The sequence below is a fragment of the Anomaloglossus baeobatrachus genome, chromosome 2 (assembly GCF_048569485.1).
Source record: "Anomaloglossus baeobatrachus isolate aAnoBae1 chromosome 2, aAnoBae1.hap1, whole genome shotgun sequence".
Lineage (NCBI taxonomy): Eukaryota > Metazoa > Chordata > Amphibia > Anura > Aromobatidae > Anomaloglossus > Anomaloglossus baeobatrachus.
This window is the reverse complement of record NC_134354.1, coordinates 759,400,839-759,545,017: the sequence shown is the minus strand read 5'-3', so window position 1 is coordinate 759,545,017 and position 144,179 is coordinate 759,400,839. Positions and strand designations below refer to the sequence as shown.

General features: G+C 46.5%; 1 protein-coding gene across 1 annotated transcript; it reads right to left on the bottom strand.

The window, feature by feature from the left end:
- Positions 1–31,179: 31,179 nt before the first annotated feature.
- Positions 31,180–121,813, bottom strand: GPR83 (G protein-coupled receptor 83). Its single transcript, XM_075334683.1, has 4 exons — positions 121,005–121,813; positions 67,074–67,199; positions 66,440–66,573; positions 31,180–32,225 (listed from the first exon to the last, which is right to left on the bottom strand). Exons 1-4 carry the CDS (start codon positions 121,389–121,391, stop codon positions 31,601–31,603), a joined length of 1,272 nt encoding a protein of 423 aa, XP_075190798.1. The 5' UTR covers positions 121,392–121,813; the 3' UTR covers positions 31,180–31,600.
- Between the last annotated feature and the right edge of the window lie 22,366 nt (positions 121,814–144,179).

Here is a 144,179-nt window from a genome sequence, read left to right as displayed (position 1 = left end):
ATGGTGTACACTGGAGCCTTCAGACCTCCGCCGATCCCGGGTAGATCTGGGGGTAAATGCCAGTACACCCCTCTAATTGTGTCCTTTCTCAGCTGACTTCACTAGCCTTGCCCTTTTTGGCTGAACCTGGCTCGGCCTCCACTGCAGCCTTCGGGCTGGGAGCTCGCCTGTCGGTTAGTTGCCCCTTTTCCAGAGATTCTTGCTGTGGGCTTTGGTCCGGGGCGCATGCAGCTTTCCCTGGACCTCGGTCTTTTAACCTTTGGAGATGACTTCTCCTCCTCCAATGACTAGGGACCGTCCCCTGATGCAGCTTGATCCCTCCACCGATGTTCCTGTGGAACAGGCCACCAGCTCTAAAGCTATCTGTGGCCCTGGAATCCCTTCGTCCCCTGCTTGGTGTCACTTGGACCCTCTGAGTCCCAGGGTCTTCACCAGGAAGCGTCACCTTCTTCTCTTAGCTCCTGCCTGACTAGAGCTCTTTCCTACTCTCTGTTTCTCTCCTTCTCTGTTGCTTTCTTTCTCGGTTGCGGACACTCTGAACTCACAGAGCTCCTTTTTCTTTCACAGCTACATGCTGTCTCCTCACTCTCTCACTCTCTGAGGTAAACTGAAACTAACTTGACCTTCCCTTCTCTATCTGCTCTCGGGTGGCTCCTCCCACCTCCCCAGTTGCTAAGCTACCACCCTACGGGAGCAGGGATGGGTCTTACGGCCCCTCCCAGCATGCAGCATGGGAGGGTTGCTGCCACTGTCCCTGGTCCCAGTGTGTGCCCAGCAATGGGTGTAGTGCAGGTTTACCTGGGAACTGGCATGTACCCCTTTCCTTACCCAGGATGGGACAACACACCTCTGGCTGGGATGCAATTTCTCTGTGGCGATGGAAGCCTCAGGGGCGCCACACTACCCCATCCATCGTCCTCAGGGAAGACCGGCAGCGGCGGCCCTACCATCGCTGGCTGTGCACCGCGAGTGGTGTAGTCGGGCTATTTTTATTATTTTCCCTTTTATTTAAAAACTACTCAACGGTGCCCCCGGGTCTGGGACCCCTTGAGCCACGGACTGCCCGGATGCGAGTAGCTCAGCTGCCCCTGGGCGCGACATGCACATGTGCGAGCCAGCGATGTGTGTCTTCACAGACATGAGATTTCCCCCAGCTATGTGGATCATGCAGGAGGTGTCATCCATGTCAATTATAGGAAAAGGTCGGCAATCAGTGGCGGAGAGGAGGGATGGAAGTCGCAGCAAGGACACCCATCAGACCAGATCGTCTAGATTTACATACAGCACAGGAGAATTTTTAAAAAAAAATTCGGAGGGTCTACAGGGCAAGTTAGGGGGTAATATGTGGATGACACAGGAGGTGTCATCCACCTCAAACAGTGTCGGAGAGGAGGGATTGATGTCGCAGCAAAGACACCCATCAGATCAGACAGTCCAGATTTACATACATCTCGGGAGAATATAAAAAGGTTTTTTGGGGGGTATACATAGGGAGTTATGGCATAATGTGAACCTTTATGGAATGTAGCACAGCCACTGCTGAAGGTGCTAGTCTTAGTTCACACATGAAAAATCTGGTGACAGGTTTCCTTTAAATACAGAACAATTCTTCAGGTTTTCTTTACTCATATGTGTAATCATATAGTGCAATTACAGTCTACAAAATACAAAGCCACCATTCCCCATATTCTCCTCCTAACCCCTATCCTTAGTACTCACCTACTTAAAACACAATGAGTCATTACAAATGATAAAGGAAACATAATTTGCCAATGTGTTATATTACTTGTGACATATCAGCTATGTACCGGCTTCATAAACTCATGTTTTCAAGGCTAAGCCTTCAGATATTGTCAGAGTGTTCTGTAACACGTAGTCCCATAAATAAAATGTACTCACGTAAAGCAGATGTCTGAGGTCTTCTGTGCCAAAGTTATAATAAAGAACTAATAATTGTTATGTTTTACTATAATTATTTAACTATTCAGTCTGAGAATATGTAGAAACTTCAAGGGCTATAAGCCAGAATTTTCATATTTTAATACCTATCCTTTCTGTAACAGCTCAAATGTTATGAACAGGCGCCGTCATAGCCTCAAGCAGCCAGCTGCGGTTCCTGTTGCGCCCAGGCCCCCGACTGCCGTTCTTGGCCGTGCCTCGGGTCGTCCAGCTGGCTGCTCCTTCCACCACGTATAAGTGTGGAGAGGCGGCTAGTGCGCATGCACCCGCCGATTCACCCCAGTTAGAGCTTAAGTCCAGTGTTTTGCCTAATGAGCATGCTCAGCCTGATTGTGTCATTTCTGAGACTAAGTCCTCAGTTCAGGCTACTGAGCATGCTCCCACAATTAATCCTAAGAGCCTCTTTGTACAGGTACTTGGACTTCGTGCTGTGTCTAAGTTCTGGGATGTGCCTTGTGAGCATGCTCAGGCAGATAGTCTGATTTCTGAGTCTGTTGTGGAGGCTATTGAGCATGTGTATTGCCCTGAGAGGGGCCCAGACGCTCTCCGCTGCTCGGGCCGAGCCGCTCGAGGTCCGGGCTCGGGTTGTCGGTGGCACGAGCGCCTCCGGACCGGGGGCCACATCGCTCTGTGAAGGGGAAGCAGTGGGGTGGTGGTGTGGGACGAGGTTCGCAGCCAGGGGGCCGCGTTGTCGTCTTGCGGGTCGTGACACCACCCACGGGTCGTGGTAAAGGGATGCACCACCGCTGCGGCTAGAGTGAAGGGGGCTTCCGGGATCGGTGTTGCGGCTGCAGCCTAGATGTCAGCCCCTCCGTGGGTAGGGGCGGTGTGTCCCGGGGCCCAGTGGGGAGAGTCTGGCGACGGTGTTGTTGTCGGGGTGCAGGGTGCCGTGCTTTTGTTGTGGTTTTTCGGCTCCTCTGCCTGGACAGTGGTAGCCCGCTCCCCGGTGTTGAGCTGCCGGAGGAGCCCTCGGTTGCCCGCAGGCGCTGGCCCATCGGATGTTGGGCCCTTGGCGGTGGCTCTCACCCGGTATCGGTGGGCTTTTGGATATGGATGGGTATGGATGAACCCGTGAGGTCCAGCCAGCAATCAGTCAATTTGCCTATACTCAGTGGCTTCTAAGCTAGGACAGGGTCTGACTCCCCGGTTCAGGGCCGGCGGGTTCCAACCCTGGCCCGGTCCCTACAGTTCCTCCAGTTGCTGTAACGGTACTCCTGCAGACGGCCACCACCGTCTGCCTGCCTGACATTACGGGGATCCCAGGCTCCAACCCGGGTCCCTGACAGCTCTCCCCCTCTACACCTCCTGTCACTGTCACTGTACAACTTCATCTGTTTGTATTTCCTGCCTCAGGACAGTAGTCTCCTCGGTGGGCATGTCTTTCCGCCTGACTCCGCCCACCTGGTGTGCCCTACTTGCTCTGAGGGAGGCATCAGGTCTGCCTTTCGGGTGATGGGTGTGTCCTCACAAGGGATGGGTGTGTGTGTGTAATGTGGTAGATGTTGTTACCTGTGACCCCTGGGGTCCAGGGCATCACACATGCTCAGGCACTTAGTGCATTAGAGGGTAGGTCCGGTAAGGACCTCACTGAGCATGTCCGTGAAATGGCAAGCCCTGATAGGGCAGAGGATGTCAGGTGTCCTGATGACGTGGCCACTCCGGACTGGCTTCCAGAGGCCCGCCCCTATGATCTGGCACCTCACCATTGGTCGTCAGATCATGACTGGTGAATTGTTTGGGGCGTTGCTGCCATGAGGTCATCAATGACGTGGCGGTTCCGGATAGGCCGCTGGTGACGTCACTGATGACATGGCACTCTGCTATTGGACCTTGGTGGTTCCACCCTAAGTTTGGGGCGGACCCAGGTTTTAAAAGGGGCTGGATACAACATGGGGGGTGCAGTCTTCTCATATGCACTTAGAGTTCATGGTGGCAAAGGCTTTGTTGGAAGCGGTAGGTAGGGCTAGGCGAACAATGCCTGTCACGCCAAGATTCGTGGCTCAAAACATCAGGGTCAGGCGCTGTGCTTCCTTGCTGCCGTTCCAGTTGTGCTATAGAAGTCCAGTGGCGTTAACTGGGCTGCGGCTCCTGCGTTACTTGTCCGGTTGTGTCCTCTACGCACACGGACAGCATACCTGCTACGTCACCTGTACTACAAAAGGGGTTGAATTTTGTACCCTCAGTCAAAATGGACACATTCAATACTATTCTGGATGTTAATAATTTTGTCAGAAGAATAGCACTGAGACGACATTTTTTTCAGGAGGACAGAGCTGATTATGACCGCACTAATGAACCTGTGCCCCATTCCTTGAATCCGGAAGAATTTATTCCTGCGACTTTTCAGGAGCAGGTTTCATTGAAATTTTTGAGAGACTTGTCTGAAACTGCGTCTAAAATCCCCCATTTGACTGACAAGAATTTTCCCACTAGAATTCCGAACCCCAAGTTTTATCCTGAACAATCCAGGTTACAAATAATGGACGATTTCCAGTATTTAGTGGAGGAAGATTTAATGAAAATAAGGGATAACAACATAAGAAAAAAACATACTAATATCACGCCCCTTGAAAAAGAAGCACTGCGGACATTAGCTGAAAATGACCGCATTGTAGTTAAAAACTCTGATAAAGGGGGTCGGTTACTATTCTAGACACAGGTCTCTATGAAAAAGAATTGAAAAACATGCTACAAAACAGTAGTGTTTATAAAAAGATCAATCAGGACCCTACCAGTAATATTAGAGTAGAATTAGAGGGATTGTTACAGCATGGTTTAGAGGAAGGAATAATTAATCAAAAACAAAGTGATTTTTTTAATCCATCTTTTCCAAGAATTCCTCTACTCCATGCTTTACCAAAAATCCACAAACAACAGTTCCCCCCACCATTCAGACCAATTATATCGGGCATCGGGTCCATTACAGAAAACCTGTCAGATTGGCTTGATAGCAGACTTAATCCTTTAGCGAAGGTCTCACCCAGTTACCTGCATGACACTAAACATGTATTAAATATAATGCAGGGTGTAAAGTGGCAAAACTCATTTTGTTGGCTCACGTGTGATGTACAAAATTTGTATACTTCTATACCGCATGATCTGGCCATTTTAGCACTTAAAATTTACTTTCAAAAGTATAGCAGTTATTCTATGGAATTGCAAACCTATATTTTGGATGTGACATTTTTTCTGCTGAAAAACAACTATCTTTCTTTTCTTGATGATTTTTTCCTGCAGACGCAAGGCTGCTCTATGGGCTCTAAATTTTCTCCTTCTCTCGCCAATATCTTCATGTCTTGGTGGGAGGAGGAGTATATTTTTTCTGAAAAAAATCCCTTTATTTCTAATATTTTTATTTTTTTGAGATATATAGATGACGTGATAGTGATCTGGGATGGAACAACTGGTAGCATAAAAAATTTCGTGGAGTATCTAAACAACAATCCCTGCAACATAAAATTCACTTTTCAATTCAATAAAATAACTATTCCGTTTTTGGATGCAAGTCTCAGTGCAGACTTAGAGAATGAAACAGTGGCATGTGATATTTATAGAAAACCTACAGCAGGGAATGCTCTCCTCTCTGCTACCAGTTGCCATCCCCGACACGTCACCAATAATATCCCAACGGGAGAATTCATAAGGGCCAGACGCACGTGCACATCATCCAATGCATATGAAAATCAATGCAAAATCATAGAGGGACGTTTTAAGAGAAGAGGTTATTCATCTAAAATTATCAGTGCAGCCAGGGAAAAATCAGATGAAAAAACTAGGGAACAGTATTTGCAAACGAAAAAAAACATCTCCCTTTAATTCAAAGGACTGTTCACCTATAGTTTTTTCTACTGATTATAGCAGCGATTTCCATAGCATTGTTAGTGTCATAAAGAAATACTTACCAATTCTGTATGTGGATGACACTCTAAGAACCATCCTTAAAAACGGTGTAAAATTCGTTTCCAAACGTAATAAAACTATAGCAAACATGGTTGCCCCTAGCGACCACCAAAATAAAAATGTTAGAAATAAAAATAAAAATACTCGGGAAAGTTGGTTGCCCACTGTTGGCTCCTATAAGTGTGGACAGAAAAATTGTGGACTTTGCAAGTTCATGACAGGCACTACTAAAGTAGTTTCAAGTGTGTCTGAACAAGAATTTAAAATCCGCACAATGATAAATTGCGGCACAAGTGGTGTGATATATGTTGTGACTTGTACACAGTGCCATATCCAGTATGTGGGCTCTACATCACGTGCACTAAGAAGACGCATATGTGAGCATGTTTATGATGTCAGTCACACTACCACTCGCACTTTGTCTGCGGTATCCAGACATTTTCAGAGCCAACATGCGGGCAATCTGGATTCTTTAAAAGTTGTTGCAGCTGAAAGGATTGTTTTACCAAAGAGAGGTGGCGATATGGGGGAAACTTTATTGCGTAGAGAGGCTAAATGGATGTATTTACTAAAAACAAGAATGCCGCATGGCATGAATGTGAAAAATGAGATTGCCAATGTCCTCTAACTTTAAATTTTTTTTATTTTTTTTTTTTCACTCTCCTCTTGCCTCTCTGTGTGAAACCTGTGAAACGTGTGTATTTCACTCGACTTGATTATTTTCCTACTTCCTGTTCTAAACCTTTATAGTAACATGTCATTCTTGCTTAATGTTATCTAGACTAAGGACATATACGTCCGAAACGCGTCCTCCCTTTTTACACCTGCTATGATGCGTTTTTAATGCAACCATGGAACATGGAATTTTAATGAAATTTTGAATAAAATCTGATGTTTTAAATTTCTGGAACTGGATGCTGGATTATCTCCTCCTCCCTGCAATTCGTGGTAGTAAGGTCTAACTACCAAACGTCCGTGCACCGTTCTTGGCTGACACTCTAATCTCCTGAAAGGGTGAGCTAGTTTTTTTTTTTTTTTTTTCTTCTCTTTGCTTAGTGTGACTACCTGGTCTGACGTGTCCTTCACACACGTGGCCAGTCGAGTGGTGACCAGAAACGCTAATCGGAGGACCGCTCGGCCTGTCATGTCTTACACACGTGGCCGACAGAGCGCTGTCGCAGTGGTCTTCTCAGTCAACGCTACCTGGTCACCATCCGGCCTGACGTGTTCCCTTCACACGTGGTCGGAATAGCGCCCGTTCCACCGAAACGCTAACTGGGTTGTCGTCCGGTCTGACGTGTCCCTACACACGTGACCTGTTCCCAGGTCTCCTGGGTTATCTCTGAGTCATCTGCTCTATAGTATCCGCCTAACCCACAGGGTGCCAGCAGCTCCATTGCCATCTGGAGCACGGTGGGCCCCGACTGGCGATTGGGATATATACCGCCTGGTCCTAATCTGCCGGTCCCCCCATAACAGTAGATCCCTCTCCCATATTCCTAGTGTTCCCATATATGACTTTTATATCTTACCTTTATCTTTTTTAAATGTAACTTTAATACAAAATTTTCCTTTTATCTAAATCATCTGTGGCGATGGATGTTTTTCTTGGAATGCAGATTTTCATGTCAATTGGTGGAGAATGTGGGCACTTTCAGCAGCCTCACTTTACTTGACAAAGCAATTTCATTAAGAGGATATACAGGATGGATGAAAGTCGGCACAGTTGAGATTTTTTAGCAGTCTTTTCTCTCCTCCTCCTCTGGGGGGTCTTGCTTTAGGGATGTTGGCTACAAGAGATATTGCAGATCTCTCTCACGGATGACTCTTCTCACTTTCCTTTAAATATTTTTTACAATTGTATGTTTTTGCCCTAATATCTGGTTGTAAAATATGAGGTTGGGACATTCCTCACTATAACGCCCATACCAGTGTCCCCGTGCTGTCCTGCTTCCCCTCCCCTGGCGGGGACGCCTGCACTCACACCTTCCCAGCCATCCAGCAGTGGCTGCCCCATCCCCAGTCCATACTGCTGTTCCCCAGGGCCTCTGCACACTGCACGGGCCTCTGTTATGAACTGGTAACCGTGGGCGATCACAAAAAAATCCCATTAATCAAGAGAAAACAAACCACAAGAGTAGTTGGAAACTAAGCTGACCGCAATCCCCTATCGGACAACACTAGAAGTAGTAGTGGGATCTACCTAACATACCTAGACACCTCGTCACTGCCGGAGAAACTTGCTACACTTCAAAGATAGAAAGGAAGAATTGTAACTTGCCTCGGAGCAGTCCCCAAAGAAATAGCAAGCCCCCAACATGTAACGACGGTGATGTAAGAAAACAGAATACACAGAAAATATAGATTAGCAAAGGTGAGGCCCGACTTACTAGATACAACAGGACAGGGCCGATAACTGATTGTGGCCAGCAAAAAAACCTTCAAAAAATACCAAACTCCTGATAGAAAAAAGTCCTAAGACCACACGGTCTTCCCTGCTATATCAGGTACTCTTGTGCCAGACACTTTAAACAGAACTGCAGATATAATGGGAAAAAACAAAATCACTGAACAAATAGTATTCTAAAGTGCAAATAATCCAAGCATGAACAGGGAGCAAGCTCCCTTTCTTGCTGGAGGAACTGCCTTGCTCACAAAAGCAGAGAGACAGATCCTCACATACAATATACCAAGCACAGAACAAAATGGAATAAGCAGAAACACCCTTACGTGCAATTCCAGCAATTAAGCACAGAAACTAGCAAACATATCTGGAGTAGATTGAGGCACAGAATAAATGGGAGAAACTGAAGGGAAAACTCCCAGCCATATTTAGAAGCAGCAGAAAACAGCCACCACCGGCAGCCGCCAGGCAGAAACTGCTCTCCTAAATACACTAGGCTGATCTGAAATAGGACTTCCTGGATTCCTAATTAATTCCAACACCTGTTTAAATCACAGATTCAGAGTCAGCTTCACTACCATTCCTAGCCACCAGAGGGAGCTTCACACCATAACCCACTTGGATGACATTTACAACAGTACACCCCTTGAGGAGGGGGTCACCGAACCCTCACCAGAGCCTCCGGGTCTGTCAGGATGGGCATGATGAAAGACACAAACCAATCTGTCAGCGTGAATCTCAGAAGCAAAAACTCAAAGAATGTCCTCCTGACCATAACCTTTCCACTTAACAAGGTACTGAAGCTTTTGTCTATTAAAGTGGGAATACAAAATTTTATCTACTTCATACTCTAGATCCCCATCTACCAACACAGGATCAGGAGGCGCCGCCGTGGGAACTGCTGGTTCCACAAGTTTCTTCAACAAAGACTTATGAAAAACATTGTGAATTTTAAAAGACTCAGGAAGAGCCAAATGAAAAGATACGGGATTAATAATCTCTGAAATCTTATAAGGCCCAATAAAATCTTGGCTTAAATTTAGGAGAAGAAACTCTCATAGGAATATTTTTGGAGGACAACCAACCCATGTCCCCCATTTTAAACCGAGGGCCAACCGGTTAGCAAACCTTTGGGCATTCTCCTGGGACTGAAACAATTTGTCCATTACCTGACCCCAAATCTGCTGCACAGAATCAACTCCCGGAAAGGCCGAAAGCTCTACCTGTCCTGAAGAAAACCTGGGATGAAACCCAAAATTGCAGGAAACTGAGACATCAAAGTAGCAGAGCTAGCCCTATTATTGAGAGCAAACTCTGCCAATGGCAAAAACAAAACTCAGTCATCCCGATCCGCAGATACAAAACACCTCAAATAGGTTTCTAAGGTCTGGTTTGCTTTCTCATTCTGACCATTGGTCTGAGGCTGAAACGCAGAAGGAAAAGACAGCCCAATTCCTAATTTAGAACAAAATGGTCTCCAAAATCTGGACACAAACTGAACTCCTCTGACGCAATATTCTCAGGAATACTATGTAAACGAACCACCTGTTGAAAAAACAAGGGCACCAACTCTGATGAAGACAGCAAATTAGGCAATGGTACCAAATGGACCATCTTAGAAAATCTATCACAAATAACCCAAATAACCGTCATCCTCTGAGAGATAGGAAGATCCAAAATAAAATCCATAGCGATATGAGTCCAAGGTCTCTTAGGTACAGTCAATGGCAAAAAAAACCTACTAGAACATGAACAACAAGGCTTGGATCTAGAAGAAACCCCACACAATTGTACAGAACTCCTGACATCTCGAGATAAAGAAGGCCACCAAAAAGACCTACTCACTAGATCCCTAGTACCAAAAATCCCAGGATGACCAGCCAAGACGGAACAATGAATCTAGGGCATAACCCTACTCCTCTATTGATCAGGAACATACAGTTTCCCCACAGGACATCTCTCAGGTTTGGGGAGAACAAAAGAGAGGTACTGTTACTGTGCAGGGAATCAGGGTGGTACTATTGAGTTACTATCTTTTTCTTCATTTGGTCAATGTATGTGGCAAGAGAAGAAAGGGCTGCCGTGTGGAATAAGAAGGCAGTCAGATAAAGATCAAGAGTGTGATTTTATTATTAATTTCAGAGTCTTTTGCTCCTTCTTCAGGATAAAAATCCCTGATGCACATCACAATCCGATACAAGGGTGATCCATTTATACAGGACGCTTAATTTCCAAAAAAGGCATGCAGGTAACGTCCAGCCACCTGATGCGTCTCAAACGTGTACATACTTTTATACACCCTTTTTCTTTCTCTTTTTATTGATCATCCAGTATATATGGATCACCGTTGTATCGGATTGTGATGTACATCAGGGATCTTTCTCCTGAAGAAGGAGCAGAAGACTCTGAACTGCGTAGAATAATAAAATCACACTATTGGGGGGGACGGAGCCGGACATGGCTGAGTGAGGACGCTGCTTGCTAGAGCTCCTCTAAGTAATCCCCCATAGAACCGGTTTATCATTTACAATAGGCAAATCAACAGCAAAAATGAACAAGCCCAACAAGCCCAGCACCTCAGGGCAACCTCCTGCACCCCAGGGTACCATCGGGGCTTAGCTTACACGCTCCCGGGAGCCTGGGACTGTCTCACTGCCACGGAGAGAGCTGCGGCCTACAGGGCCTGAAGGGAGCCCTATCCCGGTGCCCGAGGGGGCAGAAAGTCCGGAGACCCAGGGAAGGGGTGAGGCAGCAGGGGTCCCCCGCGATCCAGGGGGACCCTCCAAAGGACTAACGGCGGTCCCCCCGCAACTGAGACACCGTTACCGCCAGCGGCGCCATTCCAAGATGGCGGCCGCGATCCAGAGACGCTGGCAGGCAGACCAGGGCTGGAGGACGGGTCTCCTGCGGCTGTAGCCCTGCCCGTCTCTCCCTCCACTATGTCTCTGATGGGGCCGAGGAGCTCTGGTGACTCACCTGCGGCCGACACCAGTGGAGCTGGGAGAAGTGCGGCGTACGGGAGCGGGGCGCACATGTGCTCGGGCTCAGGAGATGACTCACCGATACGAGCCCGAGCACTGGAGAAGCAGGCGCTGCATGGAGAAGCCGCGCTACTGACATCCTCACAAGCAAGCACAGTGATCAGAGGTGAGGAGGGAGCGGCAGCAAACCCTGTAGGTCTGCTGAAATACAAGACCCAGGTGCAGGGTCCACAGACAGACCTGGGGAGCGGGATACAAGCCAGAGGGGGGAACAACACCATCAGCCACTTACCAGGGGCCACACGATCCTCAGGGGGAGCAGGAAATAGAGGAGGGCCACCTGAATTTTGGGTGGCTGCCAATGAGTCCCGGGGGATACCTCAGAGGGAAGCACCCTCCCCCTACCCAGATCGGTGGTCCACTGGGTCCTCCTGGTCTGAGAGTCCGACAGCCGCAGACGGGGACCTGGAAAGGGGCCCACTGATCCCCGTGAATGGGGGACCCAGGGTACTGGGGTCACCCCTATTCATCTTACATCTGTACCACAAGTATGGGACGGCATAAAAAACCCCCAAAACACGCAGACGCTGACATATGGTCCGGCCCCTTCAGGACTCTTTCTACGCATACCCCAATATGTCTCACGCTGCCGCCTCGATGGGCGACGATCGCCCGGCATCCCTGGCAGACTTGCGGTCACTGTTACAAGCGATCCCCACCAAGAACAACATTGCAGCACTGGCTAATCAAGTGGTGGCGGAATGTAAACAAGAATTTATCCAGCTGCGACAGGATCTCTCTTCACTTACTCACAGGGTTGATACCCTGGCAGAGCAGCAATCTAATTCTCAGGTGTCTATTCGATCTATCCAAGAAACTGTAGAAAACCAATCCAAGCAACTATATGCCCTTCAACAACATGTAGATGACTTGGAGAACAGAAACAGACGGAACAATCTACGGATTAGAGGTCTCCCGGAATCTATTGCCGCCCCTGATATTCCTGCTGCTCTCCGTTCCATTTTTAACAATTTGCTAAAAAGGCCACCTGGAGCTCCCCTTGAACTTGATAGAGCCCATAGGGCTCTACGCCCTCCAGACCCAGATGACTCCCGCCCAAGAGATATCGTGTGCAGAGTGCATTTCTTCGCTGTAAAAGAGGCCATTCTACAAGCAGCCAGGAGAAAACAAAACTTGTCATATAATGGCTCTACCTTTCGCATAATGCCAGATCTCTCACGGCACACCCTGGCCCAATGTGCGACTCTTAAGCCCCTCCTTCATGTCTTAAAAGAGAGAGGTCTACGGTTCCGGTGGGGATTTCCATTTTCCTTATCGGTACAGAAGGACTTCCGATGGATGGTCCTGCGTTCCCCGGAGGACCTCCCGACTTTTACTGAGAGTCTGAATCTGCCTACAATTTCTATTGCACCCTGGCCGACTACTCCAGTCGAAAGCCAGGGAAGGAGTCTTGCGAGGATAATTTGCATATTCCCAGTGCCTTCTGGGATAAGTGAAGAGTCACCGCGAGCTCAAGGAGAACCGGGTTTTGGCCGTTACAGCCGGAAGGAAGACTTCTGAAAACCGCGCGCCGCTAGGCTAGAATTTTAGCCTGTCTTCTTCATTGTGAGCGTGAGTGAGCAAAGTGTGAGCAAAAGTAAGTGTGAGTAGAATTGTTTGTATTTAGTTGTTTAATTACTTAACATTTGTTAAGTGCTATCCCCATTAGAAAATGTGCTCCACTATTGCTAATGCGATCCAGTGTACATCTTGTCTCATGTATGCAGTCCTTGAAAAGCCATTCGAGGGTGCATACTGTTGTTCGAGATGTGAGCAAGTTGCACATTTGGAAGCCCAGATACTGGATCTAAATGAGCAGCTGGCAACTCTGAGATGCATTAGCAATATGGAAAGGAGTGTGCTGCTCACTGAGCAGCAGCTTGCTGGGTCAGATGTGGGGGAGGATCGTAGTAGGGAGCGGCAGGACGGTGAGGTAGGTAGCTGGGTGACAGTTAGAAAGGGAGGTAAAGGGAAAAGTGCTAGGAAGGCTAGTCCTGAACTGACACACCCCAATAGGTTTGCAAACTTGGCAGATGAGGGGGATGTCATTACAGGGGTAGCATTGCTGCAGCAAGGCATGACCTCTGAACGCGAGAGGAGTGTCTGCTCCAGTAAGGGGGGGAATAGGAGTGCAGGGCAGGCAAGACAGGTACTGGTAGTGGGGGACTCAATTATTAGGGGGACAGATAGGGCAATCTGTCACAAAGACAGGGATGGCCGAACAGTGTGTTGTCTTCCTGGCGCTCGAGTTCGGCACATCGCTGATCGGGTTGACAGATTACTGGGAGGGGCTGGGGAGGACCCAGCGGTCATTGTACACATTGGCACAAATGACAAAGTTAGAGGTAGGTGGAAGGTCCTTAAAGATGATTTCAGGGAATTAGGTTGTAAGCTTAAAGCATGGACCTCAAAGGTGGTATTTTCGGAAATACTACCTGTGCCACAAGCCACACCAGAGAGGCAAAGAAAGATCAGGGAGGTTAACAGGTGGCTCAGGAATTGGTGTAGGAAAGAGGGTTTTGGGTTCCTGGAGAATTGGGCCGACTTTTCAGTTGGCTACAGATTCTATGCTAGGGATGGGCTGCATCTTAATGGGGAAGGTGCAGCTCTGCTGGGGCAGAAAATGGCTAGAAGGTTGGAGGAGTGTTTAAACTAGGAATGGGGGGCGAGGGTATTCACTTTATAGAAGGGGAATGTAGTGCAGATAGTGACCAGGGCACAAGTAATGAAATTGGGGGTGGTACGGGGGGAAGGGTTAGGACAGTTAATACAGTAAGCAGGAATACAGGTACAGAGTCATACGTAACGTGCATGTACACTAATGCCCGAAGCCTCACAAATAAGGTGGAGGAATTAGAATTAATATTGTTGGAAGAAAATTATGATATAGTGGGGATATCAGAGACATGGCTGGATGAGAGCTATGACTGGGCTGTTAATTTACAGGGTTATAGCCTATTCAGGAATGACCGTACAAATAAGCGAGGGGGAGGTGTGTGTCTATATGTAAAATCATCCTTAAAACCCATCCTGCGTGACAACATATGTGAGGGTACTGAGAATGTAGAGTCCCTATGGCTGGAGATAAGGGGGGGGAGAATGAATAATAAAATACTGATAGGGGTGTGTTATAAGACGCCGAATATTATGGAAGAGGTAGAGAATCTCCTCATAAAGCAAATTGATAAAGCAGCGAGTCTCGGAGAGGTAATTATTATGGGGGACTTTAACTATCCTGATATAAATTGGGGAACAGAAACTTGCAGTTCCAGCAAAGGAAATAGATTTTTGATAACAATGAAAGATAATTACCTTTCACAAATGGTACAGGACCCCACAAGAGGGGGAGCACTACTAGACCTTGTACTAACCAATAGGCCAGACCGCATATCAAATATACAAGTTGGGGGTTACTTGGGGAATAGTGATCACAAAATAATAAGTTTTCATGTATTCTTTAGTAAGATGTCTAGTAGAGGGGCTACAAGGACACTAAACTTCAGGAAAGCAAATTTTAAACGGTTGAGAGATGATCTTAGTGCAATAAACTGGGATGATGTACTAAGTAATAAAAGTACACAAAGCAAATGGGAGACTTTTATGAGCATCCTGAATAGGGCTTGTGCAGAAAATATACCCTATGGGAACAAACATGCTAGAAATAGGAGGAAACCCCTATGGCTAAATAGAGCTGTAAGGGAAGCAATAAAAGAAAAACAGAAAGCCTTAAAAGAATTAAAGAGGGTAGGTAGTGATGAGGCATTATATAATTATAGAAAATTAAATAAAATATGTAAAAAGCAAATTAAGTTAGCTAAGTTTGAGACAGAGAGACTCATTGCGAGAGAAAGTAAAAATAATCCTAAAATATTCTTTAACTACATAAACAGTAAAAAACTGAAAAGCGATAGTGTTGGCCCCCTTAAAAATAGTCTTGGTGAAATGGTGGAAGGGGATGAGGGTAAAGCCAACTTGCTGAATGACTTTTTTTCTACGGTTTTTATACAAGAAAATGCCATGGCAGATGACATGAGCAGTGATACCATAAATTCACCCTTGAATATTACCTGCTTAACCCAGCAGGAAGTACGCCGCCGCCTCGAAATCACTAAGGTTGACAAATCTCCGGGCCCGGATGGCATACACCCCAGAGTACTACAGGAATTGAGTTCTGTGATAGATAGACCATTATTTTTAATCTTCTCAGATTCCTTAATAACAGGGTCGGTACCGCAGGACTGGCGCATAGCAAATGTGGTGCCAATATTCAAAAAGGGGACAAAAACTGAGCCGGGAAATTATAGGCCGGTAAGTTTAACCTCTACGGTTGGTAAAATCCTTGAGGGTTTCTTGAGAGATGCTATACTGGAGTATCTCAAGAAAAATAACCTTATGACAGAGTATCAGCATGGGTTTATGAGGGATCGATCCTGTCAAACTAATTTGATCAGCTTCTATGAAGAGGTAAGTTCAAGTCTGGACCAGGGAAATGCAGTGGATGTTGTGTATATGGACTTTTCAAAAGCTTTTGATACGGTGCCACACAAAAGGTTGGTACATAAAATGAGAATAATGGGGATAGGGGAAAATATGTGTAACTGGGTTAAAAACTGGCTCAGTGATAGGAAACAAAGGGTGGTTATTAATGGTACGTACTCGGACTGGGTCTCAGTTCATAGTGGGGTACCACAGGGGTCAGTATTGGGCCCGCTTCTTTTCAACATATTTATAAATGACCTTGTTGGGGGCATACGGAGTAGAATTTCAATATTTGCAGATGATACTAAACTCTGCAGGGTAATCAATACAGAGGAGGATAATTTTATATTACAGGGAGATTTATGTAAATTGGAGGATTGGGCTGAGAAGTGGCAATTGAAGTTTAATGTAGATAAATGTAAGGTCATGCACTTGGGTAGAGGAAATAACATTTATGATTATGTACTTAATTGTAGAACACTGGGTAAAACAGACACAGAAAAAGACTTGGGTGTATGGGTGGATGGTAAACTTCACTTTAGTGGACAGTGTCAGGCAACTGCTGCCAGGGCTAATAAAATAATGGGATGTATTAAAAGAGGTATAAGTGTTCATGAAAAAAATATAGTTCTACCTCTGTGCAAGTCACTAGTGCGACCGCACTTAGAATACTGTGTACAATTCTGGTCACCGATATATAAGAAGGACATAGCTGAACTGGAGAGGGTGCAGAGAAGAGCGACCAAGATTATTAGAGGAATGGGTGGGCTGCAATACGAAGACAGGTTATTAAACTTGGGGTTATTTAGTTTGGAAAAACGAAGGCTTAGGGGGGATCTAATCACAATGTATAAATATATGAGGGGACAGTACAGAGACCTTTCCAAAGATCTTTTTACACCTAGGCCTGCGACTGGCACACGGGGGCATCCGCTACGTCTTGAGGAAAGAAGGTTTAATCATAATCACAGACGAGGATTCTTTACTGTACGAGCAGTGAGACTATGGAACTCTCTGCCGCATGATGTTGTAATGAGTGATTCACTACTAACATTTAAGCAGAGCCTGGACGCCTTTCTTGAAAAATTTAATATTACCAGTTATGTATATTAGATTTTATGACAGGGTATTGATCCAGGGAACTAGTCTGGTTGTCGGATGTGGAGTCAGGAAGGAATTTTTTTCCCCATTGGAACTTGTTTGCCACATTGGGGTTTTTTTTGCCTTCCTCTGGATCAACATGTTAGGCTACGGGTTGAACTAGATGGACTTAGAGTCTCCCTTCAACCTTAAAAACTATGATACTATGATACTATGATACTCTACTCCAGCCGTGGGTACCCAGGGGACGACCTACCTCTTCTAGACCAACTCCACCTCCTGAGTCCAGCAGGGGGTTACCTCCGAGAGGAGAACGGGGTCGTAGGGCGGGCTGTCCGCGGTAACCGATATTGAGGAAATCAATAGCTGAATACGCCTGTATGACTTATACCTCTTACAGTAATTTGACTTACTTGGCTTCCACACGCTGCCTCCCAGTCTATTCATAGCCCGTATTACATAAGCATTTGTTACCTTTGCCGGTGTCTATGCTTATCCTTAATGTTTTTTAGTATATACAGAGCTCTGCTCGGTTATGCCTGACATCCTTTTTCCCCAAATAGGTCGGGATCCTCTGTCCTGCCTAGATGAGGCGGATATGTTCCCTAGGAACGTTTGTTCGGATTTAGTTTACTATTATCTATGTACCATTTCTACCATCCATAGAATTTTGCGAAGCCTGCGAAGGCTTGGTGCCGCATTGACTTCTGATCTGCATCATTTGTTATAGCATGGATGTATGTTCTAATATTGTATTTCTTTGTTAAATTAATAAAATCTTAAATTGGGAAAAATCACACTATTGATCTTCATCTGACCGTCTTCTTATTCCACACAGCAGTGCAATTTAACCCCTTTCTTCTCTTGCCATATATATTGATTATTGGCAGGGTCTGTGGCTGGGGTGCATTTCTTGTGCTCTTTAAAGTAGTTGTGACTTACACAACTATATCAGGTGAGTACCATATTTTTCATTTTGTAAGATTACAAGACACACCCCAAATTTAGAGGAGGAAAATAGGAAAAAATTATTTTTAATTTTAAAATGAGGGTCCATCTTATAATCCAAGTTCGTCTTATATTAGCTCACCATGGTGGAGCGGCGGTGGTGGAGCGGCTCAGGAAGGTCACAGGAGACAGGGTTGGCAATGCTGCAGGCTCGGAGGAGGGGGTGTCGCGGCTCAGGAGGGTAAATGGAAAGAGGGTCAGTGATACTACGGGCTCCAGGGTGTCGTGGCGACAGGTGCCTTTGATCTGCCGGCAGACTGCGAGCTCCATTGAATTGCCTGTGGTTGACGAGATTGACTTCAAAAATGGCCGTGAAGGCGCCGTGTCTTGAAGTCCATCACCTTAATCTGTGCATGCGCCGCCTCTGCAGCCTTGAAGTCCATTGCGTCAACCGCTAGTGATTCAATGAAGTCTGCAGCCCGCTGTCAGATCGATGGCGCCCGCCGCATCGGCGGCCCACCGTATCTCCTGTGACCCTCCTGAGCCACTCCACTGCACTGGCACCCCATCCTTTGAGCCCTCAGTATTGCTGACCCTGCCTCCTGTGACCCCGCTCCAATGCCGCTGATGTGTAAGCCACATTCGGATTATAAGAAGAAGTGTGGGGAGAAAGGGTGAGGGGGAAGTATCTATGAACACAGTATGGGGAGAGAGGATGGGAAGGGTGACGTATGTATGGACACAGTATGGGGGAGAGAGAATGGGGAGGGGAAGGTATCTAATGACACAGTGTGGGGAGAGAGGATGGTTGGGGTGGGAAGTATCTATGGACATAGTATGGAGGGAGTGAAGATGAGGAGAGAGAAGCATCTATGGACACAGTATGTGGGGAGAGAGGATGGGAGGGAGAAGTATCGATGGGTACAGTATGTTAGTAGAGTGGATGGGGAAGTATCTATGGACACAGTATGGGGAGAGAAGATGGGGAGGGGGAAGTATCTATTGACACAGTATGGGGAGAAAGGATGGAAAGTGGAAAGTATCTATGTGTATAGTATGGGAAATAGCATGGGGAGGGGGAAGTATCTATGGACACAATATGGGGAGAGAGGATGGAGAAGTATCTATGGACAAAGTATGGTGAGCGAGGATGAGGGGTGATGTATGGGGAGACAGTGTGAGGGATGCTGTATATAGACATAGTATGGGGTGCGAGGATAAGGTATGATGAATACAGATAAAGAGTAGATGGGGAGCGAGGGTACAGGGGGAATGTATGCAGACATAGTATGGGGAGCAAATAGGGGAAATAAATTTTGAAGACACAGAATAAAGAGCAAGGGGGTAAATTTGAGTACACTGCGTGAGGAGAAAGAGGGCAGAATGGGTGCATACACAGTATGGGGAACAAGAGGGGAATGTATAAGGACACAGCATAGGGAATGGGGGGCTGAGAACGTAGGTAATGAGGATCCAGTATGGGATGAGAAAATGTGAGACGGCACAGAATAGAGATTGGGTAGTGTGGGGGCGGTATGAAGGGGGGTAGCAGGAGGAGACAGTTTGAGACCATAGTGCGGAGGGGGAGTGTGATGAGGAGGCACAGTATAAAGATTGGGCATTGTGAGAGGACAGTGTGAAGAACGGACTCAGTATGGAAAGGAAAGGGCATTGTGAAGGGCATGTATCATAAGAGGGACAGTGTGTGGGTCATATTTTCTGCAAAGAACACAGTGAGGTGCAATCATTTATTCTGAGGCACAGCGTATTGGGGCAGATATTTTTATATAGGAGTATTCTAATCAATCTGCTATTTTTAAGGGTATCATGCCAAATATGCTGCAGAAGACCGTGGAGGATGGAAGTCAGCAGAGACGAGCTGTGAATGTGAAAAGTCATCATGGCATCTGGACAAGATGAAGAAAAGAAAGAAATAACTCAGATCAGAGACAACGTAATCTCTAAGGTACATGAATGTAAATGTTTATTTGTGATACTGACATTTTCATCATTAGGCCTTGGTCCCACCTGCGCATCGCTTCCGATGCAAGAGCATCAGATTCTATATGCTAATAATCCTCGGCACAGGCTCCTGCCAGTGTGAGCCAATGTGTCATGCAACTAAGTATAGGCCATCAATGTTAAAGTAGTGGACAACCTCTTTAGCAAAGCATTGTGCCGTCTGACAAGTTAACGGTTGCTAGGTTTTTATTTATGTTAGGAGCATTAAAGGGGTTGTCCAAGTTTGTGATGTGTCTGAAGTCACTCCATGTGTCACTCTGTGTGACTGCAGACTTCTGAATTCTCACAGTACGCACACTGCATGCTGTCAGGATTCGCTGGTGCAAGCAGTGAGAGTGGAAGGTCACGAAACTACAAGTATGCAATTTACATACCGACTAGACATGCGTGGCCTCACTCAATTGAAATGAATTGAATGAGGCTGGACAAGTCAATTCAGACTGTGGCTAGAAATTAACAACCCCTTTAATTATAAAATTAAGCAGTGTAGTATCCCCAGTTCTAACAGCATGTAATATACTCACTGTTAGAATTCAGCTCTGCTTGCTGGTTCCAGCAGTTATCACATGGCCGCTGGACTCATGTGATTTTCATACTTACATGTGACAACTGGCTTTTCTTCCTACATCGTTTCTCATTGAACATTGAGAGAATTATTAAGAGCAGCTCGTCATCCCGTTACTGTAAGTGTAACATATAACATATTAATGATTGGTCACATGACGACAACCCAAACCGCTTGGTGAGGGTGGGGGTGTGGGGGGTTGGCGCCAAACTGAATTCTTGCCCAAGGTGCCGGAAAGCCTAGATTCACCTCTGCCACATCATCAGGCTTCCTCCACCGTACTTGACAGTTCCTTCATTTTCTTGATCTGTTAGGCCTTTTCCCCTTGTTTCTTCCAGACCTATTTGCACCCATCAGAATGGTCTACTGACTATATTCTCATCGCTCCAAATCACCCGATTCTAATCTTCTATGATGTTGTTTTTCTTCTTTTGGGAAATCTTCAAGGCTGCTCCTCAATTGGAACCAGAGACCTTTCACTTGGGAATCAATCTAATAACACACTGAGCTATTAGGGAACGTGAGAACAGGTTGTAATTTGTAGTATACAGGAAGAAAAATATTTTGCCACCTCCAGGAGCAAAACAGTAACAATGCAGTGAAATGAAAAGAACTTGCATAACTAATCATATGCTAAATAGTTACAAGTCAAATTTATGTATGATATAGATGATTGTCTATAAAATGAAGGTCGTCTCACACTCAAAGCTGTAGAGGATGATGAGATATGCAGCCTGAAAGTCAAAACTTTAAAGCATTGTTACTCTTTTGCTCATCATCGTATGACCAAGAGGATTCTGGGGGCCCAGGTACAGTGGAACCTCGCTTAGCGAGTAACCCAGTTAGTGAGTATTTCGCCTAACGAGCAAAGGTTTCTGTAAATTAGTAACTCGGTTTACGAGAAAGCTTTGCTGTACGAGCAAAATACTCACTGCACACACTTCCGGTTCCATACATCCATCGCACTCTAACCCGCTCTTGCAGTCCACACAAACACACACAAGCACGCACAAACACACACAAACAAACATGCACGCACACACACATATTATGCTCACCTTACCTTCCGTTCCCTCGCCGGCCTCCTGGGACTTGCATGTATCGGGTAACTATCGCAACCGATGCTGGACCTTCTGCTCCCAGCGCGCTGACATCAAAGGAAGGAGCCGCTTGCCTCTGATTGGCCAGTGTGCTTCCTTCGAGTAGCGGCTGACAGGGGAAGGTCCTCCCTCCACAGGATGTGTATCCGGTAACCATCGCGACGAAGGAGGAACTTCCCCTGTCAGGCGCTACTCAAAGGCAGCGCGCTGGCCTATCAGAGGCAAGCGGTTCCTGCCTTTGATGTCAGCGCGCTGGGTGTGGAAGGTCCAGTATCGGTCACCTTAGTTACCCAATACACATCTCGTACGGGTTAACTCTAAGTTCCAGGAGACCGGTGAGGGAACGGAAGGTAAGGTGAGCATAATCTGTGCTTGTGCGTGTGTGTTTGTGTGTTTGTGCGTGCTTGTGTGTGTTTGTGCGTGTTGGGACGTGTGTGGAATGGCACAATAGGGGACCAGGATGGGACATTTAACAAATTGTGGAACGAATTGTCTGCATTGCAATGATTTCCTATGGGAAATCTTGCTTTGCTGAACGAGTAACTTGGTTAACAAGCACACTCCCAGAATGGATTGTTCTCGTTAACCAAGGTTCCACTGTACATATTTTGCAACGAGCCCATAAGCCTCTACTTACACCACTGCTCAGGATGCTTTACTGTTGGCATGACTCAGGACTTATGGTAGCGCTCACGATCAGTAATTAGGAAGCAATCCTGCCACTTGGTGACAAATAATATCAGCTGGTTCAATTGATGGCCTATAAAAATGTGTCTAATTACCAAGGTGTCATACAAGAAACATCTCATGATGAGTAAAACCAGTGAGCTGTCTCAGGACCTTCACAACCTCATTTGCAAAACATATTGATGACATTGGTTACAGAAGAATTTGTAAACTACTGAAGGTTTCAGTGAGCACTGTTCGGCCCACAATACACAAGTGTAAAGAACATGATTTCATGATAAACCGGCAGACAGAGGAGTGAAAAAAACTATCTGAAGAGTTGCCCAAGAACCAAAAACAACCTGTGCGGAGTTACAGAAAGACCTGGAATTAGCAAGTATAATTGATTCAAAGAAAACAGTAATTAATGCACTCAATCTCCATGGCCTGTATACACTTTACCACACAAGACTGCATTGCCAACCCAAAAGCATATTCAAGAGCTTTAAAAGTTTGCTCAATAACTTCTAGACAAGCCTGTGAAATACTGGGGGAATATAGTCTGGTCAGAGTAGACCAAAATTGAACTCTTTGAATGCCATAATACACACCATTTTGGAGGCCAACAAAAACCACCATACCAACAGTGAAGGTTGGACATTCTTGATAAAAATCTACTGTCATCTACCAGGATGATAAAGGTGAAACAAGGGGGGACCTATTAGCTAGACAATGATCACACACAGCTACGGAAACTTCTAATTGGTTTCAGAGAAATAAAGCTGCTAGAATGGCCGAGTCGATCACCGGAGCTGAATCCAATAGAATAGTTATGGCAGGAACTAAAGCTCAGACTTCATAGAAGAAGCTCACTGCTTGAAGAGTGTTTGTGTGGTAGAATGGGCCAAAGTATCACCTGAGCAATGTATGCAACTAGTTTCTCCATACAGGGGGTGTCTTGAATCTGTCATCACCAACAAAGGCTTTTGTATGAAGTATTCAATAAATTTCGGTAACGTGTTCAATACTTTTTTCTGATGTCATTTTCTCATTACTACACATCACTAAAATTATGAACATCCATGGTTTGATTTCTTTGCCTGTGTGGATTGGATGGGCTGTTACCAACATTGGTGATAAATTCATGTCAATAGCATCTATAGAAATATATTTACTTAGAAAATTGGTGATTTGATCAATACTTATTTTTTCCATTGTATATATAGGATCATAATGTTTAAAATTTAACCTTTAGGTATATTTTTGATGACACATTTTGAGTTATAGTTATAATAATCCTCAAGGCCCTGCGAGCTGTGCCTAGAGGTGTTTTTTAATGGCTAAATTGTATGCCATACTTGTGAGAGATTGATTTTTTTTTTCATTTTTTAAGCCCTCTGTGGCTTTCTCTTTATGTTTCGCTGCCTTTATTCTCTGCAAGTTCAGAATATACTTAGGAGTATTTTTAACGTCACTAAGTCTTGTGGTCTGTGTCTCCTACCAGGTTTGTATACTAGGTTTGCTCCCAGTAATACCAAGTGGATACCTTTAATAGAAACCGGTTTGGAGCCTGTCTCTGTGGACCCCTTGGAATATGATGATTATATTTGAAGTGGATAGAATTTCTATTTGTCAGATAGCCTTAATAAAATAATTCACCTCCTTCCAGAAAGGTTGGATATTCAGGCATTCCCATTAGCCATGTACTATATCAAGTTCACAGAAGGTAGATTACAATTTGGGCACTCTCAAGATAATGCATCATCGTATCTATACGGCAGATCAAAAGCTTATATAAGGAGCACACCAAGGGTGGGAAGTGCATCCCGGGTACCCCCAACCTACTGTAGACCATTTTTGTATGTATCTCATTAAGCGGATTCGGAAAGGTAATAGTAGTTCTACAGGCAGGTCCATGTTGTAACGCCGACGCCAACATCCCTGGTGGGGACACCGATATTCTCACCTGCCTGGCCATCCTGCAGTGTCCACCCCGTCGTCAGGTCATGCTGCTGTCTCCTGGGGCCTACACACACCTCACAGGCCTTCTTGTAATGCCCGTAGTTTGCGCGCAGCCAATGCCTCTTTACTTAAAGGGCCAGTGCGTCTTGACCTGGAAGTGACTCTTAGGTCAGCTGAGAGGTTTCCGGTATTTAAGGCACCTTCCCGTTATGGGAAGTGTCTTGCCAACAAATTAGTTGCGTTGCTAGTTCTCAGGTCCTTATTGCTGCTGTCGCTATTGTGCTACATTCTGCTGATTCATTTCTATGTTTCAGTGCCCTCTTAATCTGCTGCTGCTGCTACTGCCATCTACGCCGGTTACCGTAAGTATCCTCATCGATCGCTGCCATCCATCCATACCGGATGAATCCACTATTCCTCTTGCTGCTGCTGTCACTACAACCAGAGACTTATTATATCCGTAGCACCAGCTGCTGAGGTACCGCAGATCCCCTGGGGTTACCCTCTGCAGACTGCTTACCAGCATTTGTACCTGCTGCCACCTCCGATGGTAGTAGTGAAGACTCGGTGGACCTTCCAGTTCGCTCCTCCAGGCAAGTGAACGGTACGCTCGATCCAGTGGACCCACTAATACCATGCTTGCCCCGTGAGCATAACACATGTCTTGCTTTTTCCTCCTTCCCATATGGCAGTGACTCAGCTGGAACAAACAAGACAGCTTCTAGCCTTACAACTGGTTGACTTACTGGTGCTATGAAGATATTGCTCAGATGTGAAGTAAAACCAACTGGAGGAACTTATAGGGAACCTTTCTTGTGCAAAAACTCTTTTCATCACAGATAAAATGTTAATCTGTAGGTAAATAGCATTAAAATGCTGCCTGATTGACTTACTGAAAGTGCAAAATTAAATTATATCCTCCTCAGAGCCACTAGCTTTCAATTATAGGGGCACGCAAAAATAAATTACTGTGAGTGCAGGGTAGAAATTTTTATTTTTGAGCATTATAATAACTATTATTTTTAAGGTCATGTGCTGGAGAAGACCGGAGAAGAGGAAAGTCTGTAGAGATGAGCTGTACATGTGAAAAGTCATCATGGTGTCTGGACAAGATGGAGTTGAAAAGAAAGAGAAAAACTCCAGTCAGACGGGATGTCCTCAATAAGGTACATGGATGTAAATTATTATTTTTATTTGTGATATTAGTTACATTTCATCAGTTGTTCCTGTAAAGTCCACAGTTTGATGATGGCTGTTATCCCAGTTTCTCCCTACCATTATTAATGACATACTAGTAGTTGAAGGTGTTCATGTGATACAACTGCATATGGGGCTAACCTGACATTACAATTCACCACTTTACTCAACTTGGTTATGTATTCATGTACTAATGATGGTTCTGGTGATATGTTTCTGTGCTGTTGGTGGTTCTGGTGATGTATTTCTGCACTGATGGTAGTTCTGGTGATTTCTGCATGGAAAACAGTGGAAAATATTATTAATTATAATTAATTATTAATTATTAGTAAGGTTTCATTTATTATATCCATATATCCATAGTATACTCAGATACAGTGAAGGAAATAATTATTTGATCCCTTGTGGATTTTGTAAGTTTGCTCACTGACATGAAGAGTCTATAATTTTAAGGGTAGGTTAATTTTAACAGTGAGAGAGAATATCAAAAATAAAATTCAGAAAATCACATTGTATAAATTATATATATTTATTTGCATTTTACAGAGAGAAATAAGTATTTGATCCCCTACCAACCATGGCTCGTACAGACCCCTTAGATGCTCCTAGTTAACTTGTTACCTGCATTAAAGACAGGTGTCTTAAATTGTCACCTGTGTAAAAGACTCCTGTCCACAGGCTCAATTAATCAGTCAGACTCTAACCTCTACAACATGGGCAAGGCCAAAGAGCTTTCTAAGGATGTCAGGGACAATATCATAGACCTGCACAAGGCTGGAATGGGTTACAAAACCATAAGTAAGACGCTGGGTGAGGAGACAACTGTTGGTGCAATAGTAAGAAAATGGAAGAAATACAAAATGACAGTCAATCGACATTGATCTGGGGCTCCATGCAAAATCTCACCTCGTGGGGTATCCAGGATCTTGAGGAAGATGAAGGATCAGTCTAAAACTACACGGGGGAAACTTGTTAATGATCTCAAGGCAACTTGGACCACTGTCAAGAAGAAAGCCACTGGTAACACATTACGCTGTAATGGCTTAAAATTCTGCAGTGCCTGCAAGCTCCCACTGCTCAAGAAGGCCCATGTGCAGCCGGTCCATCTAAAGTTTGCCCATGAACACCTGGATGATTGTGAGAGTGATTGGGAGAAGGTTCTGTGGTCAGATGAGACAAAAATTTAGCTCTTTGGCGTAACTCAACTCAACATGTTTAGAGGAAGAGAAATGCTGCCTATGACCCAAAGATCACCATCCCCACTGTTAAGAATGGAGGTGGAAACATTATGTTTTAGGGGTGTTTCTCTGCTAAGGGCACAGAACTACTTTGCCGCATCAATGGGACAATGGATGGAGCCATGAACCGTAAAATTCTGAGTGAAAAGCTCCTTCCCTCTGCCAGGACAATAAAAATGGGTCGTGGCTGGGTATTCCAGCACGACATTGACCCAACACATACAGCAAAGGCAACAAAGGAGTGGCTCAAAAAGAAGCACATTAAGGTCATAGAGTGGCCTACCAAGTCTCCAGACCTTAACCCCATAGAAAACCTATAGAGGAAGTTAAAGCTCCGATTTGCCAAGCAACAGCCTCAAAATCTTAATGATTTTAAGATGATCTGCAAAAAGGAGAGAAACAAAACTCCTCCTGACATGTGTGCAAGCCTCATCATCAACTACAAAAACGTCTGACGGCTGCCAACAAGGGTTTTGTCACCATTATTAAGTCTCGTTTGCCAGAGGGAACAAATACTTATTACTCTCTGCAAAATGCAAATAAAATATATAATTTATACAATGTGATTTTCCTGGATTTTATTTTGGATATTCTATCTCTCACTGTTAAAATTAACCTACCCTTAAAATTATAGACTGTTCATGTCTTTGTCAGTTGGCAAACTTACAAAATCAGCAAGGGATCAAATAATTATTTCCTTCACTGTAGGTAGATAAAACAGCTCTTAACGATCATTTAAAAGTCCATAAAGCAGCAACCTCATGGCCAGGGTTTCGAGGTTCCTGCTTCATCAAGAGCTCTCTACAAAGCCAGAAGGGCGAAACCCTGAGATAGGGCAATATATATGAGGCAAGCTGTTTTATGTACTTTTAAATGATCTTACAGAGTTGAAATCACCCTGCGTGCCTTTTTCTTTTCATTTACATGCTAGAGACAAGACTCTGTACTGGAATCTTCATCTGCAATAGGACACCAGGAGCAGTGGCGAAGACTCAGCGCTGGACCTGGGGAGGGTGAGTGAAGAACAGTTTGATTTTAAACAAACTACAGCCGGTAGAGGGGTTTTCTGAAATTGGAAAAATAAACATTTAATACAAATGAGCAAAATTCTTAACCCTTTTTGTTATCCGGTTGGGACTGATTGCAAGTTTGCATCCAGCAGGACCATATCATATTCTCACTTCTCTTTACCTACCAAGCAGCAATGGGGGAAATAATAACGCATTATTATGATCCTTTTGTACCTGATAGTCATCTGTTATCAGAGGTGGGGTTCCAAATCTAAGTCATAGGGGAGTCCCTAACTAGCCAGGGTTTTCCAGATACTTGTTGGGTATGCCAGGAATAGACTCAAGGCAATCAGCCAATCCCCCTAGTGTCTCCTGAAACCTCTTAAAGGGGGTCTCCACTTTATCTTTAATTTTAACAGATATGTTGGGACATACAATTCAGACACTAATATAGAAGAATTACTATTACTAAGTAACCTCTTACTCTTTTTAGTGTCACTTTCCTCACAGACTGCACAGCTCTCCTGTCTGCTAATGGGAAGAGCATGTGACACATGACCTGTCCTTCAGCCTCCTCCAATCAAAAAAACACTGCACTTGTGAAAACTGTTTTTCAATTGGAGGAGGCTGATGGGCGTGTCTGGTCACATGCTCCTTGATTAGAAGACAGGAGAACAGGAGAGCTGTGCAGTCTGTGAGGAAGGATTGGAACCTGTAATACTTATATAATAGTAAGTGCCACAAAATCATGTCCCAATATATTTATTTAAGTAAAAATGTTGAGAACCCCTTTAAGAGGTTTGATGAGCCAATCCCATTTCAAAATATGGCCTCTGGGACAATTAGTAATTTGTCTTTGGTCCTGTCCTGTTACAGAAAGCAGCACTCAGTGGACAATATTGAGGAAAAGGACTTTTTAAAGTGGACCGATCACCAGGTCAAAAGTTACAAGTGTGCCGCCTCGTGCTCGGCAGCCGAGCCGCTCGGGTCCAGACGTTCAGTGGGTGGCTCGAGGGTCTTCTGCACCTGCTTTGTGATGGTGGACTACCTGCGCTTGCAACTTCAGGAGTCCGCTTCCCGGCTTGTGGTTGCCTGAGGAGCCCTTTGCCTGCAGACGCTGGCCCGTGGGATCTCTCTGCCATGGCGGTGGCTTTCTATCCCCCTCGTTGGGCTGTTGCCTTCAGTCGGGACTTTGGGTGGGACAGGACCTATAGTCCTGTCCGCAATCAGTTAATTAGCTAGCCCCCAGTAGCTTCTGGTCTTAGCTTCAGGGTCTGAGTACCCCCTTTTGTGCTTTGCTTTCCGAGTCGGTTCCCCGGGTCGGTACCGGCGGGCCACTACACTGTCCTGGTCCACCTCGGTTCCACCGAGCCGTCTTCCCGGCTCCTGCAGACGGAGACTGCCGTCTGCCTCCCAACCAGCAGTACCAGGGCTCCTACCCTGGCACTGGTATAGAGTTTGGTTCTCGCCTCTGCTGGAGCCGCACACAGCTCCAGCCCACACACCTCTCCACCTTGAACTCTAGACGTGAACTCAACTTTCCCGCCTCAGGCCATCTGAACTCCTCCGTGGGCATCTACCAACCGCCTGGCTCCGCTCCCTGGTGTGTCCATCAAGCACTGAGGGAGGTGACTAGGGTTTTAAATGTTTGGCTGCTGTCACCTTGTTAGGGGACTGGTGTAGTGCGGGGCCCTATCTGTGACTACCTGGCTCGTCCAGGGCGTCACACAAGTTTTTGTTCTTATTTTATTCCCACTGCCCTCCTCACTATTCCGCTTTTTGTGTTTAAATCCTCTGCATTTTTATTTAGAGGTAATTTTTGAATTATTTACTAGAGATGGGAGAGCGCTAAAATGCTCGGGTGCTCGTTACTCGAATAAGCAGGTCAGATTCAATCAAGCAGGTTTTTCTTTTTTGTTCTTGACACTCTACATCAAAATACGCTTTTTTATCCCCTGGGAGAGCCATTCAGACACTGCAAATGACTTGCACTGGGGTGCGGCGCAAATAATTCAGTTAAGGGAGCTGGTTCTTTCTGTTCTTACAATAGCTGAAGAAAAGTACATGAAGCGCACATCCGAAAATTATCAGTTGATCTTATGCCACTAGGTAAAAATGTTATACCTGAACATGAGGTTCTTGGTTTAACTTCCTGATCAAACTGTATGAATCCCACTGCCACATTACTGCGAACCTCTGAGTGGGTCCCTAACCTATTTGAAGCCTTAAAGGTGTGTCGCGTGCCAACCACCACCGCAGCGACATTGCACCAGCAGGACAGGTGGCTAGATACCTCACAGCGCCCATGCTGCAAGTCTGAGTCCCCATGATCCAGGGCACACCGCCCCACCGACACAAAACCACCACAGCAATGGCCGCCACACAACACCAGCACCCTGTGAAAGGAGCAGGACAACTTAACTCCCAGACAGTGAACTGAGAGGAAAAAACTATTGTTGCAGAGGTTTTGTGTTGAAGGGGCAGTGGGGCCTGGAGTTATGGAGACTCGACCTTGCAGTATGCGTGTTGAGAGGCACCAGGTCATCTGCCCTGCTGGTGCACCGTTTCCGCAGCAGTGGTTGGCGCACGGCGCCGCAACTTTTAAGGCTGCAGCCCATTCAGAGGTTCGCCTTGACGTTGTTGTGGGCTTCATACAGTCTGACCAGAATGTTAAATCAAGAACCTCATGTATGTTCAGGTGCATACATTTTGGTTTAGTAGCATTAGATCAACTGATGATTTTTGGATGTGTGGTTCATGTTTATTTCTCCAGCTATGTTGCATTGCATGTTCTTTCTGTTCTTGTTTCATGGACAACACATCCAAGCACCCATGATACTTGGCCGAGCACCGCGAGTACCCAAGCACCCCAATGCTCAAATGAGTATCAAGCAGTGGTGAGCACGCTCTCTCATCACTAGTATTTACCAATTGGGTGGTGCTAACAAGATAATAATGCAGAGCAGCCTAAAGATACACCCCATAGAACCTGTGAGCCATGGTTCCAGGGTTAAGTGCCTTATTATTTCGTGCTATTTTTTTTGCTCTTTTCCAAGGTAGTGTGGCAAACAGGATCCTCGGGGGCGTGTTTTTGACTGCTCTGCATTATTACCATGTGAACCATGCCCCCATTGTAAAGGCCATAAAAATTAACAATAAATAAAGAGACCCATATCTCCTGAACCTTATGAAGGATTAAAAAAAAAAATTGGAATACTCAGGAGAAAAGTGAGAACATAATAAGAGCAGAATCTGTTCACTTTTGACCTGGTGACAGGTTCTCTTTAGCAAATGTATTATTCTTCACAAAATGGAGGCTTTAAAAAAATAAAAGCTTCATCCCAGAGAGCCACTTTTTAATAATAATTCATTTCGGAGCTGTCATTTGAACAATGCCACCCTAGGCAGGGAACTAGGAGTCCTTGCTACTGACAGGGACGCCTATTGTTACTGGGGAGTTGAAAACATCATCAATGGCTTTGGTATGATCTTTGAAAAATGATCTACGGGAAGCGCTTATCAGATGATCTATGGAAACAATAAACCATTGTGACTGTATCTCTTTATTTAGAAATGATTTGCCTTAATTTCATTGCCCAGACTTTAATTACTTTTCTTTCATTTGCACACAACATTGTACAAAAGATGATTTAGCAGCACAATAATGAGATCACAATGTACACTAAGCAGATGCGCCTCTTACAAAGTGATTAGGAGGACCATAGCAGCAGATTTCTGGTTCCACTTGTTACAGATGTCACTAAGCTCACCCTAATCTTCTTAAAAGGTCAGGTCCCAAAAAGTTCAGTCCACAAGCCGTCATTATTCTTTAACCATTTCCTTCTCTCTTCGTGAGATGAGTTCTTCTTCCTGCTCTACGTCTTGAAACATTGAGTAAAACATTCCACTGTGGAATACTTTCTAATAAAAGATCATCCTCATGTTTCTCGAACACCGTTGAGCAGCCTGAAGGATCTGTTGAGTAGGCCTTGAAATTTTAGAATAAGCTTAGCCAACGGACACTATAGGTTCCACAGCCGAAATATCAGTCTTCCCCGACTGGATGTTAGAAGATGACGGGAGGGTGTGTGACACTAATGATCTCTTGAAGCTTCGACTTTCAGGCCAAGCCACTCTATAGGAAGGAACGTTGGAGGGAAGCATGTCCTCCGGTGGTCCAGGCTGCTTTTTGCAAATGTTCAGCAAGGCCTTTAATTCGGATCTGAAATTGTCATTGAGCCAACAGTATATAAATGGATTGTAGCATGTGCTGCTCATGGCAAACCAGTGAAATGCAAAGTAAACCGCATTGTTAGTACGAATGATCTGACTGGAGAGGAGGACAACATAACAGTTCAAGGGGAACCAGCAGACAGCAAAGAGGACAACCACAAGCATCAACATCTTGATGGTCTTTTTTTTCTTTCGACGAAGGGCAAAATATTGCTCGGTGGTGACATCTCCAATAGCGTTCCGGAGCCATAACTTCTTTGCCACAGTTGTATAGGCAACAGAAATGATCATTAATGGGAGGACATAAAGTAAGATGAATGTGGCTAGGTCAAGATATTTCCAAAAGAGGTCAGAAGGTTCCGGGAAGTCAGGGAGGCATAAACTTCTGATATTCTCCTCACTATTAATAAAAAAAAAATAGAATAATTAACAGAGATGTTTTGCATGAAGGAAAAATCAACTACAAGATCAACAGATTAATGGGGCCACAAAGATGCAGCAACTGCTTTTCTATACACGTGAATAGGAACAAAGATTGTAGTAACATTTGCTGTCCCTGCACCATGTATGGAACTCTGCCACTCCTGGGTAATCAATAATAAAATCTGTCTAAGGACATTGTATGTGCAAAAGATGTGTAAAAGATGAAAATAAAATGAAAGTGAAAAATGGAAAATTGCCCAGGGGTAAAGGGGTTAAATTATTTATTTAAAATTAAATAAATAATTTAAGACAAAAAATGTGTGGTTCCCCCTAAATTGGATCACCAGCCAGGGTAAAGCTGACAGCTGGGGTCTGGTATTCTCAAGGTGTTTATTTTGCCCACCCCGGCCTAAAAATAGCAGGCCGCAGACACACCAGAAGTGGTGCATCCATTAGATGCGCCAATTTCGGTGCTGTGCCTCAACTCATCTCGTTGCCCTGGTGCGGTGGCAGACAGGGTAATATATTGGGTTGATGTCAGCTGTGAATTGCCAGCTGGCATCAAGCCCTGGTATTAGTAATGGGTGCGCAAAGAAGAAAAATAAATTTTATTTGCACAAACACCCGTCGACTACAGCCCTTTACAAAAAATGTCTGACAATATCCATAGCGAGGTCCCATGACGTTTTCCAAAAGCGAATTTGAAAATGCTGGGATGATTTAGGAAAACCTGCACTCGCAGGGGGTTAGACCCGATGGCCCATGAGGTCCCTTCCAACTCTTCCAATCTATGATTCTATGAAAAAACTAAAAGATACGAGTCTCCACAACATATTCAATCTTATGAGTTTACAAAACTTGGATTTGAGTCTAACCCAGACTTGTTAGGTGGACCAAGGTAGTAGAAACAAGGGGTAAATGTCCCCAATTCTGATGGCTTTGTGTTTTAAATAGTTAATAGTGAAAAAGGAAAGACAATGGGTAGTGGGTGCTACACAAGTAAACTCATTAATGTAAAAAAAAGAAGAGGAAAGGACACAACTGTGATGTATTGAGTGTTCCATCCTATACCAAGTTAGTTTTATAGGTCAATACCGGGCAGAGAATGAGGAAAGGCAGACCTTAAATTATCTCAAAATATATGTGGAGATTATGATGTAGCGGTACAATGATTGCCTCAGGTCTGTTCATAATATTAGTTACGATAAATATTCCAGATATTAATGGAATATATCAAATAGTCGTGAACATGGGATTTGGCTTTCACAGAAGTTAAATTATATGGGCTTACAGTAGCTAGGCAGACTGAATGAAAAATTGCATCAAGATAGACTTAAGGGGGCTTTACACGCTGCGACATCGCTAATGCGGAGTCGTTGGGGTCACGGAATTTGTGACGCACATCCGGCCGCATTAGCGATGTTGCTGCGTGTGACACCGATGAGCGATTTTGCATCGTTGCAAAAACATGCAAAATCGCTCATCGGTGACATGGGGGTCCATTCTCGATTATCGTTACTGCAGCAGTAACGATGTAGTTCATCGCTCCTGCGGCAGCACACATCGCTATGTGTGACGCCGCAGGAACGAGGAAGCTCTCCTTACCTGCCTCCCGGCCGCTATGAGGAAGGAAGGAGGTGGGCGGGATGTTACGTCCCGCTCATCTCCGCCCCTTCGATGCTATTGGGCGGCCGCTCAGTGACGTCGCTGTGACGCCGCACGGACCGCCCCCTTAGAAAGGAGGCAGTTTGTCGGTCACAGCGATGTCGCCGGGCAGGTAAGTATGTGTGACGGGTCTGGGCGATGTTGTGCGGCACGGGCAGCGATTTGCCCGTGTCGCGCAACAGATGCGGGCGGGTACCCACGCTAGCGATATCGGGACCGATATCGCAGTGTGTAAAGTAGCGTTTAGGTGCCAAGATGATGGTCAACAATCCAAGATGAATTGACCGGAGTGTCAAAACACATGGCTAAGGGTACCCAACACACCATGGATACCGTGTTCTCCGAAAATAAGACAGGGTCCTACATTATTTTTTTGCTCCGAAAGATGGGATAGGGCTTATTTTCAGGGGATGTCATTTTTTTTTCTATGAACAACATTCTATATTTATTCTTGAACCAAAAAAAAAAAACATTTGTTCAAATATAATCATATTACATTCTGCAACATCAACATAAGTCCCCAAACCCTGTGTGTAACACATGTGTATTATATACAATAATGGATACGGAAAGTGTTCAGACCCCTTTACATTTTTCACTCTTTGTTTCATTGCAGACATTTGGTAAATTCAAAAAAGTTCATTTTTTTTCTCATTAATGTACACTCTGCACCCCATCCCCCATCTTGTCAGAAAAAAAACAGAAATGTAGAAATTTTTGCACATTTTTTAAACAAGAAAAACTGAAATATCATATGGTCATAAGTATTCAGACCCTTTGCTCAGATACTCATATTTAAGTCACATGCTGTCCATTTCCTTATGATCCTCCTTGAGATGGTTCTACTCCTTCGTTGGAGTCCAGCTGTGTTTAATTAAACTGATAGGACTTGATTTGGAAAGGCGCACATCTGTACACAGTACAGACCAAAAGTTTGGACACACCTTCTCATTCAAAGAGTTTTCTTAATTTTCAAGACTCCGAAAATTGTAGATTCACATTGAAGGCATCAAAACTATGAAGTAAAACATGTGGAATGAAATACTTAACAAAAAAGTGTGAAACAACTGAAAATATGTCTTATATTCTAGGTTCTTCAAAGTAGCCACCTTTTGCTTTGATTACTGCTGTGCACACTCTTGGCATTCTCTTGATGAGCTTCAAGAGGTAGTCACCGGAAATGGTTTTCTAACAGTCTTGAAGGAGTTCCCAGAGATGCTTAGCACTTGTTGGCCCTTTTGCCTTGACTCTGCGGTCCAGCTCACCCCAAACAATCTCGATTGGGTTTAGGTCTGGTGACTGTGGAGACCAGGTCATCTGGCGCAGCACCCCATCACTCTCCTTCTTAGTCAAATAGCCCTTACACAGCCTGGAGGTGTGTTTGGGGTCATTGTCCTGTTGAAAAATAAATGATAGTCCAACTAAACGCAAACCGGATGGAATAGCACGCCGCTGCATGATGCTGTGGTAGGCATGCTGGTTCTGTATGCCTTCAATTTTGAATAAATCCCCAACAGTGTCACCAGCAAATCACCCCCACACCATCACACCTCCTCCTCCACGCTTCACGGTGGGAACCAGCCATGTAGAGTCCATCCGTTCACCTTTTCTACAAAGACACAGTGGTTGGATCCAAACATCTCAAATTTAGACTCATCAGACCAAAGCACAGATTTCCCCTGGTCTAATGTCCATTCCATGTGTTCTTTAGCCCAAACAAGTCTCTTCTGCTTGTCGCCTGTCCTTAGCAGTGGTTTCCTAGCAGCTATTTTACCATGAAGGCCTGCTGCACAAAGTCTCCTCTTAACAGTTGTTCTAGAGATGAGAAGGTGTGTCCAAACCTTTGGTCTGTACTGTATATACAACCTCACAGTTCACAGTGCATGTCAGACCAAATGAGAATCATGAGGTCAAAGGAACTGCCCAAGGAGCTCAGAGACAGAATTGTGGTAAGGCATAGATCTGGCCAAGGTTACAAAAGAATTTCTGCAGTACTCAAGGTTCTTAGAAGCACAGTGACCTCTATAATCCTTAAATGGAAGAAGTTTGGGACTACCAGAACTTTTCCTAGACCTGGCCGTTCAGCTAAACTGAGCAATCATTGGAGAACAGCCTTGGTGAGAGACGTAAAGAAGAACCCCAAGATCACTGTGGCTGAGCTCCAGAGCTGCAGTAGGGAGATGGGAGAAAGTTTCACAAAGTCAACTATAAATAAATAAATAAATAAATAAATCTTTATTTTTATATAGCGCTAACATATTCCGCAGCGCTTTACATACATCAGGAATGCTGTCCCCATTGGGGCTCACAATCTAAATTCCCTATCTGTATGTCTTTGGACTATCACTGCAGCCCTCCACCAGTTGGGCCTTTATGGCAGAGTGGCTCGACGGAAGCCTCTCCTAAGTGCAAGACATATAAAAGCCCACATAGAGTTTGCAAAAATACACATAAAGGACTCCCAGACTATGATAAATAAGATTCTCTGGTCTGATGAGATGAAGATAAAACCTTTTGGTGATAATTCTAAGTGGTATATGTGGAGTAAACCAGGCACTGCTCATCACCTGCAGAATACAATCCCCACAGTGAAACATGGTGGTGGCAGCATCATGCTACGGGGGTGTTTTTCAGCTGCAGGGACAGGATGACTGGTTGCAATTGAAGGAAAGATGAATGTGGCTAAGTACAGAGATATCCTGGTAGAAAACCTCTTCCAGAGTGCTCTTGACCTCAGACTTGGCCAAAGGTTCACCTTACAACAAGACAATGACCCTAAGCACACAGCTAAAATAACAAAGGAGTGGCTTCAGAACAACTCTGTGACCATTCTTGACTGGCCCAGCCAGAGCCCTGACCTAAACCCAATTGAGCATCTCTGGAGAGACCTAAAAAAATGGCGATCACTAATGTTCACCATCTAACCTGATGGAACTGGAGTGGATCTGCAAAGAAGAATGGAAGAGGATCCCCAAATCCAGGTGTGAAAACCTTATTGCATCATTTCCAAGAAGACTTATGGCTGTACTAGCTCAAAAGGAAGGGTGCTTCTACTTAATACTAAGCAAAGGGCCTGAATACTTATGACCATGTGATATTTTTTATAAAATTTCTGTTTTTTTTCTGTCAAGATGAGGTGCAGAGTGTACATTAATGAGAAAAAAAAAGAACTTTTTTGAATTTGACAAATTGCTGCAATGAAACAAAGAATGAAAAATTTAAAGTGGTCTGAATACTTTCCGTACCCATGGTATGCATGTATATATACAGTGCCTTGCGAAAGTATTCGGCCCCCTTGAATTTTCAACCTTTTCCCACATTTCAGGCTTCAAACATAAAGATAAAAATTGTAATGTTATGGTGAAGAATCAGCAACAAGTGGACACAATTGTGAAGTTGAATGAAATTTATTGCTTATTTTAAACTTTTGTAAAAAAAAGAATAAACTGAAAAGTGGGGTGTGCAATATTATTCATCCCCTTTACTTTCAGTGCAGCAAACTCAATCCAGAAGTTCATTGAGGATCTCTGAATGATCCAATGTTGTCCTAAATGACTGATGATGATAAATATAATCCATCTGTGTGTAATCAAGTCTCCGTATAAATGCACCTGCTCTGTGATAGTCTCAGTGTTCTGTTTAAAGCACACAGAGCATCATGAAGACCAAGGAACACAACAGGCAGGTTTGTGATACTGTTGTGGAGAAGCCGGATTTGGTTACAACAAGATTTCCACAACTTTAAACATTCCAAGGAGCACTGTGCAAGCGATCATATTGAAATGGAAGGAGTATCATACCACTGCAAATCTACCAAGACCCGGCCGTCCATCCAAACTTTCATCTCAAACAAGGAGAAGACTGATCAGAGATGCAGCCAAGAGGCCCATGATCACTCTAGATGAACTGCAGAGATCTACAGCTGAGGTGGGAGAGTCTGTCCATAGGACAACAATCAGTCGTACCCTGCACAAATCTGGCCTTTATGGAAGAGTGGCAAGAAGAAAGCCATTTCTCAAAGATATCTATAAAAAGTGTTGTTTAAAATTTGCCACAAGCCACGTGGAAGACACCAAACATGTGGAAGAAGGTGCTCTGGTCAGATGAAGTCAAAATCAAACTATTTGGGCACAATGCCAAATGATATGTTTAGCGTAAAAGCAACACAGCTCATCACCCTGAACACACCATCCACACTGTCAAACATGGTGGCAGCATCATGGTTTGGGCCTGTTTTTCTTCAGCAGGGACAGGGAAGATGGTTAAAATTTGTGGGAAGATGGATGGAGCCAAATACAGGACCATTCTTGAAGAAAACCTATTGGAGCCTGCAAAAGACCTGAGACTGGGACGGAGATTTGTCTTTCAACAAGACAATGATCTAAAACATAAAGCAAAATCTACAATGGAATGGTTCACAAATAAATGTATCCAGGTGTTAGAATGACCAAGTCACAGTCCAGACCTGAATGCAATCGAGAAGCTGTGGAAAGAGCGGAAAACTGCTGTTCACAAACACCTCCATCCAACCTCACTCAGCTCCAGCTGTTTACAAAGCAAGAATGGGCAAGAATTTCAGTCTCTCGATGTGCAAAACTGATAGACACATACCCCAAGCGACTACAGCTGTAATCGCAGCAAAAGGTGGCGCTACAAAGTATTAACTTAAAGGGCACGAATAATATTGCACGCCCCAATTTTCAGTTTATTATTTTTTATAAAAGTTTAAAATAAGCAAAAAATGTGGTTCAACTTCACAATTGTGTCCCAGTTGTTGATTATTCACTAGAACATTACATTTTTTTATCTTTAGGTTTGAAGCCTGAAATGTGTGAAAATGTTGAAAAATTCAAAGGGGCCAAATACTTTCGCAAGGCGCTGTATATATACATATACACAAACACACACCACATATGTACCAGCCTCTCTCCTCTTCAGCGTTAGACGTCTGCCATTGCTCTTTGGTAACAACATGGTCCTATGACCGTGATGTTACAAAGGTCCTTAAGCAGTCGTACAATATCAAGAAAGAAATGCTGGGGCGCCTAAGAGAATCGGGCTCTGTGAAATTGCTTCGTTTGCTCTGCTATCCCCCAAATGCCAGTCCTGTACATCAGTTGTAGCAGGATAAGGCACAGCCACAAAACTAGAAATGGAGGTGCACTTGTCGGTTTCCAAACCATATACATTCAAGTTAAACAAGGCACTCTTCAGGGTTTATTTTGAATGATTTTTTTTTCTGTTGTGACCATGTGACGGTACAGCTGCTTTAACACTGGAAGTCCCAGAAATTTCGAGCTCCCCCCTGAAGTCCCGAAAGAGGGTCAAATGACACTATACAATAAACTGAATAGAACTAACTAGAAACTAAATGGCTAAACTCAATGGAAAACAACAACCTCCTGTGGTGCGACAGAAAGGGTCTTAATTACAGAACAAAAGACGGTGATTATAGGATAGCTAACATCCTTCAGGTCATTCGACCCGTCTCTGGGTTCCAAAGGTAGAAATGTTAAATGACCCTTCTCTGGGACTTCTAGTGTTATACCGCCATTCCAAGCTGACACTAGCTCCTGTTACAGGTGCATCTCTTGTTTGAGATAATATTGTCTAAACCGCCTATATTGCTATCTTCCTGCTGACCTTGGTCCTTTATAGAAGACGCTGCTTTGATTTACAGGACAATACACGTTGCTGCTTCTGTATTTGCTCCGATATTTACATTTATTTGAGTTGTCTGATGAAGGCCATTACGTGGCCGAAACGTCACATGTTCACAACAGAAAAAAAAAAAAATTCATTCAAAATAAACCCTGAAGAGTGCCTTATTTAACTTGAATAGTCCTGCACATCAGTCTGGCTCCTGGTCAGGTTTTAGGCTCCTGCAATTAACAGACCTTTGATTACATCATGGTCACATGACTGTGAAGTCACCAAAGGTCCTTAAACAATCTTAACTTTGAAATACAAATGCTGGGATCCCTAAGAGAGTGGGGGTCCTGAGAAATTGCACGGTTAGACTGCCCCTAATGCTGGCTCTTACATTAACTAGAGCTTATTTTTGGAGTAGGGCTTATATCTATAGATGAGCAGACCCATTGAAGTTAAGTTCGTCAGGTTCATCTGGATTTTATCTAGAGTTCGGTTTGGGACCCAGACTTGACCTGAACCCCAATTGAAGTCACTAATAGGGTAGTTCGGGTCTCTGCCACATGTAACCAGCCATGAACACTCACTTCCTGGCCGATGGGCTGGGTTTTTCAGTTTTTTGGCTTTTTTTCGCTGCACACTACATCTGATTAAGCTGTTGTTAATCTCATTGTGAGACATTCAAACATTGCAAGTGGTTCGCACTGGGCTGAGCACCGAGCGTACCTGAGCACAGCGATGCCCGCATGAGTGGTGTTCATACGTAAAGCAGCCAAACTCCGAATCCGAACTTGGTTTTTTTGTAAAATCTTTGTTTGGTACAAACACCGAATCTTGGGTTCGCTTATCTCTAAAGCATACTCCACAAATCCTGTAAAATCACGGTAGGGCTTATTTTTGGGGCAGGTCTTAAGGTGGCTTTACACACTGCAACATCGCAAACGACATCGCTGTAACATCACCGGTTTTGTGACGTTATAGCGACCTCCCCAGCGACATTGCAGTGTGTGAAACACATCAGCGACCTGGCCCCTGCTGTGAAGTTGCTGATCGCTACAAATTGTTCAGGACCATTCTTTGGTCCTTTGTTTCCCGCTGTGCAGCAAAGTCTCAGTGTGTAAAAGGACTTTACAGCGACTTTGTTAGCGACTTCTCTTTCAAAAAGCTGCTTTACAACGTCCCCAAAGACTAGCTAGGTCGTTCTGCAGGTCGGATCGCTGTTGCGTCGTTGGCCAGGTTTGCCTGTTTGACAGCTCACCAGAGACTTTGTAGCGATCCCGGCCAGGTTGAGATCGCTGGTGGGATCGCTAGAAAGTCTCAGTGTGTAAAGGGGCCTTTATTTTCAGGGAAAACATGGTAGCTGTTGGCCAAATGATAGTTCATCCAATCATTATCTCATCCAACTGTCCAATCTGCCGAGTTGTCCTGTGTTCTCTACAAAAGAGCAGCTGCCATACTGCTCTGTCAACAGCTTATCTGGCCAAGAACAAAAGGATCAGCAGTTTGAAATCAGACATACTGGATCCTTATCTCCACAACATCATCTGTTGGTTAAGGGTAAGTTCACACAGTGCGTTTTTCGTGGCGTTTTTGCGCAGTTTTTGGGTGCGTTTTTGCTCAGAAAACTGCATGACTTTGCTTCCCCAGCAAAGTCTATGAGTTTTAATTTTTGCTGTCTGCACACAGCGTTTTTTTTAGCTGCGTTTTTGTGGTGCCACAAAAACGCAGCATGTCAATTATTCCCGCGTTTTTCACTGCGCTTTTCATCCATTGAGTGGAATGGGATGTTGAAAGTCGCAATGAGAAACGCAAATAGCTGCGTTTTGGTACGTTTTAGTGCGTTTCTAAGACCAAAAACGCAGCTATAAACGCAGGAGGTGGGTCGTAAAGTGACATGTACAGGAAGAGGATTCCTTCTGTCAGCAAATACAGAGGCGTGAATCCTCCCAGTACCATCACCGCTGCTTCCACCTCCCGTCCTGTACATGTATGCTGCCGTGCGGCGCCATGTCTGGGCGGGAGGTGGAAGCGGCTGCGAAATCAAAAGTGAACAGTAGAAAAAAAAAAAAGTTATACTTACCTGTCTGCAGACTCCCGGTGCCATGCCCGCTCCCATCTCCTCTCACGGTCCCGCCGCTCCGGCTGTGTGCAGACGCTGGTGCTGGTGCTGGGACACCTCCGATAGATGCAGGACCTGGCGATGGATCACCTGATGCAGTCACCTGACGCATCAGGTGATCGTAAGTATCGCGGTGACGCGGGCGCCCGGCCGGTTTAAGCTATCAGCGGATGCGTCAGGAGACTTCATCCCTGATTACCGGCAGCTGCTGCAGCGATCGGACAGGATCAGACTCCCGCCCCATCGCTCCAGGAGCTGCCGGTAATCAGCACATAAGTGAGTATTTTTTTTTTGCACCGATGCATCTGCTGATTGTATAAACGGCTTTTATACAATCAGCTGATGTGTGATGTGATTCAGCCCCTAGAACCTGACACATCATCTGATCGCTTTGCCTCCCAGCAAACCGATCAGATGATATTGGATCCGGATTGGACGGCGCGGGACCCTTGACCCAGGATTACTGCGGAGGGGGGTTCTTTATTTCAATAAAGATGGAGTCACTAATTGTGTTGTGTTTTATTTCTAATAAAAATATTTTTCTGTGTGTTGTGTTTTTTTTTTATCTTTACTAGAAATTCATGGTGGCCATGTCTAATATTGGCGTGACACCATGAATTTCGGGCTTAGGGCCAGCTATACAGCTAGCCCTAACCCCATTATTACCCAGCGAGCCACCCGGCATCAGGGCAGCTGGAAGAGTTGGATACAGCGCCAGAAGATGGCGCTTCTATGAAAGCGCCATTTTCTGGGGTGGCTGCGGGACTGCAATTCACAGCGGGGGTGCCCAGAAAGCATGGGCACCCTGCACTGTGGATTCCAATCCCCAGCTGCCTAGTTGTACCCGGCTGGACTCAAAAATTGAGCGAAGCTCACGTCATTTTTTTTTTAAAATTATTTCATGAAATTCATGAAATAATTTAAAAAAAAGGGCTTCCCTATATTTTTGGTTCCCAGCCGGGTACAAATAGGCAGCTGGGGGTTGGGGGCAGCCCGTACCTGCATGCTGTACCCGGCTAGCATACAAAAATATGGCGAAGCCCACGTCATTTTTTTTGTTTGGGGGGGGGGGGAAAGAAATCCTGCATACAGTCCTGGAAGGAGGATGCTGAGCCTTGTAGTTTGACAGCTGCTGTCTGCTCTCCTGCATACACTATTGGATGGAGGATGCTGAGCCTTGTAGTTCGACAGCTGCTGTCTGCTCTCCTGCATACACTATTGGATGGAGGATGCTGAGCCTTGTAGTTCGACAGCTGCTGTCTGCTCTCCTGCATACACTATTGGATGGAGGATGCTGAGCCTTGTAGGTCTGCTCCCCCTGACTCTCCCTCAAGCATACAGTCCTGGATGGAGCATGCTGAGCCTTGTAGTTCTGCAGCTGCTGTCTGCTCTCCTGCATACACTATTGGATGGAGTATGCTGAGCCTTGTAGTTCTGCAGCTGTCTGCTCTTCTGCATACACTAGTGGAGAATGAAGAACACATTGAAGAAGGAAATGACATCAGACCTTTTTTTTTTCTTCACTGATAAAAAACGCATAAAGACGCAGTGAGCAAAAACGCAGCAAAACGCAGCAAAAAAACGCACCAAATCGCGGCAAAACGCGTGCGTTTTTTTTCCGCGTTTTTTTGACGCGGGTGCGTTTTTGTGCGTTTTTTGCCGCGTCAAAAAAACGCAGTGTGTGAACCTAGCCTAAGAGTTAGGAGGCTTCTCATACACCTTAGAATGGATGATATCAGTGGCTTTGGCTGACAATAGTCTAATGTGTATGAGGCCTTAAGACTAGAGATGAGTGAACCTCAATTGTTGATCCGAACACCAACTTAAAAAAATCAAGGTTCAGGTTCAGGGTTTGGATGCTTTATGTGCGAACTTCACTCGTGCGAGCAACTCTGTGTTCAGGTACATTTGGTGCTCAGCCCTGTGCAAACCGCTTTCAGTGTTTGAACTTCTCACACTGGGGGTAACATCAGCACGATTACATGTAGTGTGCAACCCAAAAATTGTTTGAAAAAGTCCGCACACCCTCCCCCGAAAGTAATCTGCTTATGGCTGGCTGTATGTGGTCGGAGACTCAAGCTGCCAATCAGCTACTTGCTCTGGGGTTTGGGTCAAGCGCGAGCCAGTGGAGGCTCGGCTCGTGTGCTGCCGGTGAAGCGAACCTCTATGGAACCGCTCATCTCTACTTAAGACAAGGAGAAGAATTAGACACATGTCATACTTCAGTAGCGCAAGGGTAGGATGTTTGTTTCTGTACATTACGTGCATCAAAACCCAATGGAATAATATATAGGATATTTAAAAAAAATCCTTATCCTCCATCCTTTGGACAGAAGACCCATCACTAATAAACCAAATCGAGACATCTACTACTGCATACAATACATCTACAGTCGTGGCCAAAAGTTTTGAGAATACTACAAATATTAATTTTTACAAAGTCTACTGCTTAAAATATTAATTTTTACAAAGTCTACTGCTTAAGTTTTTCTAATGGCAATTTGCATATACTCCAGAATGTCATAAAGAGTGATCAGCTTAACAGCAATTACTTGCAAAGTCAATATTGTCTAAGAAAATGAACTTTAACCACCAAAACACATTTCAACATCATTACATTCCTGCCTTAAAAGGAGCAGCTAACATTGTTTTAGTGATTGTTCCATTAACACAGGTGTGGGTGTTGATGAGGACAGGGCTGGCGATCAATCAGTCATGATTAAGTAAGAATGACACCACTGGACACTTTAAAAGGAGGCTGGTGCTTGGTATCATTGTTTCTCTTCAGTTAACCATGGTTATCTCTAAAGAAACACGTGCAGCCATCATTGCTCTGCACAAAAATGGCCTAACAGGGAAGAGTATCGCAGCTACGAAGATTGCACCTCAGTCAACAATCTATCGCATCATCAAGAACTTCAAGGAGAGAGCTTTCATTGTTGCCAAAAAGGCTCCAGGGCGACCAAGAAGGACCAGCAAACGCAAGGACCGTATCTTAAAACTGTTTCAGCTGTGGGATGGGACTACCAGCAGTGCCGAGCTAGCTCAGCAATGGTAGCAGTGCTGGTGTGAGTGCTTCTGCACGCACTGTGAGGCGGAGACTGCTTGAGCAAGGCCTGATTTCAAGGAGGGCAGCAAAGAAGCCACTTCTCTCCAGAAAAAACATCAGGGACCGACTGATATTCTGCAAAAGGTACAGGGAGTGGACTGCTGAGGACTGGGGTAAAGTCATTTTCTCAGATGAATCCCCTTTTCGATTGTTTGGGACATCTGGAAAACAGCTTATTAGGAGAAGAAGAGGTGAGCGCTACCACCAGTCTTGTCTCATGCCAACTGTTAAGCATCCTGAAACGATTCATGTGTGGGGTTGCTTCTCAGCCAAGGGAATCCGCTCACTCACAGTCTTGCCTAAAAACACAGCCATGAATAAAGAATGGTACCAGAATGTCCTCCAAGAGCAACTTCTCCCAACTGTCCAAGAGCAGTTTGGCGCCCAACAATGCCTTTTCCAGCATGATGGAGCACCTTGCCATAAAGCAAAGGTGATCACTAAATGGCTCATGGAACAAAACATAGAGATTTTGGGTCCATGGCCTGGAAACTCCCCAGATCTTAATCCCATTGGGAACTTGTGGGCAATCATCAAGAGACGGGTGGACAAACAAAAACCAACAAATTCTGGCAAAATGCAAGCATTGCTTATGCAAGAATGGACAGCTATCAGTCAGGATTTGGTCCAGAAGTTGATTGAGAGCATGCCAGGGAGAATTGCAGAGGTCCTGAAGAAGGGTCAACACTGCAAATATTGACTTGCTGCATTAACTCATTCTGTCAATAGAACCTTTTGGTGCTCATAATATGATTGCAATTATATTTCTATATGTGATGTAAACATCAGACAAACACAATTAAAAACCAGAGGGCAACAGATCATGTGAAAATATAATTTTGGTGTCATTCTCAAAACTTTTGTCCATGACTGTAGTTGATACAGTGCCCCTTTAATTAAATGGCCTAGCATACAACTTGAAGCTCACTGTACGTCCGGTGGACCATACTACCCAGACTTATGTTTTGTTTCTCGGCATAGATACTGTATAATGTGAGTGTTCTGGGTAACAAATTAAGAGTTTTTTCTTTGGTTCTATAGAAGGCTCCAGTATATAAATCACGTAGTTGTCATCTATTATATTTACAGAAGATCCAATGCTGTGCAAAATGCACTCTGATAGTAAATCGGTTACTGCCATGATGATGAAAAGCATGTATTGTACCGGTAACATACTGATAAGGCCGGTGGAGCTGCCGGCAAAGGGCCACCTAATTGATTTCACACTTTCCTCGGTTTCATTTTAGAAGATAATAGCATCCAGCTGAGTCGCCATCCTTGTCGCAGTGTTCATCCACCAACCAGTCAGATTAATCATTACATATATTGAGATGTAATCTGGTATATAGACCAGTAAGGCACTAGGATTATGAAACAAGATGTTTCTTGGAGTAAAATGTCGGTAAGTGAAATTATGGATTACCAGGCTTCATGTAGACTTCAAAGCTGTAAGCATAAGGCATGTGTTCTGTACCACCCCGGTGCCAGCGGCCAACCCGCTCGGATCTGGAACCACGGTGGCTCGAGGGGTCTCCGGACCCGGGGGTTCGTGCGGACACTCGAGTTTGAAAAGGGGTGTATGTACAGGGGAATTAGAAGTTCGTGACACCACCCACGGTGTGTGGTAAGGTGGGATACCACCGCTGCTGTTGGGGAAAGGGTAGAGCCCGGTGGCGATGGTGCGGCAGCAAGGTGTTTAACCCCTCCGTGGGTAGGGGGTTTGTACCCCGGGGCCCGGTGTTGGTAGTGCAGGAGTGGGGTGCCATTAGGAAAAGGAAGGATTTCTGCGTACTCACTCAGTCCAAGAATGCTGACATCGACAGTTTGCAAACCAGAATTCTGAGCATCGCTACAGCCAGGAGGGAGCACGCTTAGGTCCATGCCCCTGGTGTTGCTTGTAAGCCTGTGGCCTTTTCCGTGGCACCTTGTTCACTGTTTGGACCCTGTAGTGTGGAACTAGTCGGGTCCCACTCACCCGTATGGCTAACAGAGTGAGCTTGCACTCAGGGTTCACGCTCGAGATTTGGTGGACTGTGTCAGGGAAGGTCCTATCCCATCGGTGCGCTTGTACCCCGATTTTGGAGCGGGTGAGGGATGAATCTTGAAGGCTTCACCCCCGTCGGGTAAATTACCAGGACACTTGAAGCTACTTCCCGGCCTAGGGTCCGCGTACCCCGTCGTGTCCTGGCCCCTGTCCGGAGATGGCTCAAGGCCGCCGGCTGCCCTCCTCGGCAGTCCGTGCCCCTTGACACGATCCCCTGCGACCGGGGTTCCAGCTCCTACCAGGCCCAGACCAACGTCTGCCACTTAGTACTCAAGGAGCCCTGCTCCAACCCGGTGACCTCTCCCTCTCAGAGAGTCACCACTCTACCTCCTACTCCTTCCACTCCTTTCTCCGTTCTCCTTTCACCTTCTCACCTTCCCCTACCAACCCCCCAAGTGGGCGGCCTTATTCCCTTCAGGCCCCCAATGGTGTGTCTGGTGGGTATGATGTAAAATGTTTCTAGGGTTTTGACTGGCTAAGCTCTTAGTAACACCAAAGAACCAGGACCCGTAACCAAGGAGGATTGGATACCATGCAGAAGGGCAGATTGCACAATACCCTGTGACGACCTGATAGGCCAGGGCATCACAGTTCCATATTATGATTGATTTTAAAGACACTCCGTGTGCCACCACATCAAGCATTTGTGCAGAGCCAAAGTTTCCTCTAAAAGTCATGCTTAAAAAGTAGTTTAAAGAGTAACTAAAATTTGACAAAAAATTGATTTGTTATACGGTACGGTATGGTTTATTGGTGATGTCGGAGTCCTGAGACCCCCACTGTTTAGTGTTCAAACCAAGTAGAAGAAGATCTTATCTTCTGGTTGAGCACACGCACACTAAAGGGCAGAAGCGCTTATCTTCTGGTTGCGCACACGCTCACTAAGGGTGGCTTTACACGCTGCGACATTGCTAGCAATTGCTAGTGTGATGCCCTGGACTAGCCAAGTAGTCACAGACATACCATCACACACACACCCTCCCCTGGATAGTCTACATCAGTCAAACAAAATCCTTGTTGCCTCCCTCCAGGGTCGGATGTCCACACCAGGTGGGGCGGAGCCAGGCAGTTGGCCCCACCCACCGAGGAGTTCACAGGCCTGGAGGTGGGAAAAGCAGTCAGTTGTAAAGTTTTGGAGTTTAGTGGAAGTGGAGTGAGGAGTTCAGTTTGGAGTGGAGAAACTGCTAGTGTCTGGGCAGGAGCCCAGGCACTGTCAGCAAGGTCGGCAGATGGTGGTGGCCATCTGCAGGAGTTAGTGGACCTCTGCAGAACCGTAGGACCGGGCGGTGGCCCGCCGGTACCGAACCGGGGAGCAGAGTGAAGCTAAGCACAAAGGCAGGGCCATCGGACCCCGACTAGGCTGGGAGCCGCCGACAACGGTCAAATCCGAGAGTGACCAGAACCCCAGGGGTTTCCTAACACCCAAGACCCGACAGAAGGCAACAGTCCACACAGTGGGGATAAAAAGCCACCGCCATAGGTTAGAGATCCAAGTGCCAGTGCCTGCGGGCAAAACGGGCTCCTTCGGTACATATACGCCGGGGAGTGGACTACCGTTGGGAAACCATCGGAGTCAACACATTCTACACAGGTGCAGGGAAAGACAACCACCATCAACCTGTCCGGGAAGAGCGAAGACACTGCAGCCGGCTGCGGGACCCGTCCATCCAGCCGTTTGGTTTACCAGAGACTCTGTGAATTCGTGCCTGAGTGAGTACCACAGTGCCATCCGGCACCGCACCGTGATGCCCCTGCAACCCTGCACCCCAACCATCCAGCCTCCCCGTTCCACCACCGGGCCCCGGGATCACCAACCCCTACCCACGGAGGGGACAACATCCTAGCTGCTCCCTACCATCGCTCCCGGGATCCCCGTCACCAGCAGCAGTGGTGCACTTTATCACAATGACCCATGGGTAGCGTCACTGACTATCTCCCCAAACAAACCACCCCCTTTTCACTCGTGGGCGAGGAGTGCTGCTCGAGTCCCCGGGTCCGGCCCACTGCTCGAGCCACCGAGCAGCAGCAGCAGCCACGGACCCAAGCGTAGCGAGCGTGGCCCCTCCGCCCGTGACACTAGCGACGTCGAGCGAGATAGCACTCGCCCCCGTCGCACATTATCGCTACGGCAGCTTCACACGCACATACCTGGTCGGCGATGTCGCTGTGACCGTCGAACAATCCCTCCTTCAAGGGGGAGGTGCGTTCAGCGTCACAGCGACGTCACCGCGATGTCACTAAGCGGCCGGCCAATAGAAGCGTAGGGGCGGAGAAGAGCGGGACGTAACATCCCGCCCACCTTCTTCCTTCCGCATTGCTGGCGGGACGCAGGTAAAGAGATGTTTGTCGTTCCTGCGGCTTCACACACAGCGATGTGTGGTATTGCAGGAATGACGAACAACATCGTACCGGCAGCAGCAGCGATATTATGAAAAGGAGCGACGTGTCACCAATCAACGATTTTTGACGTTTTTACGATCGGTGATTGGTCGCTCCTAGGGTTTACACGCTGTGATGCCGGTAACAGCGCCGGATGTGCGTCACTAACGACGTGACCCCGACGATATATCATTACCGATGTCGCAACATGTAAAGCCCTCCTAAGGGGTAGAAGCGCTTAGCTTCTGGTTGAGCATATGCCCACTAAGGGGTGGAAGTGCTTATCTTTTGATTGAGCATACGCACACTTGTGTATGGTCTACATTTTCTATTGAGCATGTACACCGCTCAAGCATATGTAAGCTGAGCGCTCCAGCATATTGGTTTGAGCGATTGTGCTCTCCAGAAATTGATTTGTTATACGGTACAGTATGGTTTATTGGTGATGTCGGAGTCCTGAGACCCCCACTGTTAAGTGCTCAAAGCAAGGGGTAGAAGCTCTTATCTTCTGATTGAGCACACACACACACTAAGGGGTAGAAGCACTTATCTTCTGGTTGAGCACACGCACACTAAGGGGTGGAAGCGCTTATCTTCTGATTGAGCACACGCACACTAAGGGGTAGAAGCGCTCATCTTCTGGTTGAGCACATGCACACTAAGGGGTGGAAGCGCTTATCTTCTGATTGAGCACACGCACACTAAGGGGTAGAAGCGCTTATCTTCTGGTTGAGCTCACGCACACTTGTGTATGGTCTACACTTTCTATTGAGCATGTACACCGCTCAAGCATATGTAAGGTGAGCGCTCCAGCATATTGGTTTGAGAGATTGTGCTCTCCAGACTCGAACAACACTGAATAAAAGTACCATATTAAAAAAAGATGGAAAAAGTTTTGTTACCCTTTAAAGCTCTTGGCATCCAAACAAAGATCTATAACAGAGCCATTCAACGACCATTTTTAATATTGGTGATTAGAGATGAGCGAATAGTAACTATTCATGTTCCAATAATGCTTACCAAATACTGAGTACTATTCCAGTATCCGTTGCAGCAAGAAAAATGTACGGGTACCCCTTTGACTTGCATTAGATCCGTTATTCGAGACAAATACCGGAATAGTACTTTGGGATATGTTAACGAATAATCCGAACACTAATAGTTCTATACTATAATATAATAGTTCTATACTATAATACTATTCGCCCATCATTCTGGTGACGTATGAGCCTCTGAGGTTTAGACACTAGTGCACCCTTTAGCTTCGTCCATGTCTGGGAGAAAATACCTCCATACTTGAGTGTGCGTTGGAAGGGGCACATAGAGTATTGACGAGAAGACTCTCAACATTAGAGACTTGTACAGCATACACAAAAGGCCTTAAAGGGATTGTCCATCCATCAGAGATACAATTTTTTTACACTCAATTGTAAAAAATGATTTTTAACCTCAGATACATGCATTTAGGTAAAAAAAAATATCCCCAAAGGTGGATAACTGGTTTTTGGCTGCATTCGGCAATCTTCTACTATGTATGGGAGCCTTCTGATTATCTCTCTCTAAGGCAGGGGTCGGGAACCTTTTTAGCTGAGAGAGCCATGAACGCCACATATTTTAAAATATATGAAAGGTATTTTCGGTCTGTTATAGCGCTTAGTGAACCACTTGCCAGTATTTTTAAATGTTATACTTTTATTGCTGAGCTCCTATTTCACAACGCGTTTCAGCAATCAAATTTTGCTTTCATCAGGTTTAAACCTGATGAAAGCAACATTTCATTGCTGAAACGCGTTATAAGCTCTATAACAGATCGAAAATACCTTTCATATATGCTTACTCCCATCTGGGAATTCGGTACTAGCTGCTAAGGACCTGCCAAATCTAATCAGAAAATCCAGCTGGAGGACGGATGATCGCAAAGGAAACCTGAGATCCAAGGTGCCGGTGGATAATTGGAGCCAGAAGCGATACCAAACCTGGATTCAGCAAGCGCGGACACAGCAATCGAAACAGAGGAGAAATCCCTGTCCTTTCACGCATCACTGGGGTTGTGATGCACTGCCTCCATGGCCATTTTCTTGAAGTCGATCTTGTCAACTGTGGGAGATTTAAAGCAGACCACAGTCCGCCAGCTACTGCGGGTGCATCACCGCGACGCCCCACGAGCCCACAGTATCGGCAACCCTGTGCCACCACTGCCACCCCAGTAAGCTTTATGCGGTTTGTAAGACACAGCCCCATTTTCCCCCCAGTTTTAGGGGGAAAAAAGTGCGTTTTACAATCTGGAAAATACGGTATTTTTTTATTAAAGATTTGTCGGCGAGCCAGATGCAGTCATCAAAAGGGTCAATCTGGATCACGAGCCATAGGTTCCCTGACCCCTGCTCTAGGTTGAGAAAGATCAAGAGAAGCATGAGTTTGTTCTCCAAAAGTTAAGCTACTACCAGCAGTGTCTGGTAGCAAAGATCTCCTTTCTCCCTATTGAAAACACAAGAACACTGTCACATGGATTTTGCACAAACTTTGCCAATTGTCATGGCGCATCGGGCTCTGCTCAGATTGCAGATTCTGATACTCCACCCAATGGTTTCTCTGGTGTCTGAGATCAAGACAGGCAGACTTGGATGTCAACCTGCTGTATTCATAGGTAGGCTCGCAAGAGTTAATCTCTGTTAGTCTGCTTGCTCCTTTAATCGTATGTTGTGGGGAGACCTATGACATCTGCTCCCCTCCTATTTATACTGGTGGAATTCTTATACCCATACCAGCTATAGGTTATTCTGTGTTGGTCTGTGAGGTATGGTGTCCCAGACTCTCTCTGGTGAAAGTTGTGCTTTTTGCTTGGTGCGGTTGTGGAGTTTACACTTTTTGTTTTGTACTTTCTTCCTGCTTTTGTTTTCCTACTGAATCCCTTATTGTCTAATTCTGTGTGTGTGCCTGCTGGGTGACAGAGTGTTGGTTTTTCCCTTGTCAGTCTTTGTCTGTTTCAACACAGTCCTGTCCTGTCCCTCCTTGGGGGAGGGTGAATTAGATCAGGACTGGTCAGGGGCAGTGTTACGGTTGCTGCGAGCACTGGAGACCATGTCCAGATTTCTTGCTACTGCACATGTGCGAGCGCTGGAGACTAAGTCCAGATTTCTTGCTACTGCACATGTGCGAGCGCTGGAGACTAAGTCCAGATTTCTTGCTACTGCACATGTGCGAGCGCTGGAGACTAAGTCCAATCTTGGAGCCATTGCACATGTGCGGGTGACATCATCGCTGACACGAGGTCACATGTCTCTGACACCTTCTATGCCGATTGGTCGCTGGTCATGTGCTTGTGACGTCTTGCTCGGTGATAGGCCAGCATGACGTCACTCCTGTCGTTCTGGCAGCGGATTGGCTCTGGTGTCCTCCATCTTGGATGAGGCACAGAGTCTATATAAGACCCTGACACACGCCGCATGGTGCTCAGTCCTCTTGGTTCATGCATATGAGTAGACGCTCTGTGCGCATTCCTCTAGGCATTCCTCTGTCTATGCTAGGTGAGCGCTACCGGCAGGGTAGCGTTCTTATACCTTACAGCTTCGGCTGCTGTCCGTATCCTTACCTCTTAGGGGAGCGGACATAGGCAGGTGCCTGAGGCACATGGTCTGGCTGGGCCTTGCGATTCTACTCGTAGGTGGACGTTGCCGCTAGGGTAATGTTCCTTATACTGCGTCTGGCAGTTGTTCGTATCCTCGCACACTAGGGGAGCGAACAGAGGTAGGAGCTTTGTGCGGCTTACGCTGCTGTTCGTCTCTTTTGCACCACTAGAAGAGCGGACCTAGGCAGGTGCCATATCTAGTGGTTCGTGTCCTCGCACACTAGTGGAGCGAACGCAGGTAGGAGCTTTGTGCGGCTTACGCTGCTGTTCGTCTCTTTTGCCCCACTAGAAGAGCGGACCTAGGTAGGTGCCATTTCGCACACATTGCCTTTGTCTCTGTGATTATTAACAGAGATCATTCCACACACCCTCCAAGTAAGGGAGGAATTGCTTTACTTACTTATTATATCCTTCTGTGAGTTAACAGAGGTATTGCACTCTGCCATAGTCTGCAGCAGAGTCTTTGCACGGTGGACCCTGACTGTCTGATACTCCTTTAAGTTATTATCAGACAGCCCCCCGTAACATTAGGACTGAGCCAAGGGTCTGGCAGTTATGGCAGAATATCAGCAGTTACACCGTTACATACAAGTACTTGAGTCACGACTCAAGAGTATAGAGGATAAACCTCAGACCATGGTGACATCTGCACATGATCCTCGACTTGCTCTGCCAAACAGATATTCTGGCGATGCCAGATCATGTCGTGGTTTCATTAGTCAGTGTCAGATACACCTAGAGGTCAACTCTTCTCGCTTCTCTACGGAGAGGTCCAGAGTAGGCTTTATCATCTCCTTACTTCAGGACAAAGCCTTAGAATGGGCGACTCCCCTATGGGAGCGCTCTGATGTGGTTACTCTGAGACATCAAGACTTTCTTGATGCTCTTAAGGCGGTATTCATGGGTCCGCAGGTTACCCATGATGCGGCCCTGAGACTGTTAGATCTATCTCAGGGTTCGTTATCCACTAGTTCTTATGCCATTGCTTTTAGAACTCTGGTGGCAGAACTAGATTGGCCAGAGAAGGTGTTGATTCCTATCTTCTGGAGAGGGTTGGCAGGCTATGTCAAGGATGCCCTTGCTACTCGTGAGGTCCCTGCTTCTCTGGAGGACTTGATCACAGTAGCAACGAGGATCGATGTACGCCATAAGGAACGTAGACTCGAGGTCTCTTCTTCACGCCCTAAGCATCGGGCTATTCCAGTTGTTGAGGGTCCACTACCATCTTCCTCAGCATCTGAAACATCTCCCACTCCTATGGAGTTAGGTCATACGTTCTCCAGACTACGCAAGTCTGGTCCTCCTATATGTTACGTATGTCATCAGGCTGGGCACTATGCCAACAAGTGTCCTAGTCGTCAGGGAAACTCCCTGGCCTAGTAACCATTAGAGGGGGGTTACTAGAGACGTCTTCTGCACCCTCTAAGTGTTGTATCCCAGGTCAGCTCTCGTTATCTGAGAATACATGGCCTATTATGGCTTTTGTGGATTCCGGAGCTGACGGGATTTTTGTGTCCTCAGGATTTGTAAAGGGACACAATATTCCCTCTATCATGTTAGAGGCGCCTATTCCTGTCCGTGTTGTTAATGGAACTATGTTGTCTGACTCCATTACATTGAGGACAGTTCCCTTGCGCCTTTCCCTGTCTCAGGGTCACATAGAGGAGATTTCTTTTCTTGTTTTGCCTGAGGGTATAGACGACGTCCTTCTGGGTCTTCCATGGCTTCGGACTCATGCTCCTCACATTGACTGGGAGTCTGACAGCATTACTAGTTGGGGTTCGAAATGTCAGTCCCGATGTCTTCCCTTACCACCTAAGGTCGTTGCGGTTGCATCAACTGATCTCTCTCCCATACCTACACCCTATTTGGATTTCGCTGACGTGTTCTCCAAACAGGGTGCTGAGGTTCTTCCACCCCAAAGGCCGTATGACTGTGCCATAGACCTTATCCCAGGTTCGGTTCCACCTAAAGGCAGGGTTTACCCCCTGTCGATACCTGAGTCGGAGGCCATGTCAACCTATATAAGAGAGAGTTTAGAGAAGGGGTTCATTCGTAAGTCTGTCTCTCCCGCGGGAGCTGGGTTTTTCTTTGTTCGGAAGAAAGAGGGTGATTTGCGTCCCTGCATAGATTACAGGGGTCTCAACGCAATCACAATAAAGAACAAATACCCATTACCTTTAATTTCGGAGCTCTTTGACAGACTGAGAGGAGCTCAAGTTTTTATGAAGTTGGATCTGCGGGGTGCGTATAACTTGGTACGAATTCGAAAGGGTGACGAATGGAAGACCGCTTTTAACACCCGAGACGGTCACTATGAATACCTCGTCATGCCTTTTGGGTTATGTAATGCACCCGCAATATTTCAGGACTTCGTAAACGATGTGTTCAGGGATTTACTGTTATCCTCAGTAGTGGTGTATCTGGACGACATCCTGATTTTTTCTCCTGATCTGGAGACTCATCGTCAGGATGTCGTTCGTGTCCTTTCCCGTTTAAGGGAGCACTCATTGTTTGCTAAACTCGAGAAATGTGTATTCGAGCAGTCCTCATTGCCTTTTTTGGGTTACATTATCTCACAAGAGGGTCTGGCTATGGATCCTGCGAAGCTCTCTGCTGTCCTGCAATGGTCCGAACCTCATTCCTTGAAGGCGGTGCAACGCTTCTTAGGATTCATAAATTATTACAGGCAGTTCATACCCCATTTTTCTACTTTGGTGGCCCCTTTGGTGGCCTTGACTAAGAAAGGTGCTAATCCCAAAGCCTGGTCTACTGAGACATCTCAGGCTTTTGAGGCAGTAAAAAGACACTTTTCAACTGCTCCCGTTCTTCAAAGACCCGATGAGAGTAAGCCCTTCCTCTTAAAGGTTGATGCCTCTTCAGTGGGTGCTGGTGCGGTCTTGTATCAAAAGAACGGTGCAGGTAGAAAAAGGCCGTGTTTCTTCTTTGCTAAAACCTTTTCACCGGTAGAGAGAAACTATACCATTGGGGATAGGGAACTGCTCGCCTTGAGATTAGCCTTGGAGGAGTGGCGTCACTTGCTGGAAGGAGCGAAACATCCTTTCCAGGTCTATACAGACCATAAGAATCTGACGTACTTACAAACCGCTCAGCGTCTGAATCCTCGCCAAGCCCGCTGGTCCTTGTTTTTCTCCCGCTTTCACTTCTCCATCAACTATTTGTCTGGGAGTAAGAATAACAAGGCAGACGCCCTGTCTCGCTCTATGCTTTCTACCCAGGAAGAGATTGACGAACCTCGTCTTATCCTTCCCTCCAGGGTTTTTCATACGCTCTCCCCTGTGACGTTAGACCAAATCCCACCGGGCAAGACCTTTGTTCCGCCTGATCGACAGAATGATATACTGTCATGGGCCCACACCTCAAAGGTGGGTGGGCATTTTGGTATTAGGCGGACACGAGAGTTACTGGAGAGGTGGTATTGGTGGCCACACTTAGCCAGCCACGTCAAGAGATATGTCGGTTCCTGCTACTCGTGTGCTCGCAACCGTCCATTACGGCAGAGACCAGCTGGGCTCTTGCATCCTTTACCAGTGCCAGATAGACCATGGGAGGTGGTAGGCATGGACTTTGTGGGTGATCTTCCATGTTCACAGGGACATAGATTTGTGTGGGTCATTACGGACCATTTCTCCCGGATGGTTCATCTCGTACCGTTATCGAGAATCCCATCTTCCAGGGTACTAGCCAAACTATTCCTCAAGCATGTCTTTAGGCTTCACGGGATGCCAGATCGTATCATTTGTGATAGAGGCCCGCAATTTACTTCCCGTTTCTGGCGAGATCTTTGTAGCCTTCTGCAAATTGAGTTGAATCTCTCTTCGGCATACCATCCGGAGACTAATGGTTTGGTTGAACGTACCAATCAATCTATGATTATATACCTTCGACACTTTGTTGCTGAGAACCACGATAACTGGTCCTCCCTCCTACCCTGGGCAGAATTTGCCCTTAACAATTCGCTGGCTGAGGCCACTGGGCAGACACCGTTTGTACTCAATAATGGGCAACACCCTAGGGTACCGGTACCGTTTCCCGCTGCTGCACCTCCTCCTCTTGTGGCCGACTGGGCAACTAATGCCAGAGAGGTTTGGGATCGGACTCAAGAGTCGATCCAAGCAGCTAAGGACCGTATGAAGACGGTGTCCGATCGGTTTCGTCGCCCGGCTCCTGTCTTTTCTCCAGGGGACTTTGTGTGGCTCTCTGCAAAACACGTGAGACTTAGAGTGAGCTCTGTCAAATTTGCTCCTCGCTTCCTGGGTCCTTATGAGGTTCTTCGACAGGTAAATCCTGTAGTCTATCAATTGAAGTTACCTGTCCATCTTAGGATTCATGACAAATTCCATGTCTCACTGCTAAAGCCGGCTATTTTACCGCACGCTCGTGAAGTGCACTCTCCTGCCTCTGATTCCTCTCGCTCTAGCTATGAGGTACGAGCCATAGTTGGTTATAAGATGGTTAGAGGGCGCAGGTTCTTCTTGATAGATTGGGAGGGCTATGGCCCGGAACATCGCTCTTGGGAGCCTGAGGAGGCTGTCCATGCTCCCGACTTAGTTGCCGATTACCTGCGTCGCCGGGAGGGGGGCCCTTGAGGGGGAGGTACTGTTACGGTTGCTGCGAGCACTGGAGACTATGTCCAGATTTCTTGCTACTGCACATGTGCGAGCGCTGGAGACTAAGTCCAGATTTCTTGCTACTGCACATGTGCGAGCGCTGGAGACTAAGTCCAATCTTGGAGCCATTGCACATGTGCGGGTGACATCATCGCTGACACGAGGTCACATGTCTCTGACACCTTCTATGCCAATTGGTCGCTGGTCATGTGCTTGTGACGTCTTGCTCGGTGATAGGCCAGCATGACGTCACTCCTGTCGTTCTGGCAGCGGATTGGCTCTGGTGTCCTCCATCTTGGATGAGGCACAGAGTCTATATAAGACCCTGACACACGCCGCATGGTGCTCAGTCCTCTTGGTTCATGCATATGAGTAGACGCTCTGTGCGCGTTCCTCTAGGCATTCCTCTGTCTATGCTAGGTGAGCGCTACCGGCAGGGTAGCGTTCTTATACCTTACAGCTTCGGCTGCTGTCCGTATCCTTACCTCTTAGGGGAGCGGACATAGGCAGGTGCCTGAGGCACATGGTCTGGCTGGGCCTTGCGATTCTACTCGTAGGTGGACGTTGCCGCTAGGGTAACGTTCCTTATACTGCGTCTGGCAGTTGTTCGTATCCTCGCACACTAGGGGAGCGAACGCAGGTAGGAGATTTGTGCGGCTTACGCTGCTGTTCGTCTCTTTTGCACCACTAGAAGAGCGGACCTAGGTAGGTGCCATTTCGCACACATTGCCTTTGTCTCTGTGATTATTAACAGAGATCATTCCACACACCCTCCAAGTAAGGGAGGAATTGCTTTACTTACTTATTATATCCTTCTGTGAGTTAACAGAGGTATTGCACTCTGCCATAGTCTGCAGCAGAGTCTTTGCACGGTGGACCCTGACTGTCTGATACTCCTTTAAGTTATTATCAGACAGCCCCCCGTAACAGGCAGGGCCAGGAAGGAGACTCAGGCCTCTCCACAATTAGGAGTATCCTTGAGAATAGGGATAGCATGGAGCCACGTAGCTTAAGGGACAGCTTAGGAGCCATGGTTCCCTGCTATCCCAATGTCACAGTGAAATAGCGGTCAGCCATCAGCTATCCTATGTATATTGCCAACTTTAGTCAAACATGGCCATCAGAATTAATGATGAGTGAGTTTTGAAATAATCGGATTTGCGATACTTGTAACAAGTACTAATTATGTGCCACCCCCATGCCAGCAGCCGGTGCTGTTCGGATCCGTATTTACGGTGTGGCTCGAGGGGTTCTCCGGACCCGGGGGTCGCGCGGACACTCCGAATAAAAGGGGACGTATTTATATGGGATTGGTTGTAAAATGTCTGCCGGTATATGGGGTACCCGGGGCTGATGGATCTGGGCAGCAAGGTGGTATCCCCTCCACGGGTAGGGGAGGTGTAGTCCCGGGGCCCAGGGTAATGTGAGAGGTTGCAGGGAGCAGTCTTTAGGAGGCAGGAAGTAGAGCACTTACAGTTGGTAGTCGTGGTGCTGGATGAGGCTATACTGATGTGTCAGGTCAGTAAACACAGATGGAAGAAATACTTAGAGTCCAGTACTTAACCAGAAATTGCCGGTGTCCGTAGGCCTTTGGTGCGGGGGTGTTCGGATCCTACACTCGGTACAAGAAGCAGGGCCCTCTCTCTCCTGCACTCCAGCTGACAGTCACCTTTTCCTCCTCGGTTTCGGACGGAGGAAGTAATTTCTCTGCACAAGTCCGGGTTCCCGTGCACACTACCGGCGGGCCACTACCCTGCCCTGATCCACCACGGGTTCCCCTGAGCCTACGCTCCACTTCAGCTCTTAGAACTCGGCTTTCACCTTTCTTCACTTGCCCAGCAGCCCAGGAGCTACAACCCCTGTCTGCTCTCCTCTCGCTCCCTTATCTGACTGACTCTCAACTCCTCCCCTCCTGCTCTTTTCAGTTGCTACACTGGGGGGAGGGTGCGGCTGCCTCACTGCACCTGGTACCAAGGATGGTTAACTCTTTCTGTGACTACCTCGTGTGCCGGGGCGTCACATCTATTACTCGTGTATGCATTCCGAATAGCGCGTGCAATATAAATCAATGGGGAAAACTCGCAAAGTAACTATTTGTGAGAGTAGCGAATAGTGCGGCATTCGGGTTACTCGTTACATTGCAAATACTCTCCATTGACTTGCATTGCACATGCTATTCAGAACGCATACGCGAGTATTAGACAGTATTCGTTACGAGTATCGCAAATCTGAGTATTTCAAAACTCGCTCATAATTTATTAGAATAGATGAATGTCAATATTAAAGAGGTTTTAACCCCCCCATGACCTACTTCCACTAGCCGGAAGATACTGCGAATAAAACAATCTACTAGGGGAGGTGATTTTGTGAGGTTCAGTAGTGAAGGTCAAGTCGTGGTTTGGTAAAAATAACCAAAAGTATTTTGTACATAATAGGAATCATATTGAGAAGCTATCTCGTATGGAAACAGAACAATGCACATGGATTGCGCTGAATATTTGCTGAATTTCCTGTACTCAAAGATGTCTAAGGGAAATAAAATATTTTTAGAAATAGTCGTATCATTCCATTTCTGTGTTCTTTGTTGTTCCTAGGAGCAAAGTCTCATTTTATGGCTTGAGAAAAATTGGACGAAGGGGAAATCATTTTTTGTCAGATGAAATATTCTTGGCCGTCTTCCACTTGAGGTGAAGTCCATACTCACACAAGATGCTCGTTCTTAATGAGTCTTTCTTAAAGGAAACTTGTCACTAGATTTGTCCCATATAAACTGCAGTCACCATCAGTGAGCCCTTATATACAGCATTCTAGAATACTGTATATAAGAGCCCAGGCCGCTCTGTAAAAAACATCTTTTATTCTACTCACCTGTCCAATGGGCAGGTCCAGTGCTCCTCTTTTCCTTCCATCGCCGTCCTCCTTCATAGCTCTGTGTGAATGACATGTCTTATGTCATCAACACAGTGCCCTGCATTGTGCTCCTGCGAATGTGCACTTCTCTATGCCCTGTTGTGGGCAGAGCAAAGTCCTGTAATGTGCAGGTGTACCGCCCCTGCAGTAGTCAAACTGCTCGGATCTGGGGTTGCGGTGGCTTGAGGGTCTCCGGACCCGGGAGCTTGCGGTCACTTGAAAGTAAAAGGGGGCTATTTACAGGAGATTAGTGTTTGTGACGCCACCTGTGGTTCACGGTAAGGGGAGTACTGCCGCTGCTGATGGGAGTACCCGGGGAAGATGGAGTGGGGTAGTCAAATAACGTTCCCTCCACGGGTAGGGGAGGCCCCAGGACTCTGGATGGTGGAGGTGTAAGGGAGCGTGGTGCAGGCCAGGTGGGCAGACTCAGGGGAGCGCAGCATACTCACTCAGGCCGTGTGGATGGTATTACTGATGGTATTACTGATGGTTCTGAACCTGCCTTCATGAACTGAATTTAGACTTTTCTGAGTGACCCCTCAGCCTGAAGCTTTCGGGGTCCCGCTCCCTACAATTAGTTAGAGGAGCTGTGCTCCCGATGGCTGACACTTGGGATCTCATTGGGCCGCATAAGGTGGAAAGCCCTATCACCCTCGTTGTGTTGATGCCTTCGATCCCTGAGCTCTTGGGGAAAGTTTATAAAGAGACTAGCCTCCACAGGTTAATTGTCAAGTTGCGTGAGGCTACTCCCTGATCTAGGGTCCAGTACTCTGCCGTGCTCGGTACCAGTCCGGTTACTAGATTTTCCGGTGCCGACCGTTCTCCAAAACTAAGTCTGGTCACCCTTCTCTAATATCCTGCGACCGGGTCTCCGACACCTCCGGTCCCAGACCACCGTCTGCGACCTAGCCAAAGTTCCCCAGGGAGCTCCAACTCCCTGCAGCTCCTCACTCTCTGAGGGCTACCACTCAACTCACTAAGTCCCTCCCACCAGTCTACCTGACCCCTAGGTGGGTGACATCTTTCCAGCTAGACCACCCACTGGTGTGCCTGACAGGGTGTGGTGTGAGGTGTGGCTAGGATATGAATGCTGATGGAGCAATACCAAAGGTTAGGATCCCAGAACCATTGGGTTTGAGCTCTGCACCAGAAGAGAAAGGATTGCAATACCCTGTGACACCCTGACTAGTTCAGGGGCGTCACACAGGCAAGAGAAAAAGTCAAAGACTGCCCACGCATGAGCACTACAATACTTTGATCTGCCCTCAGCCGGGCAGAGAGAAGTGGGCATGAGCAGAAGTGCAATGGAGCACACTGTGTAGATGATGTAGGACCCACACAGAGCTGGGAAGGAAGAGAGGAGGCGCCGAACTGAGACCAGCGATGCCCATTGGACCGGACCGCCCCCCAGGTGAGTATAATAAAAGATTTTTTTATGTTATACAGCGTAGCCTGGGTTATTATATACAGTATTCTGGAATGCTGTATACAGTGTGTCCACCCATATCCTGTCCACCGCCATTAACTTCAGAATGGCGGCAGTTATAGGCATAGAAGTGGTGTCTAGGTATAGTAAAGTAGCCATGCGCTATGCAATGAAACCACCTATAGCGCCACCTGGGGGAAAACAACAGAGTTAGCATTTTTATCTCGAAAACGGAACGAGATAGAGAAAAAAGTGAATTATAAAGTTGTAGGGCATCATCAATTCAATACGAATCGACACCTTGCATACAGAAATGCTATTATATGAAACCCATGATCCCCCCCAAAACATTGACTGCTGGTCACGCATATGACGCTCATTTAACTTTGATGCTCAAAGTGGCCCCCGTCAGCTGCAATGCACATCTGGACTCTGCACAGCATACTGCATCTTGCTGCACGTTGTGCAATATGGTAGGTGACACGTTTGCACAAGCATCTGTGATACGTCGTCGTAGGTCCTGCAATGTTGGTGGAGGGGTCGCATACACCTGCTGTTTGATGTGACCTCACAGAAAGAAGTCCAATGGGGTCAGGTCAGGTGAGCGGAGGCCACTCCACACAGCCACCAATGACTTGTTGGAAGGTCTCCATGAGGTATCGCTTCACGTCCGCAGCCTTGTGAGCTTTACACGTTCTAATCATAGCATTTTTGTATGCAAGGTGTCGATTCGTATTGAATTGATGAAGCCCTACAACTTTGATTAGCTCAAATATATATCCCAGAATATATTCCAGAATAAAAACTTGTGTCTATGAAATAGTGAGAATTATACAGAATTTGATGTTTTCCATAGATGTTAAAGGGAATATGCCACCAGAAAATTGTTGAAATCAAATTTCAGTGTTAAATCTACTTTTTTTGGAAGGGGACGGGGCAATGTTTTTTTCTCCATATCACAATCTTTATTTAAAAATTAAAATAGAAATCATACAATATTCACACTGTACACTAGGGCTTCTTTTTAAGTCTAACTTCTTGCTGTTTCAAGAAACAACACATGTCCATTAGCCACAATGGTCAGACCCTGACCCTTTCTTTTGTTTTGAAGCATCTAATGAGAGTGTGAAAAAGTGATTGTTAAGGGTAGGTGAAGCGGTGACATCTCTTATTGTAATTGGTGGGTCCTATGTTATTAACTCTATATAGAGGTGTTAAAATTAGAGATACTGTAAGCGGACACATGGCAGTTCAAGTTCTGCCAGACTTTAGTTAAAGTTCTGTTCTGGACTAAACTTGACATGAACCTCAATGGAAGTCACTGATTGGGCAGTTTGGATCTCCGCCTACATACAGCCAGCCAAAAACAGATCACTTCCGGAGGCGGGTGGACAAGGTCCAATCATGCTGTTGTTAACCACCCACTCCCGGATCCAAGACTTTTTCCGAGCTGCACCAATCCTCTGGAACGCTCTACCCCAAGAAGTTAGGACAAATCATAACTTACTCGGCTTCAGACGCACCCTAAAAACGCATCTTTTTAGGGCGGCCTATCACACTCCCTAGCCGAACTAAATTCACATAGTCCTTCCACAACTTCTCAGAACATAACCCCACATCAAACTCCATGGCACCCAAATGCATCTCCAGGTTCTGGCCACCTGGTCCAGGTAGCCATTATCTATCCCCCATTTCCTTGAGATGGCTGGATTGTCATTGTAAATAAGCACTTGTACCTTGTCCCTCCCCCCATCTCATTGTAGATTGTAAGCTCTCACGAGCAGGGTTGTCTCTTTTTTCCCTCTAAATATAGTATTTTTTATAACTATTACTTGTTTGTATATGATCCTCCTAAATTGTAAAGCACTGCGGAATATGTTGGCGCTATAGAAATAAAGATTATTATAATTAATATTATTACCCCCAGTGTGAGCTAATCAAACACTCGCACGAGTGTTCAGCATACGTAAAACACCCAAACTCCGAACTAGAACACTGATTTTTTTGCAATGTCTGTATTAGGTATGAACACCGAATTTAAGTTTGGGTCCGCTCAACTCTAGTTACGAGTTATTGTAATCCTGCCTCTAATAAAGCAGCCTGCTGAGAACTCTTCCTGAAAGTAGAGGAAGTATAAGCTTAATAGAAGAGTGTGAAAATTGCAAAATTACTAATTTTGTTTTTAATAAAGATTGTGAGATCTGTGTATACATGTGACATCCGGAAAAAAACGCATGACAAAGAAATGAATGCTTTTTTTGTGTTAAAGATATATAAATGAAAAAAATGAGGTTGGGTTTCCCCTATTTTTGATAACTAGCGCAGGTAAAGCAGACAGCTGCAGGCCACAACCCTCAGCTGTCTGCTGTACCTTGACTGGTTAAAAACTGACATAAACCCCCAAAAATATTACCTCAATTGTCACCACACAAGGGTAAACAGGAAAGCCAGGGCGAAGCACCAGAATGTAATAGATGTGCCTCTTCTAGGGTGGCTGCGTGCTGCTGTTTTTAGGTTGGGATGGGCTTGTGACGCCCTGGGCAAGCCAGGGGTCACAGGTCATCACACCACCACACCCTACACCCCAGTCAGGAACACCAAAGCTAACCCAAAATCCTTGTTGCCTTCCTCAAGGGGCTGATGTTCACACCAGGGGGTGGGCCAGGCGGTTGGCTCCGCCCACTGAGGAGTTCACAGCCCTGGAGGCGGGAGAAACCAGGCAGTTAAGAAAGGATAGGGTTTGGAGGAGGAAGTGGAAGGAGTGGAAGATTAGCCCAGGCAGGGCTCGAGTAAAGTTCAGTTTAGGAAGTGAAGGAAGTAAAGTGGTAAAGGAGGACAGTAAGAGTGGTGACAGGGAAGAAAGAGAGTGGAAAGCCTGAAGTTGGTCCAGCTGTGTGCAGGACAGAGTCAGCAAGGTCAGCAACGGCGGTGATTGTCCGGAGGGGTGACCGTTTGGAAGTTCCTGGAAGGACCGCGGACGGGTGGTGGCCCGGCGGTCTGGAGCAGTGTACAAAGGACAGTCAGCACCAGGGCAGGGGCCTCTCGGACCCCGGCAAGGCTAGGAGTCGCCATAATTTGCCAAATCCGTCAGTGAAGGGGACGTCGATCCCCCAACAACCAAGTCCCGATTGAAGGCAACAGCCCAACCATTACAGTAGAGACACCGCCACCGCCAGGGCACCAGTTTCTAAGGGCCAGCGCCTGCGGGCAAAGAGTAGAGCTCCTCCGGTCCAGCTTGAAGCCGGGGAGCGGGTTACCGGTGGGAACCCATCGAGACCATCAACAACATTAGGTGCAGGAAAAGGGACATCACCGTCACCTACTGGGGAAAGCAAGTGCAGCCGTCCGTGGGAACCGTCTTTCCAGCCGTGTGTTTTACTGAGAACTGTGTCAACGTCTCAGGCTGAGTGAGTACCACAGTGCCGCAAGGCACAGCGCTGCCCCCGCGTCCCTGCGCCCACCAAACCCTGCATCTCACACCTCATCACTGGGCCCCGGGATCACCAACCCCTATCCACGGAGGGGCAACACAACAACTTGCTGCTTCACACCATCACTCCCGGGATCCCCACACCGAGCAGCGGTGGTGCTAACAAATCACCACAACCGTGGGTGGCGTCACGGACAATAGACAATATCCCCACAACCCAATCCCCTTTCACTCACGGGCGAGGAGCGCCGCTCGAGAATCCCCGGGATCCGGCCCACCGCTCGAGCCACCACTGAGCAGCAGCAGCCGGACCCGAGCAGAGGGGTGAGCGCGGTGCTGACACCCTCCTCCCCGCCCGCGACAGGCTAAATAACCATGGGCCTTCCCACCCTGAACAACCATCCACTGCACCATATGAGGGCTTGTTTTTTGCGGGACAAGTTATACATTGAAAGGACATCATTCATTTTATCATGTGATGTACTGGAAAGTGAGAAAAAAATTCCATGTGCATTGAAATTGCAAAATAAATTATGAAAGAAAAAAAACCTTAGATAAGAATATGGGAGCACCTAGCAGTCACTATCACCACTGACATTAGTTATCCTAGCAATAGTACTACCAAACACAGGCAACGATGGGCCTCCTTTGCCACACAGTGTTCATGTTAATGTGAAAGAAGGTGAGAGAATTCGGAAATATATGGCTAATCACTTGTCTCAGTCACAGCAGGATGATGTTACCTCTTGCAGTGACACTGTCAGTGTGAATCAGCGTTCGCAATCATTGATTCACACTGACAGTGTCGCTGTCAGAGGTAACATCATCCTGCTGTGACTGAGATGAGTGATTAGCCATATCCCAAATGACTAAAATAGATAATTTTTTAACATTTTTTTTAATTTTAAAAAACACAATGTGTTGGTTACTACCAGGTTACCATCTGTTTCTGTGGTGAGGTCACATTGAAAGGCTGAATTTGCATTAAAGAAATGTAAAGTTGCATATAGTCCTAGAAGACCTCAGAATGTTATACACATAAACATATGTTATACACTTACTGTATATCATTAATTCCTGATGAATTTATTCTCTACGGATCAAATTTTTGGGAAAAAAATGAGCTGACCCCGGCAAATTCAAGTTTTGAAAGATTCGATCATCTCTACTCCCAGTATATTCATTCAGTTATTTCATTTACCTGTATTCAAATGTGAAGAGCTTTTGGTAAATAGCGTGAGGAAGGGAGAAACATGTCGCCATGATCCAGATAATAGCGATGTATGCCACCCCTTTAACAGTCGATATCCGTGGCTTTAAGGGGTGCATGATGACCTTGAGGTGAAATAATAGACATCCTTAGTCCCATTGACAAAGCAGATGATAATAATACATTTTCTAATCTAAACTTATGTCACTGTGACACCAAACTGCTCAAAACTCCAGATATCGCTCGGAACGGTGAGGCATATTTTAATTTAAGCCTATTGTTATATTATCTCCCACATGCTAGTTGAGAAATAATGCACTTTTCCATACTCAGAGTGGCTGTATAGCTGAATGAGAGATAACACACTTCACCTTTTGAATAAAATCCATCAGAAATAAACTCAAGAAGACGAGGAAATAAAAGAACATCACATGAGAGTGGACGGTAAAGACATCTGAGACCAGCGGTAGGTGATAACTATGCCGGTGTGACGTTCTACGGTATGAAGATAATTCTAGACCACAAGTTATTGACCCAGTTGGAAAGATCAATAGATTGAATTTACTCCCCTAAGGGTTACCTAAAGTGCACAGACGTCATTACTTAATGCATAACGACAACTTACCTGGTGTCTGTCCACCGCGATGGCTGTGAGGGTCAGGGCTGAGACGTGTAGAGAGCAATACTGGGCGAAGCGGCTGACATGACACATGCCCTTTCCAAACATCCAGGTACTATTCACAAAACGAGCCTGTTGATGGGTCATGAAACAGAAGATAAGTACATATACACCAAGAACCTGGTTACATCAGAAGATGGTGGCTTAGTAGACTATGTGGACGCAGAGTTTTTCAGCATTTTTGGAGCAGAACTGAGTGGAAACTCTTCAAATCCTCCTAAAAATCCCAAGATTCAAAAAACTTGGAGTTGCCACTTAGTTTCTGCCTCAAAAACTTAGGAAAATACTCCATGGGCCCATCACTGTGGGTAACTCCTTTTGGGGGGGAAGAGTTTGGAGGAGTTTTTCTATTTCTGATTTTGAAAAGTCTAGGAAGTACCGTATTTTTTCGGATTATAAGATGAACTTTTCCTCCCAAAAATTTGGGGTGTTTTATAATCCAAATGTAGTTTACTGGGCGAGGTGAAGAGGCGTCACAGGAATGCTGTGGGCTGCGGGCATTGTGCTGTGGGTTTACTGCAGGCTGTGCTGCAACCTGTGATGAGGAGGCTCTAGGCTGTGCTGGGGCTGCCATTATGAAAATGTTGGTGGTGCAGGCTTCCAATAATGGCACCTGGAGTCAGCACATGGGAAGATGCAGCTCTGGGCTCATGATCTCGCCACCTCTGACCCATTGATCTCCCGCAGCCGACTTAAGGAAAATAATGGTGCCCGGTGGTACGTACGCAGATGAGATCTCGGCTTGTCATTGAGCCGAGAGCTCCATCTGTGCACGCGCCGACTCCGGGCACCATTTCTTTGAAGCTCGCACCGCCGACAGGACGACTGGATGCTCCTCCTGCCTCACAGTGCCCTCAGCGAGCATCCGGAATACCCGCCGCACCGCCTGCTGCATCGCACTACTCTAGGACCGCCCCTGCCTCCAGTGAACCTGCTCCACAACCACTGCCGCCTCCCCTCCAGTAAGATACCACCGGATTACAAGACAGACTCCATTTTTTTTTTCTCTTTTTTTTTTTCTTTAAATTTGGGGTGCGTCTTTTAATCAGGTGCATCTTATAAAACGAAAAGTACTTATATTTCCCCGAAGAGTTTTTTTGCAACCTTTCGGTTAGACATTGCCTAGGTTTGGAGATTGAGAAGTTTTCTTCAGGAAATTTTCAAAAAAGTGACATGAACTTTCCTTTTCCCACCAGGTGTTTTTTAAAACTTCATCAGGAAAAATTTAAAATAACATTAAAAAAAAACTCCAAATCTAAAAAATAAATTGGAAGAGTTTCCCAAGGGTTTTCTTTTTTTTTTAACCTTTTTCTGAGGAGGATTCTGGACATAGTAAAAGACATAGTAAATAAGAAAATATACTGCGCGCTATACTTTTTTTTCTTAGTCAGTATATGTATGTCTATAACGTGGCATTCCATATAGTCTTCCACCAGAAATACATGTCTGATAATACTCCTAACTAGAGATGAGCAAACGGGTTAAAGACAAATTTTGTTTCAAATTTTACAACAATTTGGTTTTGCCGGAATCCATTTTTTGCAATTTGCTTTGCACAAATCCCATAATATGGCAGCAAACTAAAAAGGGTTTAGATTAAAAAAAAATAGTATTAACCTTTCCTGTCCCACCGTGCAGACTAACTCTGGTCAGGTCCTCAGTCTACTTAGCTTTCTGTTCTGACTAACCCTCATAATGTGAAGGTAGCCTGGGCTATAGATTGTTCGTTCAAATGTAATAAGATTATCTGTGTATGTAAATAATCAAAATATACTGTAGATGTCACTGCATAATTATCTGTGTGTCTATATGACAATTGCACAGACACCATAATATGATTCTAAGCTGTATGGTCAAGAAAGAGTTAACCAAGAACAAATGTACAAACAATGAACGGAGAAGGTATTCATGCTGATCAGTGGTTTCACACAAAGAGGGAATGTATTATCCATAGGATGAAATGTGGGTTTCTATGTCCCTACACACCTCCCTGTTCTATTTGGATGTGTGAGAAAAGACAGACTGATACTTTTGTACATGTCTGAAGGTTGAAATGTAGTACTAAAATCTGAGCTATAGAATATATGAGCCAGACGCCAATACTGGCTCAAAGAGTAAACACAGTTTCTGTGGTCATTGCTTCTGAATTATTTATTATATCTGTACAGATAGCTAATCTGAACCCGTCATTTGGATTTGCCCTGAACAAAGACTCCATTAGCAGTCTTACCTAAATTTCTCCCTTGACAGTCATTTGAACGAACAATCTAGAGCCCAGGCTACCTTCACAATAATACCCTACATCAACACACGCCATCACGTCACATGAAGTCTAAAATAAGAAAACTGACAGCACTTCCTAAAAGACAAGTGTAAACAAGTGCATGCTGAACATCAAATAAACAGCTGCACTCTGAGATGCTAACGTATGCACACATTGAATATAGAAATTTGGACATGAATTTCTGCAAAGGAAATAAATTTAACATTTGAGACACATAGTGCATAAAAAAGGCCACTTGTATGCAAGCCCAGCCACCATCATCAAGGCGTATCTCGTATGCTGGGTCCCTATCTAGTGATGCCTCTGTCTGGGCTCAATACCCTACAATTTTTGTGGATGGGTAAGAACCTGCTTTTAGGAAATTAAAAATCAATTTACGTTGATGAGTAGGAGTGCTCAGTCAGAAGGCATGACCCCATAAATAAGAAGACTGACAGCACTTCTAACAGGCATGTGTGAACAGGTACATGCTGAACATCAAATAAACAGCCGCACTCTGAGACACTGAGGTATACATACATTGTTATATAGGAACTTGGACATGCATTTCTGCTAAGTGAATACATATAAAAATTAAGACACTTTGTGTATAAAAAAGCCATTTTTTTGCAAGCCCAGCAGCCAGCTTCCAGGGGTCATTAGCTAGTAATGCCTCTATCTGGGCTTAATAGCCTACAATTTTTGTGGATGGGTAGATACCAGCTGTTAGGAAATTAAAAATCACTTTAAGTTGATTGGTAGGAGTGCTCAGTCAGAAGGCATGACCTGATCAATTAGAAAATGAACAGTACTTCCTAACAGACATGTGTGAACAGGTGCATGCTGAATATCAAATAAACAGCTGCACTTTGAGATACTAAGGTATACAGACATTGTTATAATAGGAACTTGGATATGCATTGCTGCTAAGGAAGTACATATAAAAATTGAGACACTTAGTGTATAAAAAAGGCAATTTTTTGTGAGCCCAGCAGCCAGCGTCAAGGCGTATCTCATATGCTGGCTCCTTATCTAGTAATACTTCTATCTGGGCTCAATAGCCTACAATTTTTGTGGATGGGTAGGAACTGGCTATTAAACAATTAAAAATCACTTTAAGTTGATGGGTAGGAGTGCTCACTCAGAAAGCATGATGCTATAATCCAAAATAAAAAAACTGACAGCACTTCCTACAGTAACAGCCATGTGTGAACAGGTGCATGCTGAACATCAAATAAACAGCTGCACTTTGAGACACTAAGGTATACATTCATTGTCATATAGGAACTTGGACATGCATTTCTGCTAAGGGAATAAATCTAAAAATTGAGACACTTAGAGTATAAAAAAGGTCAGTTTTATGCAAGCACAGCAACCAGATACAAGCTATATCTCGTATTGTGGGTCCTTATCTAGTGATGCCCCTAGCTGAGCTCAATAGCCTACAATCTTTGTGGATGGGTAGGAACCTGCTACTAGAAAATTAAAAATCACCAGAAGCTAATGGGAAGGAGTGCTCAGTCAGAAGGCATGACCCCTATAATCCAAAATTAGAAAACTGACAGCACTTCTTAACAGACACATGTGAACAGGTGCATGCTAAACATCAAATAAACAGCTGCCAATGGCAAGGCTACAGCTTTTTGTTGGGTCCCTATCAAACTAATGCCTCTCTTTGGGTTAAAAAACCTACAATTTATGGGCGGATAGGTACCTGCAAATGGATAATTAAAATAGCCTGAGGCTGAAGAGCAGGAGTGCTCAATCAGAAGGCATGACCCTGTAAACTACTAAAAAGACTGATGGCACATCATAAGATATACAAACATTGTTATATAGCTTGGACATGCATTTCTGCTAAGGGAATACATATAAAAATTGAGGCAACGTATAAAAAAGGAATTTTTTTGTGAGCCCAGCAGCCAGCGTCAAGGTGTATCTTGTATGCTGGATCCTTATCTAGTGATGCCTCTGTCTTGGCTGAATAGCCTACAATTTTATGGGCGGGTAGGAGCCTTCTAGTAGGAAATTAAAAAATCGCCTGAAGCTGATGGGAAGGAGTGCTCAGTCAGAAGGCATAACCCCATAATCCAAAATAGGAAATTACTATAGTCAATGTCTGTGTATCTCAGCGTCACAGAGTACAGCTGTTTATTTGTTAATTTGTCACCTGAAGTCTAGTCATGATGTTGCGAGACCTAGTCTGAGCCAGAGGTGCCAAACATGCTGGAGGGCAGATGGCAATACCCCATAAATAAGAAAACTGACAGCACTTTTTACCAGGCATGTGTGTACAGGTGCAGGCTGAACATCAAATAAACAGCTGCACTCTGAGAAAAAAAGGTATACAGACATTGTTATATAGGAACTTGGACATGCATTTCTGCTAAGGGAATAAATATAAAAAAATTGAGACACTTGGAGTATAAAAAGGCCATTTTTTGTGAGCCCAGCAGCCAGCGTCAAGGCGTATCTCGTATGCTGGGTCCTTATCTAGGGATACCTTTGTCTGGGCTGAATAGCCTACAATTTTATGAGTGAGTAGCAACCTGCTACTAGGAAATTAAAAATTGCCTTAAGCTGATGGGAAGGAGTGCTCAGTCAGAAGGCATGACCCTATAATTCAAAATAAGAAATTCCTATAGTCAATGTATCTTAGTGTCAGAGAGTGCAGTTGTATATTTGTTAGTTTGTCACCTAAAGTCTACTCATGACGTTGTAAGACCTAGTCTGAGCCAGAGGTGCCGAAGATGCTGGAGGGCAGAGTCAGGCCGTAAACCGGACCGGAGCAGGGCCGCACAGGAGGGCAGCTTAGTGGTCTGGAGAGCAGAGTCTCAGAGCACAAATGTGAATGAACTACAGAACTTGTATCTAGGTCATCCCTACTTTCGATGTCTACCTGCAGCCGAAAAAAAGTTTAAAACAGATCCAAAATAAATAAACCACTAGAGAACAATGCCTGCTATTTTTAGGCTATCACAAACTAGATGTGTGAGTACCATGATTCCAGGAAATATGGAGATTGGTATCTGATCAATGGTGCACTCAGTGGTGCCAATTACAGGATATAAGGAATTCGGAGAGCGCAAAACAAGGTTCACTGAAAGGACCTATTACAAGAAAAATGTCAAGGAAAAATCAATGACTTCTTTATACTTCTGCTGTGTTAAAGTGGAGGTTGAAAATCTTTCCTGACATTGCAGTGGATAATAAATATGTTCTATCTTTGCTACTTAAAAGCATCCAGATTTATTAGGTCTTTCTATACCAGATGATGGTCTGCCCCTAGACCCCCAGTAATCTACCAGTACACCTTTGAAAGACTATTCTCCAGATTAGTATTCAATCAAAATAACCTTTACTATTTATCCATTGCTTCCTAAATGCTAAATACCATCGCCATATAGTGCCCCAAACATGAAACTAGTCCATACACATGTAAGAGTGGTGGACTATTGCTCTCGCTTTCCTGCCCCTGAAGACTCCAATCGCATTGTGTATTGTAATGTGATTCATGTCTTGCGTCTTTTATGTATAATATATTATGTTAACTGTTATGGTAATGTGTGGATTATAATGTACTGTGATGTATTGTAATTTTCTCCTGTGTAATATATAGTGTAACCTTTTACTGATATGTAGTGTTGATAATGTAAAATGTGAAGTATAGCATAGCACTTATATAGGAAGTTACTGGATCAGAGAGTAAGCAACGGTTAAGTGTTGGGACTGGCCCACAATTGGATTGGTTAGTTTACAGGATAAGATATGGTTCATTCTAGAAAACTCAATTGAGTTTGGAGAGTGATGATTTACTGGACCATAGAGTAAGCAACAGTTAAGTGTTGGGACTAGCCCACAATAGAATTGGTTAGTTTACAGGGTAAGAAATGGTTCATTCTAGAAGAGTCAGTTGAGTTTGGAGAGTGGAGATTTACTAGACCAGAGAGTAAGCAACAGTTAAATGTTGGGACTAGCCCACAATTGGATTGGTTAGTTTACAGGGTAAGAAGAGATTTACTGGACCACAAAGTGAGCAACAGTTAAGTGTTGGGACTAGCCCACAATTGGATTGGTTAGTTTACAGGGTACGAAATGATTCATTCTAGAAGAGTCTGTTGAGTTTGGAGAGTGAAGATTTACTGGACCATAGAGTAAGCAATAGTTAATTGTTGGGACTAGCCCACAATTGGATTGGTTAGTTTACAGGGTAAGAGATGGTTCATTCTAGAAGAGTCAGTTGAGTTTGGAGAGGGAAGATTTATTGAACCATAGAGTAAGCAACAGTTAAGTGTTGGGACTAGCCCACAATTGGATTGGTTAGTTTACAGGGTAAGAGATGGTTCATTCTAGAAGAGTCAATTGAGTTTGGAGAGTGAAAATATACTGGACTGTAGAGTAAGCAACAGTTAAGTGTTGGGACTAGCCTACAATGGGAGGGGTTAGTTGAGAGGGTAAGAGATGGTTCATTATAGAAGAGTAAGTTGAGTTTTGAAGGTGAAGATCTAGTAAGCGACAGTTATGGACAGATAGTCTGTAGGCTGCATAAAGTAAGTGGCTTTTAACGGGAAGAAAGGAGACTGAAGACGAAATAGCAAACTTTGAGAGTTGACTGAGAGATGGACTGCAAACAGAGTTGAAACGAGAGACCGATCCTCGAACAGTACAACCCCAGACAATAGGAGCCGGAGGACAGGACTCTAGTGACCAGGCCAATTAGCCATGAAAGTAACGTAGTAAAGGTTTATCCTAACTGGTGTGTGACTGAATTCGGCTTATGGCTTATTCAAGCGAATTCTTTCTGAGCGTCTGAGAGTGTGTCAATCAGGTGATCGGATGCAACAGCACAGAGAATGAGGAGTCAGTGGTAACTGAACCATACAGTAAATGGTTTATCAACTGAATAAAAATCAAGGATTAGTACTTTAAATTTGAGATAGTATAGCACAAGTAACAGTAGAAAATCAGAATATTTCACAGTGGATTTATCATCATCACAAGTAATGCAATCCTCGTATTCTTTACACAGTATTATTCTTACCACTAACTAAAGATCACCATTGGCAGTATCACACTTTACATCGCTCTAGACGTCAGTGTCACTCCATTTGTTATAGTAATCTACTTATCTAAACAATACTATACAGTGTACAGGCCCTAGCGGGGTCAAAGATGTTACTCACTAGGCTGCAAGTTCAAATTGGTGTATCTCTGCACACCCTTCACTGCACACCCTCCACTGGCTCGCTGCCTTCATGTTCTGAATCTGAGTCCCCAATCAATACTGTATCTCTGCGCACGACGCAGGAAGCAATGACCCGACTCTGGATCTTGACCGGCATAATCTGCGGCTTGACCACAAAATTGGGGCCCTGGACCTTGACCGTTGTAGTCTGCAGCTTGACCACAAAGTTGGGGCCCTAGATCTTGACCGGCATCGTCTGCTGCTTGACCATGAACTCGGGGCCCTGGATCTTGACCGGCATAGTCTTCGACTTGACCATGAACTTGGGGCTCTGGATTTTGACCGGCATATTCTGGTCTTCCTCAGGTCTTCTACTAGCATGATTAATGAGCTTCCACTGGCTTTAATAACGGTTCTCCTACCCAGCTCAGGTCACTGATCGTCCTCTCTGCTAAGATCACGGATGTTTTGCTGCAAGCCTGCTCTGCTCCTCACACAACTGCTCTCTTCCAATCTAGGGGCCGACTCTTTGGCCCGGCCAGGCCTTTTATATTTTGTAACTGCGACACAGCTCTCACAAAACCTGACGTCTCCTCTAAACTCTTCCCTTTAGGAAACACACATTCAACTCTTTTGTTCTTGTTTGCTCTTATTACCTTAGGCAAGCAGATGGGGATGTTTACTTGCACTGATTTCTGCATCCCCTTTCAAGTGCAAGGCTTAACCATGGTGATGGGACCACTGATCCTCACCCCTGTAAGGAGACTAAACGTAGAGCTACTACAAGGGAAAGTGACCATCACAGGTTGTACTGTAACGCTGAGCTGGGTTGTGCTGGAACTCACAGGATCTGAAGCAACCCAGAGGAAACTAGGATTGTGTCTGAATATGCCTCGTAGAGCTGTAACGTGCTGGAAGATACAGCATGTGCCTGCTATTTGGAATGTATTCAAAGAAGAAGAAAAAAATCCACGGTATAAAGGGCGCTGCTCACAAGGGAGATAGGAGATAAATAGTGACGATTTATTTGAGCTACATTATATTTTTTAGGCATCTGCTTCTTCTAAAGATAACCCGTGGGACTGCGGGTAACACTCCTGTCAAGATCCTGTCACTCCTCACAATGTGCCAATGTTTATTAATCAATTCCTTGATTTGTTTATAGGAATCACTAAATGTGGTAACTAAACAGCTACCAAATTCCGTGTTAGTACCATCCCCCTGAATAGCCAGAAGTCTTTTTTCCTCAATATTTGTCAAGCACTTGTCCTGATCCAATAATAGACTTTTATGAAAAGCATCGGACAGAATTTTTTTGGGATAACCTTTGCTTATGAACCTGGTTTTTAGTATTCTGGCTTCATCTTTGAAAGAATCTATACTCGTGCAGTTTTTTTTGACACGCCAATATTGCCCGTAGGGTATGTTCCTGATCCACTTGGGAAGGTGGCTACTACCAAACTCCAAGTAACTGTTCACATCCACCTTTTTAAAGAAGGTGGAGGTTTCAATGGAGGCTTCACTATTGAATTTAATGTTCAGATCCAGGAACTGAATGGATTCGCTGGACATGGTTGTTGTGAATGTTAGTCCCCAGTCATTATTATTCAAGGAATTGATGAACATTTTAGCAGTACTATCAGAGCCTGACCAGATGAAGAATAGGTCATCTATAAATCTGCGGTATAGGATTATATGACCTTTGGCTAAGGGGGACTGGGTAATGAACGAGGATTCGAAACGCCCCATGTATAGGTTTGCATAACTTGGGGCGAATCTCGTCCACATCGCACAGCCCTTTATTTGGCGGTAGATGTTACCTTCAAAGGAGAAGATATTGTGATTCAGTATAAAATTTATGGAGCTGAGAATAAATTCCCTTTGTGTAACAGGTAAGGAATTATCGGCCATCAAATAGTGTTCCACACTTTCCAAGCCTAATTGGTGGCTGATGTTCGAATAAAGAGAGGATACGTCCAGAGTGAAAAACAAACAGTTGGGAGTTGGGGGAAGTTTTCTTAAAATGCTAATGAGATGGGATGAATCCGTGATATGGGACTCTAGTCCCACTACATATTTTTGTAGAAAAAGATCGATATAATGGGACAGGTTAGCTGTTAATGACTTGACCCCCGAGATGATGGGTCTTCCTGGTGGATCGGTTAGATTTTTGTGTATTTTGGGAAGAAAATAATAGAAGGGCATAGAATAGTGCTTAATATCCAAATACTTTTTTTCTTTTTTGTTTAAGATTTTTTCCTCATAAGCCCCCTTAATCAAAACCTCATACAAATTAAAATAATCAGAGGATGGATCATTGTTGAGAACCTCATAATATTCGGTGTCATCCAATTGCTCTTGTCCCTTCCTGATGTACCAGTCGCGGTCCATTAATACTACACCCCCTCCTTTATCAGCATTCCTAATTACCAGATTAGAATTTTTTTTTAAGGAGTCAATGGCTTTTCTTTCCCCTTTGGACAGATTATCTTTTTTATACTGATGGGAGAAGTTTCTAATATCCCTGAGCAGTAGTTGGTGGAAAGTCTCTAAATTATTACCCCTATGATGGTATGGGTAAAAATCAGAACTCCCTTTGATTTGCACATGTACATATGCATCATCCTGTATCTCCTCATTACTCTTTGTCTTCGTCATATTTTTTTGTTGTTTAGATAATATTTCAAAATGTCTGCGTAAGGTGAGTTTGCGGACAAATTAATGTCCAAGAAAAGCTGAAATGTATTCGTGTTGCTGGTAGGGCAAAAGGATAGACCCCTCTTTAACAATGTAATTTCCCCTGGGTTTAATTGGTAACCGGAGAAATTGAAAATTCCACATTCCTGTTCCGTTTGTGTGGCTGAGCTGTTTCTCTCGGTTGGGATTTGTTTCTTTTTCTATTCCTTCTCCCGCCTCGGCACCCTCTTCCCTTATTTTTCTCTTGATTCGTACTTTTGTGGGTAACGGGTGAAAAAATTCCGTTATTTTTTTAGTGGAATATTGGGAGGAAACGGGATTTTGTGTGCTTGGGCCTTCCCCTGGGTTATCACTAGATACATGGATTGGTTCTTTATCAGTGTGATGTGGGTCAGTCCGTTTCATCACAGGGTTAATTAAAAGAGGGCATGCTATTTCCACATTAGTTGTTCGTAGATCCCCAAAATTATTTGTGGATTCAAGTCTTCCTTTGCCTTCCTCTTAGGCTGGTTTCACACATCCGGCTTTTTGCCGTTTTGCCGGATGCGGCGCTCTCCCGTACAGTTAATACAGTACAATGACAGCGCTGTAACTTCCGGGTCACATGCGCCGGTCACATAACAGCATGTGACCGGCGCTTGTTGCGCTGTCACTGTACTGTATTAACTGTACGGGAGAGCGCCGCATCCGGCAAAACGGCAAAAAGCCGGATGTGTGAAACCGGCCTTATCTGATCCAGGAGTGAGACGCTGACCCAGACAGGAGGATTGCAGGAGCTCTGAGCACCAGCAGCAGTGAAATGTAAGGCTGCTGTGTGATCATCCTCAGCAGGATCTGTGTCAGCCAGCCAAGGGGTAACCTGGATCTCTCTGTCAGTGCTAACAGACAGTGTTGTACCTGGAGTACAACACTCATAGGTGAGTGGAATTGTTTCATTATTCACCACATAAAGTTTACTCTTACACACAGGAGCGCCCTCTTCTCTCTTTTTTTTCTTTCATGCTATTTGGAATGTAAAGTTGATGCAGAGAATGAGCCATTGAGTAAAGAGTTGTTGTTTGAAATGATCCGTATATCATTAATGTCAGAACTGGAGTGTCGCAAATAATATGCTGGAAAAGCCAGAGAATCAAACTTTACGACAGTCTCTAGTGACGCGAAAAGAAATTTTCTTCTAACCAGACAGATGACAATCTACAGTATCTCTTGGGGGGAATACCAGAGACATCTATCACACCCTCCATAGTATATACAGTCATATGAAAAAGTTTGGGTATCCCTATTAATGTTAACCTTTATTCTTTATAACAATTTGGGTTTTTGCAGCAGCTATTTCAGTTTCATATATCTAATAACTGATGGACTGAGTAATATTTCTGGATTGAAATGAGGTTTATTGTACTAACAAAAAATGTGCAATCCGCATTTAAACAAAATTTTACCGTGCAAAAGTATGGGCACCTCAACATAAAAGTGACATTAATATTTTGTAGATCCTCCTTTTGCAAAACTCACAGCCTCTAGTCGCTTCCTGTAGCTTTTAATGAGTTCTGTTAGGGCCAGGTGGACGGGCAGACCCAGGAGGTGGATCCACTGGGCCGAACTCCTTGATGATGGTAAGGGGTCCGGTAGCTGGAGCACTATAGGTAGCAGGACAGTCCGTGCACAAGAGTATAATGGAGAAGTCCCTGGGACCACGGAGTCACTGATGGTAGTCCGGGTGACGGAGCTCAGGTTCGGAAGCCGAGATGATGTCAGGCGGAGTCCGGAACCGTTGGAGCGAGATGACGGGTCACCGCAGGGATCAGAGATGGTACGGACTGTCAGGATGGCAGATAGGCAGCGTTCGGGGTGCGGGATTCGGCATGACCGGATGGCAAGGCAGGATCGGCTCTAGAAGAGAGAGAGGTGAGTATCTCACAGGAACACAAGGAGACCTGACTCCTAGCTTGGGAAACACGAAGAACAGGCCCCGCCCACTTGGACACTAAACCCCTTTATACCCTGTACCTGTGTGCTTCATTTCCTGTCAGTGGACGCTGGCCCTTTAAGAAAGGGTCAATGACCGCGCGCGCGCCCTAATGCGCATGCGCGCGGCCCGGGTGCCAGAAGCCAGAGCAGGAAGCTGTGAGGAGGAAGCAGCAGAGCCGGGCTGGGGCTGAGAAGCCGACGGGCGCCGGGAGCGGGGACCAGGACGCCTGGGAAGCGCAGGCAATGGAGGCTGGAGAGCGGGGAGCGGCGGAGACCGGACCGAAGAACCGGGGAGCGAGGCAGGGGAGCCGAGGAGCGTGGCAGGTGAGCCGGGGAGCAGGGCAGGGGACCCGGGGAGCGTGACAGTACCCCCCCCCACGCCCCCCTCCCCGCAACCGGGACAGGAAGGCATGGATCAGAGGAGTGCCCACATTCTCCCGAGGCTCCCAGGACCTATCCTCAGGACCATACCCTGCCCAGTCCACCAGGAAGAACTGTCGACCCCGTACGGTCTTCATGGCCACGATATCCCTTACCGCATAGATGTCGTCATCGGCAATAGGAGGAGGAGCCGAACTGGCAGCAGCGGAGAAGGGACCAAGGACAACCGGCTTGAGCAGGGAGACGTGGAAGGAGTTGGGTATCCTCATCGTGGCCGGGAGCTGTAGCTTGTAGGAGACCTCATTGATCTTGCTGAGGACTTTAAACGGCCCGATGTAGCGAGGACCCAGCTTGTAGGATGGTAGCTTCAATTGGACGTACTTGGAGGCAAGCCAGACGAGATCTCCAGGAGAGAAACACGGAGGGTCCAGACGTCTCTTGTCCGCGTGTCTCTTCATCCGCAGGGAAGCACGTTCAAGGGACGTCTTGACAGAGTCCCAAATCGTAGAAAAGTCACGGACTACAGCATCAGCAGCAGGAACATCCGAGGAAGAGGATACAGGTAAAGGGACGGAAGGCTGAAGTCCGTAAACGACATGGAAGGGAGAGCTGGAGGAGGACTCACTGACGTGGTGGTTATGGGAGAATTCAGCCCAAGGAAGAAGCGTGGACCAGTCATCATGATGGGCGTTGACGTAGTGATGTAAGAAGGAGGTCAAGATCTGATTGACCCGTTCCACTTGGCCGTTCGACTGAGGATGGTAAGCTGAAGAAAAGTCCAGAGTCACTCCCAGATGTTTGCAGAGAGCCCTCCAGAAGCGGGAGGTGAACTGAGTTCCTCTGTCGGACACAATGTGTGATGGAAAGCCATGCAAGCGGAAGATGTGACGTATATAGGCGTCCGCGAGTTCTTGGGCAGAGGGCAGTCCAGTCATAGGGACGAAATGAGCCATTTTAGAGAATCGATCCACCACGACCCATATGACTGTGTGTCCGGAGGACAATGGCAAGTCCGTAATAAAGTCCATCGCAATGTGTTGCCACGGAACTGAGGGTATAGGCAGAGGCAGAAGACGGCCATATGGCAGGTGTTTGGGCGTCTTGTTCCTGGCACAAGAGGAGCAGGCAGAGACAAAAGAAGCGACGTCCGTGCGAAGGGATGGCCACCAGTAATGACGTACAATCGCACTCCATGTTCTCTTCTGACCAGCATGACCGGCTGTTTTCGAGGCATGGCCCCAGTGTAACACTTTTTGCCTGTCAGTCTCAGAGACATAGGTCTTCCCGGGCGGTATCTGGGCCAGGGTGACAGGAGCCACCGGAATGATTTTACTAGGACAGATGATGGGTTGAGATGTCTCCTCCTTCTGCTCCATGGGCATGAAAGACCTGGACAAGGCATCAGCGCGTACATTCTTGTCCGCGGGTCGGAAATGGAGCTGGAAATCGAATCTGGCAAAGAACAAGGACCACCTGGCTTGCCGTGGGTTCAGTCGCTGAGCAGACCGCAGGTATTCCAGGTTCTTGTGGTCCGTGTAAATAATAACGGGGTACACTGCTCCTTCCAGAAGGTAGCGCCATTCCTCCAGAGCCAGTTTGACTGCCAATAGTTCTCGGTCACCGATGGTGTAGTTGCGTTCAGGCGCTGAGAAGCTCTTGGAGAAAAAAACGCAAGTCACCATCTTCCCGGAGGAGGACTTCTGCATGAGCACTGCTCCGGCTCCCGAGGAGGAGGCATCCACCTCCAAGGTGAACTGGCGGTTTAACTCCGGACGGTGGAGTACAGGAGAGGAGACGAATGCCCGCTTCAGAGAGCCAAACGCGGCGTCGGCCGCAGGTGACCAGTCCTTTGGATTAGCCCCCTTCTTGGTCAAGGCGGAGAGAGGAGCAGTCAGAGCAGAGAAGTGAGGGATGAACTGGCGGTAGTAGTTGGCGAATCCCAGAAAGCGTTGGATTGCCTTCAGTCCAGAAGGAGGAGGCCAGTTGAGAATGGAGGAGACCTTCTTTGGATCCATCTGCAGGCCGGTATCGGAGATGATGTAACCCAGGAAGGGGAGAGAAGACTGCTCAAAGACACACTTCTCGTACTTGGCGTACAGACGATTCTCTCTCAGTCTTTGTAGAACCAGCTGCACGTTCTCTCTGTGGGTCTGGAGGTCCGGAGAGAAGACAAGGATATCATCCAGATACACCACCACACAGACGTAGAGAAGGTCCCGGAAAACGTCGTTCACCAATTCTTGAAAGACTGCTGGTGCGTTACACAGGCCGAAGGGCATCACGCAGTATTCATAGTGCCCATCGCGAGTATTGAACGCGGTCTTCCATTCGTCCCCAGAGCGGATGCGGACCAGGTTGTAGGCACCCCGAAGATCCAACTTGGTGAACACACGAGCTCCTCTAAGCCGATCAAACAATTCGGGGATGAGCGGCAGGGGATACTTGTTTTTCACGGTGATTTGGTTCAATCCCCGGTAGTCTATGCATGGGCGTAAGTCGCCTTCTTTCTTCTTAACGAAGAAGAAGCCTGCTCCAGCAGGAGAGGAGGATCTCCGAATGAATCCCCTTGCCAGGCTCTCTGTGATGTAGGTAGACATGGCCCTTGTCTCGGCTGGAGACAGCGGATATATCCGTCCTCGAGGAGGTGTAGTTCCCGGGAGCAGGTCGATGGCACAATCGTATGGATGATGTGGCGGAAGTACCTCTGATTCCTTTTTATCGAAGACATCCGCGAAGGACCAATAGGCCGAGGGCAGTCCCGGTAGGGACTCTGGAACCGGAGGTCGTCGGATGGGCTGTATGGTCTTCAGACAGTTTTCATGGCAAGAAGAGCCCCATTGGGTGATTTCACCAGTGCCCCAGCTGACTGATGGCTCGTGTGTCCGTAACCAGGGAAGTCCCAGCAGGATTTGATGGGACATGTGTGGAAGAACGTAGAGAGCGATGGTCTCGGTGTGCAGGGCACCGATACGCAGTTCGACCGGCTTGGTGATCCATGAGATGGTGTCAGAGAGGGGTCTCCCATCCACAGAGGCAATCACGAGGGGTTTGTCGAGTGGAGTAACATGCACCTGGTACTTGTCCACCGTGGCTTGCTGGATGAAATTGCCTGCTGCCCCAGAATCGAGGTACGCCTCAGCCGTGAACCGCGTCTCTCCCGTTGTCACTTGTACAGTCCACATAACCGGGTCTGAGAGAGTCCCAGCACCTAGGGTGGCCTCTCCTACCAACCCTAGGCTTTGGAGTTTCCCGGCCTTTCTGGACAGGAGCGTAGAAGGTGTGTGCCCTCTCCGCAGTAGAAGCAGAGGCCCTTGGCGAGCCGCTCTGCTCGGCGTTGTTCAGACTGCCGCACACGGTCGATCTGCATGGGCTCGTGGACGGAGACACCAGATGCCGTTGACTGAAGTACGGCGGGCTTCTGCGGAGGAGAGGAATGCCGTACCGGACGTCTCTCACGGGACACTTCTTTGGATCGCTCCTGAAAGCGAATGTCCACTCGAGTTGCTAGGGTAATCAGGGCATCCAGGGTGGACGGTACGTCACGGCCAGCCAGCTCATCTTTAATTCGACCCGAGAGTCCTTCCCAGAAGGCGGCGGTTAGAGCCTCGTTGTTCCACCCGAGTTCCGAAGCCAAGGTGCGAAAACGGATGGCGTATTGACCCACCGTCAGAGTCCCCTGACGTAACCGGAGAAGAGATGAGGCAGCCGCGGAGGCGCGTCCGGGCTCGTCAAAGGTGCCACTAAATGCCTGCAGGAACTCCTGGATGTTTGTGGTCACAGGATCCTCCTTTTCCCACAAGGGGTTCATCCACGCCAGTGCTTCACCCTCTAGATGGGACATGATGAACGCGACCTTGGCTTGGTCGGAGGCAAACAAATGCGGCAGCTGCGTGAAATGGAGGGAGCATTGGTTTATGAAACCCCTGCAGGTCTTGGGATCTCCGGCGTACCGGGGTGGTGAGGCCAAACGAAGTCTGGAAGCATCCGAAGAGGCTGCCACGGGGGCTGGAGCCGTGGATTGGCTAGTGGAAGCCCGAGATGCTGAAGATGTAATTGACGCTTGTAGCGTGTTCAGGCGGGCGTCCACCGAAGTCATGAAGTTCAGCATGCGGGTCTGGGTCTCACGCTGGCGTTGGAGTTCCTCCTGCAAGGCCGCTAGTGCTTCAGCGGGATCCATGGCCTGTTCTTACTGTTAGGGCCAGGTGGACGGGCAGACCCAGGAGGTGGATCCACTGGGCCGAACTCCTTGATGATGGTAAGGGGTCCGGTAGCTGGAGCACTATAGGTAGCAGGACAGTCCATGCACAAGAGTATAATGGAGAAGTCCCTGGGACCACGGAGTCACTGATGGTAGTCCGGGTGACGGAGCTCAGGTTCGGAAGCCGAGATGATGTCAGGCGGAGTCCGGAACCTTTGGAGCGAGATGACGGGTCAACGCAGGGATCAGAGATGGTACGGACTGTCAGGATGGCAGATAGGCAGCGTTCGGGGTGCGGGATTCGGCAGGACCGGATGGCAAGGCAGGATCGGCTCTAGAAGAGAGAGAGGTGAGTATCTCACAGGAACACAAGGAGACCTGACTCCTAGCTTGGGAAACACGAAGAACAGGCCCCGCCCACTTGGACACTAAACCCCTTTATACCCTGTACCTGTGTGCTTCATTTCCTGTCAGTGGACGCTGGCCCTTTAAGAAAGGGTCAATGACCGCGCGCGCGCCCTAATGCGCATGCGCGCGGCCCGGGTGCCAGAAGCCATAGCAGGAAGCTGTGAGGAGGAAGCAGCAGAGCCGGGCTGGGGCTGAGAAGCCGACGGGCGCAGGGAGCGGGGACCAGGACGCCTGGGAAGCGCAGGCAATGGAGGCTGGAGAGCGGGGAGCGGCGGAGACCGGACCGAAGAACCGGGGAGCGAGGCAGGGGAGCCGAGGAGCGTGGCAGGTGAGCCGGGGAGCAGGGCAGGGGACCCGGGGAGCGTGACAAGTTCCTGGATCCTGGATGAAGGTATATTTGACCATTCCTGTTTACAAAACAATTCTAGTTCAGTTAAGTTTGATGGTCGCCGAGCATGGACAGCCGCTTCAAATCATTCCACAGATCTTCAATGATATTCAGGTCTGGGGACTGGGATGGCCATTCCAGAACATTGTAATTGTTCCTCTGCATGAATGCCTGAGTAGATTTGGAGCGGTGTTTTGGATCATTGTCTTGCTGAAATATCCATCCCCTGCGTAACTTCAACTTCGTCACTGATTCTTGCACATTATTGTCAAGAATCTGCTGATACTGAGTTGAATCCATCCTCAACTTTAACAAGATTCCCGGTGCCGGCATTGGCCACACAGCCCCAAAGTATGATGGAACCTCCTCCAAATTTTACTGTGGGTAGCAAGTGCTTTTCTTGGAATGCCGTGTTTTTTTGCCTCCATGCATAACGCCTTTTTGTATGACCAAACAACTCAATCTTTGTTTCATCAGTCCACAGGACCTTCTTCCAAAATGTAACTGGCTTGTCCAAATGTGCTTTTGCATACCTCAGGCGACTCTGTTTGTGGCGTGCTTGCAGAAACGGCTTCTTTCCCATCACTCTCCCATACAGCTTTTCCTTGTGCAACGTGCGCTGTATTGTTGACCGATGCACATTGACACCATCTGCAGCAAGATGATGCTGCAGGTCTTTGGAGGTGGTCTGTGGATTGTCCTTGACTGTTCTCACCATTCTTCTTCTCTGCCTTTCTGATATTTTTCTTGGCCTGCCACTTCTGGCTTAACAAGAACTGTACCTGTGTTCTTCCATTTCCTTACTATGTTCCTCACAGTGGAAACTGACAGTTTAAATCTCTGAGACAACTTTTTGTATCCTTCCCCTGAACAACTATGTTGAATAATCTTTGTTTTCAGATCATTTGAGAGTTGTTTTGAGAAGCCCATGATGCCACTCTTCATAGGAGATTCAAATAGGAGAACAACTTGCAAGTGGCCACCTTAAATACCTTTTCTCATGATTGGATACACCTGCCTATGAAGTTCAAAGCTCAATGAGGTTACAAAACCAATTTAGTGTTTTAGTAAGTCAGTAAAAAGTAGCTAGGAGTGTTCAAATCAAGAAATTGATAAGGGTGTCTATACTTTTGCACCGGTCAATTTTTGTTTAAATGCGGATTTCACATTTTCTGTTAGTACAATAAACCTCATTTCAATCCAGAAATATTACTCAGTCCATCAGTTATTAGATATATGAAACTGAAATAGCTGCTGCAAAAACCCAAATTGTTATAGAGAAAAAAGGTTAACATTAATAGGGGTGCCCAAACTTTTTTATATGACTGTAGATCCACTGTGACAGACTGTGGAAATTTGCTGCAATACTGGACCGGCACAGTCTGACCTTAATATTAATTATGCTGGCGGTACATCAAGTGCCCACTGAATGCTTCTAGGTCTTTCAGCTTAACCGTGAAGGTTTGTCTTGCACATTTGGTGCCAAAATCGGACTTTTGTAGAATAGCAGAAGATATATATTGGCCACCTTAAATATCTTGAAATTGTCCTCTGCTACACTTGGAGTAGGTGAAAAGGCCACCACTGTGTCTACAAGCTTATGGTAGATTATGACTAACCCAAAATTCGTCTGTACAGATCATCTTGCAGACTAGATGCTCTGCTGCACTTTCCTGGACTACTGAGCTGGTAGTGACACGATTCCTCTGTGCAGAGCATCTTCTACATTAGGAGATGCTCTGTTGTGTTTTCCTGAGCTACTAAGCTGGCAGGTTGATTGACAGTGCAGGCTTCCATGCTGGTTCTGGCAGGTGCTAATTACTCAGGTGTTCTCCATCTTCCTGGTAATTGCTATGCATTTTTACTGAGCATGCTGCCCCAGAACCTCGTCAGTTGTACATTCTGGTTCAGTTGTTGTGCTGTTGACCTGTGTTCCTGCTAGTGTTCTGATCTATTGTGTATTGACCCCGGACTGTTGTCTCGACTCCTCTCTGCCTGCTCTCTGTTCCTGTCGTGACCTCCTGGCTTTAGATCTAGGACTGTTACCTGACCACATCTCTGTTTACTCTCTGAATCTATTAAGTCACTTCCTGGAATTCTGACTCCTAGATTGTAACCTGACTTCACCTCTGTTTACTCCCTGAATCCATACGTGTCCTCCTGCTACCAGATCCCGGCTTTCCTGACAACTCTTCTGTTTGTACAACCCATAAGTAAAGACTGCATTACACCTATGAGGCAAGCCGCTTTTGTGTTACAGATACTGAGGTGGAGAGGTGCTATATCCTTGATGTACAAGAAGTAGATTTTTGAGTCCAGTTTGGGTTTTGCCCATGTTCACAGCCTAGGAGCAGACTCAAAAAGGGGCAGCCTCTTGTGGGAATAGACCACCTCTGCTAGAAAGGAGAAATTAGGTAGGAGTGAGATAAGGCCAGTTGACCGGTGGCTGTATGACCTGGCTTGGCCCAAATGAGCCTACAAGAACTGTTCCACTGTGAAGTGTAGGTGTTGTGAGCACAGATGTACCCAATTTTTTATTGTAAACACTTTACTTAAGTAACATTCAAGATCAAATCTCCATTTTGGTAGTTCCTTCAACAAAACATCCAGTTTGTTTTTTATATCTGTTGGTGACTTTCTGTCTAAGAGCCTAAGGGGGGCTTTACACGTTGCGACATCGCTTCCGAAATATCGTCATGGTCACGTCATTAGTGACAAACATCCGGCGCCGGTAACGACATCGCAACGTGTAAATCCTAGATGCGCTGATAAACAATCGCAAAAGCGTCGACAATCGGTGATCTGTGTAGCGTTGTTCATTTTCATAATGTCCGGTCGACCGCAGGTACAATGTTGTTTGTCGCTCCTGCGTAAGCACACATCGTTGTGTGTAAACCCGCAGGAGCGACAAACATCTCCTTACCTGTGCCCTGACGGCAATGCGGAAGGGAGAAGGTGGGCGGGATGTTATGTCCCGCTCATCTCCGCCCCTCTGCTTCTATTGGCCGGCCGATTAGTGACGTCGCTGTGACGCCGAACGCACCTCCCCTTGAAGGAGGGATAGTTCGGTGGTCACAGCAACGTCGCAGAGCAGGTATGTGCGTGTGAAGCTGCCATAGCAATAATGTTCGCTACGGCAGCAATCACCACATATCGCACGTGCGACGGGGGCGGGTACTATCGCGCTCGGCATCGCTAGCTGATGCTAGCGATGTCGCAACGTGTAAAGTACCCCTAAGAGTAGGCCATGATCCACCCAGGAGGATGTAATACATCCAACATCAATGCAACATACAGGTTCAGCTGTTCTGGAGATGTAAGGACAGCTTCCGTATAGAGGTTGTCATTCGGCTTTTCTAGAGATGTAATGACAGTAGTTTTGGCCGTCACTTGGTTTTTCACCTGACTAATAACTGTTATTGAATGGTATATAAAGACATAACACAAGATTACTTTATACCCAGAGGCTGAAATGTAAAGATTTGATGAGAAAGGTGCATACTCCATGACGAAGATTAGCTAAGACGAAGCTTCGCTTTTGAAATCCACTATTCTGTAATTAAGACTCACATTGGAAAAGTCTGAGCAATGTGACAATAATATATCAGGGATGTAATTACTTATCACAGTCTGGCAGCATTTTTAGATGCAGCTATCTGGCAGCTCATCCGAGTGGTTCAGAAGCATAAGAGCCACCAGTGGCCACTGAGAGTCCACCAGAATGAGAAATGGGATTCTGTTATTGGAGTGTAGGGGCTTTAAGTTGATGTGTTGGCAGCAGGAATAATGGTCAAGTGTACAATTAGCAACTTTGAGGAGCACATTGTAATGGCTAAAAAATCTCCTAAATAACAGGTCTTCTATGGTGTTCAGTACTTAGTACCTACGAAAAGTGCATTGCACCTCGCTGTATGTGGGACGGTACACCTGGAAACAAGTCAGCGTGCATACTCCTTACAATGGGCACATGGGAAATCACTTCTGAACCATGATGCAAGGGAATAAATTGACCTGATCTGCTAAGGCTAAGTTCACACTGTAACGCCTATGCTGGCGTCCTCACACTCTCCTGCTCTCCTCCCCCAGTGAGGACGTCGGTTTCCTCACCTGTTCTGCGTTGGTATTCCCGTCCTCGACCAATGGAGCTGCTCCTTAGAGCATCTGTACTCCTAGCAGGCTCTCTGCCTCTGCCCGTAGGGCAGCCCATGACCATACCCCCTTTCTTAAAGGACCAGCGTCCTCTTTACCCAGAAGTACCTCCCAGGTTAGCTGGGAGGCCGTAGGCACTTAAGGCACCTCTACCCTATCAGTGGTGGCTGGGCAATGAGTCTTCCACATTGCTAGTTGTCAAGTCCCCTAGCAATGTGCTGCTGTCTCTACTGCTGCTGTCACTCTGTGCTAGTTCTGCTGCTGACATCTATTTTTATTCCAGTGTGCTGCTGCCATATTACCCAACTTGCCGCTGCTGCTACAAGCTGCCACATCAGCCACGATAACCGCTGCCACATCCATCCATATGTCCATCCATCCATCCCGGACAGAAGCTCTACACCCACTGCCGCAAAGTATCCTCACCAGTTGCTGCTGCATCCATCCATCCCAGATGGAACCTCTTCACTTGTTGCTGTTACAACCTATTGCCAGAAACTTTTGTGGCGCCCTGGACTAGCCAGGTCGTCACAGGTAACACACATACACCCCCACCCCCACTAGACAGTAACATTAGCCAAACACAAAACCCTTGTTGCCTCCCTCCAGGGTCTGATGTTCACGCCAGGTGGGGCGGAGCCAAGCAGTTGGCCCCACCCACCGAGGAGTTCACAGGCCTGGAGGCGGGAAAAGCTGGGAGTTTAGTCCAGGAGGTGGAAGTGAGAGGAGTAAAGTGGAGTGTGTCTGGGTTTGGGGCCCAGGCACTGACAACAAGGTTGGCAGACGGTGGTGGCCGTCTGCAGGAGTGGTGAATCGACGCAGAACCGTAGGACCGGGGTCGGGCGTTGGCCCACCGGTACCGACCGGGGAGCGAAGTGAAGCCAGCACACACAGGCAGGGCCATCGGACCCCGACAAGGCTTGGAGTCGCCGTCAACAGTCAAATCCGAGTGTGACAGGCACCCCAGGGGTTTCCTAACAGCCAAAGACCCGATAGGAGGCAACCGCCCACACCGTGAGGGTATACAGCTACCGCCTAAGGCTAGAGACCCAAGGGCCAGCGCCTGCAGGCAAACGGGCTCCTCCGGCATCCATACACTGGGGAGTGGACTACCGTTGGGGATCCATCGTAGTCAAACAAGTACACAAAGGTGCAGGGAAAGACAGCCACTATCACCTGTCCGGGGAGAGACACTGCAGCCGGCTGCGGGACCCGTCCATCCAGCCGTTTGGTTTACCGAGGACTTTGTGCATATCCTACTGAGTGAGTACACCCGTGCCATCCGGCACTGCGCCGCACTGTCCCTGCAACCCTGCACCTCACCAACCCTGCCTCCCCGTCACACCACCGGGCCCCGGGCCCACCGACCCCTACCCACGGAGGGGGAAAACAACATCCCAGCTGCTCCCCACCATCGCTCCCGGGATCCCCGTCACCAGCAGCGGTGGTGCCCATCTTCACCACAACCCGTGGGTGACGTCACGGACTAAATCCCCCAAACCAACCACCCTTTTCACTCACGGGCGAGGAGCGCCGCTCGAGTCCCCGGATCCGGCCCACCGCTCGAGCCACCGAGCATCAGCAGTCGCAGCAGCGCCAGACCCGAGCGTTAGCGAGCGCAGCGGCGGCGTCCTCCCCGCCCGCGACACTTTCACTCCCGTACCCCTGGGGTCTGCCGACGTGACAGCAGTCTTCCCAAGTGGCACCCTGACCAATACCTGTAGCATAACACCTCCACCTTCAGGGGCTATGGAGAATACCAGGCTCAGATCCGTAGACAAGCCCCTTTGGGTTTTCTGTGTGTTGCAGCACAGTGGTTCACTAAGATCTCTACTCGCCTAGCGAGCATAACACACACGTCCAATAAACATCCCTTAGAACCAATCGAGCAATAATCCGTTGGCAAAAACGTTCTGCAAACACAACTTGTTTGTCATTTTTAAATAATTGATTTTATTTGGATCCATTCCATTTTTTTTAACATTGGAATCTATGGAAAACAGATCCGTTAACGGATTGCTATTTATATTTAATTTGAAATAGATCCAGTAAGCAAAAAACAGATGCTTTACAAACTAAAGAAAAACACATGGCCATATAGCAATTCATTAACAGACGTTTTTGTACCATAATAGTGCAAAACAGGAGAGCTGAGTGAGAGGCCTCTGACGGGGGTCTGATTGGTAAAGCTTCTCCTTGTAGAGAATACATTGTTGTGCACATGATCTGTCTTTTGTTGTCTTTTGTTTTCTTTTGCTGCTTTTCAGGGTTCGTTCCCATAAAATGGTTGAGAGAAGTATCATGTTCATTCTACCGGTGGCTTCATTCTAGAAAGCCGATGTTCATTCTACCGGTGGCTTCATTCTAGAAAGCCGATGTTCATTCTACCGGTGGCTTCATCCTAGGAAGGCGATCTTTATTCTACCGGTAGCTTCATCCTAGGAAGTCGATCTTCATTCTACCAGTGACTACTATCCTAGGAAGGCGATGTTCTTTCTACCGGTGGCTTCAGCCTAGAAAGCAGATGTTTATTCTACTGGTGGCTTCATCCTGGGAAGCTGATGTTCATTTTACCGGTGGGTTCCTCCTAGAAAGCCAATGTTCATTCTACCATTGGCTACATCCTAGAAAGATGATGTTAATTCTACCGGTGGCTTCAGCCTAGAAAGCAGATGTTCATTCTACCGGTGGCTTCATCCTAGGAAGCCTATGTTTATTCTACTGTTGATTACTATCATAGGAAGCCGTTGTTCATTCTACCGGTGGCTTCATCCTATGAAGCCGATGTTCATTGTACTGCTGGCTTTAACCTAGAAAGCCGATGTTCATTCTACTGGTGGCTTCATCCTGGTAAGCTGATGTTCATTTTACCGGTGGCTTCCTCCTAGAAAGCCAATGTTCATTCTACCGTTGGCTTTATCCTAGAAAGATGATGTTAATTCTACTGGTGGCTTCAACCTAGAAAGACGATGTTCATTCTACTGGTGGCTTCATCCTAGGAAGACTATGTTCTTTGTACCGGTGGCGTCATCCTAGGAAGCCGATGTTCCTTCTACTGGTGGCTTCATCCAAGGAAGCTGCTTACTAGCTATAGTCTACATTATAAAAGAAAGGCATTAGAGATGCCGAAAAAGCAACAGGAAACCTACGTTGAAAAAGACCGTCAGCTTATTACTGAAGCAGCTTTGACTAGGAAAACCTTGGCAGGTCTGTCGGCGTCTTAGAGACGGCGTGTGCACATAACCTAAGACTGTGGTCACACAATCTTTTTCCTGAGTTTTTGGAGCAGAAACTAAACAGACACTCCACGTTTTGGAAACTTTCTGCTCAGTTTCTACTACAAACACTCAGCATAAAAACTCAGTGGAAACACTTGAACGCTTCACTGTGTGCAGAATTATTAGGCAAATGAGTATTTTGATTACATGATACTTTTTATACATGTTGTCCTACTCCAAGCGATATAGGCTTCAGAGCAAACTACCAATTAAGTAAATCAGGTGATGTGCCTCTCTGTAATGAGGAGGGGTGCGGTGTAATGACATCAACACCCTATATAAGGTGTGCTTAATTATTAGGCAAGTTCCTTTCCTTTGGCAAAATGGGTCAAAAGAGAGATCTGACGGGCTCTGAAAAGTCCAAAATTATGAGATGTCTTGCAGAGGGATGCAGCAGTCTTGAAATTACCAAACGTTTGAAGCGTGATCACCGAACAATCAAGCGTTTCATGGCAAATACCTAATAGGGTCGCAAGAAGCGTGTTGGGCAAAAAGGCGCAAAATAACTGCCCGTGAAATGAGGAAAATTAGGCATGAAGCTGCCAAGATGCCATTTGCCACCAGTTTGGCCATATTTCAGAGCTGCAACGTTACTGGAGTATCAAAAAGCACAAGGTGTGCCATTCTAAGGGACATGGCTAAGGTAAGGAAGGCTGAAAAACCACCACCTCTGAACAAGAAACATAAGATAAAACGTGAAGACTGGGCCAAGAAATATCTTAAGACTGATTTTTCAAAGGTTTTATGGACTGATGAAATGAGAGTGACTCTTGATGGGCCAGATGGATGGGCCAGAGGCTGGATCAGTAAAGGGCAGAGAGCTCCACTCCGACTCAGACGCCAGCAAGGTGGAGGTGGGGACTGGTATGGGCTGGTATCATCAAAGATGAACTTTTGGGACCTTATCAGGTTGAGGATGGAGTGAAGCTCAACTCCCAGACCTAATGCGAGTTTCTGGAAGACATCTTCTTCAAGCAGTGGTACAGGAAGAAGTCGACATCGTTCAAGAAAAACATGATTTTCATGCAGGACAATGCTCCATCACATGCATCCAACTACTCCACAGCATGGCTGGCCAGTAAAGGTCTAAAGGATGAAAAAATAATGACATGGCCCCCTTGTTCACCTGATCTGAACCCCATAGAGAACCTGTGGTCCCTCATAAAATGTAAGATCTACAGGGAGGGAAAACAGTACACCTCTCGGAACAGTGTCTGGAGGCTGTGGTGGCTATGTTGCGGGCGGAGGAGGGGACGCTACGCTCTCCCACTGCTCGGGTCCGGCTGCCGCTGCTCCGCAGCTGCTGCTGCTCGGTGGCTCGAGCGATGGGCCGGATCCCGGGGACTCGAGCGGCGCTCCTCGCCCGTGAGTGAAAAGGGGTGGTTTGGTTTAGGGGATATTGTCCGTGACGCCACCCACGGTTGTGGTGATTGTGTGGACACCACCGCTGCTCTGGACGGGGATCCCGGGAGCGGTGACAGGGAGCAGCTTTGTTGTTATTTCTCCCCTCCGTGGGCAGGGGGTTGGTTGTCCCGGGGCCCGGGGATAGGGTAGGAGTGAATGACAGGCGGGTTGTGGGGCCTGATGAGGTGCAGGGTCACAGGGGCAGCGCTGTGCCGCACGGCACGGAGGTACTCACTCAGCCCAATGATGATGACACAGTTCACGGTAAAACAAGCGGCTGGATGGATGGGTCCCTCGGATGGCTGCGGTGTTGTTGTTCCCTGCAGGTTAGCAGTGACTGTCTCTCCCTGCACCTATGTTCTATGTTGATTCCGATGGGTTCCCACCGGTAACCCGCTCCCCGACCTGGATGTGGGCCGGAGGAGCCCCTTTTGCCCGCAGGCGCTGGCCCTGGGAAACGGTTGCCCTTGGCGGTGGCGGTGTCTGCCCTTCACGGTTGGACAGTTGCCTTCTGTCGGGACTTGACTGTTTGGAAACCCGGAGGTCCCCTTCACTAACGGATTCGGCAACTTCACGGCGACTCCTAGCCTTGCCGGGGTCCGAAAAGCCCCTGCCACTGGTGCTGGCTTCTCTTTGTGTACCAGTCCGGTACCGCCGGGCCACCGCCCATCCACGGTCCTTACGGCAAACTCCGATAGGCCACTCCTGCAGACGGTCACCACCGTCTGCCAACCTTGCTGCTCCATCCGGGCCACACACCCGGACTCACTTCAGTCTGCTCTCTTGCCACTTCACTACTTCTCACTTTTCCTCCTTCCACTTTCACTGTCCAAGCTAAACTGCTCCTTTTCCCTCCTCCAGGACTGTGAACTCCTTGGTGGGTGGAGACCAACCGCCTGGCTCCACCCCCTGGTGTGGACATCAGCCACTGGGGAAGGCAACAAGGGTTTTGTGTCTGACCTTGATGTGCCTGCAGGGAGTGTGGGGTGTGTGGGTGTTGTGCTCTGTGGCCCCTGGCTTGTCCAGGGCGACACATTCCCCCTTAGCAAAATGCAGACCGTCCTCGGACTGCCCGTCCATCACCGGTTTTATTTTTCTTTTTAACTGTAAAAATATAAAAACGGTAACAGACATACAAGTATAATAACATCTTCCCACATCGGGAGGTACTCTTACTTAAACGTTGCAACGGTAAACGGTTACGGCTTTCGCTCTCTCTCACCCAAGCAACCTGGCCCTGATGCTGCCCCTAAGCAACAGGCAGCACCCCTTGACCCCAGTCCTGCACAAGCTGCCCGAGCGGGTTCTGTCCTTTTCAGGGGACCCACGTCCATGGGGAACCCCTGAAACCCCCTGAGGGTAGCCACCGGTTCCGGTGATGGCTGGGCCCCAGCCTGCTCCACTGCGGGCCCTCCCTCCAATCTGCCTCTCCGGAGGCAGTAACGGTGAAAGCTGCAACAACATTTTTATTTACAAACCACTAAGTTTGTGGTTTCCCTGCTAGTTCTCAGGCATGTTCATAGAAGTTCCTATGCAAAATGAAGGGGGGTCCCAATGGGGACCAGTTGCCGGCCACGACCGGTTCCAAATCAGGGTGCAATCAGGTAACTTTCCAGCAATTATTCATTTTCATTTTCAAACTTTAAAACTTTTAAACAGTGCTTTCAACACACAATGTTCACCCCCCCCCTCTAAATAGTAGTTTCCCTGTACCTAAGTGGGGGTCTACCTAGGTTGGGGCGAGTGGACCTCCGGGGTCCAGTGTCAGTGGTGACAGGCAGCGGGGCAGAGGGAACAATCAGTCTCTCTTCCCTGTTATCGTGTGGGGCAGGTGGAGGCATAGGGGAGCTGGGCACAGGTTCATCCCTGGGCACTGGCACTGGCTCTGGCTCACGGTTGACCACCTCCATCACTTCTTCATCCACGGGTTGTGGGAACAGTATCAGTGGAAGAATCACCGCGCCGTTTTGTGTAGGCCAGTCCGCTGGGAAGTCACCCATCACGGTGTGGATTACCTCTTTTGCCTTCTCCGCTGGTGGAGGAACCGGAACTTCAGCCGCTGCCCTCAATGCTGGTGGGCACCTTTTCAGATGGTCTCGGGAAACCGTGGCCAAAGTGCCCCCTTGGTCACGACTGATCTGGTAGGCCTTCCCATCTTCCCATCCTGTGGGCTGTATGACGTATAGGGTTTGTTCCCATTGATCATCCAGATTGTGGGTTCTCCTCTTCCGCTTCAGCACTACATCTCCAGGCTGGAAAGGGCCAGCAGACGCCTTCTGGTTGAAGCGCTGCTCTTGCTGTTCCCGACTTCGACTCAAGTTCTTCTCGACATATTCTTGAATCTGTCGGTATTGCACCCTCTGCCGAGTTTCCCATTCAGCTGTCGAAGGGAGTGCTTCTGGGGCCTCCAATCCCATGTCCAGATCCACCGGTAGCAGACCGGGGCGAGCCCTCATCAAGTATGCTGGGGTGCACTTAGTTGAGCTGGAAGGGATATTGTTGTACATATCGACCAAGTTGGGTAGCTTCTCCGGCCACAGGTTCCGCTCTTCCAGCGGCAACGTCTTGAGGAGGCTCAGGACCAAGTGGTTCATCTTCTCACACATGCCGTTGGTCTGGGCATGGTAAGGGGTGGTCCGGATCTTCTTGCAGCCGTACAACTGGCAAAACTCATGGAACACCTCCGCTTCAAAGGCCGGGCCTTGGTCAGTAAGCACCTTCTCAGGGTATCCATGTGGTCGGCAGAAATAAGCCTGGAACGCTCTAGCGGCAGTACGACCAGTTAGGTCTTTGACTGGGACAACCACCATGAACCTTGAATAGTGGTCTACTATGGTTAGAGCGTAGGTGTACCCACTTCGGCTGGGGGTGAGCTTTACATGGTCCAGGGCGACCAGCTCCAGCGGTTGATGTGTAACGATCGGGTGTAGGGGCGCCTTCTGGCTGGCCTCGTCCTTCCTTCTCAGCGTGCAAGGACCGCACTCTCGGCACCAGGCCTCTACAGACTCCCGCATCCCACTCCAATAGAACCGCTCCCTCAACAGCATCTCCAGCTTCTTCCATCCGAAGTGTCCGGCACCATCATGGTACGCTTGTAGAACGGTGGGCACATTAGCTTGGGGAATCACCAACTGGCCAATTTTCTCATGAGTCTTCGGGTTAATCAGCTCACGGTACAACTTCCCCTGGTGTAGATACAATCGGGTCTGTTCTCGCCACAGGCGCTGGGCTTCAGCTGGGGCGGCAGGGTCTATTCCAGCAGCACCTTGCTCCACCAGGATCTTAACTAGGCGGACAGCGGGCGCCTGGTTTTGAGCTTCCTGCCACTCCTGACTGGGCAGCGGGTCCAGATTCGCCCGATGCTGGTGGACATGCACCTTCTCAGTTGGTGGCTGGTGAAATGCAGGCAACTCGATCTCCTCGAGGTCGTCATCCTCGCACACTTCTTCTGACAAGTGGGGCATCCGAGAGAGTGCATCAGCATTAACGTTGGCACGACCGGCCCTGTATTTGATGGTGAAATCGTAGTTGGCTAGCCTGGCCACCTATCGCTGTTCCAACGCGCCCAACTTGGCCGTGTCCAGGTGGGTCAGCGGGTTATTATCCATGAAAGCGGTGAACTTTGCTGCGGCCAGGTAATGGCGGAACCGCTCGGTGATAGCCCACACCAGCGCCAGGAGCTCAAGCTTGAAGGAGCTGTAGTTCTCAGGATTCCTTTCAGTCGGTCGGAGCTTTCGGCTAGCATAAGCAATCACTTTTTCCTTCCCATCTTGGACCTGGGACAAGACTGCCCCCAAGCCCACATTGCTGGCATCGGTGTAGAGGATGACCGGGTTGCTGTAATCGGGATATGCCAGGATCTCCTCTCCGGTCAAGGCCGCTTTCAGTTGACGGAAGGATTCCTCATGCCTCTCTTCCCACACCAGTGAGGCTCTGATGGGTCTACCACCTTTGGTCTGTCCCACGAGGAGGTCTTGCATGGGGGCCGCCATCTTCGTGTACCCCTTGATGAAGCGCCGGTAGTACCACACCAGACCCAGAAACTGCCTTACTTCCCTCACTGTGGTTGGTCTCGGCCAGCCTTGGATGGCAGTGATCTTCTCGGGGTCGGGGGCGACACCTTCTGCACCCACCACATGCCCCAGGTACTGCACTCTGGGTTTCAGCAGATGACACTTGGAGGGCTTCAACTTCATCCCGTATTTGGCAAGGGACGCGAACACTTCGGCCAGGTGCTCCAGGTGGGCTTCATACGTCTGGGAGTACACAATCACATCATCCAGGTATAACAGGACGGTCTCGAAGTTTAGATGCCCCAGACAGCACTCCATCAGCCGTTGGAAGGTTCCAGGGGCGTTGCACAGCCCGAACGGCATACTATTTAATTCACAGAGCCCCATTGGGGTGGTGAAGGCAGTTTTCTCCCGGTCCTCCGGTGCCACAGCCACTTGCCAGTACCCGCTGGTGAGGTCAAGGGTGGAGAAGTAATTTGCAGTTCTCAGTGCGGCCAAAGACTCTTCAATACGGGGCAGTGGGTAAGCATCTTTATGCGTTATCTGGTTAATCTTCCGGTAATCCACGCACATCCGCATGGTGCCGTCCTTCTTCTTAACCAGTACCAACGGGGCGGCCCAGGGACTACAGCTGTCCCTGATGACCCCTGCCTCCTTCATGTTCCTCAACATGTCCTTGGCACATTGGTAGTGTGCAGGGGGAATAGGCCTGTACCTCTCTTTGATAGGGGGGGTTCACCGGTGGGAATATGGTGTTGGACCCCTTTAATCTGCCCAAAGTCTAGGGGATGTTTGCTAAAAACTTGCTCATGCTCCCGTACCACCCGGTATACCCCTTCTTTGTGAGGTGTAGGGGTATCGTCAGTGCCTACATGTAGCTGTTGGTGCCACTCATCTAACTCCCCTTGGGGCGGGTGAGTGCTGGCAGTCGGTGGTGAGGTTGGGGGAACTGCCTCGCGGATAGTGTGGGGATCCAGAGTGAGCAACTTGGCAAGTGTAGCATACCGGGGAAGCCTGACTTCTTCCTCCCCGCAGTTCAGCACCCTCACAGGCACTCTCCCCTTCTTTACATCTACCACCCCTCGGGCGGCCATTACTGTGGGCAAGTGCTCGGAGGTCATGGGCTCTATCATGGCAGGGTAGTCACATCCCTGGGGCCCCGCTGCTGCCCTACACCAAATCATCATCTCGCTCCTAGGGGGCACAATCAACGGGGCAACATCCATCACTCTCACCCCACCAATCTCTCCTCCTGTCGAGTTCACATGCTGGCGGTACATCAAGGCTCGGATCTCACGCTGCACAGCTCTCTGTTGACTCCCCGCCGCAGTGGCGGCCAGCTGCTGCAGTAGGGTCAGCACATCACTCATACAGTGCTCCATCACATTGGTTCCTAGCACTATCTTCGGGTTATGATCACTGGGTTCATTCATTATCACAATCATACCCTGGTGTTGCAGTTCAGCTCACCCCACAGTCATGGCCACTTGTTTGTATCCCACTTGGGTCAATGGGAGCCCATCAGCAGCAATCAGTGTTATACTAGCATCTGGGGAAGCCAGCTCGTCTTTCCCCCAATACGGTTGATACAGTGTGTATGGTATAGTGGTTACCTGTGATCCAGTGTCCAAGAGAGCCATCACCGGTATGGCGTCCACAGCCAAGGGAATGATAGGCCGGGCCCCGATGTACCGGTCCCGCCAGTCTGGGGGGCCATGGGGTTCTACTCCTGAGGATTGGTCCGTGGCTCAGGGGTTGCTCGTTTAACGGACACCGTCGGGAGTAGTGGCCGGGTTTGCTGCACCTGTAACAAATCGGGGGTCCATACCGTGAGTCATTGGTTCTTCTCCGATGCATCCAGGGAACGTCCTCAGGACGGTCAGCGAGCTGTATCTTTGCCGGAGGCTGGGATCTGGTCTGAGGCTGGAGTGCGGCGAGGATCTTGGCGAGGTCTCCATCCATGCGGCGGACCTGGGCAGCCAGTTCTTCCATCGTGCTGCTTAGAGCTGTAGGCACTGGAGAGGCTGGTAGGGCAGGGGCCACCACGACGGGGGCCGTCTCAACTGGCCACGGGGCTGGCTCCAAGACTTCCGAAGCTGGGGGTTGCAGAGCTTTAATGGCCCGTTCCTTTAACACAGCAAAGTCCACATCAGGGTGTTCTAGGGCCCACAGCCGGAGTTGTTTGCGATCCTCGGAGGACCTCATCCCCTGCACAAATTGCTCTACTAACATTTTGTTGTTGTCCGCCTCATTGATGGTGTCCACCCGCTTCAGTGTGCGGAGGGCGGTTTGCAGACATAAAGCGTAGTCCCGAATGCTGTCCACAGGCCGTTGCCGACATTGGTAAAACTGCATCCTCAGCTCGGCTTCGGTACGGGTCTCAAAGGCAGTCTGTAGTTTCTCAAAGATGGTGGCTACAGAGAACCGGTCCCCCTCGGCCCAGGTCTCCGCCTCCTTCTCAGCCGCGCCGGTTAGCTGCCCCAGCACTACTGCTGCACGTTGCTTATCAGTCAGGGGGTACAATTCCAGGAGCGGGCTAAGCTTCTTCCAGAAGACCTGTAACGCATCAGGTTTCCCGTCGTACTGCGGCAGCCAGGCAGCTCCGGGCACATAGGGCAAGGAGAACGGCATCACCTGAGCGAGAGCTGGGAGCGTGGCACCCCCTGCCAGCGCGGCCGGGACCTGGGCAGGCCCATTCCCATCCACGGGTGCCACTGCGGCTGCGACCGCCGCTCCTCCAGCAGCTCCGTCGGGCGCAGACATCTTGTTTCCGTCCCCCTTAGCCTCTTTCCGGCTCCTCCTCTACAGGGGCGGGGTTTTGGCCTTCGCGCCTCTACTACTCAAGGAGACGCTCGAGCGGGCACTTTTCGTGCCAAAGATGGCGGCTTCTGAAATTTTCTGGCCGGACACCTCCGGCGGTAACAAGGCGCACCTCTACCAGACGGCAGAGCGGTAGGATCCTGTTCGTGACGCCAAGTTGTCGCGGGCAGAGGAGGGGACGCTACGCTCTCCCACTGCTCGGGTCCGGCTGCCGATGCTCCGCGGCTGCTGCTGCTCGGTGGCTCGAGCGATGGGCCGGATCCCGGGGACTCGAGCGGCGCTCCTCGCCCGTGAGTGAAAAGGGGTGGTTTGGTTTTGGGGATATTGTCCGTGACGCCACCCACGGTTGTGGTGATTGTGTGGACACCACCGCTGCTCTGGACGGGGATCCCGGGAGCGGTGACAGGGAGCAGCTTTGTTGTTATTTCTCCCCTCCGTGGGCAGGGGGTTGGTTGTCCCGGGGCCCGGGGATAGGGTAGGAGTGAATGACAGGCGGGTTGTGGGGCCTGATGAGGTGCAGGGTCACAGGGGCAGAGCTGTGCCGCACGGCACGGAGGTACTCACTCAGCCCAATGATGATGACACAGTTCACGGTAAAACAAGCGGCTGGATGGACGGGTCCCTCGGACGGCTGCGGTGTTGTTGTTCCCTGCAGGTTAGCGGTGACTGTCTCTCCCTGCACCTATGTTCTATGTTGATTCCGATGGGTTCCCACCGGTAACCCGCTCCCCTACCTGGATGTGGGCCGGAGGAGCCCCTTTTGCCCGCAGGCGCTGGCCCTGGGAAACGGTTTCCCTTGGCGGTGGCGGTGTCTCCCCTTCACGGTTGGACGGTTGCCTTCTGTCGGGACTTGACTGTTTGGAAACCCGGAGGTCCCCTTCACTAACGGATTCGGCAACTTCACGGCGACTCCTAGCCTTGCCGGGGTCCGAAAAGCCCCTGCCACTGGTGCTGGCTTCTCTTTGTGTACCGGTCCGGTACCGCCGGGCCACCGCCCGTCCACGGTCCTTACGGCAAACTCCGATAGGCCACTCCTGCAGCCGGTCACCACCGTCTGCCAACCTTGCTGCTCCGTCCGGGCCACACACCCGGAGTCACTTCAGTCTGCTCTCTTGCCACTTCACTACTTCTCACTTTTCCTCCTTCCACTTTCACTGTCCAAGCTAAACTGCTCCTTTTCCCTCCTCCAGGACTGTGAACTCCTTAGTGGGTGGAGACCAACCGCCTGGCTCCACCCCATGGTGTGGACATCAGCCCCTGGGGAAGGCAACAAGGGTTTTGTGTCTGACCTTGATGTGCCTGCCGGGAGTGTGGGGTGTGTAGGTGTTGTTACCTGTGGCCCCTGGCTTGTCCAGGGCGACACCGCTGCTGCACGCAATGTTGATCGTAAACAGATCAAACAACTGACAGAATCTATGGATGGTCGGCTGCTGAGTGTCATCATAAAGAAAGGTGGCTATATTGGTCACTAAATTTTTTGGGGGTTTTGTTTTTGCATGTCAGAAATGTTTATTTCTAAATTTTGTGCAGTTATATTGGTTACCTGGTGAAAATAAACAAGTGACATGGGGATATATTTGGTTTTTATTAAGTTGCCTAATAATTCTGCACAGTAATAGTTACCTGCACAAACAGATCTCCTCCTAAGATAGCCAAATCTAAAAAAAAAACACTCCAACTTCCAAAAATATTAAGCTTTGATATTTATGAGTCTTTGGGGTTGATTGAGAACATAGTTGTTGATTAATAATAAAAAAAATCCTCCAAAATACAACTTGCCTAATAATTCTGCACACGGTGTAGTTTCTACAAGAACGTAGTCTTAAGGGGGCTTTACATGCAACAAAATCACTAACGAGATGTCGTTGGGGTCACGGAATTCGTGACGCACATCCGGCCTCGTTAGCGACATCGTTGCGTGTGACACGTATGAGCGACTGTTAACGATGCAAAATACTCACCAAATCGTTGCTCGTTGACACGTCGTCCATTTCCCAAATGTTGTTCATTGTTCTGGACGCAGGTTGTTCGTCGTTCCTGAGGCAGCACACATCGCTACGTGTGACACCCCGGGAACGACGAACAACACCGTACCTGCGTCCTCCGGCAACGAGGTGGGCGTGACTTCCATGCGGCTGCTCTCCGCCCCTCCGCTTCTATTGGACGCCTGCCACGTGACGTCGCTGTGACGCCGCACGAACTGCCCCCTTAGAAAAGAAGCTGATTGCCGGCCACAGCGACGTCGCTAGGCAGGTAAGTCCGTGTGACGGGTCCTAGCGATATTGTGCTTCACGGGCAGCGATTTGCAGCTTCACTGGTGTTTCTGCCGTCGTTCTTTTCCTCCATATTGTGAAGAATGAGCATGTTACTTTTTTTTAGCCATTTCAAGGTTTACGAACCCTGAAGCAGTTAAAAGAAGAGACATGCGATGGAACATGCACACAGAAATGTCATGAGGTATATACCGGGTAGAATCTGCCTCAAAAATATCTCGTGTGCACATGACTTTGGGCTTTGTTCACATCATGCTTTAGTATCTGTTCAGTGACTCCAGCAGGGTTTACGTTCAAATCCCCGTAAAATGGGAGTCAAATGTTTTGATGGAGCCAATGAACGTATACCAAAACAACACTCAGTGTTTCCATTAGTTTTGTACAACCTGAAGTTTAATAAATTAGGCTAAAAGTGCAATTTTCAAGGAACTATATTCCTACAAGGCTTGTGCTTAAAGGGAATCTGTCAGCAGATTTTTGCTATGTAATCAGACAGCAGCATGATGTAGGGACAGAGACCCTGATTCCAGTGATGTATCACTTAGTTTATTGGGTGCAGCAGTTGTGATATAATCACAGTTTTCTCTGCAGAGCTCAGAATGCTGAGCTGTGTATAACCCCGCTCATACAACTGTTTGGCCACTTTCTGTGTGCACTTGTGTATTGACAGAAAGTGGGTAATAAGTGATGGAGGCGGGGTTGGACTAGGAGCACAAGACAACTAGTCCTGTAGTGATAATCTCCTGCTGATAAAACACTGATTAGATTGAAACAGCAACACACAGCCCCAGTATGTGACACATCGCTGGAATGAAGGTTGTTTTCTACATTATGGTGCTCTCAGATTACATACCACAAACCTGATGACTGATTCCCTTTAAAGCCATAGAGCAGTAGTTACATACAGAAAGTGCAGATGTAGTTGTACATGTAGTCTAATCTACTGATATCCTTTAGAAAGAAGCATCATGAAGTCTCAAGACACAATAGAGTGCTGCACAATAGTGCTACACAATGAAGTGCTACATAATGAAGTTCTACACAATACAGGGCTGCACAATAGAGCGCTGCACAATAGAGCGCTGCACAAAAGTGCTACACAATCGAGTGCTACACAATAGAGTGCTGCACAATAGTGTAATACACAATAGAGTGCTGCACAAAAGTATGCTACACAATAGAGGGCTTCACAATAGTGTGCTACACAATAGAGTGCTGCACAATAGTGTGCTAAACAATAGAGTGGTGCACAATTTTGTGCTACACAATAGAGTGCTGCACAATAGAGTGCTATACAATAGAGTGCTATACAATAGAGTGCTGCACAATTTTGTGCTACACAATAGAGTGCTGTAAAATAGAGTGCTATACAATAGAGTGCTACACAATAGAGCGTTGCACAACAGTGCTCCACAATAGTGTTACACAATAGAGTGCTGTACAAAAGTATGCTACACAATAGAGTGCTGCACAATAGTGTGCTACACAATCGAGTGCTACACAATAGAGTGCTGCACAATAGTGTAATACACAATAGAGTGCTAGACAAAAGTATGCTACACAATAGAGTGCTTCACAGTAGTGTGCTACACAATAGAGTGCTGCACAATAGTGTGCTAAACAATAGAGTGCTGCACAATTTTGTGCTACACAATAGAGTGCTGTACAATAGAGTGCTATACAATAGAGTGCTACACAATAGGATGCAGCACAATAGTGCTACACAATAGAGTGCTGCACAATAGTGTTACACAATGAAGTGCTACACAATAGAGCACTGCACAATAGTGTGCTACCCAATAGAATGCAGCAGAATAGTGCTACACAATAGAGTGCTGTACAATAGAGTGCTACACAATAGAATGCAGCACAATAGTGCTACACAATAGAGCGCTGCACAACAGTGCTGCACAATAGTGTTACACAATGGAGTGCTACACAATAGAGCACTGCACAATATAGTGCTGCACAATAGTGCTACACAATGGGGTGCTGCACAATAGAGCGCTCCACAATGGAGTGCTACACAATGGAGCACTGCACAGTAGAGCACTTCACAATGGAGTGCTTCATAATGGAGTGCTACACAATAGAGTGTTGCACAACAGTGCTCCACAATAGTGTTACACAATAGAGTGCTGTACAATAGAGTGCTATACAATAGAGTGCTACACAATAGAGTGCTACACAATAGAATGCAGCACAATAGTGCTACACAATAGAGTGCTGTACAATAGAGTGCTACACAATAGAATGCGGTACAATAGTGTTACACAATAGAGTGCTGTACAATAGAGTGCTACACAATAGAATGCAGCACAATAGTGCTACACAATAGAGTGCTGTACAATAGAGTGCTACACAATAGAATGTGGCACAATAGTGCTACACAATAGAGTGCTACAGAATAGAGCACTGCACAAAAGAGTGCTGCACAATAGTGCTACGCAATGGAGTGCTGCACAATAGAGCGCTGTTACCTGAATAACAGTGTATTTTGCTCTGACAAGCGTAGAAAGCATACTTCCCCCAAACAGTGCACCATGTGGCAACAGATGGTACTGCGATGCTTTTACACATTTTTGCTTTGATGCATTAGGATACATTTGGCAAACAAATGTGATACTTTTGTGATTTACTATCTCCACAAGCCAAAGAGAGCAATCTCAGAACGCTTGTTTATCATCAGAGCGCCAGCCTTTGTTTTCTTTTCTTTTATTTTTCTTTTTATTTCGCCCCCCCCCGACGCTGGTTTCGTGTTTACAGCCTGTGCATGATTAAATTTTCAATGTAAAATGATAAAGATCTCCCGGCGACATGTTCTGTGTGATGTGAGGCTGCTGCGGGATATTATCATGTAATGTGGCTCCAGGCTATGGATTGGGAATTGCATTTTTTTTGCAAAGTGTTTATTTTTACTAAATGGAAAGAATGTTAATTCCAGAAGTGGAAGGGATGATTATCGGTAACAGCAGCTTTATCAATAAGCCCGATACATACCTGGGGAAATCAGGGTCAGGTACAGCACCCGCTATCTCCTAGGCTTGCTACTGGGAATATCTGATAAGGTTGAATATTCTCTTGTGATAGAAACCACAGAAATGTCAGGATTAGAGGAAATCTCCAGGCGACAGTGATGGGAATGTGCTACATCAATACTATCTGACTTCTGCTTCACCTAAACCAATCCAATACCATTGACAAGCACAGACTGCACACCCAAAATCCAGACTGACCCAAGGGAACGACCAGGAGGGGGAGCGAGCGTAACATATTCCCTGATTACTGCAGTTACACAACTTTTGGATAATTTAAAGGAATTTTCTACTATTGAAAATAGCAGACCAGCAGCCAGAACATCTGTTCTAGTGAATGGTAGGGATTGACTGCTGCGCTCTGCATAGACAGCAACTAAATGACTGAGCAGCTAATTAATCATCCTACCTCTCTGTGTCGCTCACAGTTCCTATGCAGAGCGTAGCAGTGGAAATGACTGAGATGCAGAGATTGAGATGTCACTGCCTATGCAGAGTGCAGCTGTTGATATAAAACCTTATACTCATCTTGACTGCTGCTCTCTGCACAGACAGTGACTAAATGACTGAGCAGCTAATTAATCATACATCTTCTTTGTGCTGCGCACAGTTCCTATGCAGAGCGCAGCAGGGGAGATGATTGAGATGTAGAGATTGAGATGTCACTGCCTATGCAGAGTGCAGCTGTTGATATAAAACCTTATACTCATCTTGACTGCTGCTCTCTGCACAAACAGTGACTAAATCGATGAGCAGCTAATTAATCAAGCATCTTCTTTGCCGCGCACAGTTCCTATGCAGAGAGCAGCAGTGGAGATGACTGAGATGCAGAGTTTGAGATGTCACTGCCTATGCAGAGTGCAGCTGTTGATATAAAACCTTATACTCATCTTGACTGCTGCTCTCTGCACAGACAGTGACTAAATCAATGAGCAACTAATTAATCATGCATTCTCTTTTGCCGCTCACAGTTCCTATGCAGAGCACAGCAGTGGAGATGACTGAGATGCAGAGATTGAGATGCCACTGTCTATGCAGAGCGCAGCAATGGAGATGATTGAGATGCAGAGATTGAGATGTCACTCACTGGTTATACAGAGCACAGCTGTCGATATAAAACCTCATTCTCATCTCGACTGCTGTACTCTGCATAGACAGCAACTAAATGACTGAGCAGATAATTAATCATGCTACCTCTTTGTGCCGCTCACAGTTTCTATGCAGAGCATAGCAGTGGAGATGACTGAGATGCAGAGATTGAGATGTCACTGCCTATGCAGAGCGCAGCAGGGGAGATGATTGAGATGTAGAGATTAAGATGTCACTGCCTATGCAGAGTGCAGCTGTTGATATAAAACCTTCTACTCATCTTGACTGCTGCTCTCTGCACAAACAGTGACTAAATCGATGAGCAGCTAATTAATCAAGCATCTTCTTTGCCGCGCACAGTTCCTATGCAGAGAGCAGCAGTGGAGATGACTGAGATGCAGAGATTAAGATGTCACTGCCTATGCAGAGCGCAGCAATGGAAATGATTGAGATGCAGAGATTGAGATGTCACTGCCTATGCAGAGCGCAGCAATGGAGATGATTGAGATGCAGAGATTGAAATGTTACTGTCTATGCAAAGTGCAGCTGTCGGTAAAAAAACTCATACTCATCTCGACTGCTGTGCTCTGCTTAGACAGCGACTAAATGACTGAGCAGCTAATTAATCATGCATCCTCTTTGTGCCAGTCACAGTCCCTATGTAAAGTGCAGCAGTGGAGATGACTGAGATGCAGAGATTAAGATGTCACTGCCTATGCAGAGCGCAGTAATGGAGATGATTGAGATGCAACTGTCTATGCAGAGCGCAGCAATGGAGATGATTGAGATGCAGAGATTGAGATGCCACTGCCTATGCAGAGTGCAGATGTCGATGAAAAACCTCATACCCATCTCGATTGCTGCACTCTACATAGACAGCGACTAAATCAATGAGCAGCTAATTAATCATGCATTCTCTTTTGCCGCTCACAGTTCCTATGCAGAGCACAGCAGTGGAGATGACTGAGATGCAGAGATTGAGATGTCACTGGTTATACAGAGCACAGCTATCGATAAAAAACCTCATACTCATCTCGACTGCTGTACTCTGCATAGACAGCAACTAAATGACTGAGCAGATAATTAATCATGTGCCCTCTTTGTGCCGCTCACAGTTTCTATGCAGAGCACAGCAGTGGAGATGACTGAGATTCAGAGATTGAGATGTCACTGCCTATGCAGAGTGCATTGGCGGTATTCCCCTTACCGCAAACCTCGGGTGGCGTCACGAACTCTTATCCCTGATGGGAGTACCCGTGGAAGATGGAGTGGGGCAGCCAGATGACGTTCCCTCCACAAGTAGAGGAGGCCCCGGGACTCTGGATGACGGAGGTGTAGGGGAGCGCAGTGCAGGTGGGAAGCAGGGGAGGACAGCGTACTCACTCAGCCAGTGTTGCTAGTGATGTGACCACAAAGCAGACTCTGACACAAAGGTAAACCAAGTCTCTGGGTGCCGCTGCCTCTCTGGGGGAGCTCGTCCGGGAATCCGCTCCCTTTGATGCTGTCAGTGGTCTTGACCTAACTCCTTGCACTAATGTTAGGTGTTTTCCATTGACCCCTCGGCTTGAAGCTGTCGGGGTCCCGCTCCCCACTATTTGGTAGGGAAGCTGTGCTCTCGATGGCTGACACTTGGGATTTCAGTGAACTGCATGGGTTGGAAACCCTATCCCCCTCGTTGTGTTGGTGCCTTCGATCTCTGAGCTCTTGGGGACAGTTCATAGAGAGACTATCCTCCACAGGTTAATTATCAGGTTGCGTGAAGCTACTCCCTGCTCTAGGGTCCAGTACCCCACCGTGCTTGGTACCAGTTCGGTTATTAGGAACTCCGGTGCCAACCGTTCTCCAAAACTAAGTCTGGCTCCTTTCTCCAATACCCTGCAACCAGGTCTCCGACTCCTCTGGTCCCAGACCACTGTCTGCAACCTAGCCAACATCTCCCCGGGGAGCTCCAACTCCCCTAGCTCCTCACTCTCTGAGGGCTACCACTGTTCTGTGTCCCTCCCACCAGTCTGTCTGACCCCTATGCGGGTGGCCCTATTCCAGCTAGACCGGCCACTGGTGTGCCTAATAGGGTGTGGTGTAAGGTGACTAGAATTTGAATGCTGATGGAAGCAACACCAAAAGTCAGTATCCCAGTACCCTGAGGGGTTGAGTCCTGCACCAAAGGGTAGAGAGTGCAGTACCCTGTGACACCCTGAATTGTTCAGGGGCGTCACACCTGCATAATACACAGAGTGGTGCTGGACCTGTGCACCATCCATGGGGCTGTATTTCATCCCCATATGAAAGTACATGAGGAATGGAGAAGTTCTGCCCATGAAAGACCCACCATTGAGCATGTACCCAAAATGAACCATGGTCCAACATGGTGAGATGACGGTGTCACTGAGCTCATTATTTCAAAGGGGAATAAACTGCAATACCAATAACTACCCAGGAACAAGAGAGGCGCTGTTTCTAGGAAAAGAAAGGAAACTTTGTATTCTAAATTTATAGAGAACAGTTCCCTATTTTCCATCTTTCGATCTGGAGGACTATACATTACACGGACAGAAAAAAGTATTAAAATGTAAAGTATTTCACTGTGTAATACTGAGTTTCTCCTGTGAGGGCGCCGCAGGAAAATTCCTTCACTGATTAAATTGATTTCTGGGAGTTCCGGGAACTGACAATCTAAAACTAAGTCCTCTATCATCAAGGAAACCTTGTAATAAAACAGGATTTCCAAAATGGACAACTCATTTATATATTAACTTAAAATTCACCTGTCGCTTGTTATACCCAGTGTCTTCTGGGGTAAAAGCCGCTGTTCTCCTGACTCCGGCGCCGTTCTTATTTTGTTCCTGCGCCTTTCTGTTCTTGAGTTATGATCTTTTCAATTTTTAAAATTCTAGTCTTTTTTTTGCCAACTGGGCATGGACATCTTGACAACACCCACAGGGAACCGTCGGTGACCACACCCAATTGACTAACAAGAATAAACTTATATACAGGGAAAAGAGGGCCATATCTCAGGAATGGAAAGGCGCAGGAAGAAAAGAAAAACAGCGCCGGATTCAGGAGGATAGTGGCATTTAGACCAGATAAAGAAATTACATATTAGTGTGAAATGACTGATCCTCTGTAAAGGGAACCTGTCACCAGATTTTGGCCTTCTAAACTAAATCTAGCATCTTAGGTAGTGCCTGTGCTGCATTCTATGAAGGTGCACGTTACCCCCTGACCCCCCTGTAGACTCCAAAAATACCTTTATAAAATCTCCCACCTGGTATGTAAATTGTCTTTCCGGTCAATGGGCGTCCTAATCTGCGCCTCCTGTCCCTCCTTTCTCCCTCCTCCTGATCTGATTGACGTGGATGACACCATCCGCGAGCTCTGCTCTGTTGTGGGCAGAGTCGAAAACATAGGAGCGCTTGTGCGAACCGGCGAGCTTTCTGCTCAGGTGCGGGATTTTGCCCAGAAATGTGGGTGACATCACCCACTTTATCCACATTGCTAGGCAAAATCTTGCGCCTGCGCAGAGAATTCACTGGTTCGCGCAGGCACACCTAAGTTTTTGGAGATTTTGCACCGCCTACATGGATGGCATCCGAAGCGTCATCCACATCATTCAGCACAGGATGAGGGCGAAATGAGGGACAGGAGGCACATATTAGGACACCCATTGGACCGAACATACAGGGCGTGAGATTTTATAAAGGTATTTTTGGGGTCTACAGGGAAGTTCAGGGGGTAACGTGCACCTTTATAGAATGTAGCACAGGCGCTGCTTAAGGTGCTAGTTTTAGTTCACAAGGCCAAAATCTGGTGACAGGTTCCCTTTAAAGGGAACCTATCACATTATTTTCCTACAGATATGGGGTTAATCTGCAAGTTAAATGCATTTTGAACCTGCCTGACGCCGGCACTTATAACTTCACAACCGAGAGGAAACAAACTTTCATCCTCAAGGTAGCGTTTAAGCTTCAGTCATAGGGGAGGCGCCGGATTAAGTTCAGTCACTGCTCTGTGAATCGAGAGTGGTGGCTGTAACCGCACCCCCTGCACTGACTGAAAGCTCCTTCTAATGCAGAGTGACTGTCAGTCAGTGCAGGGGGTGCAGTTACAGCTTCCAATCTCAATGCACAGAGCAGTGACTGGACCCACGCCGGCGCCGCCTCAATGACTGAAGCTCGAATGCTGCTGGGAGGATGAAAGTTTGTTTCCTCCCGGTAGTGAGGCTATAAGTGCTGGTGTCAGTCAGGTTCAAACGCTTTTAACCCCATATCTGCAGGTCAATAACTTGATTGGTTTCCTTTAAAGAGGTTTGGTCATTTCGCACTAATATGTAATTTATTTACCTGGTGTAAATGCCACTCTTCTCCCGAATCCGGCGCTGTTTTTCTTTTGTTCCTGCGCCTCTCAAGTCCGGAGATATGGCCCTCTATTCCCTGTATATAAGTTTATTCTTGTTAGCCAATTGGGCGTGGTTACCAATTGTTCCCTGTGGGTGTCTTCAAGATATCCATGCCCAGTTGGCAAAAAAAAGACTAGAATTATGAACATTGAAAAGACCATAACTCAAGAACGGAAAGGCGCAGGAACAAAAGAAAAACAGCGCCGGAGTCAGGAGAACAGAGACATTTACACCAGACGGGATATTTATAAGAAGTGACAAGTGTCAGGTCCTCTTGAAAGGAGAATTTGAAGTGAATAGATGAAGGAGTTGTCCACTTTGAGTTGTCCCGCTCCGGCGCCTCCCCTATTACTGAAGCCCAAACTGTGCCGGGAGGAACAAAGTTAATTTCCTCCCGGCAGCGGGCTGGTTCCAAACTCTATTATCCTGCAGATTAACCCCATACCATATCTGCAGGTTAATAGCATTGTTTCACATAACAGGTTCCCTTTAAAAGCAGTCGACTCGTCATGTATTTATTCATTTTTTTGCAATTTACCTTTTATAGTTGCTTTTTTTTTTACAAATTTAGCAAATACCAAGAGCTCTGCCCTCTCCCTGCTGAATAAAATCTGAACCCTGCTGTTTTACGGAGACTCCTGACCTTCCTTCCCCGTCACGTCACTGCGAGGGTTACATCTTTATTCACAGCCAGAGGCGACAACTGTGAGATCGCAGAGAGGATTTCTTGCCGTGGTGACATTAACCCTCCACGGAAACCTAGAATTAATTTATGTTGTTGTGTTACATCCCCCCAGTGACACTCCTGATGTTTCCGTGTATATATATATATGTACGTATGTATATATATGTGACCCCCCCCCCCCCCCGGATTATTAGTGCATTCTATTTGTAACACTCATCTGTTCAGACCTAAACAATAATAGGAAACCTGTCTGATCTGATTAGACGAAGGCCACTGCTGACTGCACGGACCGAAACGCGTTGTAGATCCCATTTACACCGGCGAGCTTAGTATTCACGAAAGCAGCGGCTCTAACATCTGCGACTGAGGGCAAGAATAAAGCTCCTGCGCGCAGAATAGAAAAGACTGAAAAAGAGAATATTCATCCGGAATGTACAGAGGATGAGAACCAGACAATGCCTGCCCCTCATACACAATACCTATAGAAAAATCACTGTATACCACAGTAAAGAAAGACCAGAAGCATAGCACACAATATAATATAGCTCAATCTGCCAGTTACACTGTTCTGCCAATATGAAATACGCTCCTACCTGGAAACCATCAGCAAGCTGGAGTTGACGTCATTTTATTTTTGGTTAAATGCATGTATTTGGGGCTAAAACAAAGTTTTACAATTGGGTTTCATTAAATATTTTGCTCCAGTTTGATATTAAGGGCTCCTTGTTACCCTTCATATTAAACTTTGATGAGGTCTGTGGTCCTAAATCAGCTGAAAGGAACTCAAAAAAATTAGAAAGACAAATTACTGTCAGAACGAGCTCACTGACAGATGCTCAGTCAACTCATTCTGCAGCCAGCAACAGATAATATAGAAGGAACTCAGAAAAAAAGATGAGAGTGACAAACTGCTTCAGGAAAAAAAAGACAGATAAAAGAGTGAGAAACTGCTGTCAGGACGAGCTCACTGACAGATTCTCAGTCAACTCATTCTGCAGCCAGCAATACATATTGTAACACCGAGGCTATACAAGGAAATCAGGAAAAAAAAGACAGGTAAAAGAGTGAGAAACTGCTGTCAGGACGAGCTCACTGATAGATTCTCAGTCAACTCATTCTGCAGCCAGCAATAGATATTGTAACACCGAGGCTATACAAGGAAATCAGGAAAAAAAAGACAGATAAAAGAGTGAGAAACTGCTGTCAGGACGAGCTCACTGATAGATTCTCAGTCAACTGATTCTGCAGCCAGCAATAGATATTGTAACACCGAGAGTATAGAAAGCAAAGTGGGCAACATCTTATATATAAAGCTGAGTGCATGTCTTTATGTATGTGTGTATGTCCACTAAAGGAATCCGAACCGTCGCATTTACAATCATGAAATTTTGCACAGACGCCCTATGTGACTCAGGGAATGTCATAGACTATGTTTTGAGGGGAAATTTTCACCTCATGCTTTACAGTTATTCACCAAAAAACCTGCTTACATTAAAGCGAATGGAGCTGGGAGGCACAATGCAGCCAGAACTTCAGAAGAATGCGCAGCCACGCCCTTATATGGAATGTTGGTGTGTTACAATGAAGCCAGGGAAAGAGACAGGCAGACAGACAGACAAAGAGGCAGACAGAGACAGGCAGACAGAGAGTCAGGGAAAGAGACACACAGAGATGGACAAAGAGACAGACAAGAATGGAAAGAGACAGACAGAAAGAGACAGAAAGGGAAAGAGACAGAGAAAGGACAGACAGAGACAGACAGGGAAAGAGACAGACAGAGAAAGAGACAGACAGACAAAGACAGACACACAGAGACAGACAAGGAAAGAGACAGACAGGGAAAGAGACAGAAAGACAGACAGACACAGGGACAGACAGATGGGGAAACAGAGACAGACAGGGAAAGAAGTAGACAGACAGACAGGGAAAGAGAGACAGACAGGGAAAGAGACAGACAGGGAAACAGAGACAGACAGGGAAAGAGACAGACAGGGAAAGAGACAGACAGGGAAAGAGAGAGAGACAGACAGGGAAACAGAGACAGACAGGGAAACAGAGACAGACAGGGAAAGAGACAGACAGGGAAAGAGAGAGAGACAGACAGGGAAAGAGAGAAACAGACAGAGAAAGAGACAGACAGGGAAAGAGACAGGGAAAGAGACAGACAGGGAAAGAGACAGACAGGGAAAGAGAGACAGACAGGGAAAGAGAAAGATGTAATAAAACGAATGACAGCGCCTCCTGAGTGCAAATTCTTTTCTTTCTTTATTCCATCAGATGGAATAAAGAAAGAAAAGAATTTGCACTCACGAGGACGCTGTCATTTGTTTTATTACATGGTATGTGGAATCAAGTGATCCCTTGATACTGGACGGGCGTCCCAACGCCGCCGGATTGTATGCTACACAGGCAGCCATTGACTATAGGTGCTTCAGTCTGCTGTGTTTCTATGAGGGAAAGAGACAGACAGGGAAAGAGACAGACAGAGACAGGCAGACAGAGAGATAGAGACAGACACACACACACAGACAGAGATAAAAAGAGAGACAGACAGAGAGGGAAACAGACAGAGAGACAGTCACTATCCTGGGCAACGCCGGGTACCACAGCTAGTTATTAGTAAAACCCACTTGCAAAAATTATTTATTGACCCAATTACCTGTATTGAAAAAAAAGTCCCCCATCCCAAAGGTGGACGACCCCTTTAAAGTGTTTTTACATTATTGAAATGTGTGACATATCTGCCATTATTGTATGATGGGAGTCTCTTGCATAAGTTCGTTAGACTCATCAACTTTCCATTTATTCTATATCAGGGAACTTGGAGATGTATCCTATGTCTTATATGGAGGTAAAACTCCTTAAATCAGTACACCCCTGCTGAGTGACTCATTGACACGTAATAACGGGATGTTAACAGATTTCAAAAGTTCATTCAGATGTTTAGAAATGAAGGAAGTCCTAACTAATATAACTGCAGAAGAAATTCTGCAAATAACATTCTTGCTGATGGTTTCCACTTAGTGAATGGTTAAGGGCCCGTGTTCTCCCCACTCAGCTCTAGTCTGCTAAATACAGCCTTCATTTATACAGTCATTGAGTTTACACAGCTGAGAACATTTTACCTGCAGTCCTATGCAAAAAAAACCCCCAAACTGTTTAGGTTCGTAAAGATCCCGCGTGATTTCGAAGTTTTTGATTTCTTGGTGAAAGTGGTTTAAGTTAATAGTAAAGTTTTCTATTATCTTGCCCCACCGATAAGAGCAGACAATGATGAATCGCATGTCTGCAAGGAAAGGTCAGTCACCCAGAGTGATCAGAGACAGCGCGGCTTTCCTGCCTTATGGAAATTAGAGAAAGTTTAACTTAAAAGGGGTTTGCCATTTTTTAAAACGTATAGCTCACACCTTTAAAAAAAACCCAAACAATAACTGTGCTCTACTCAGCCTCACCGGGTCCAGCACTGAATATACAATGTCTGTTATTGTCATATTGTATGTATGTGTGTATGTATCTATGTGTATGTATGTATGTATATGTGTATGTATGTGTGTGTATGTACTGTATATGTATGTATGTATGTGTGTATGTATGAATGTATGTGTGTATGCATGTATGTGTGTATGTATGTATGTGTATATATATATATATGTGTATGTATGTGTGTATGTATGTGTGTATGTATGTGTATATGAATGTATGTATGTGTATATGTATGTATGTGTGTATGTATCTATGTGTATGTATGTATGTATATGTATATGTATGTGTGTGTATGTACTGTATATGTATGAATGTATGTGTGTATGTATGTATGTATGTGTGTATGTATGGGTGTATGTATGTGTATATGAATGTATGTGTGTATGTATGTGTGTGTGTATGTATGTGTATATGTATGTATGTGTGTATGTATGTGTATGCATGTATGTATATGTGCATGTATATTGGTATGTATGTGTGTGTATGTATGTATATACAGTCAGGGCCAGAAATATTTGGACAGTGACACAAGTTTTGTTATTTTAGCTGTTTACAAAAACATGTTCAGAAATACAATTATATATATATAATATGGGCTGAAAGTGCACACTCCCAGCTGCAATATGAGAGTTTTCACATCCAAATCGGAGAAAGGGTTTAGGAATCATAGCTCTGTAATGCAAAGCCTCCTCTTTTTCAAGGGACCAAAAGTAATTGGACAAGGGACTCTAAGGGCTGCAATTAACTCTGAAGGCGTCTCCCTTGTTAACCTGTAATCAATGAAGTAGTTAAAAGGTCTGGGGTTGATTACAGGTGTGTGGTTTTGCATTTGGAAGCTGTTGCTGTGACCAGACAACATGCGGTCTAAGGAACTCTCAATTGAGGTGAAGCAGAACATCCTGAGGCTGAAAAAAAAGAAAAAATCCATCAGAGAGATAGCAGACATGCTTGGAGTAGCAAAATCAACAGTCGGGTACATTCTGAGAAAAAAGGAATTGACTGGTGAGCTTGGGAACTCAGAAAGGCCTGGGCGTCCACGGATGACAACAGTGGTGGATGATCGCCACATACTTTCTTTGGTGAAGAAGAACCCGTTCACAACATCAACTGAAGTCCAGAACACTCTCAGTGAAGTAGGTGTATCTGTCTCTAAGTCAACAGTAAAGAGAAGACTCCATGAAAGTAAATACAAAGGGTTCACATCTAGATGCAAACCATTCATCAATTCCAAAAATAGACAGGCCAGAGTTAAATTTGCTGAAAAACACCTCATGAAGCCAGCTCAGTTCTGGAAAAGTATTCTATGGACAGATGAGACAAAGATCAACCTGTACCAGAATGATGGGAAGAAAAAAGTTTGGAGAAGAAAGGGAACGGCACATGATCCAAGGCACACCACATCCTCTGTAAAACATGGTGGAGGCAACGTGATGGCATGGGCATGCATGGCTTTCAATGGCACTGGGTCACTTGTGTTTATTGATGACATAACAGCAGACAAGAGTAGCCGGATGAATTCTGAAGTGTACCGGGATATACTTTCAGCCCAGATTCAGCCAAATGCCGCAAAGTTGATCGGACGGCGCTTCATAGTACAGATGGACAATGACCCCAAGCATACAGCCAAAGCTACCCAGGAGTTCATGAGTGCAAAAAAGTGGAACATTCTGCAATGGCCAAGTCAATCACCAGATCTTAACCCAATTGAGCATGCATTTCACTTGCTCAAATCCAGACTTAAGACGGAAAGACCCACAAACAAGCAAGACCTGAAGGCTGCGGCTGTAAAGGCCTGGCAAAGCATTAAGAAGGAGGAAACCCAGCGTTTGGTGATGTCCATGGGTTCCAGACTTAAGGCAGTGATTGCCTCCAAAGGATTCACAACAAAATATTGAAAATAAAAATATTTTGTTTGGGTTTGGTTTATTTGTCCAATTACTTGTGACCTCCTAAAATGTGGAGTGTTTGTAAAGAAATGTGACAATTCCTACAATTTCTATCAGATATTTTTGTTCAAACCTTCAAATTAAACGTTACAATCTGCACTTGAATTCTGTTGTAGAGGTTTCATTTCAAATCCAATGTGGTGGCATGCAGAGCCCAACTCGCGAAAATTGTGTCACTGTCCAAATATTTCTGGACCTAACTGTATGTATGCATGTGTATGTACTGTATATGTATGTATGTGTATATATGTATTATGTGTGTATGTATATGTATATGTGTATTTATGTATGTGTGTGTGTATGGATATGTGTATGTATGTGTGTGTATGTATATGTGTATGTATGTGTGTATATGTATGTATGTGTATGTATGTATGTCCGCTAAAGGAATCCGCACCGTCGCATTTACAATCACAAAATTTTGCACAGACACCTCATGTGACTCCGGGAACGTCATAGACTATGTTTTGAAGGGAAAATTGAACCCTGCGCTTTACGGTTATCAGCAAAAAACCTCCTTACATTAAAGTCAATGGAGCTCAGAGCTACAGGTCATTAATAGGAGCTGTGATCGGTTGCTATAGGCAACAAAGGACATTCTTAGTATAAGAAGCTTATGTGTGAGGTAATATGATGTCGGTGGATAGACAGAGAGAGAGAAAGAGACAAAGAGACAGACACAGACAGACAGAGAGCTAGAGAAACAGAGAGACAGAGAGATGGATAGAGAGACAGACAGACACAGGGAGACAGACAGAGAGACAAAGACAGACAGACACAAAGAGAGAGAAAGAGACAGAGATATACAGAGAGACACAGACAGACAAAAAGGGAGACAGACAGAGAGGGAGAGTGAGTAAGTGGGAAAGAGGGAGAGAGACACTTACTACAGCTGAGCTAATAATAATGATATTAGCAAATACCTCCAATTGGAAATGTACTATAGTTCTCTTGATTAGCCATGTCTCTTACCTAATGTGCAGGGCATTGCAGGACCTTAGGTATCTATGGTTGTGACCACTAGCAACTAACTAACTCACTATATGAGTGGTCATAACCATGGATACCTAAAGTCTTGCAATGCCCTGCACATGAAATAAAGACATAGTGAATGAGGAGAACTATACTACATTTCTAATTGGAGGTATTTGCTAATATTATTATTATTATTATTATTATTATTATTACACCTACTACATACTGAGATATGCGTGGTCATAACCTTGGATACCTAAGGTCCTGCAATGCCCTGCACATTAGGTAAGAGACATAGTGAATCAGGACAGGAGATCTATACTACATTTGTAAATGGAGGTATTTGCTAATATTATTATTATACCTACTACATATTAAGATATGTGTGATTATATCCTTGGATACCCAAGGTCTTGCAATGCCCTGCACAAAAGGTAAGATACATAGTTAATCAGGAGAACTATACTACATTTCTAATTGGAGGTATTTGCTAATATTACTATTCTTACACCTACTACATATTGAGATAGGATTTTGGAGATGGGAATACCCCTTTAAGTCTCTGTTCATACAGGGATTAGGAGTCCAGTGGGCGGTCCTATTCAGTGATTGACAACGTTCCCTATAAAAGTGTGAATACAGAGATTGTGTCAATCATGATTGAGACTCCAGTGGAAGCCCTGACTCCTGGTTGACAGCAATCTAATATATAAAGCTGAGTGTATGTATGTATGTGTGTGTGTGTGTATGTGTATATATGCATGTCCGCTAAAGGAATCCGTCGCATTTACAATCCCGAAATTTTGCACAGACGCCTCATGTGACTCGGGGAACGTCATAGACTATGTTTTGATGGGAAAATTTAACCCCGCGCTTTATAGTTACTCTCCAAAAAAACTGCCTCCATTAAAGTCAATAGAGCTGGAAGCCACAGGTTATTAATAGCAGCTCTGATTGGTTGCTATATTCATAGTATAAGAAGCTTATGTGTGAGGTAATATGATATTGATGGGGAGATGGACAGAGACAGACAGAGACAGACAGACAAAGAGACAGAGGCAGACAGAGACAGACAAGGAAAGAGACAGGCACAGACAGAGACAGAGAGAGACAGACAGGGTCAGACAGGGAAAGAGACAGGTAAAGACAGACAGGGAAAGAGATGGGGAAAGAGACAGATGGGGAAAGAGACAGACGGGGAAAAAGACAGAGAGAGACAGACAGTCAAAAAGACAGAGGTAGACAGACACAGACAGGGAAAGAGACAGGCAGACAGGGAAAGAGGCAGACAAGGAAAGAGACAGACAGGGAAAGAGACAGACAGACAGAAAAAGAGTCTGGGAAAGAGACAGACAGGGAAAGAGACAGAAAGACAGGGAAAGAGACAGGGAAAGAGACAGAGGGAAAAATACAGGGAAAGAGACAAAAACAGGAAAAAAGACAGTGACAAGGAAAAAGACAGGGAAAGAGAGAGGGACAAGGAAAGACACAGGGAAAGAGACAGAGACAGATGGGGAAAGAGACAGATGGGGAAAGAGACAGAGAGACAGACAGTCAAATAGACAGAGGTAGACAGACAGGGAAAGAGACAGGCAGACAGGGAAAGAGACAGGGAAAGCGACGAAAACAGGAAAAGAGTCAGAAACAAGGAAAAAGACAGGAAAAGAGACAGAGATAAGTAAAGACACAGGGAAAGAGAAAGAGACAGACGGGGGAAAGCGGTAGATGGACAGTTACTATCCCGGGCAACGCCCGGGTACTACAGCTAGTCTATTATATAAAGCTGAGTGTATGTATGTATATATGTATGTATGCATGTATGTCCGCTAAAGGAATCCGCACCGTCGCATATACAATCACGAAATTTTGCAGACACCTCATGTGACTCAGGGAACGTCATAGACTATGTTTTGAGGGAAAATTTTAACCCCTCGCTTTACAGTTATTTGCCAAATAACCTGCCTCCATTAAATTCAGTGGAGTTGGGACCCACAGTGCAGCCAGAGCTTCAGAAGAATATGCAGCCACGTCCTTAAATGGAATGTTGGCATGTCACAATGCAGCCAGGGAAAGAGACAGAGACAGACAGACACAGACAGACAGAAACAGACAAAGAGACAAGGAAAGAGACAGAGACAGACAGACATAGACAGAAACAAACAAAGAGACAGGGAAAGAGACAGACAGGGAAAGAGACAGAAAGACAAAAACAGACCGAGACACACAGGGAAAGCGACAGACAGGCAAAGAGAGAGACAAAGACAGACAGAAAGAGACAGACATAGGGAAAGAGACAGACACAGGAAAGAGACAGACAGACACAGGGAAAGATATAGAGAGACAGACAGGGAACAAGATAGAGAGACAGAGAGGGAGACAGACAGACTGGGACAGAAACAGAGAGACAGTTACTATCCTGGGCAACGCCGGGTGCTACAGCTAGTTTCTATATATAGTCGTACACAAAGTCCAGTGGGTGGGCAATCTCAGAGTAGGACCGCCCACTGGACTCCTAAGGTCAGACAGAACAGAGGTTTGAATGAATAAATGAATAGTTCTACTGAATTTGTTTACACACAATGATATATCGATCTACTCAGCTAATTTTGCTCTAAAAGATGTTCTCAGATTGGACTGAATTTTCCTCTTTTTTTTTTGCAAAACTGAAACTTTCATTGGTCGATGGCCCTTGAGGTCCCTTCCAACTCTGCTATTCTATGAGACCAACTTATACTAAGAAATGAGATGAGACAAGTGAGGAGGACCAAACCTGGCTGTCGATGGTGACCAATACTACTGACCAGGTGATGGTTATGGCACATGGGTGGACACGTCCTTACCAGTGTGAAAGGCGTGTTGAGTAGAGTAATTAGAATATCGGCCACGGCCAGGTTAACTATGAAAAGGCTGGTGGCCGAATGCATCCGTTTGTTCTTGATGACTACGTGGCAGACCAAGACATTCCCAAAAAGTGAAAAGACGATAATAAAAGAATAAGCCACAATGAGAAGAGCCTTCACCGTAGGGTTTTGGGATTCGGCTCCGTATCTCTTCTTTTCTATAAAGCTTTGCCAATCCACCAGACTGTAGTTATTCCAGGAGAACAAGGCGGTGATGTTGGAAATCTGGAAGGATTCCTTCAAGCTGGTGTTGAAGGGGAAACTTTCTGATCTTTTCAGTAGGGTGGACAAACCCAAGGTGAAAAGCCACACGAGATGAGATTCCATCTCTAAGAAAACGTGAGACGGACATGGACAATCTATTTACGCCACACAGAGGAGAAGTAGAGAAGGACTCGAAGCTCCACAATGGACCTCCATCCCTGAGTAGAGAAGTCAATAGGGAATTGTCACACACACAATAGCAACAGATGTCCTCAGTGTTCAGTAAGCGCCGTCACATCCAGCTTCTGTATCCTGGCAAGTCTTCCCAGACTGCACACTTATAGACATCCAGGCACGCAGAGCTCCCCGGCAGCTGCAGGAAAGCACCGCACTCATTGGGCTGCAGCTCATTTACCAACGTGACGTCCCTCACTACTCCCACTATATCTACTTATTGTCGTTCCTTCTGCTAGTTTGTGATATTAAATGCGAGAAGCGCTTAAGAAAATGAATGAGCAGAATACAATCCGCTATACTGAGGCTCACAAGGTGCCGCGGAGTCTGCAGGCGACAGCAACACGCGAGCGACTCCTTATATATCCATACAGCTGCCAATGTGCAAGCAGGGGAATCAGGATGGAGACAGATAGAGGGATGGATAGAGGGATAGATAGAGGGCTAGATAGATAGATAGAGGGATAGATAGAGGGATAGATAGAGGGCTAGATAGATAGATAGATAGATAGATAGATAGATAGAGGGATAGATAGATAGATAGATAGATAGATAGATAGATAGATAGATAGATAGATAGATAGATAGATAGAGGGATAGATAGAGGGATAGATAGATAGATAGATAGAGGGATAGATAGATAGATAGAGGGATAGATAGAGGGATAGATAGATAGATAGATAGATAGATAGAGGGATAGATAGAGGGCTAGATAGAGGGATGGATAGATAGATAGAGGGATAGATAGAGGGCTAGATAGAGGGATAGATAGAGGGCTAGATAGAGGGCTAGATAGAGGGATGGATAGAGGGATAGATAGAGGGCTAGATAGAGGGATGGATAGAGGGATAGATAGAGGGCTAGAGGGATAGATAGAGGGATGGATAGAGGGATGGATAGAGGGATAGATAGAGGGCTAGAGGGATAGATAGAGGGCTAGATAGAGGGATGGATAGAGGGATAGATAGAGGGCTAGATAGAGGGATGGATAGAGGGATAGATAGAGGGCTAGAGGGATAGATAGAGGGCTAGATAGAGGGATGGATAGAGGGATAGATAGATAATAGAGGGATAGATAGATAGAGGGATAGATAGATAGATAGATAGATAGAGGGATAGATAGAGGGATAGATAGAGGGATAGATAGATAATAGAGGGATAGATAGATAGAGGGATAGATAGATAGATAGATAGAGGGATAGATAGAGGGATAGATAGAGGGATAGATAGATAATAGAGGGATAGATAGATAGAGGGATAGATAAATAGATAGATAGATAGATAGATAGAGGGATAGATAGATAGATAGAGGGATAGATAGAGAGAGGGATAGATTGATAGATAGATTGATAGAGGGATAGATAGAGGGATAGATAGAGGGATAGATAGAGGGATAGATAGATGATAGATAGATGATAGATAGATAGATAGATAGATAGATAGATAGATAGATAGATAGATAGATAGAGGGATAGATAGATACAGCTCTGGCAAATATTAAGAGACCACTGCATAATTTTCAGTTTTTTCTGATTTTTCTCTTTATATTTTTGAGCAAAATGTAAATTCTTTTTTTATTCTATAAACTACTGACGACGTCTCTGAATTTCCAAGCAATAAATTTTGTATTTATTTTCTGAGAATGAGAAATGGTGAAAATAACAGAACAATGCACATAATGCACAGAGCTTTCACACCTCAAATAATGCAAAGAAAACAAGTTCATCATCATTTAGAAATAACAATACTAATAATGTTTTATCTCCGGAAGATTCAGAAATCAATATTTTGTGGAATATCAATGATTTTTAATCACAGTTTTCATGCGTCTTGGCTGCTTTCCACCAGTCTGTCACACTGATTTTGGGTGACCGTATGCCACTCCTGGCACAAAAATGTAAGCAGTTCTTCTTTGTTTGATGGCTTGTAACTATCCATCTTCCTCTTGATTACATTCCAGAGGTTTTCAATGAGGAAAAGGTCTGGAGATTGGGCTGGCCATGACAGGGTTTTGATGTGGTGGTCCTTCATCCACACATTGATTGACCTAGCTGTGTGGCATGGCGCATTGTCCTGCTGGAAAAAACGGTCCTCAGAGTTGGGGAACATTGCCTGAGCAGAAGGATGCAACTGTTTTTCCAGGATAACCTTGTATGCGGCTTGATTCATACGTCCTTTGCAAAGTTTAATCTGCCCAATTCCAGCCTTGCTGAAGCATCCCCAGATAATCAACGATCCTCCACCAAATTTCACAGTGAGTGCAATACACTGTGGCTTGTAGGCTTCTCCAGGTCTCTGTCTAACCATTAGATGACCAGGTGTTGGGCAAAGCTGAAAATTAGACTCATCAGAAAAGATTACCTTACTTCAGTCCTCTATGGTCCAATCCTTATGGTCTTTGGCAAAATTCAGGCTGGCTCTCCTTTGCTTCTCATTAATTAATGGCTTTTTTCTAGCTTTACATGAATTGAGCCCTGCCTCTAGGAGCCTGTTACGAACTGTTCTTGCCGTGCACTTCACCTCAGCTGCCATTTGCCATTCCTTTTGTAGGTCACTTGATGTCATCCTGCGGTTGCTGAGTGACATTCTAATAAGATGACGGTCATCCCGGTCAGTGGGGAGTCGCTTTCGCCCTCTGCCGGTCTGTACTCTGGTTGGAATTCAACTGACACTGGAATAGAATGGCTGTCAGAAATGTAGAGAAGATGATTTTTATAAAAATGTGCAGTGGTCTCTTAATTTTTGCCAGAGCTGTAGATGGATAGAGGAATAGATAGATAGATAGATAGATAGATAGAGTCATATGAAATTTTTTGGGCACCCCTATTAATGTTAACCTTTTTTCTTTATAACAATTTGGGTTTTTGCAACAGCTATTTCTGTTTCATATATCTAATAAATGATTTCTGGATTGAAATGAGGTTTATTGTACTAACAGAAAATGTGCAATCTGCATTTAAACTAAATTTGACAGGTGCATAAGTATGGGCACCTAAAAGTGACATTAACATTTTGTAGATCCTCCTTTTGCAGAAATAGCCTCTAGTCGCTTCCTGTAGCTTTTAATGAGTTCCTGGATGAAGGTATATTTGACCATTCCTGTTTACAAAACAATTCCAGTTCAGTTAAGTTTGATGGTCGCCGAGCATGGACAGCCCGCTTCAAATCATCCCACAGATTTTCAATGATATTCAGGTCTGGGGACTGGGATGGCCAGTCCAGAACATTGTAATTGTTCCTCTGCATGAATGCCTGAGTAGATTTGGAGCAGTGTTTTGGATCATTGTCTTGCTGAAATATCCATCCCCTGCGTAACTTCAACTTCATCACTGATTCTTGCACATTATTGTCAAGAATCTGCTGATACTGAGTTGAATCCATGCGACCCTCAACTTTAACAAGATTCCCGGTGCCGGCATTGGCCACAAAGCCCCAAAGCATGATGGAACCTCCACCAAATTTTACTGTGGGTAGCAAGTGCTTTTCTTGGAATGCAGTGTTTTTTGCCTCCATGCATAATGCCTTTTTATATGACCAAACAACTCAATCTTTGTTTCATCAGTCCACAGGACCTTCTTCCAAAATGTAACTGGCTTGTCCAAATGTGCTTTTGCATACCTCAGGCGACTCTGTTTCTGGCGTGCTTGCAGAAACGGCTTATTTCGCATCACTCTCCCATACAGCTGCTCCTTGTGCAACGTGCGCTGTATTGTTGACCGATGCACAGTGACACCATCTGCAGCAACATGATGCTGCAGGTCTTTGGAGGTGGTCTGTAGATTGTCCTTGACTGTTCTCACCATTCTTCTTCTCTGCCTTTCTGATATTTTTCTTGGCCTGCCACTTCTGGGCTTAACAAGAACTGTACCTGTGTTCTTCCATTTCCTTACTATGTTCCTCACAGTGGAAACTGACAGTTTAAATCTCTGAGACAACTTTTTGTACCTTCCCCTGAACAACTATGTTGAATGATCTTTGTTTTCAGATCATTTGAGAGTTGTTTTGAGGAGCCCATGATGCCACTCTTCATAGGAGATTCAAATAGGAGAACAACTTGCAAGTGGCCACCTTAAATACCTTTTCTCATGATTGGATACACCTGCCTATGAAGTGCAAAGCTCAATGAGGTCACAAAAGCAATTTAGTGCTTTAGTAAGTCAGTAAAAAGTAGTTAGGAGTGTTCAAATCAAGAAATTGATAAGGGTGCCCATACTTTTGCACCGGTCAAATTTTGTTTAAATGCGGATTGCACATTTTCTGTTAGTACAATAAACCTCATTTCAATCCAGAAATATTACTCAGTCCATCAGTTATTAGATATATGAAACTGAAATAGCTGTTGCAAAAACCCAAATTGTTATAAAGAAAAAAGGTTAACATTAATAGGGGTGCCCAAACTTTTACATATGACTGTAGATAGAGGGATAGATAGATAGATAGAAGGATAGATAGATAGATAGATATATAGATAGATAGATAGATAGAGGGATAGATAGATAGATAGATAGATAGATAGATAGATAGATAGATAGATAGATAGAGGGATAGATAGATAGATAGAGGGATAGATAGATAGATAGATAGATAGATAGATAGATAGATAGATAGATAGATAGATAGAGGGATAGATAGATAGATAGATAGATAGATAGATAGATAGATGATAGATAGATAGATAGATAGATAGATAGAGGGATAGATAGATAGATAGATAGATGATAGATAGATAGATAGATAGATAGATAGAAAGATAGATAGATAGAGGGATAGATAGATAGAGGGATAGATAGATAGATAGATAGATAGATAGAGGGATAGATAGATAGATAGATAGATGATAGATAGATAGATAGATAGAAAGATAGATAGATAGAGGGATAGATAGAGGGATAGACAGATAGATAGATAGAGGGATAGATAGAGGGATAGACAGATAGATAGATAGATAGATAGATAGATAGATAGATAGAGGGATAGATAGATAGATAGATGATAGATAGATGATAGATAGATAGATAGATAGATAGATAGATGATAGATAGAAAGAAGAAGGATGGATGGATAGATAGATAGATAGAAAGATAGATAGATAGATAAATAGATAGATATGAGTTAGATAGATGGATAGACAGAGAGATATATAGATAGATAAACAAATAGGGTGCACTCCTTAAATAGACCCCTCTTTTCCATCTAAGCCAGGTAGTCTCACACTTCTATGCTTCTGCACAGTATGTGTGTTCGCTCCCAGATTGCAGGTGATGGGCAGAGCTCTCAGCCGTATGTGATATCCGCTGTGTCAGAAACTGACAGAGACCCTGTAGCCACGAGTGCGGTCAGGAACGACGTCTGCTCCTAGTGACAAGACAATGTCATACAATGAGCAAGGATGACACTGAAACAGATCAGGACAGCGCTGTAGAGGATGGAGGAGATAACACCTCAGCTCTTATGTAATGTCATTGTCACTGGTCACACACACACTGTATTACATAAAAATGTAATTTGCATTAACAAACTATTAAAACACGTGTGGGGCTGAAGATAAAATTACCATCACAATAGTGGCATACAATTCATGACAAAGGATACATGTGAGATATATCCCCTAAACCCCCCTTTACATCGCTCCTATGAAATAACCAGACTACACACTAGGGTTGGATTAAATTGGCCACAGCAGCCTTTTATTATATAAACAACATAAAATAAATAGTATAAACCATAAACAAAAAATTTAGAGGGGTCCTCGAAGCCCCACACATAAGACGAGTATAATATGACTGCCCGTGCTCAAGTCGTATCTTACCTCTAGCCACTTCACACCAGCTCAGAGGCATCTGTTAACCTACCTGGCCAATAAACATAAACCATTACCCACTGGCTCTTCAATCCCTGAACCTGGCATTATTTAATCCCTTCACGACTGAGGACATAACCGTACATCCTAAATCATGAAGGTGTAATCACCTGCAGCTGCTGCGGTGAGCCGGCGGTGATTCTTGCATGTCTGCTGATTTGTACAGCAGACATGTGTGCCTCGCAGGTGCAGGTGGATCCGGGATCCACCCGTGCCTGTTAACCATTTAAATCGAGCTGTCAAAATGTGACAGCACAATGTAAAGCACCACAGCAGGCAACACACACTTACCCGCTGCCATCGGAGGCTCCGTGACGGATCACAGAGAGCTGATGGTTGCTATGGTAACACAGGGTCATGTGATGACTCCTGTCGCTATCATGACTCACTTCCTGTTACAGCCGGCAGAATGCTGGCTGCAACAGAAGACAAGCATTTCTGCTGTAGTCAGCTGTGCAGCTCTCATTGGGAGAAATGAATGAGTGATCAGACTGCTGATCCTTATAGCCCCATAGGGGGACTAGTAAAATTTTAAAAAAGTTAAAAAAAACTTAAAAGAATAAAAAAAACAAAAAAAACCCTAAAAGTTCAAATCACCCCCCATTTGCCCCATTGAAAATTAAAGGGTTAAAAAATTAAAACATATGCAGATATTTGCTATCGCCGCATTCAGAAATGCCCAATCTATCCAAATAATAAAACCAATTAATCTGATTGGTAAACAGCGTAGCAGCAAAAAAATTCCAAATGCCAAAACTACATTTTTTTTCGTCGCCGCAAATTTTGCCCAAAATGCAATAACAGGCGATTAAAACATAGCATCTGTGCAAAAATAGTACCATTAAAAACATCAGCTCAAGACGCAAAAAATAAGCCAACACTGAGCCCCATATCTTGAAAAATGGGAAAGCTATGGGTGGTGGAAAATGGCCCAAAAAGTGTGCCACTTTTTTTGGACAAGCTTCTGAATTTTTTTAACCCCTTAGATAAAGGTACACCTATACATGTTTGGTGATATGAACTCGTACCAACCTCAGGCATCACACCCATACATCAGTTTTACCATATAGTGAACACGGTGAATAAAATATCCCCAAAACAATCAAGCAATCGCACTTTTTTTGCAATTATTACGCTCTTGGAATTTTTTTGCCATTTTCCAGTATGTTATATGGTAAAATGTATGGTTTCATTTTTAAAAGTACAACACCTCCCACAAAAAAACAAGCTCTCATATGGCAAGATTAATGGAAGAATAAAAAAGTTACGACTCTCGAAAGAAGGGGAGCAAAAAACAAAAAGAGAAAATCGCCCGGGAGTTAAGGAGCTAATTACCCGTTGTCACTTAATTAAGTCCACCTGGGAGGGTCCAAAACCTCGTGGGTTCCCCTCACTGATTCGCCATTGACTAAATCCACCAATTTTGAGGCCCTTCCCCTATACCACGAACACAAAGATCCTAATACTTGGCAATACTGCTACATAGACTATCATGGAATTGTAGTACAGTCAAAGCCATCAAATAAGTTTATTCACAATTTCAAAAAAACAATCTAATACATATTATTGTAAATATATAGGTGACTTAGTATTGTGTTAATACCCAAGAATCGTCATATTTAGCTAAGTAGTTCCTGCGTTACTCATGATCATTATTACAGCTAGCACGGAAGCTCATGAATAAATAATTTCTGTTTAGTAAATTATCACCAAGGGAACACAAAAACGCTACTTACAAAAAGTTGAGGATATTTGGCTTTCGGGTGAAATTTATGTAAAAGGTAAAAAGTTCATGCGACAGAGATATTTTATCATGACAGTCGGGCATTTACGTAATGTCACGCTCCCCGGGTCCCCTGCCCTGCTCCCCGGCTCACCTGCCACGCTCCTCGGCTCCCCTGCCTCGCTCCCCGGTTCTTCGGTCCGGTCTCCGCCGCTCCCCGCTCTCCAGCCTCCATTGCCTGCGCTTCCCAGGCGTCCTGGTCCCCGCTCCCGGCGCCCGTCGGCTTCTCAGCCCCAGCCCGGCTCTGCTGCTTCCTCCTCACAGCTTCCTGCTCTGGCTTCTGGCACCCGGGCCGCGCGCATGCGCATTAGGGCGCGCGCGCGGTCATTGACCCTTTCTTAAAGGGCCAGCGTCCACTGACAGGAAATGATGCACTCAGGTACAGGGTATAAAGGGGTTTAGTGTCCAAGTGGGCGGGGCCTGTTCTTCGTGTTTCCCAAGCTAGGAGTCAGGTCTCCTTGTGTTCCTGTGAGATACTCACCTCTCTCTCTTCTAGAGCCGATCCTGCCTTGCCATCCGGTCCTGCCGAATCCCGCACCCCGAACGCTGCCTATCTGCCATCCTGACAGTCCGTACAATCTCTGATCCCTGTGGTGACCCGTCATCTCGCTCCAACGGTTCCGGACTCCGCCTGACATCATCTCGGCTTCCGAACCTGAGCTCCGTCACCCGGACTACCATCAGTGACTCCGTGGTCCCAGGGACTTCTCCATTATACTCTTGTGCACGGACTGCCCTGCTACCTGTAGTGCTCCAGCTACCGGACCCCTTACCATCATCAAGGAGTTCGGCCCAGTGGATCCACCTCCTGGGTCTGCCCGTCCACCTGGCCCTAACAGTAAGAACAGGCCATGGATCCCGCTGAAGCACTAGCGGCCTTGCAGGAGGAACTCCAACGCCAGCGTGAGACCCAGACCCGCATGCTGAACTTCATGACTTCGGTGGACGCCCGCCTGAACACGCTACAAGCGTCAATTACATCTTCAGCACCTCGGGCTTCCACTAGCCAATCCACGGCTCCAGCCCCCGTGGCAGCCTCTTCGGATGCTTCCAGACTTCGTTTGGCTTCACCACCCCGGTACGCCGGAGATCCCAAGACCTGCAGGGGTTTCATAAACCAATGCTCCCTCCATTTCACGCAGCTGCCGCATTTGTTTGCCTCCGACCAAGCCAAGGTCGCGTTCATCATGTCCCATCTAGAGGGTGAGGCACTGGCGTGGATGAACCCCTTGTGGGAAAAGGAGGATCCTGTGACCACAAACATCCAGGAGTTCCTGCAGGCATTTCGTGGCACCTTTGACGAGCCCGGACGCGCCTCCGCGTCTGCCTCATCTCTTCTCCGGTTACGTCAGGGGACTCTGACGGTGGGTCAATACGCCATCCGTTTTCGCACCTTGGCTTCGGAACTCGGGTGGAACAACGAGGCTCTAACCGCCGCCTTCTGGGAAGGACTCTCGGGTCGAATTAAAGATGAGCTGGCTGGCCGTGACGTACCGTCCACCCTGGATGCCCTGATTACCCTAGCGACTCGAGTGGACATTCGCTTTCAGGAGTGATCCAAAGAAGTGTCCCGTGAGAGACGTCCGGTACGGCATTCCTCTCCTCCGCAGAAGCCCGCCGTACTTCAGTCAACGGCATCTGGTGTCTCCGTCCACGAGCCCATGCAGATCGACCGTGTGCGGCAGTCTGAACAACGTCGAGCAGAGCGGCTCGCCAAGGGCCTCTGCTTCTACTGCGGAGAGAGCACACACCTTCTACGCTCCTGTCCAGAAAGGCCGGGAAACTCCAAAGCCTAGGGTTGGTAGGAGAGGCCACCCTAGGTGCTGGGACTCTCTCAGACCCGGTTATGTGGACTGTACAAGTGACAACGGGAGAGACGCGGTTCACGGCTGAGGCGTACCTCGATTCTGGGGCAGCAGGCAATTTCATCCAGCAAGCCACGGTGGACAAGTACCAGGTGCCTGTTACTCCACTCGACAAACCCCTAGTGATTGCCTCTGTGGATGGGAGACCCCTCTCTGACACCATCTCATGGATCACCAAGCCGGTCGAACTGCGTATCGGTGCCCTGCACACCGAGACCATCACTCTCTTCGTCCTTCCACACAAGTCCCATCAAATCCTGCTGGGACTTCCCTGGTTACGGACACACGAGCCATCAGTCAGCTGGGGCACTGGTGAAATCACCCGATGGGGCTCTTCTTGCCATGAAAACTGTCTGAAGACCATACAACCCATCCGACGACCTCCGGTTCCAGAGTCCCTACCGGGACTGCCCTCGGCCTATTGGTCCTTCGCGGATGTCTTCGATAAAAAGGAATCAGAGGTACTTCCGCCACATCGTCCATACGATTGTGCCATCGACCTGCTCCCGGGAACTACACCTCCTCGAGGACGGATATATCCGCTGTCTCCAGCTGAGACAAGGGCCATGTCTACCTACATCACACAGAGCCTGGCAAGGGGATTCATTCGGAGATCCTCCTCTCCTGCTGGAGCAGGCTTCTTCTTCGTTAAGAAGATAGAAGGCGACTTACGCCCATGCATAGACTACCGGGGATTGAACCAAATCACCGTGAAAAACAAGTATCCCCTGCCGCTCATCCCCGAATTGTTTGATCGGCTTAGAGGAGCTCGTGTGTTCACCAAGTTGGATCTTCGGGGTGCCTACAACCTGGTCCGCATCCGCTCTGGGGACGAATGGAAGACCGCGTTCAATACTCGCGATGGGCACTATGAATACTGCGTGATGCCCTTCGGCCTGTGTAACGCACCAGCAGTCTTTCAAGAATTGGTGAACGACGTTTTCCGGGACCTTCTCTACGTCTGTGTGGTGGTGTATCTGGATGATATCCTTGTCTTCTCTCCGGACCTCCAGACCCACAGAGAGAACGTGCAGCTGGTTCTACAAAGACTGAGAGAGAATCGTCTGTACGCCAAGCACGAGAAGTGTGTCTTTGAGCAGTCTTCTCTTCCCTTCCTGGGTTACATCATCTCCGATACCGGACTGCAGATGGATCCAAAGAAGGTCTCCTCCATTCTCAACTGGCCTCCTCCTTCTGGACTGAAGGCAATCCAACGCTTTCTGGGATTCGCCAACTACTACCGCCAGTTCATCCCTCACTTCTCTGCTCTGACTGCTCCTCTCTCCGCCTTGACCAAGAAGGGGGCTAATCCAAAGGACTGGTCACCTGCGGCAGACGCCGCGTTTGGCTCTCTGAAGCGGGCATTTGCCTCCTCTCCTGTACTCCACCGTCCGGAGTTAAACCGCCAGTTCACCTTGGAGGTGGATGCCTCCTCCTCGGGAGCCGGAGCAGTGCTCATGCAGAAGTCCTCCTCCGGGAAGATGGTGACTTGCGGTTTCTTTTCCAAGAGCTTCTCAGCGCCTGAACGCAACTACACCATCGGTGACCGAGAACTATTGGCAGTCAAACTGGCTCTGGAGGAATGGCGCTACCTTCTGGAAGGAGCAGTGTACCCCCGTTATTATTTACACGGACCACAAGAACCTGGAATACCTGCGGTCTGCTCAGCGACTGAACCCACGGCAAGCCAGGTGGTCCTTGTTCTTTGCCAGATTCGATTTCCAGCTCCATTTCCGACCCGCGGACAAGAATGTACGTGCTGATGCCTTGTCCAGGTCTTTCATGCCCATGGAGCAGGAGGAGGAGACATCTCAACCCATCATCTGTCCTAGTAAAATCATTCCGGTGGCTCCTGTCACCCTGGCCCAGATACCGCCCGGGAAGACCTATGTCTCTGAGACTGACAGGCAAAAAGTGTTACACTGGGGCCATGCCTCGAAAACAGCCGGTCATGCTGGTCAGAAGAGAACATGGAGTGCGATTGTACGTCATTACTGGTGGCCATCCCTTCGCACGGACGTCGCTTCTTTTGTCTCTGCCTGCTCCTCTTGTGCCAGGAACAAGACGCCCAAACACCTGCCATATGGCCGTCTTCTGCCTCTGCCTATACCCTCAGTTCCGTGGCAACACATTGCGATGGACTTTATTACGGACTTGCCATTGTCCTCCGGACACACAGTCATATGGGTCGTGGTGGATCGATTCTCTAAAATGGCTCATTTCGTCCCTATGACTGTACTGCCCTCTGCCCAAGAACTCGCGGACGCCTATGTACAACACATCTTCCGCTTGCATGGCTTCCCATCACACATTGTGTCCGACAGAGGAACTCAGTTCACCTCCCGCTTCTGGAGGGCTCTCTGCAAACATCTGGGAGTGACTCTGGACTTTTCGTCAGCTTACCATCCTCAGTCGAACGGCCAAGTGGAACGGGTCAATCAGATCTTGACCTCCTTCTTACGTCACTACGTCAACGCCCATCATGACGACTGGTCCACGCTTCTTCCTTGGGCTGAATTCTCCCATAACCACCACGTCAGTGAGTCCTCCTCCAGCTCTCCCTTCCATGTCGTTTACGGACTTCAGCCTTCCGTCCCTTTACCTGTATCCTCTTCCTCGGATGTTCCTGCTGCTGATGCTGTAGTCCATGACTTTTCTACGATTTGGGACTCTGTCAAGACGTCCCTTGAACGTGCTTCCCTGCGGATGAAGAGACACGCGGACAAGAGACGTCTGGACCCTCCGTGTTTCTCTCCTGGAGATCTCGTCTGGCTTGCCTCCAAGTACGTCCGATTGAAGCTACCATCCTACAAGCTGGGTCCTCGCTACATCGGGCTGTTTAAAGTCCTCAGCAAGATCAATGAGGTCTCCTACAAGCTACAGCTCCCGGCCACAATGAGGATACCCAACTCTTTCCACGTCTCCCTGCTCAAGCCGGTTGTCCTTGGTCCCTTCTCCGCTGCTGCCAGTTCGGCTCCTCCTCCTATTGCCGATGACGACATCTATGCGGTAAGGGATATCGTGGCCATGAAGACCGTACGGGGTCGACAGTTCTTCCTGGTGGACTGGGCAGGGTATGGTCCTGAGGATAGGTCCTGGGAGCCTCGGGAGAATGTGGGCACTCCTCTGATCCGTGCCTTCCTGTCCCGGTTGCGGGGAGGGGGGCGTGGGGGGGGGGTACTGTCACGCTCCCCGGGTCCCCTGCCCCGCTCCCCGGCTCACCTGCCACGCTCCTCGGCTCCCCTGCCTCGCTCCCCGGTTCTTCGGTCCGGTCTCCGCCGCTCCCCGCTCTCCAACCTCCATTGCCTGCGCTTCCCAGGCGTCCTGGTCCCCTCTCCCGGCGCCCGTCGGCTTCTCAGCCCCAGCCCGGCTCTGCTGCTTCCTCCTCACAGCTTCCTGCTCTGGCTTCTGGCACCCGGGCCGCGCGCATGCGCATTAGGGCGCGCGCGCGGTCATTGACCCTTTCTTAAAGGGCCAGCGTCCACTGACAGGAAATGATGCACTCAGGTACAGGGTATAAAGGGGTTTAGTGTCCAAGTGGGCGGGGCCTGTTCTTCGTGTTTCCCAAGCTAGGAGTCAGGTCTCCTTGTGTTCCTGTGAGATACTCACCTCTCTCTCTTCTAGAGCCGATCCTGCCTTGCCATCCGGTCCTGCCGAATCCCGCACCCCGAACGCTGCCTATCTGCCATCCTGACAGTCCGTACCATCTCTGATCCCTGTGGTGACCCGTCATCTCGCTCCAACGGTTCCGGACTCCGCCTGACATCATCTCGGCTTCCGAATCTGAGCTCCGTCACCCGGACTACCATCAGTGACTCCGTGGTCCCAGGGACTTCTCCATTATACTCTTGTGCACGGACTGCCCTGCTACCTGTAGTGCTCCAGCTACCGGACCCCTTACCATCATCAAGGAGTTCGGCCCAGTGGATCCACCTCCTGGGTCTGCCCGTCCACCTGGCCCTAACACGTAAGTAGATGCAACAATGGTGATTTTCTTATCTCAAACAAAAGCCAACACCAGTGGTCGGTACATCCCCCAAAATGTCAGTGTCTCAATATTTTGTCATGTGCCCTTGAGCATCAATTCCAGCTGATAATGATGTCTCTTGCTGGTCACAAGTGGAGATATTGTCTGTGGAGGCATGGCACCCCACTCTTCCTGAAGGGTGGCCCTCAGGTTATTGAGGTTCTGGGGTACAGAGTTACGGCCTCTGCACGGCGACTATAGGTTTTTAATAGGTTTTCTATGGGATTCAGGTCTGGAAAAAGTGCAGCCACTTCATTTGAGGTCCCCCAGTATCCAGCAGCCATTCCCTAATGATGCAACCTCGTCAATGAAGATGAAATTAGGCTGGCGTTGTTCATGCAGAGGCTCAGTGAGTGGATGAAAGGGAACTGAATAGCAGGATTCACCCCTATTAACTAATACCATTGCTGCATTTCTCATTAAATACTCATTGCAAGCAACCCCAATCTTAAGGGAAAGTAATTTGTATAAAAGTAATAGCAGTATTTTAATCTTTTGTTCCTGCATATGTGGGGCACCCCTGAGGGTCCAGTCGCCACAGAGGTACTGCACTTCAGCCAGAGGTGTGGAACCCCATCCTGGTAAGAAGGAGCCACAGACCACAGTACACACACACACACTCTTAGTATAGCTACACTCCATCAGGCTGTGGTTAGGGTGAGTTGTACCTTAGGGAAAGCACAGTCCCGGAGCCAGTCTGGAGGTGGGGTTAGTTAGTGGATGAACATTTTAGAACGGAGTGCAGAAAGTGAAACTACAGTAGCTGGAGTAAGGAGAAGAACGAAGGAGGAAGCGGAGGGGAGAGGTCCTGGGGACTGGAGCTGGAGGAGCTCGTTCTAGGGCCAGGAAAGAAAGAAAAGGAAGAAGAGGTCCTAGAGCGATGGGAAGTGAGAGATCCACCTGTGAGCTCGCATCCACAGCCGACATATTGGTGTGGAGGGACTTTCCTGCAAAGGGGACTGGCCCCTAGACTAGTGGAGAACTACAAGGCTCATCTAGCAAAACCGGAGGTTGAGGTAACTTCATGTGCTGAAACCACAACCACATGCAAATCCACTGAAAAGGTGACCACAGAGGGCTAAGGGATAGGACAAACAAGTCACCCATAGCAGGGTCCGCGGACACCAGCTCAGGGCACTGTGTGTGGGACGCAGGGCTGGAGGGCGAAGCCAGCGTAGGAAGACGACCAGGAAAGGGACACAGAGAGGTGAACCGGTCTTGTGCTCCGAATTACCTGGGGATCGGCTGGATCCCATCACCACAGGACTCAGCACTCCAAGGGCAGCATTTGACCTGCCAGCCGTATTGACCTGGAACTGACAACTGTGAGTAAAGAACCTCTTGTTACTGCATCCTGCTGTGTCCTGGACTCATTACATGTGTCACCAGCCGCACAATTCAAACATCCCACTGGCTAAGAACTGCCTATGGTTGTCCTGGGGGTCCCAGCTCCACCTGTGGAGAGCTGTACAATCTCAGCTGTGTCACCATCTGCCCTAGCGGTCGCGTCTAAGCAGCATCGGCCATACATGGCCGAGTAACCACAGGTGGCGTCACAACTTATCCCCTGTAAATATATCCCACTCATTTAAAATGACACCGCCTGGGTCACGGAGTCGGGCCCTGCCGTCGTGACCTCCCTAAGAACAGAACCGGCCCGGCTCTGAGTGACCCAGTCCCTGGTGGGGTGTGTCATATGCTAATAAGATTGACTAGTCATAGTGGCATGTATTTCTGTTGAGTAGTCCAGCCCAGCCAGCCGATATCACTCCCATAGAGGCGCGGTTATGGTCACTGTAGTAGATCTTTTTCTTTGTACACAAAAGGGATTTTCCTCTCAAATGTTGTTCACAAATTTGCTGTGATAATCCATCCACCTCACAGGTGCGGCACATCAAGATGCTGATTAGACAGGATGATTATTGCACAGGTGTGCCTCAGGCTGGCCACAATAAAAGGCCACTCTAAAATGTGCAGATTTATCACACAACACAATGCTACAGATGTCGTAAGTTTTTATAGAGCGTGCAATTGGCTGCTGTCTGAAGGAATGTCCATCAGAGATGTTACCTGTGAATTGAAGGTTCATTTCTCTATGAGCCTGATGAAGAGACCTGAGTAGTCTCGAAAGCTTGCTATTATATTTCAAATCTGTTTTATTGATGAAACTGTTGTCAACATACAAACATATCATTTGTGCAATTGCAATACATAAACATCATTTTCTCAATGCCGGGATAACATCCAGAAATTGTTACATTACTAAATTTCTTGGAATTCTTCAAATTATCTTTGTGCTATTACCATACAACCACTTATAAATTATAGGTCAGAATTCCCACTTCTTTTGACTTCCCATATCCTAATATACTCATTCTCCTTGTATGTCTATTGTCTTATGAATTATTGATAAATCTTTTCATATAAAAAATGAAACTAGAAAAATGCAGATTAATGTTCAGAAAAGAAAGAAAGAAGAGGAAAGATACAAGCATAAAGAAGAGGAAATTAGAGAGAAGGGGGGAGAGGGGGAAAGCAAGAAAAGAAAAGAAAAAAGGGGGGGGGAGAATGAGACTCCCCACCGTTTCTCAGTTCAAAAAGCTCGCCAAACTCTCCACAAACTCTGGGGACTCCATGAACATAATCCATGGTCCCCTAACTGTAGTAAATTTTTCTGTGTTCCCATTTAGTTCTGCTGTCAGCTCCTCCATTCTCTAGAGGTTTGTCATCTCCTCCAACCAATCCAGCACCGTAGGGCATCTAGTCTGTTTCCAAAATCGTGGGATAATCATACGGGCAGCCTCCAGGCAAAGTCGCAACATGTCCCTTTTTTGTGTTTTAATAGCTCCTGGGAGCATAGAAAGAAGGGCAACCTGGGGGGACTTTTCTATTTCACCTCCGCTCATCTTTTTGTACAGGTAGAACACTGAGTCCCAAAAGGGTTGCAGCTTAGTACAGCTCCACCATATGTGTAGCATTGTACCTGTGTCTGTGCCACACCTCCAGCACACATCAGACACGGAGGGAAATATAGCATGTAATTTAGTCGGGTAATGGTACCACCTTGAGAGAATTTTATAACTTTTCTCTTGAGCGGCGCACGCCAAGGAAAGCTTGTGGGTCCACAGATACGCTCTGCTCCAATCGTCCTCTGGAATATCGTTTCCCAGTTCCTCTCCCCACCTACAGACAAAGTGAGGTTTATCCACCCTATTTCTCTGGTTCAGCATTTTATAAATGAGTGAGATGACATGTCCAGGTGATGACCCCTGTAAAAATACTTTATCAAAAGGAGTAGGGGGTGTCCTCATCCTTCTCTCCCTGTCCTGGTACGAGAGGAAAGATTTCAACTGCATATATTCCATCCAGGAAATCTCTCTCCCTGTGGCCTGCATGGAAGTATAAGTTGGTGGGGTGTGTCCCTGGAGCACGTGACAAAAACGAGTATCATACGCCTGAGTAAATCCCCCGAATCTATGGGAGTGGAGTCCTGGGGGGAACTTCTTATTACCGAATACGGGGGTAAGTGGGCCCTGCTCCTGAGAGAGAGATCCCTTTTTTATCTCTCCATCCCACATCCCCATCGCTGTCCGCGTGAACTCCATTCCTTTCGCTATCTGGATCCTACTTTCTTTCTCTAACCATGAAAGTAAATGTAAGGGAGACCCCAGCATATCCTGTTCAATCACCACCCATTGTTTCGAATTACCATTAAATTCCAGTCCAGTAATCTCGTTAGGATAGCTGCCTTGTAATATAACTGAAAATTTGGGAGCCCCCCCCCCTGTCACTTTTGTGTCTGGTCAGAGTTTTAATTCCTTTTCGGGGTCTCCTGTTCCCCCAGACAAACCCAGACAAGGCTGTCCGGATCTTGGAGAAGTAACTTAGCGGTAGCTGTATGGGTATTGTCTGAAACAGGAACAGGAACCTCGGTAACACATCCATTTTTATCGTGTTTATACGCCCAAACCACGCCAATCTCTTTTTGTCATATTTCTTTAAGTCCCTGATTGTCCTTTCAAATAAGGGGAAAAAATTGTGATGTACAATTTTTGCTGGATCCCTAGGTACCATAACTCCCAGATATTTTAAAACTGACGGTTGCCACTTAAAAGGGAAGTTTTGTGATACTCTCGCAAGGTCTTCTGCCGATAAAGTCACGTTCATGGCCTCTGATTTGGAAAAATTTACTTTGAAGTTGCTTAAGTTGCCAAACTCTTCGAACTCCTTGAGCAAGGACGGGAAGGATATGTGTGGTTGGGAAATTAACATGAGAAGGTCATCCGCGAATAGAGCCAGCTTACGGTTCTCCCCAACCGCCTCTATCCCGTGGATGCTTGTGTTGTTTCTCAGGGCGACCGCAAGGTGCTCCATGACTATGACGTATAAGAGGGGTGACAGTGGACATCCCTGTTTCGTTCCATTGTGGACCAGAAAGGATGATGATAGAAACCTATTTGTCCTGACTTTTGCTGAGGGTCTCGTATATAGGGACGCAATTCTACCCAAAAATTTCTGACCCAAACCCACCTGTCTCAAGGCTGCCATCATAAAGCTCCAACTGACCCGGTCGAAGGCCTTCTCCACGTCCACTGAAAGTAAACACATTGGGAGAGACTGAGCCTTCGATCGAGCCATCAGGAGGAACAATTTGTTGGTGTTGTCCCATGCCTCCCGGCCTTTTACGAATCCCACCTGGTCCGTATGTATTATCCCAGGCAGGGACGGGGCAAGTCTGTTGGCAAGTGCTTTAGAGAAAAATTTCAAATCTAAATTAATCAGTGAGATGGGTCTGTAATTTGTAACCAGCAAGTGGTCCTTTCCCGGTTTGGGGATAACACATATGTGTGCTTCAAGAGACTGTGTTACCCACTGGGAGTTTTCAGATATGGAGTTAAATACTTTGGTCATGAATGGGGATAACTGAGTCTGAAAAATGTTATAGAACTTAGGGGTAAACCCGTCCGGACCTGGGCTTTTGCCTGAGGGAGAATCCCTGATAATAGATGCCACTTCTGTCTCTGTAAAGTCTGCTTCTAGGTTTTCAACCTCAGTATTGGGTATAGTCGGCAGGGCTGTTTTAAGTATGTAATAAATTGTTTTAGTCTCCAAAGCTTCTTGTGGCATATCCACAAATTTGCCCCTTATGTCGTAAAGGTCACTATAATATTTTTGAAACTGCTACGCTATGTGGATTGGGTTCTGAGTCAAAAGGCCGTCCGTTTTTTTGATCGTAGGGATGTGACTGGGGTCCCCCCTCGGATGTAATAACCTAGCTAGTGGTCTGCCACATTTGTCCGCATATTCATACATAAATCTATTTAGTCTATTCCTGTGGCGCTCGTATTGTCGGTCCAGAATGGATTTAAGTTCCTCTCTGTTTTTAACTAGCTCTGTCAGTGTCACCGGGGATAATGTCTGCTTATGGATCTTCTCTAGGTCTGAAATATTCTGAAGTAGAGACAGAATGGTTTGGGCTCTCTCCCTCTTAATCCTAGCCCCATGTTTGATCAGAATACCTCTCAACACACACTTGAGTGTCTCCCATTGAACAGGTAGGGTAGTAGTGTCTCCTGAGTGTATCTCCAAGAATTCATCTATTGTGTTCTGCAGGTCTTTCAAGCATCCCTGGTCCCTCAGCAGACTATCATTCAACCGCCAAGATCACGGCCTCCCAGGCTCATCCGGGATAGTGAGGCTCAAAAATATGGGGGCATGATATGAGAGATACTGCCTATAGAGGCCTGTATCTGCCATGTCAGGGCCTTCTGACTTACAAGGAATAGGTCTATGCGGCTGTACGAAGAGTGAGCCGGGGAAAAATATGTGTAGTCACGGTCTACTGGGTGTAGTGTTCTCCATGCATCCACTAATCTGAGTTCCTGTATACAACGTTTAACCTTCGTTAGTTTCCTTATTGAAAGAAAGTTATGTCCCGACGTTGTGTGTACCTTAGGGTCCAAAGTGAAGTTTAAATCACCGCCCACGATCACGGTCCCTTCTGCGAATTCATCCAGTGATGACAGGAGAGAGGAGCAGGTCGTCGCCGGGTCTCTATTCGGTAGATACCAATTGACAATGGTAAAAATGGATGAGTTAACATTAATTTTCAGGAATATAAATCTTCCCTCCGTGTCCACCCATGTATCTAGAACTGTGTGCACCAGGGACTTATGGATGCCTATGGACACTCCCTTGGATTTTGACTCCGGGTTGGAACTTTGGACCCAGTTAGTGTAATATCTGTCTCTAAAGATGGGGAGGTGGCCCGTTTTAAAATGTGTTTCTTGGATCAATAGTATATGGACTCTTTTTTTGTGCATGTCAAAAAATATCTGGGAGCGTTTTTGCGGGACATTAAGTCCCCTCACATTTAGTGAACCCCAATTAATCTGCGTCATTCCAATGCAGAGGAACGGTCGAAAGCTTGCTATTATTACCATCTTTTCAGTTAGCCATTAAAAGGTATCAACTACTGAGGACTTCAGTTCTTTTAAACAAACTTTTTTCATTTCTCTATGATAAATCGTCTCCAAAAGCGTTTCAGAGAATTTTGCAGAACATCCAACTGGTCTCACACCTGTAGATCACGTGTAACCGCACCAACTCAAGACCTCCACATCCAGCATCTTCACCTCTAAGATCGTCTGAGACCGCTGCTGCAACAATCGGTGAAAGATATTGTGAACAATATTTAAGACAAAAAGGTCCCATGTGTACATAGAAAAAGTCTTATATTTTGAGTCCCCATCTCACATGTTTCTCTCTGTTAGTGACACGTCCGTGCTGGGGCCATGGGCCACTTGTTACCGGGCCGCGGTTCTGTTTCTGGGACGCTGCAGTGGTGGCAAGGCCCGGTTCCGTGACCCCGGCAGTGTCAGTTAAAGGAAAGGAGAAAATAATAGTTTGTGACGGCACCAGTGGTACTCGACCAGAGTTAGCCAACGCTGCAGGATGGGACCTCTGTGGCAGATGGTGATGCAGCTTGGTTGGTATAGCTCTCCACAGGTAGAGCTGGGCCCCAGGGTGGTTGGAAGTAGTAGTAGGTGATGGCGGCAGGGGTGCAGAGTTGGAGGCGCAAGTGAAAAACGGAGCGACAGAAAGATGCAGACTCAAGGTTTTTACTCACTGTAGCAGGTTCCAAGGTAGCACGACTAGTCAGTGACCACCTATGGAGTGCTGGGTTCCACTGTGGTGGGCTCCAGTCGATCTCGGGTCGTTGGGAGGTCAAGACCAGTGCACCCTTCTAGCGTTCCTTCCCTTGTCGTCTTCCTGCGCTGACTTCTCACCTGCCTGTCCCGCACCTACGCACACAGTGCCCTGAGCTGGTGTCCGCGGACCCTGTCGGGTGGCTTGAAACTCTATCACTTGGCTCTATGTGGTCACCTTCCAGCGGATTCGTGGGCAGAGTTGGCTTTGGTACTAGATGTGTCCTTAGCCTCTAGTTTTACTTGCGGAGCACGCTTGTTCTTCTCCTCTAGTCTAGGGACCAGTCCCTGTTCTGCAGCCAGGTCCCTCCACTCCAATATGTCATATGTGCAATGAGACCACGGATGTATGGCGCACTTTCCCGTGGACTCTAGGACCCTTTCTGTCTTGCACCTGGGTCGATGCACGATGCTTGGCACACTCGCCTCTAGAATAAGTTCAAGGAGAGTTGATGTAGGAAGGAGAGCTTAGATTAGAGTAGGGTTTGTAAACTTGACACATGAAAGGTACTAAAGGGTGTTTTTAGCCTTGTTTAACCTAATAAATAAATAAATCCTTAAAAAATGGCATAATGTCCCCCCTATTTTTGAGAACAAGCCAAAGTAAAGCAGACAGTTGGGGACTGTGTTCATCAGGCTGGAAGGGTCTATGGTTACTTGGCCTCCTCCAGCCTAAAATAGCAGCCCACAGCTGCCGCAGAATTGGCGCATTACATTAAGTGCTCCAGTTCTGGCACTTTGCCCCGGTGCAGTGGCAATCAGGGTAATGTTTTTTGAGGTTGATATCAGCTGTGTAATGTCAGCTGGCATCAATCCCAGGGGTTAGTAATTGTGAAGAGTCTATAAGTCACCCCCATTACTAACCCAGTAAGTAAAAACAGCAAAGAACACTCAAACAAATATTTTATTTAAAAAAAAAAATGCTCCCAGACTCTTGCCCTGGTTCACCAATTTATTTAAAAAAAAAGGAATGAAGATCAGAAGTAATCCACCGAATCCAGTGTGGTCCACAAATGTAAACCTGACAGACATAAAAAGAGAGAGGTAAAGAAGTAAAAACAAGATACAGACCCATGTTCACCAATTTATTATTAAACAAATCCACGCAGCTCCGACATAGTCAATGACATTCCTACGACTTCCACTGGATTCTGTGGCACAACCTATGGAGCTTCGTTCTGAGAATGACGCTTCACAGGTTACTCCTGGTCATGCTGCACTGTGTGATACCCGGTGACTTTGCAGAGCGCAGCCTGACCGGGAGTGAGCTATGAAGCGTCATTTTCAGAATGCAGCCCCATAGATTGTACTACAGAATTGATGAACATCATGGGAACGCGATGGACTACGTTGGAGCTGCAGATTTTTTTAAACAATAAATTGGTGTATGAAGGACAGTCTTTTGTTATTATTTCTTTACCTCTCTCTTGCCTTTCAGTTTCCAATTTGTGGACTACATCAGATTTGATGGACTACTTCTGATCTTCATAGCTTTTTTTTGTTTAATAAATTGGTGAACTAAGGCAAGAGTCAGGGAGTGTTTTTTAAAATAAAATATTTTTGTGTGTTTTATTATCTTTACACGTACAGTATTACAAACTCCTGGACTTGATGCCAGCTTACATTACACAGCTGATATCAATCCAAATAAATATTACCCAAATTGCCACCGCACTAGGGCAATCGGGAGGAGCCTAGTAAAAGCGCCAGAATTGGCGCATCTAATGTGATGTGCCACTTCTATAGCAGCTGAAAACTGATATTTTTAGGCTGGGAGGGCAAAATAACTATGGACCTTCCCAACCTAATCATTTCAGTTATCAGCTGTCTGCTTTACCCTCAATGGTTATCAAAAATAGGGGTTTCCCAACGCCGTTTTTTTAATTATTTATTTGGTTTTACAAAGCTAAAAAGCCTTTCATGTGACACTATGT

Excerpts from the sequence above, each read along its gene's own strand:
- GPR83 (XM_075334683.1), bottom strand. The coding sequence starts at position 121,391 with ATGGAATCTCATCTCGTGTGGCTTTTCACCTTGGGTTTGTCCACCCTA. Across the intron at positions 66,574-67,073 it reads TCGCGGTGGACAGACACCAG|GTCATCATGCACCCCTTAAA; the intron begins GTAAGTTGTCGT and ends TTTCACCTCAAG. Across the intron at positions 32,226-66,439 it reads CTCTTCACATTTGAATACAG|TGAGGAGAATATCAGAAGTT; the intron begins GTAAATGAAATA and ends TTTTATTAATAG.